This window comes from Biomphalaria glabrata, chromosome 18, assembly GCF_947242115.1.
Source record: "Biomphalaria glabrata chromosome 18, xgBioGlab47.1, whole genome shotgun sequence".
In the NCBI taxonomy this organism is placed as follows: Eukaryota; Metazoa; Mollusca; class Gastropoda; family Planorbidae; genus Biomphalaria; species Biomphalaria glabrata.
The window spans coordinates 12,255,988-12,400,166 of record NC_074728.1 but is presented as its reverse complement, the minus strand read 5'-3'; the positions used below and the strand labels follow the sequence as shown (position 1 = coordinate 12,400,166).

General features: G+C 37.7%; 4 protein-coding genes and 1 long non-coding RNA gene across 7 annotated transcripts; 2 read left to right on the top strand and 3 right to left on the bottom strand.

The window, feature by feature from the left end:
- The first annotated feature begins 8,428 nt into the window (after positions 1-8,428).
- Positions 8,429-16,903, top strand: LOC129924074 (uncharacterized). Its single transcript, XR_008775989.1, has 6 exons — positions 8,429-8,729; positions 10,249-10,355; positions 10,738-10,791; positions 12,394-12,466; positions 15,271-15,331; positions 15,634-16,903. It is a non-coding gene; the product is annotated as an uncharacterized LOC129924074 (long non-coding RNA).
- Positions 16,904-40,485: 23,582 nt separating this feature from the next.
- Positions 40,486-47,657, bottom strand: LOC106071670 (hornerin-like). Its single transcript, XM_056017428.1, has one exon. The coding sequence runs from the start codon at positions 47,574-47,576 to the stop codon at positions 41,526-41,528; it is 6,051 nt and encodes a 2,016-aa protein (XP_055873403.1). The 5' UTR covers positions 47,577-47,657; the 3' UTR covers positions 40,486-41,525.
- Positions 47,658-47,665: 8 nt separating this feature from the next.
- On the bottom strand, positions 47,666-60,209 carry LOC106063325 (repetitive organellar protein-like). Its single transcript, XM_056017620.1, has 9 exons — positions 59,748-60,209; positions 58,159-58,325; positions 57,137-57,277; positions 55,773-55,879; positions 52,301-54,829; positions 51,686-51,813; positions 49,921-50,170; positions 49,549-49,812; positions 47,666-47,715 (listed from the first exon to the last, which is right to left on the bottom strand). The coding sequence occupies exons 1-9, from the start codon at positions 59,940-59,942 to the stop codon at positions 47,666-47,668; spliced, it is 3,831 nt and encodes a 1,276-aa protein (XP_055873595.1). The 5' UTR covers positions 59,943-60,209.
- A 3,589-nt stretch (positions 60,210-63,798) lies between these two features.
- LOC106063941 (lysophosphatidic acid phosphatase type 6-like) lies at positions 63,799-90,902 on the top strand. The gene is made up of 16 exons (XM_013222463.2): positions 63,799-63,957; positions 64,893-65,143; positions 65,769-65,903; positions 67,866-67,990; positions 71,170-71,258; positions 72,648-72,818; positions 79,745-79,947; positions 81,288-81,413; positions 81,924-82,034; positions 82,695-82,814; positions 84,717-84,794; positions 85,598-85,785; positions 86,766-86,940; positions 87,885-88,020; positions 89,459-89,544; positions 90,694-90,902. Exons 1-15 carry the CDS (start codon positions 63,924-63,926, stop codon positions 89,533-89,535), a joined length of 2,019 nt encoding a protein of 672 aa, XP_013077917.2. The 5' UTR covers positions 63,799-63,923; the 3' UTR covers positions 89,536-89,544; positions 90,694-90,902.
- A 1,670-nt stretch (positions 90,903-92,572) lies between these two features.
- On the bottom strand, positions 92,573-140,994 carry LOC129923981 (uncharacterized). Of its 3 annotated transcripts, none has more exons than XM_056017459.1 (4): positions 140,733-140,994; positions 128,992-129,246; positions 98,878-98,967; positions 92,573-92,823 (listed from the first exon to the last, which is right to left on the bottom strand). In XM_056017459.1, exons 2-4 carry the CDS (start codon positions 129,092-129,094, stop codon positions 92,618-92,620), a joined length of 399 nt encoding a protein of 132 aa, XP_055873434.1. In that variant the 5' UTR covers positions 129,095-129,246; positions 140,733-140,994; the 3' UTR covers positions 92,573-92,617. The 3 variants fall into 3 exon arrangements, with proteins under 3 accessions (XP_055873434.1, XP_055873435.1, XP_055873436.1); XM_056017460.1 differs by having other exon boundaries at positions 128,992-129,225; XM_056017461.1 differs by lacking the exons at positions 128,992-129,246; positions 140,733-140,994 and adding an exon at positions 103,419-103,487.
- Between the last annotated feature and the right edge of the window lie 3,185 nt (positions 140,995-144,179).

Genomic DNA, 144,179 nt, shown 5'->3' with positions numbered 1-144,179 from the left:
TATCGGTGTATGCTACGCTGCGGGTCGGCTCTAACTCAATAAGTCTCGAAGTGTTCCCCTGAACGCGCCTTTCTGCAATCCAATCCAAAGAGAGTGCATTCATTGCATTGAATGTTTTAGGATGAATAAAGACAATACTTCAATATTTTCACGTGAGGTCATCATGTAAAGTCCCAGTTAGGTAAACTTACAACAAAACTGAAACAAAATATATATATACATAAAAAAAGTGAGATTATTTTTATATTTATGAGTCAGACAAGACTGTAACCGCTTCCTGGGTACACCCGCTGATAACTGTCAGCCAATGTTGTCTTATATTTTTATCTCAAACCTTAGACGTCACAGCCCCACCTTTATAAAGGTGAACTTTAGCTTGAAAGTGTTGTAGTCGACGATTCTCGGAACTATCCCATAACACCACATTTTTAGCTTGGTCATGTCAGTCTCTGGCATTGTATTCAGCGGTTCTCATCACGCTCCCAGAATAGCACATCTCTAGCATTAACATGTTTGAGTCTAGTCTAGTCTAGTGAAATTCTCTATTGAAAAAATTGGTACAAAGTTTTGATCTGATTTTCAAATAATAATAATAATAATAATAATAATAAAAATAATAATAAAAATAATAATAAAAATAATAATTATTATTATAATGATAGTTTTAATGAACATATTTATTAAATGTAAGTCTCTAGATTTACTTTCTTAAAAGTATTTTAAAAATAATTAACACGCTTTAATCGATAGACTACGTGACTGTATTTAAAATTATGTTACCACAGTCGGCACAAGATTGAATATCTTCGCATAGCTCCTGCCAGTATTTGTTAGCACATTGTCTCGCTACTCTTTGGGCATTGTTACGTGCAGCTCTGAGCCTTTTTAAGTTGCTTGGGGTGGGATCCTTCTTGTAGATTAGCATGGCTGCTCTCTTGTTCGTAGTGGCAGTTTCCATTTCTGGTAGACTAGCTTCAAACCAGTCTTTGCTTTTCTTGGTTTTGTTTCCAAAGACCAGTGATGATGTTTGGTAGATTGTATCACGCATAAACGTCCAGCTTTTTTCTACCTCAGTCACAGAGAAGTTTTTAAAAGCTTCCTCTAATTTGTTCTCAAATTCGGTGCAAAGATCAGGATTTTTTGTGCTAGTAGTATTCAGGCGTGATTTTCTTTTTCCCTGTGAGGTGTGGATCTTAGTTGGCAGCAGTCTTGTCCGGCAGGACACTAAAGTATGATCAGTATCACAATCCGCGCTTTGGTAGCTACGTGTCAGCAGTATATTTCCAATGTCCTTTTTTCGTGTCAGTATCATATCCAGCTGGTGCCAGTGCCCAGACCTAGGGTGCCTCCATGAGACACAGTGCTGTGGTTTTGTTCTGAAGTATGTGTTGGTAATGCAGAGCTTATGGTATGTGCAGAATTCAAGCAGTCTTTGTCCGTTCTCATTCATCTTTCCGATTCCAAAAAGCCCAAGACAGTCTGGCCAGGTAGTGTGATCTGATCCGATGGAAGGCTCTTTAACCTGGCACGTCTTAAAGCCAAAACGAAAAGGCGTCGTATCTTGATAAGGGAGCTGCTGTTTGCCGATGACGCGGCACTCGTATCTCACTCACAAGGAGGTCTACAGAAGCTAGTGAACGCCTTAGCAGCTGCTTGTCAAGAGTTTAGCCTTACTATAAGTCTCCCCAAGACCGAAATCCTGGCACAAGACGTCGCAGAAATACCTATAATACAAATTGGGAACCACACCCTTTCAGTGGTGCAGGAATTTACCTACTTGGGTTCAACAATTGTCAGTAACCTAGACTTAGACATCGAGCTTACAAAAAGGATAGGAAAAGCTACCACAGCATTGGCAAAACTCTCCAAGCGCGTCTGGGAAAATGATAAATTGACCACAGCGACCAAAATCCTAGTCTACAACGCCTGTGTTGTGAGCACTCTCCTTTATGGCAGTGAAAGCTGGTCAACATACATGTACCAAGAGCACAGATTGAATAGTTTCCACTTGCGCTGCCTGAGACGCATAATGGGCATCTCTTGGAGGGACCATGTCTCCAATCAGGAAGTTTTGAGATTGGCCAATATGAACAGCATGTATGCTCTCCTGACACAAAGAAGATTAGGCTGGCTCGGACATGTCACCCGCATGCCAGATGGTAGAATCCCGAAAGATATCTTATATGCTGAGCTTGTGGAAGGAGTCAGACCCAAGGGCCGCCCAAGACTAACATATAGAGATGTCTGCAAGCGAGACATGAGAGCCTCAGGCATCAGTGAAAGTATGTGGGAAAACATAGCCAAAGACCGGAGTGCATGGAGACAGACTGTGCGTGCTGGGACAACCCTTGCTGAGAACAAAAGAATTGAAGCAGCTTTAATCAAGAGGGAAAAAAAGAAAGCTGCCCTGTCTGCTAGCCCTAAATCAGAGGCATACACATGTACGAATTGTTCTAGAATTGGCTTGATTAGCCACACCAGATTCTGCCCCGTCTCAAGATTAAGCCAAAACCAGTGACTCACTTGGGCGCATCCATTGCCTTTCGAGACAAAAGGAGCCATATATATATATATATATATATATATATTTAAAATTAACAAGGACACAAGGACAGTTTGTGTTGGAAACACAAACTCAAAATCGGCCCCTGAAGCGGTCCACCCAGGGAGATAAAAATGCAGGTTTCAATATTTTCAGAAAGAATATCAGATTAAAATTTTATCAAATGACAGAGAAGAATGGAGAAAGAAGGTTGACTGATCTTGTGTGGTGCCCCATCCAGCAGACCAAGGGATAGGTGAAAGTGAAAGGGGAGGCTGGATATGAACCCGACCTAACTGATGTCATACAATGATTATCTTATTGATTTAATTGTTTTATAAAGGGTCAATCTCTTATTCAAAGCCTCAAGAAAAGAAGAAACATTTTCATTAACATTTTTTTTTTAATTCCTTCAGTTAAGTTTTTCGCTATATGGTATGAGCATAGCAGTTCACGCGATAATATGAAAAACTATTTATTAATTGTTGATTAAAATTAAGTTCCACTTATGTGCATACTAAATAGATTTTTTATCTATAAAAAAAAGTAAATATTTTTATGTAAATGTATAGTTAGTATGATAAAACGTATCAAAACAATAGTTGTAAAAATGGTGTATTTTTATGAAAAAAAAACTGCTGCATAGTTTTGTTTTGTTTTATTAATTTTTTCGTTTTCAGAACTTTGTATGGTCTAAAATATCATCATGTCGGATTTTGAATATCTTTTCCAGTTTATAATATGTAAACGGGACGAACGGACAGACAGACCACACAAAACTATTAGCGTCTTTTCCCCTTTCGGCGGCCGCTAAAAATCAAAACCGAAGGCTCTTCTATTTTGTTAAACAAAAATGAATATTGTTGTGTGCATTAATAAGCTTGTTATTGGATCTTACACTCATACCTCCCCTTTGAGTCTGCCGTTGGCGACCCTCTTTCTCTATGTCTCTCTCTTTTGTGTATTGAATAGAATCTCTTGAAATGATAGGCGCGTCCATTCTGTTATGTTGGACAACAGACTCTTTTAAACTAGCAACGTCCACTGCAGATCAGTCTCATAAACTCTTCTAAACAACTCACTCATATGAACAACTCTTACAAACAACTCACTTTTTAAAACAATTAACTTTTCTATACAACTCACTGTTTTAAACGCCTCACTTTTCTAAACAATTCACTCTTCTAACAACCTGACTGTTTTTAAACGCCTCACTCTTCAGTCCCATCACTCTAGAAACATCCTCCAAGCCTTGAAAAGATTCATCAGAAAGAGGAAGTTGTCTCCCAAACTTTGTTGTTTTTCCAACTAATCTCTTTCTTTTATCTGGCCTGAAATCTGATGATGAACTAAGTCAACAGAGCGTGAAGCTGTCTGCCTTAATTTCCTATCAATCTGGGATGACTAATTAGATGTTAATATCTCAGACAATTACATCGTACTCTCTCTCTCTCTCTCTCTCTCTTTCTCTCTCTCTCTCTCTCTTACACGCAAACAAAAAAAACACACACACAAAAGCAAGCTTACATGAATTACATGCACATATATATATATATTAAGAAGCCTATTGATTAGACTTACGTTTAAAATGAAGTGTGTAACGTTTATACAATCCTGTAGTGTAACATACGATAGTTCATTGGAATAAACTAAGCACTGAACTAAGCAACAACCTAAAGTGAGGTAAGCAATAAACTAATTAATGAACTAAGCAATAAACTAAGCAATAACCTAAGCAATAACCTAATCAATGAACTGAGCAATAAACTAAGCAATGAACTAAGCAATGAACTAAGCAATGAACTAAACAAACAACTAAGCAATGAACTAAGCAATGAACTAAGCAATAAACTAAGCAATGAACTAAGCAATGAACTAAGCAATGAACTAAGCAATGAACTAAGCAATGAACTAAGCAATACACTAAGCAATGAAGTAAGCAATGAACTAAGCAATACACTAAGCAATGAACTAAACAATGAACTAAGCAATGAACTAAGCAATGAACTAAGCAATGAACTAAGCAATACACTAAGCAATACACTAAGCAATGAACTAAGCAATGGATTAAGCAATGAACTAACTAATGAACTAAGCAATGAACTAAGCAATGAACTAAGCAATGAACTAAGCAATGAACTAAGCAATGAACTAAGAAATGAACTCAGCAATGAACTCAGCAATGAACTAAGCAATTAACTCAGCAATGAACTAAGCAATACACTAAGCAATACACTAAGCAATACACTAAGCAATGAACTAAGCAATGAACTAAGCAATGAACTAAGCAATACACTAAGCAATGAACTAAGCAATACACTAAGCAATACACTAAGCAATAAACTAAGCAATAAAGTAAGCAATAAACTAAGCAATGAACTAAGCAATACACTAAGCAATGAACTAAGCAATGAACTAAGCAATGAACTAAGCAATGAACTAAGCAATACACTAAGCAATGAACTAAGCAATACACTAAGCAATACACTAAGCAATGAACTAAGCAATAAACTAAGTAATGAACTAAGCAATGAACTAAGCAATGAACTAAGCAATACACTAAGCAATGAACTAAGCAATGAACTAAGCAATACACTAAGCAATGAACTAAGCAATAAACTAAGCAATGAACTAAGCAATAAACTAAGCAATACACTAAGCAATGAACTAAGCAATGAACTAAGCAATACACTAAGCAATGAACTAAGCAATGAACTAAGCAATGAACTAAGCAATGAACTAAGCAATGAACTAAGCAATGAACTAAGCAATGAACTAAGCAATGAATTAAGCAATGAACTAAGCAATGAACTAAACAATGAACTAAGCAATGAACTAAGCAATACACTAAGCAATGAACTAAGCAATGAACTAAGCAATAAACTAAGCAATAAACTAAAGTGAGCTAAGCAATAAACTAATTAATGAATTAAGCAATAAACTAAGCAATAAACTAAGCAATAAAGTAAGCAATAAACTAAGCAATAAACTTAAAATAAATTAAAATAAACCAAGCAATAAACTAAGCAATAAACTAAGCAATAAACTAAGCAATGAACTAAGCAATAAACTTAAAATAAATTAAAATGAACCAAGCAATAAACTAAGCAATAAACTAAGCAATAAACTAAGCAATGAACTAAGCAATAAACTTGAAATAAATTAAAATGAACCAAGCAATAAAGTAAGCAATAAACTAAGCAATAAACTAAGCAATAAACTAAGCAATAAACTTAAAATAAATTAAAATGAACCAAGCAATAAACTAAGCAATAAACTAAGCAATAAACTAAGCAATGAACTAAGCAATAAACTTAAAATAAATGAAAATGAACCAAGCAATGAATTAAGCAATAAACTAAGCAATAAACTAAGCAATAAACTAAGCAATAAACTAAGCAATAAACTAAGCAATAAACTAAGCAATGAACCAAACAATGTCAAATTGAACTTAAAAAGTGCCAACTCAATCAATGTTACGAATGGAAGAGATTTAAAACCACCAATGTAATCCACCAGTTTCTCAAACAGCTAAAAGACACCAGGTCTAACTTAACAACACTTCCTTTCATTCATTTCCTACACCGGATACACCAAACAAGCTTTGCTATTTAGCGCCTCTCCGCCATGTGTGACAATGGACGTCATTACTCTTTTATTAATTATAATTCAGTTGACAAATGTTGAGCAGACTAAGTTGAATCTATCGGCTCATAAATTGAGAAGTTACTCGTCAAAGTGTAAAGGTTATGTTTTGTGGTCAATGTGTGTAATGTTGAAGAATGCTGGGTTCGTGTGTATACTTAACACGTAACAAACATGAATAGTGTACTAAGTCCATCTAGAGCAGACAATATTTCGTTTATTCAATAATAATAATAATGTTCTAGTTGTTACACCAAAATATCCAGTTGAGATATAACTACATCCGCATCACAGCGGTATCAAATATACAATCCTTTAAATTATAACATTAGTACTAGAATACATCCGCATCACAGCGGTATCAAATATACAAGTCTTTAAATTATAACTTCACTGCTACTAGAATACATCCGCATCACAGCGGGTAACAATCAACTTCAATAATATGTCTCCAGCTCTAAATACAGAAAACAACTATTAGAAATACGTGAACTGTCTGAAGTGACCTCAAGTTACCACCGTCTTCGACTGCCCAAAAGATACTAGTGACTAAAAGTCAATTTAATGACTCTTACTTCCTCCTTTTAAATCAGAGGTTTCACGTGTCCTCATAACCGGAGGGGAACATATAACAGGCAATGTCAACCGAGACTGTGACAAAAAGTCATAAGCTTTAATTCTTCCGATAAGTAATTTACTCAACTTTAAAAAAAGGTTTAGGATGTCTCTTACTAAGTCCTCGTTAAGGGCATTAAGGGCATTATGGCGGGCAGTGTTCGGACTCGGGACCATCGTGATGGCAGTCCACTAGTCCAGGTGTAAATGTAAAGAAAACATAATTGTCTTTGCTGACCACAGGCCTCTCCACTTCCTTCCACTGGACGTAAGAAAAGTGCAAAAGGTAAAGGTGAAATATTGGGCAAGGAAAGGTCATAAAGAATAACGCTAAAAAGGTAAAAACAATTAGGATAAAAAAAGAAAGGTAAGGTAAAAAGAGATAAAGAAAGGTCAGATGAGAAGATATAAAGAAAGGTCAGGTAAAAAGAGATAAAGAAAGGTCAGATGAGAAGATATAAAGAAAGGTCAGGTAAAAAGAGATAAAGAAAGGTCAGATGAGAAGATATAAAGAAAGGTCAGGTAAAAGAGATAAAGAAAGGTCAGGTAAAAAGAGATAAAGAAAGGTCAGGTAAAAAAAAGATATAAAGAAAGGTCAGGTAAAAAGAGAAAAAGAAAGGTCAGGTAGAAAGATATAATGAAAGGTCAGGTAAAAAGAGATAAAGAAAGGTCAGATGAGAAGATATAAAGAAAGGTCAGGTAAAAAGAGATAAAGAAAGGTCAGATGAGAAGATATAAAGAAAGGTCAGGTAAAAAGAGATAAAGAAAGGTCAGATGAGAAGATATAAAGAAAGGTCAGGTAAAAAGAGATAAAGAAAGGTCAGATAAAAAGAGATAAAGAAAGGTCAGGTAAAAAAAAAGATATAAAGAAATGTCAGGTAGAAAGATATAAAGAAAGGTCAGGTAAAAAGAGAAAAAGAAAGGTCAGGTAGAAAGAGATAAAGAAAGGTCAGGTAAAAAGAGAAAAAGAAAGGTCAGATAGAAAGAGATAAAGAAAGGTCAGGTAAAAAGAGAAAAAGAAAGGTCAGGTAGAAAGATATAATGAAAGGTCAGGTAAAAAGAGAAAAAGAAAGGTCAGGTAAAAAGAGATAAAGAAAGGTCGGGTAAAAGATATAAAGAAAGGTAAGGTAAAAAGATATAAAGAAAGGTCAGGTTAAAAGAGATAAAGAAAGGTCAGGTAAAAAGAGATAAAGAAAGGTAAGGTGAAATAAGGTAATACAAAATAAAATATGGTAATGTAGGGTAAAATAAGGTAATAAAACAAAAAAGGAAAGGTAATATAAAGTAGAGCTCAAGTTAAAAGAAGGAGAGTTAAAGTAAAATAAGGTAAAAGTAAAGTCATATAAAGGTACAGTAAAATAAGGTAAGGTAAGGTAGAAGTAAAAACAGAGTTAATTCTATAATATTTTTTATAATCTAAATCTGTGAATTTGGATGCAGCTGAATCTAAAATAAAATTTCTTTGTTTAGAAACCCTTGCCCTACCCTATTTCACTAAATGTATCAGTTCTTTCTCATGAAGTCAGGCTATCTACTGTTCATAAACTAAGTACTGTAAAGATGTAGGTCCTAGTCTGTAATCTCCCACGAACTTTGTTTGAAGGGGGAGGGGGGGGGTGAATGGTTAGAGTTATCAAAGGCCTGGGAATAATACACGAGAGGGTATTTTGTACTCTGGAGCCAATGGGGCCGTATTGTTGTAGCAGACTTTGGGTCCGAGGATTAGCCGCACACAATTACGTAGGTGTGATCTTAGAATTTGTTGATGTGACATTTCCGGGGGGAGTGGAGATAAAAAGCGGACACTTCATTCTCAGGGTCAGTTGCAATGATCAAATCAACAGGCAATACAATAAATAGGACTTGTGCTGAGTTATTGGCTAGACACAAATTTAAACCACTTCAAACATCATTGCTTAAAGTTGATGTAAGTAGTTTGTTTTTTTCATTTATTTATTTCATTTTTAAAACTTGTTTCTATTTATAGACCAGGTATATCTTGGATTAAATTTCTTTTAAATATTAAATTTCAAATACCCACCGAATGTTTCATTTTATTTTTAAGTATTATATATCATGCTGTGTGATAGCTGTATTATTGAGAATGAAAATTACTATACAATTTTATCTTTTTTAGAATGCAAATGGGTAGACCGGTAGCAATGTCAAAAAGCTGAGACATGAATCAAGAAACATGTATAATTTGCTTTAAAATTAAAAAAACGCATGTATAGCATGTAATGGTATCAATTAGTTTAGATCAGTCATGTAATTAAATTTGTAATAGATCTAGATTCCAGACCAACAACAATTAATCTGTGCGATTAGAAATAGTCTTTACCAATTGTTTTTGTTTAGCGCTATTTCATGCTTTTAGCTTTCTCAATACGCTATGATCCTAGCACTTGTTTGGACCAGTTGGGAAAGGAGACCCCGGGGGGGGGGGGGGAGGGAAGAAGGGAGTATACTGTAAATGTTACCGTGATCGCTTTTTTAAATGCATAAAAATGTTGTACGACTAGAAGAAGTCAAACTCAGGACGCAAGCCTCCTCAAAAGAACTAATTCAAATTATACAACCAAATCTATCAATTTCGATTTCTTTCCCCTTTTCAATAACAAACAAAACAATTAATTACCAATATAAAGAGCTATTTGACTAATTGGTTAATTGTATTTATGATTCTTGTGTTGTTAGGTACTAGAAATGATTGTGTACAATTTCATCCTGGATAGAGATTGGGTGTGGGAGAAATAAAGTTTAAAAAATTTTGACAGTCAGACAGACAGAGTTGATATAAGCTTTGTATGCAAATTGTACTATGAACTCAATTTGTAAGGATTAATTCATTTATTTTCTTAGAATATTCATTTAGATGTTTGGATATTGACTTTTCAAGTGCCACCCCAATACAAAGTGTCGACCTTTCAATGACATTTCTTGGCTTCTACATGGAGTTTGCGTTCGTTGCTTGTTTCTATGTTAAACCGAAGGATCTTATCTTGTTTCTAAGTTGAACTGAAAGATCCTATCTTGTTTCTAAATCACACTCAAGGATCCTATCTTGGTTTTAAGTCCAACTGAAGGATTCTATCTTGTTTCTAAGTCATGCTGAAGGATCCAATCTTGTTTCTAATTCAACCTGAAGGATTCTATCTTGTTTCTAAGTCAAGCTGAAGGATTCCATCTTGTTTTAAGTCAAGCTGAAGGATTCCATCTTGTTTTAAGTCAAGCTGAAGGATTCTATCTTGTTTCTAAGTCAAGCTGAAGGATCCTATCGTGTTTCTAAGTCAAGCTAAAATATCCTATCTTGTTTCTAAATCACACTCAAGGATCCTATTACGGTTTTAAGTCAAGCTGAAGGATTCTATCTTGTTTCTATGTCAAGCTAAAAGATCCTATCTTGTTTCTAAGTCAAACTGAAGCATCAAATCTTGTTTCCACAGGTACACAGACTTCCAGAATAGAATGCGTTCATCATCTTTCTACCGAGCTTTGTGTCTGTGGACTTTTGTCGGCCTCGTTGTCATGGCTCCCATAGAATCAGACACAGGTAACTTATATAAGGAGGACGTTATTTTTCAATCAATCAAAAATTCAGTCAATATAACAGTTAATCAATATACCTATCTATCATTCTGTCTATATATCTGTTAATGTTTTTTTTTATTGTAAGGCTAATGGGATACAAAATCGTTGAGTCCATAAAATATGGTTGCAATAAGAAATATGCCTTTAAAATGTCAATAAATTGTACGTCTGTATCCGAAATGTTGAACTTATAAATGTTATTTAGAAGTAATGTTTTCATGTTATCTATAAAGTCACAAATTGTTTATATTGTGTTTAGAAATGTTATCTATAAAGTCACAAAGTGTTTAGATTGTGTTTAGAAATGTTATCTATAAAGTCACAAAGTGTTTGTATGTTCACAGAAAACAATCCCGACGGGACACAAGAAGCCATGATGTTTTTCTTTAACAGACCTCGTAAGAACATATTTGTAGTACAATTCCTCAAGTTAGCTTACAAACTCATAGGCTCAAATTAAGCGAAACCTGGACAACAGACGAGTACTTCGAAAACGGCTCTTATGTTTATATGTATTTGTTTGAGAACAAAAACTACTAGCTTTTATGGCCCCATGTTGAAAACTATGGTTTGAACCTTATTATATAAATATAATCATCTTAAAATTAAATTTAACTATGTTGAACACACTTTTTTTTTCGGGTATTCCCGCATTCGACTCAGATGTTTCTTTGTACTCAGTAAAGAGTTGAATAGATAAACAGATGTTCATGACTGTCATAGAAGAACTCGACTGTGAAGAACTCACTAGAAAGACATAAATACAATAAAGGGATAATATGTCATCATATTTCTAAAGGAGAAATTGATTTCTTAAAATGTACGTTACATGTTTACAGTTTTGTTTTCTCTTGATCTTCTACTAGCTTTACGTTCTTTCCAAGTGGTACTATGCTTAACAGAGGTTCTCAAACTGTGGTCCTCGGACCTCCAGGGGTCCAACAGACGACCGTAGAGGGTCTGTACAAAGATGAAAAGTGTATACAATTAAAATAATTTCCTCGCTAAAATCCAGTTTATCCGATCAGATAACTTTAGTAATAATGAGCTCGTCCCTCACTGCTGTTTAAAGTTTCTATTACGTACTTTTCTCTGACGACTTAGACCTAAGATCTGAAGACATTATGCCTCTAGATATAACCGATTTGATATATTTAATCTTTTGTGCGTAAACAAAGTCAGATTTCAAACACAGACGAATACAAACCAATATTTAAAAAAAATATATTTTAAAAAAAGAGGTAAAACAATGGAACTAAGATAGCACAAAGACTGGTAACACAATCAGCTTACAGTTTAAATCCGGAATAGTTATCGTACGCAAATTGTGGATTTCTTTCCTGTCTTCTTATTTGGAAGAATGTGGATTCAGTGCCGCTATGTCATAACAACTAAAAGAAACCAACAAGAAATAGTTGCTAGTGGAAGTTTGCGGTTGCTACTTACAAACATGATATGAGCCCATCTTAATTATAGGCTCAAAAAATCCATTCAAACTAAGCCATTAGTCATTAATTTATTTTAATGTATATTTTAAACCAAAGTTATGAGTTATCTTATAAAAGTTATCTTATAATTCCAATAAACATGAAAATGTTGTTGTTGTTTTTATTTAACGTTTGCAACTTAGATACTATGCGTTTATGTAGTTTTTTCACCTGACTGTATAAAGTGGTCCCCAGATCTAGAATCTCTGAGAACCACTGGTATATAAGAATGAGAAGGAGATAGACGGTGTGTAAAGAATTTTACTTTTAAGTTTTGGAGAGAAAAAAAATAAAATCAATAATCTCTTTCTTTCTCCTTTCTCCCTAAGCTCCACTCAGCATTTGTATTTCTTACTTTATTAATTAAACCCGACCTACCCTCATCATCACATTATCTGAAACTCTTAGTCCTTTTAATAAACTTGAAGTTTTAATTTTACTGGAGACAATGAAACAAATCAACATGGAAATGATTTTGGCTCCTGGTTAAAATGTGTTTTTGTCTCCCCTTAGCTCCTACGTTCAAGATTTTCTCTGTTGGGGGTGTGACATCTTGCTTGCAGGCGTGTATTCAACCAGGAAAGAGGTACACATCCATCACATTTTATTTAAACTAACATAAAGCTTGTTATTTGTATACTAGAGTTTTATTATTATTTTTTAGTTTTGAACGTTCACGAAATCATTATATTACTAAGAAACAAGAAAAACATTATAAAAAAAAATTTAACAGATTAAAACCAAAAAAAAAAAAAACAAGCTTATATTAAACGTACTTGTATCAATTAGTTTATATCAGTCATATGGTTAGAACTGTACTAGATCTAGATAGCAATAAAAAAGCATATATAAAAAAGGGAAAGACCTGGAAAAAACGGAAACATGAAAAGGGAACGACCTGAATTCGAACTTGTGGGCTAAAGCCTACCCAAGCCTCTCTAGCCAACGAGGTAACCACTCTGTTAGCGTAGAGTCTATGAGCAATGAACATTGTATAGTTATCTATTTTTTTCTATTTCATGTTTGTGTTTTGTGTTAGCCTGAGATGGCAGCCTCATATATAGGGGACTAATTCAGTTTATACCACCAGTCAAAAACTATTTCTTTCTCTTGTTTGAGATACCAAACAAAGTAATTTATTAACAAATGTTAATTAAGTAATTGGTTCATTTTTTTTTTTTGTATTCTTGTGCTGTCAGGTAAAAGAAATAGTTGTGCTAAAATTTCAGCTTGATCCGAGATTGGGTGTCGGAAAAATAACGTGTACAAACATTTTACCTGACAGACACACGGATAGATAGAGTGAGTTGATATAAGCTTTGTAAAAATAAACAAACAATTGTTGTTATTCTACCTCTCTTATAAAAGATAAGATTGTTCTGTCAAAGATGAATCCAAACAAATGCAAATTAGTTGCACTTCTGTTTGGGGTTAGGAAGGCCCTTGTCTTAAGACTCTCGGCCTAGATACCAGGCGCACAGGTTCTGTAAAACTGTCTCTTGAGGAATAGTGTGTAGATCGTGACAGGACTGTTGGTGGCCAGTGCAATAAACATGGTTCTTACGTTCCCCAATGGGGTTCCTGGTTTGGTTCCCTATTGACCTTAATATCTCATCAAACGGCCATTTCCATCCGGGCGCCATGTTGAAGCTGAATACCGTTGCCTGGGCTAACATTAGTTTGGTGAACGTATTGGTTTATCGTTGTTCTGGCCACATGACACAGAGTTAACTGTAGGCTTGATATCTTCTGCCTCCTGGACGATAAGGTCTGAAAAGAGAAGTGTCTATACTACATCAATTTCATCAACAAAGATTTCTTTTTTAGTTCGTGAAGAGTTTGTATTTTGTCCAACAATCTTTCAATATTTTTGTCAAAAAATCACCTGCATTGGCTGCCCCGTTGTGTGGTCTGCGCTTTGGTCTGTCTTCCCCATGCTCCCAAGTTCAAACCCTGTCCGTTTTCTTCCCCTGCCGTCATGAAGCAGGTGTGAGCTAGGACGCAGATCTTCATTTCTGAACATCCGAAACCTATTGACCAGACAAACTAATAACAACGATGTATAATTTTGTATTGAGTATTTCAATGGTGTATATTGGACTGAGTCCCTGAACTAGTTTATTGATCAAGCAAAATTTAAGTAGCATGTACTCTGTGGACAGAAAGTCTTGTCTTGAAATTGGATCTGCTCCTCTTTATATTGAAACTAAAGATCAAGTGGGAAACAAAAACCCAAGTCACGTTCTAAACACGTTGTGTTCACGTTGGGCTATTAATAGAAGTTTATAGAAGACTTAATAGTTAAAAACAAATGAACAATACAAGAAACTCGAGAAGACATTGTAACATTTGTATACGCCTAGAAGTATGAAATAACGGGACAGAGTGCTCGATAGTGATGAGATGTAGAATCTTGAAGACTTAACTCTTTCTCTCCGTAATTATTTTTCCATGTTTTGAAGGAATTCTTCATTTGCTTATTACTATTTCACTCCCCTGTGGGCTTCAATAACTTTGTCGTTTGTTATCAGAAAATGTTTTATTTGGTATAGAATTAAAGGGGAATGCTCTTTTTATATAACTCAAAGCCAAGTTTAAAAAATTAAGCATTAATTTAATTTAATGAGGTCAAAATCAACGATGGTATCGTCGATTAGGAGAGAAAGAGTTAAACTAGGAAGTTCACTTCGACACGTAGTTAGGATGGAGAGGGTGGGGATTGTCTTCTGATTTGTTTTCCGTCTTAGCTACGACATCTGTATGGGAAAGTTCTTTCAATTGTGGCAGGGTTGTGCGAGTGATTTTTGGCGCTCTTTTTATAAGACTGTCCAAACGGTGCAACAGTTTGAATGACACGTTTCCTTGACAACAAGTTAAAAAATTAGCTTCGATGTTTTTCTTTTGTTGTTGTTTTAAATTAAGAACCGTTCCGTTTGTAGGAAAGTGGTTGCCGTGTGACTTTCGTTGCTAGATCCTCAAGATGGTCTTCCAACAAAAATCTGTTTTATTTACAATGACACCGCGATACCTGAGCTGACTTTAAGTATTGGTATATTTATCTGGAGTTCATGTATTAATTGCTTTTTCTTTTTAAAGTTTTTAATGAGTTCTTTAGTTTTTTAGACAAAATTGAAAATAAGCAGTCGTTCCCAATCAAACAGCAAACCCTAACCCTTACCCTAACCCTAACCTACATTTCTGACCTCATCACATCACTCAGGAAAATCTTCTCCCCACGTAGCACGAGTGAATAGGTTTAGGGTTAGGGTTTGAGGTTAGGTAAGAAAAGTCTCCCCATTACCGCTTGATTTATTTTAATACACAAAAAGGAATTAAATGAATTACTAATTTCTTGAATAATTAATCAAAGTGGTGTCCCTTTCTCTACAGTGCCTCTGAAATCCACACATGCAGCAGAAATTGTATGGCGAGCTCAGGGACCAATTGATTGGTAAGATAGATAGATAGTTAGATAGATAGATAGATAGATAGATAGATAGATAGATAGATAGATAGATAGATAGATAGATAGATAGATAGATAGATAGATAGATAGATAGATAGATAGATAGATAGATTGATTGATAGACAGACAGACAGATAGACAGACAGACAGACAGACAGATAGACAGACAGACAGACAGACAGACAGACAGACAGATAGATAGATAGATAGATAGATAGATAGATAGATAGATAGATAGATAGATAGATAGATAGATAGATGATAACATTCCTTATGGTTTCTATTAGGTTCTGCCAATATCAGTGTTCATAAGAATCTAAACAGAATCTCATGTATAGACGTCTGAAGTGGAGGCCTCAGTATAATACCTCAACCTTAGTTCGATTTCTGTTATACTTAATACCATACTTCCTTGATCGCTTGAAAGTTTATTATTTTCTAAATTGATATCTTTAGTAATTACTCATATAAACTAGTGTACATGTACAATGTTCAAATTGAAATGTTTATATATGGCTGGTGAAACGTTTTTGTCTACGGTTAACGAGGGGGAGGTGTGGCCACCACAACGACTTTCCATCAAGTGAGATTATAAACCAGTTTGAAGTCGTGGTATAATGGCTAGACAGCTCAGCTCATACCAACTCGACCACCTACAATACGCATGTCATATTATTATTATGTTTAATATTGTAAGAAAGTTGACAATTTGGCCATTGTTATTACAATAAATGTTATTTAAAATTGTCATAAGCAATGGATTATTACATCCTTATTATGTATTTGAGATATTATAAAACTTTTTCGGCTTCTCTACTAATTGGATAAGTTGAGCCAGAAACCATGACAGGTTTTAACAACTATTGATGCCATATTTTAAAAAACCTTGTGCTTCAATATCTGTCTCTTATGTTACAACATTCGTTTTCGTACGTCCCTAATGAATCTACTGCAAGTATATTAAACAGACTTGTTGAAGTCATCAGATGTTTTGGGTTGGCAATGCTGCTCTCAAAATGTATTTCTTCTAAAGAATATTTTGACAATATTTTTTTTTATCAAAGTAGTGAATTGATTTGGAAATATGTAGTGTATACTTGAGAGGATATCGAAGTAGTGTATCCTTGTAATGATATCTAAGTAGTTTATCCTTGTAATGATATCTAAGTAGTTTATCCTTGTAATGATATCTAAGTAGTTTATCCTTGTAATGATATCGAAGTAGTGTATGCTTGTAATGATATCTAAGTAGTTTATCCTTGTAATGATATCTAAAATGTATCTGTAATTGTAATACCTCCAGCTATATATCTTGCTCTAATGACTGAAATGGAATCACAAATTCAATCCATGTCTATAGTTCACTGGAATGGAACGATAAAAGGGAAGTAGCTCTTTGAAATAATTATGACGACAGAATCTTCCTAGTTTTTTCCCTTTGTTCTCTATCTTTCCCCTACCTCATTTCTGGTTGGATTTTGCTAGAGAAACCAGTTCTAGTAGCTCAACAAGAACTACACACCATTTTTTGAGGATTATTTTAATGCACTAGAGGGAGTTTCATACATGGCGGAAAATTATAGCAAGCTTTTAGGTGTCTCCGGTGTCTGAACTAAAAGGTTGATAGAAGCGTTTCTAAAACAGATCTAGATATAAATATACATAAATATATAAATAGAAACATTGTGATATAGGCCCCCTATGCACATTTTTAGCTCTGCAGAATCCAATACTTTTAAAACACTTTCATTTGTAGTACAAAATATTGTGAATATAAAGTAAGCTTTAGACTTTCTCTCTATGACTGAACATGCTTCAAGGACAACTCACTAGCGGCGATAAAGGAGATTGGATGCACGGTTCAACTGCCATACATTGAGATAGGGTTCAAATTGGGGCTCTGTTCTTTTTGATTGAGCTGGAAATAATGAAGTTCAATTAGAATTCTTTTCATTGTTTAGTAAATTTGAGTTGACCGTGAAAATCTCCACTATCGAAATCTTCCAGTGTATTACTTAAACTAAGATACATGTTTATTTTCATATATATTCTTATTGCACAATTTCCTAGAAATTCAAACAATGTATTATTTATGATATTATGTACATAGGACTCCTTCACGTATATTTTCTTTTGCTAAATAAAAATGTATAATTTAACAAAATCGTGTAAGTTGTCTTTCTTTCCTTGAAGAAGAAATCCTTAACCATAATGGTATTAACACATTATTGAATGTTTCTTACAGTGAACGGTTGAGATATATATTCAAAAGAGTCGATGCCGTCCGTGTTAAGAGTCAATGATGTTAGCACTAGTTCAATGAATGAAATTAATATAAAATCGTGTCATAATTAATCACAGTAATCTGCTCTTTGTTGACACATGCTCTTTAAGCAATACAGGAAGAAAGATTAACAAAGCAACAAAACAATATTTAAAAAAAAGACAAATTGAAAGCGATATAGAAAAATGTGTGGCGATGTAATGGAACAGAGCAAAAAAAAAGTGTAACAAAGTTTGAGAGGAAATGTTCCAAAGGTCTGTTATCCACGACGTTTCTCGTGAACGATAAAAGGGAAAATGGGTCTTTAAAATAATTACAAAAAGGTTGTTACAAAGCTGCTGCCATTTAAAAAATGTTTTTTTCGATAGGAGATAAACTTGTTCTCTATCGTCACCGACCTTAGAAAGAAATTAAAGTCCAATCATGTCAAATAGCTTAACAATAAAGACACACCTTTTTTTTTTGGAGGGTTTTGTTCATGCAATAGTGCAGTTTTTCATTCTCCATTACGTGTTACATTTTTGATTAATAGAGCCCACACCAACCTAAATCCAACCCCACAACAACCCCACACCAACCTAAATCCAACCCCACAACAACCCCACACCAACCTAAATCCAACCCCACAACAACCCCACACCAACCTAAATCCAACCTCACACCAACCCCACACCAACCCTTCACCAATCCCACAAAATCCGAACATTCCCAAACCAAAGGTAAGAATAACGTTGTTTTTTTTAATACTATCCTCATACAAACATCGAATAACGCATACAACATTGACTTTTCTTTTCACAATTTTCTCTTCACCATCTGATTTGAAAGGGATTTTTGTTTTAACAAGCATCAGATCATTGGTTACAAATAGAGGATGTTAGAATTTTAAATATCAAACAAGTAATTTAAAAATGTTTTTGCAAATTAAAAAGAAAAGAAACGCTAAAATATAGCAAAGGATAAATAGATAGATAGATAGATAGATAGATAGATAGATAGATAGTTGGATAGATAGATAGATAGATAGATAGATAGATAGATAGATAGATAGATAGATAGATAGATAGATAGATAGATAGATAGATAGATAGATAGATAGATAGATGGATACTAGATAGATAGATAGATAGATAGATAGATAGATAGATAGATAGATAGATAGATAGATAGATAGATAGATAGATAGATAGATAGATAGTGTTAAAGCCTCCGCGCGGTGTTGCTTCTTGACAATCTGTCTAGTGTAGATCTGACTGTAGGTAACGCTGAACTCAACACTTCAGTAACACCGGCGAAAGGCCGAAACAATCAAATAGGTAGTCGACGCTGATATGTTGTTCTACAAATATGTTTAATACTCAAAAGGGAATCGTCCGATGTCAATAATGTCGTACTCAAGTCTACTACTCTACAATAAGCGTCCTCCTTCTAGCGTCGTTTAGAGCGTTCTTATTTTTAAAAGATCTGTCACGTCACTTGTCGCTAATTAAAACTTTACCCTATTCCCGAAACAAATAACTAATTCCTAACTACTTCCTAATCATGTCATAACAACTCCTCCCCCTCCCGCTAAAAAAAATTGCCTGTCAATTTTTTAATCTACTGTCTTAGTCTTACAATGTGCAAGGGCCAAAATGTAGGGAAACATAAAAGACCACACAACTTGAGTCTTGATTGGGGTTTCAACTTCTCTTTCTGTGTCCACAATCAAGTTCCTCTGAACACATATTTCCCTCAAGTGTCACTAACTGATACTGTCCAATGTGATGTGCCATAGGTGACCGCCGACATAGTTCGTTTGCGCTGACACTATAGGTGTGTCTATCTATACATCATCACATCACGTTCCGGAGGTTACACCGCTTTCCCTCACACGTCAGGACAGACAATTTACCTAATATGACAAATTGACATTTATCAATACTCGTTCTCCCACTATACACCTAACGTTCTTTCGGGCATTTACAAGTGTATTTTATTTCCTCTCTCCACTTACTTGTCCCCACACGGCCTAACTCTTTACTGATGTATGATCATGATCAAATACAAAGAATAAATTATAAAACTTACTTTTCCTTGATATCACTACATCGTCGCCTTATAAATGCCCTTTTTCTTCATACCAACATACATACAATTCATACATACTACCCGAAATCAATAACCAACACGTGTTAATCTAATAATAACGCAATAGCATTTATATTATAACATAAATATCCTATTCAAAAATACCTTAACACAACCTAATACCCATATAACTATGACTACTAGTTAAGTCAATCAATGAAGAATGAAATAATTAAAATAACATCTATTTACATATTTATATACATACTATGGTCGTATATCGTTATGTCATATCCGCTATCTGCCCGAGCAATGCATTTGTTCTCTCCAACTGGAGTTTACATCTCTTCTTACTCCACTATAGCCCGCGTGTGGCCATCTACCTCGGTATGACTTGCGATTACCGCTACCACAGTCATCTCTTCTATCCTCACTATCGGATACAGACCTGCGCCTGCTATCCGAACTCGCAATCTTCTGTTCAGACTGTTCTGCCCTACTCCAACAGTCTTTAGCGATGTGCCCATGTTTATGGCAGTTAAAACAAATTCTGTCATTTCTAGGTTTATTTCGCCTCATGTTGCCATACCTGCTTTTCCACCTTCTAACCTGTTTGTCAGAAGCGGCGCTGACACCTGCTACATTTCCAAGTAAAACATCTCTAGATAACCTCGGCATGGCTACACCTTCGCAATACCCTGTGTATAATGGAGATCGAAGGAACACTTTGCATGCTTCGAATCTCTTAACTGCGCCGTCTGCCAACCTGACTGATTTGGTATAGCCTAAATAATCCTTAGATTTCACTAACCCCCCTCGCACTGCGAGTGTACTGCTAGCTGTGTCCCGGATCACATTTACCTGTTTATTATTTATCATGCCTGGATATAATTTAAATCTATCTTCCCCACAATCAACGTAATTAATTTCTTCATCTGGTTCACTATCCCTACTATCACGATCCCTGTCTTGGATGCTCCTTACAAAATTAACCCTATCTGGTGGCCGATTATCCCTCTCTTGTCTACGGTTTCCTTGATTACCTCTCCTATCACTAGTGCCACTATTATCCTGTGTATTCAAATTGCCAGCTCCATTCCCTCTATGTTTCCTACACTGGTATGCCATGTGTCCCTTTTCCTGACAGTTAAAACATGTAACATCCCTAAAGGTTCTATCACCCGCTTTAGGTCCATCTATTCTCCTATCATAACTTTCCCTGCCATTGTTTTCATTTTCCCAGGATCTATCATTTATGCCATCATAACTATCCCGACCATTGTTCCCACGTTCCCTGGACCTATCATTTCTCCTACCATAATCCCTATCACTTACATCATTTCTCTTTACATAATTTACCAGGTCAATAACTTTTTTGTGGTCGCTAACTGAAAGTGGGTTGTTTGGGTAAGCATTCTTAAAGGTCCTAATAATTTCTACCAAGTCTTCAATTACCTTAGGGTTTCTTTCTTTTACAAAGGACTGTAGCTGAGGGTCGCACTTATTGATAAAGTTATCAATCAAGATAAAGTTCCTCAACCCCTCGTAGGTGTTCTCCACATTCTCGAATCCGAGCCATTTAGTGAAGAAGTCCTTCTCTGAGTTGATGGTTGTCTGCGGATCAACTTGGCTGGATGGAGTGTTTTCATAATACTTCTTTCGGAATGTTTCCGCGTTGTGCCCGTATGCGTTTAGCAGTTCCTTCTTTAGCACCTGATAGCTGTTTTGCATGGCGTGGTCATGGTTTTGGCAAATCGTGAGGGCTTTCCCATGTACGAAGTCCAACAAGATTTCGGACCACTCCTCTCCTGGACATTAAACTTTGCAAGTTTTATTTCAAAGCGTTTCAGATAGTCGCCGATGTCGTCCTTGTCTTCCGCAAAAGGTTGGATTTTCTTCTTCATCCATGCGGCGCTACTATGGCTTTCTATGTTGGCACTATTGTTGCTGTTTCCTTCGGTGGGCCCACTTACACCAGCCTCTATCCTCATCTGTTCTACTTGAATTCTCACTTTTCTGTCCGCCTCTTCTTTTTTTTCCCTCTCTACACGTTCCGCCTCTCTAACCTTTTCCCTCTCCAACTTTTCTGCCTCTCTAACCTTTTCACGCTCTATGCGATCTGCTTCTTCTTTTTCTTTTTCTCTGCCTCTAGCTTTCTCTCTCTCCAAGCGTTCTGCTTCTCTACTTCTTTCCTTCTCCAAGCGCTCTGCTTCTCTAATTCTTTCCTTCTCCAAGCGCTCTGCTTCTGCCGCCACCATCTGCTGTACATAAGCAGTTAGTTCTTTGCCGCGCAGTTCTAGTTCTGTCTTAGCTTCATGAATTAGCTTTTTCCTAAATTCTTCCAGGTCGTAACCTGAAGTAGCTGCCATATTACCTTTGTTACTTTACCTCGCTTTTTTATTTAAATTATCTTACACACAGGCCTAATAGCGTCTATTACCTATGTTCTATAAATCAAATTACCTTTTGAGCGTAACCTCGCTCCGCGGCTACCTAATACCTCTTGATTCAAATAAATTAAATTCGTCACTCTACCCTTGGCGTCTAAACTGCCAACTCCGACTTATAATAACTTCTGTACTTTCCAAGATACACTTAGTATCCTTGGTACCAGTGTGTAGGCTACCCTTTGACCCGACTGAATACGCTGTGCGACACACGCACACCCACCCGACTACGTGTTACTCACACGAGTCGCCGGTAAATAGACCAACCTGTCTATTTACAAATACTAAAATTTACAAATGGGCAATCAGGCTTCACCTCGATTGTTCCCCAGATCTAGTCTAGATTACGCTAGATCTTAGTTACTTCTTACCTGCTTTCACAGCCAGGAGTGTATATAACTTACTCATACCAATAAACTATGAAATTAAACCTAAATACGATAAACACCAAACTATAGCTCTATTTCTAATGAATGAGACTTTCGTCTGACAGTAAGGCTTAAGACGGGAGTATTGCAAACAATTAATACATGACGTTACTAAAAATGATTAACTAAATGATTCACATTCACATACAGGACGAATTAACAGCTAAACGTATATCTGGACCTCTTGCTAGATTACACCTAATTTTAAGGATATCCCCAATCCACCTTGATTTAACCTGGTAGTGATAATCTAGCGAGTGGTCACTTCCCTACAGACTCTAATTATTCTAAGGAAAAAGTAGTTAAATAACACTTGACTTATCTGTCTAAGAAGCGACGATGCGATAACTCCACAGTCAGTCTCGGGTCCACTCTTCCTACGCTAATGTCTGTCCCGGCGGCAAGGCTCACGGCGATGTCTTCCCTAGCGGTGAGATAAAGACAGCGAACGTTTCGGCTCTCCAAGGTCCTTCGGTACTGGTCTGCAACGGCTCCGGTTCTTCGGTGGTACGGCGTCTGGTTCTGGTTCACGGTGATCTGTCGTCTGGCTCCGGTTCGTCGGTGACGTAGAGTCTGGTTCCGGTTGCTGGTTCCAAGGCAGGTACGGTGGTTCCAGGTGGTCGTCTGTCCAAAGTGAAACTGGAACGGTCCAACAGTTGACCCAGCGACAAAGTCAAAGTCCAGTGCTAAAATACCGGCTATCTGGCTATCTAACGTGTAGCACAGATTCAGCCGAGACGTAGATCAAATTAGCACTACTGTACTTAAGTGCCGTAGGCAGTAAGATGGCTCCTACGTCAAAAGTTCTTTGGCGGGCGTGACCTCAACGGTCGATCTTGGCCTTGCAGAGGTGACCTTCACGTTCGTTCTCAAGATGCCGGGCAGGCGATATCTCTTCAGTACGGCTTCGACAGGACGGTTTTCTTCCCTTCCACAAACTGTAGCCTTCTCGATACCGAACTACAGGCTTCAATACGATGCCCCAACGTATGGGCGTTTACAACTTACAAATGTAGATCTAGATCTATATTTCGTTACCTCATAGGTCTACGAGTCCAGGGTCTCACTGGCTTTCCTTCGCCGACGTGGCTGTATGATCAGGGTCTAGCTGCAGACTAGGCCGATGACGTAACTTCTGCCTCCTCCTAACAGAGGGCTTCTATCCTTCTGAACGTTGATGCCAATGAGCTCCGAGTCTGGGGTCGCCACGTTGTTAAAGCCTCCGCGCGGTGTTGCTTCTTGACAATCTGTCTAGTGTAGATCTGACTGTAGGTAACGCTGAACTCAACACTTCAGTAACACCGGCGAAAGGCCGAAACAATCAAATAGGTAGTCGACGCTTATATGTTGTTCTACAAATATGTTTAATACTCAAAAAGGGAATCGTCCGATGTCAATAATGTCGTACTCAAGTCTACTACTCTACAATAAGCGTCCTCCTTCTAGCGTCGTTTAGAGCGTTCTTATTTTTAAAAGATCTGTCACGTCACTTGTCGCTAATTAAAACTTTACCCTATTCCCGAAACAAATAACTAATTCCTAACTACTTCCTAATCATGTCATAACAATAGATAGATAGATAGACAGTTACAGATAGATAGTTGGATAGATAGATAGAGAGATGGATAAATAGATAGACAGACAGACAGACAGACAGATAGATAGATAGATAGATAGATACAGATAGATAGATAGATAGATAGATAGATAGATAGATAGATAGATAGATAGGTGGATAGATAGATAGATAGATAGATAGATAGATAGATAGATAGATAGATAGATAGATAATAGATAGATAGATAGATAGATAGATAGATAGATAGATAGATAGATAGATAGATAGATAGATAGATAGATAGATGTACATAAGATAGACACACAGACAAACTAACATAGACCAGTTACAGAACAAAGACGATGGGGAAGGTAGTAAAATAACCAATTTGAAGACTCTTTGTTACCCAGTTAACTCATATGAACAACAAAAAATATTTTTAATTATTTTATTTTTTTTAAACGTTTGGTAACTAACAAATCCACTCTCCCAGACAGGGGTGTAGACAACTACTTTAGTAAGGTTGCATTATTAAAGTAATAAATTGAACAAACTGACAATAACTTTTATTTATAAATATACACAGCTTCAACAAGAACTTAGATACATGTAAAATAATCGAAATGATCATTTAAACACTAACTCACTACATAAGTACATCTGGTCCGACTCACTACATTTACACGTCTTGTCTGACTCACGTCTCTTGCTAGTCTCCTCTTCAACTTTCACACCTGTCCTTTTTATTCACCTCAATTACGAAAGACCACCTCGTAATTTCATCAGAAACTGTTCAGTCAACACAACCAAAGACACCCGCTCTACTTTCCACATGGTTACAGCATAAACATACTTAACGAGTAGTTATTGATTTTGAGAAGAGAGGGCGCACCTTTGGAACACCCCCCCCCTTTCAAAAGCTACGCCTTTGAGACCAGAGATAATGTGTCAGTCAAGAGAAGTAACAAACTGTTGCCCATAGGTTTTCATGTACTTCAATGTCTGTCTCTTATCAGAGGAACACTAAATCGTGTTGGAATTGTTACTAAAAAAAAATCTAAGTATGGCACACGGTTTTGTCATTTGTTATTTTTTGTGTGCGTGTGTGCCGCGAATAGACAGTACTAGCAATGGCATGCATGGTTGTCTATTATTTCGCTATAGTTAAATCGCAATTTACTCTCATAAAAAATTCGGAACCTACTAATGTAATTATGTGTGCATCACGTACGTGCCTTACGCTGATGTAGCAAGGACCGCCACCAGCACCCCAGACAACTGGGTACTCTGCTTACCTCCCTCCCCCGAACATGTCAAAAACCTTCCAACACGTATACAAGATGATCACAGCAACATAAAGACCCCCATCCCTGGCCTGCAAGCTCGGCTCAGCTTGTAACTTCACATTTGTATTTACAAAGTATACATAACTAGTTGATATTTTGTGAAAGTTCCTGACTTTGACGAAATTCTGGTAGTGACGGTTCTTTCAAATTCAATTAAGCCGAAATTGTTTTCACTTAACTGATTAAGTCTTTTAAATTTACAGATCATTAAAAAAATGTGCAAATTAATTCAAATGATCAAATCATCAAGATCTAAGATTAATTTGAAAACACAGACTTGTTACAGATTAACAAATTAATTTAAAAGCTACACATTTTCCCTCATAAACCACAAATAAATTCCTTTTATTTTAATTTTTTAGCTTTCAGATGCCTTGGAAAGTCAAAGAAAGTCATTTAGTTACTTATATGGCTTCTTGGGAATACGTGCCAGGGTTTCTCAAACTGCTGAGAGCGCGCCGGAGAAGTATCGGCTTTTCAAATTCCTGATTAACTAACCTTCGCTTTTCTTACTAGAATCCATAAGACCTTGTAGACGCGAGGGTGAGTGTCTGAAGCTCAACATGAAGAAAAACATTTGGTGCTAGGGCAGAGCCCCATAATTCCTTCTATGTTGAAGGGTGCGTTAGCTGGCTGATGGGGCGGTAATGCATTTTTGAAATCTCGTTTTTTTTCTTTTTTTTTTTTTTTTGGGGGGGGGGGAGGAAGGTTGAATGGCACTGGTTAATGTTTAAGAAACACTGACATCTGAGTTAAATTAACAAAAACATGATAATGATCCAAATTTAGATTTATATATATATATATATCCTCCTTCGTGATCGAAGATGAGCACATTTCTCATTTCCTATGGACTCGAAGAAGACTTTAAAGTCTAATCGTCGCTTTAAAAAGCGCCGTATACGTGACATGGGTGGGTTTGGTCAGTTGCAGATAGCCCTGCTTCTTTTCTCAGGTTTTTGTTGGTTCGGCGCTCTTTCGCCCTGGCCACTCTTCTTGTTTCAAATCTCGAGACTCCGAGACTCACAGCTTCACGCCATGAGGAGCGATCAAGAGCTAGTGCTTCCCAGCTGTGAAAGTCGATATCGCATTCCTTGAAGGCTGCACCAAAACGTCCTGATGACTTTGAACTGGGCCTGATCAGATTCCAACTGGCATTCAAACCCGAAACTCTCTGTTTGACAGCCAAGAGCGCAATGTGTAAGCCACGTCGCTCCTTCTATTATTAGTGTCACCAGGTGCGGACTCGCTATGTGGACATTGGGGCCGTTACCCAAATATGCCTGTAGGACCACAGTAGCCTAATCATCTCCTTTTTGAAGTCACGTCCGTATTTTATAAGATAAGAGCGGCATGGATTTCACTAAGGCACGTAATAAATTACTTAAGGTTTTATTGTATTCTCTTATAAAAGGGGCCCTCTGAGTGACGTATAAAAAAAAAACAACAGCTTATACAGTCTTCGCTGGAGCCAACTAATTTAATCTAACACATTTTCCGAAATAATGTAATAGCCTACATCCGTAGACAGTGCTGCTAGATCAAGTAGGCTTCATCCTTTTAGGGAATACATTCTTAGTGATTAAAAAGCAAAAGGCCTATATTCCTTTTAAGGATACAGTGTACAGCTATCGAAAAATTATCAAACTTACCATAATGATTTTGAAGACAGGTTGACCTAGAATTGAATGTACATTATTGAATATTTAATTTATGGGCCGGATAGTATAGAAATGCCCAGGGCGATTTTGAACCCAATTTGCCCCTGATTGTGACTGTCGTAAACACGTTGCGCAATCAATGACCTAAGAACAAGCTGTTGACAGAGAAAGTAGTAGCTGTCTATTTGAGTGATGTAAACACTATCTTTTGTCTGTGAGGTGACTAAACAGATCGTGAGAACTCTGGTCATGGCATTACAGTTTATCTTCTTACGTGAAAGCTTAGAGTTGTGTCCCTTGTTTTCTGTCAACGCACTGCGACGTTTTAATTAGGTTATAAAATACATGTTCAGGGTCACGGGAGTGGCAATGGTTACCTCTGTCCATTCAAGGGAGGCCGTATCATGGTTTAGTCAGGCCAAGAAGTGATATAGCCAATAACAAGGTATCTGATGATATAATATCATATTTTATCCGGGTTTTTTTTTTTATTTAAATACAAATTTAGTCTTGTTGACATAACAAAAAAAAAATATTATTTTTTTTAGAATTTGTGTGCATTGTCAATAAATGAGTTAGCAAATTATTTTTTTAGAATACAATATTAATTTAAGTTAGTGTTCCCAAATCAAGAGAATTAGAATTAAACCGCTTACATTGTCCATTTCTGGTATACGAGAATAGAGTCCAGAATAATTTCACTCAAACATGTCAGGTCATGTGGCGATCAGATTCTTTAGGAGACAATGTCAATATCGAGTAGAAACCCACGTCGTCGCCATGTTACTACCAGGGACACGTGCACGCCACAGGTTTCTGTCCCAATTCATAAAACAGCGTTACACATGACTACACGCATTCGTGCAGACAAAGCCGTAGTCCAATGTTTTCTTAATAAAATGTAAATAAAAATATAAATGCAAACAAGAATTGCTCGTATCGGAGTAGAGATAGAAGATATTTTTGTTTCATTGAATTTGCTTAACAAATATATTTCATATAATTCTTCATTGTGATTTCACTCTGTCTATCAGTCATGATGCCTGTCATACTTTATTTATATAAATAAACAAGTAAACATCAATATTAAACTTGATAGATTGATATCAATGATAAAGTTTTATAAAGTATTTTTAACTCTGAAACAACCAGGACCCTAAACTATGATACAGTTCATAATGTGGACCAGTTTGATGTTCATCTTAATGCTTGGCAATGGCTTTCAATGTCTGCCATCAATGTATTCGAAAGGTAATTTCAATGTCTGCCATCAATGTATTAGAAAGGTAATTTCAATTTCTGCCATCAGAAAGGTAATTTCAATGTCTGCCTTCAATGTATTAGAAAGATAATTTCAATGTCTGCCATCGATTTATTGGTAAGGTAATTTCAATGTCTGCCATCAATGTATCAAAAAGGTAATTTCAATGTAAAAATAGTTTATATTTCTTGCATAAAAAATAACTTTTATATGAAATTATATCCAAGTGGAGGATCTATGCACGGCTAAATACGCGCACACAGAAACACTAGGACTTTGATCACTGGAGATCGAGAAATATACACTTTTAACATTGGATGGCTGCCTGGTCATGTGTTATGAGCCATCTGGGTGGTCTTGATTGTTACGGGTTTGAATCCGGGTCACTGCCATCCCCCGTCGTCCTGATGGAGGTTTGCATGTAATTATCAATAATCTGAAGGAACATCCGAAACATGTAAAACTAACAAACATACAATTATACTAGTCAATAAGCGCTACAAAAACTTCAGTTCTCTACGAAGTGGAATATAAAAGAGAACATAGCGAAAGCAAAAGCACTCATCCTATCTCACTCTAAGTGTTATGAAGTGTGTGTGTGTGTGTGTGTGTTTCTAAGGTGATGGTGCAGGGGGACTGATGTAATATGAGCTGATTTGTCCTAATGCAGATATTGAGAGAGGGATCCGATCTAGAGATTTCAAACAGTAAAGACGTGTTTTTGTAGTGAGTTAGATTTTGTTCAAAATACCATTTTATATTTACTACTTTTAGATTTATTTCATTTCATCTCAAGTTACATTTGTCTTTATTGTAATAACGTTATATGTAGTAATCATGGGCGTAGCCAGGATTTTTTTCGGGGGGGGGGGGGGTTGGGGTGGATTTTTTTTCTCCCCCCCCCCTCCGCGCGAAAAAAAAATTATATGTATTTATGTGTGTGTGTGTGTACATAATCTTTATTACATTCTGACCCTTCATTCTTTCGGAAGACGTTTATTGTGCCCTAGAATAGGTTCTTCCTGGAGTTAGTAGAAAAATTGTAGATTTCCCGCCATTATCAGCAATGGGTTCTGGAGGAGCGCTAGGAGCTCCCCCAGCGCGGGGCGAAGCCCCGCCGCCAAGCACTATTTCTGATATTGAAAGCCAACAAAATGCATATTCTGAGGTATCTACAGTGCATTTTCTTGCTATTTCAAAAACCTAATGTGCTATTCTTAATGACTTAGATCCTCCCTCGCCGTTCGGCACATTTGCCGTCAAGCTGTTTCCACAAAGTTGTAGACGCCCCGACTAGCAAGGGGGTCTGGGGGAGGTCCAGCGGGACGAAGCCCTGCCGCCAAGCACTATTTCTGGTATTAAAGTCCAACAAAATGCATATTCTGAGGTATCTACACTGCATTTCCCTTCTATTAAAAAAGTTTTATTTCAAAAACCTAATGTGCTATTCTTACTGGATGGCTGCCTGGTCGTGCGGTTTGCACGCTGGACTGTCGTTCGGACTTATCGATGGTCCCGGGTTCAAACCCTGCCGGCTCCCATCCCCCGTCGTCCTGCAGGAGGTTTGGACTAGGAAGTAATTATCTTCAACTCTGAAGGAACATCCGAAATAAGTAAAACATTTTACAAACATTTTACATTTTTACTGACTTAGACCCTTCCGCGCCATTCGGCGCTTTTGCCGTCAAGCTGTTTCCATAAAAATCTGTCACTGAAAATGTCTGAAGCCTCTTTCCACCTGCCATGAGGACCTCCATAAATGAGTGGCGTCAAGTTATACTAGGATATCATTGCAACTCTTGTTATGAGTAATTCATTTTTTCGGAGAACATGTCTCGCAAACCTCATGCGTCGTTCTCTGACAATCTTACTAATGGTTCGACTCCCAGTTCGGCATAGGATTTCCTTGATTTACACCCGATCTCTATAACTGACTCCTAAAATCTGTCTTAGCCATCTTTGTTGAGCCACATTTAGTGGGTTTTTTTAAATTTCGGCAGATGACTATTCACTGCAGTTTATTAATGGAGTCCTGCCATTGGTAAAAATGTGTAACCTGTCTTGAATACGCTCTTGGAATTAAGTGACTGTAATTTGCTTTAGATTTTATATCGAAAAGAGAAGTTTTATCGTCAAAATCATCTGTTAAAGAGATATGTTCTAGATATGTATTAAAGTTGACAATGAAAGAGATATGCTCTAGATATGTATTAAAGTTGACAATGAAAGAGATATGCTATAGATATGTATTAAAGTTGACTATTAGAGAGATATGCTATAGATATGTATTAAAGTTGACAATGAAAGAGATATGCTCTAGATATATATTAAAGTTGACAATTAAAGAGATATGCTCTAGATATATATTAAAGTTAACATTGAAAGAGATATGCTATAGATATATATTAATAAAGTTGACACTTAAAGAGATATGCTATAGATATGTATTAAAGTTGACAATGAAAGAGATATGCTATAGATATGTATTAAAGTTGACATTGAAAGAGATATGCTCTAGATATATATTAAAGTTGACAATGAAAGAGATATGCTCTAGATATATATTAAAGTTGACAATGAAAGAGATATGCTCTAGATATGTATTAAAGTTGACAATGAAAGAGATATGCTCTAGAGTCTAGATATATATTAAAGTTGACAATGAAAGAGATGTGCTCTAGATATATATTAAAGTTGACAATGAAAGAGATATGCTATAGATATATATTAAAGTTGACAATGAAAGAGATATGCTATAGATATGTATTAAAGTTGACAATGAAAGAGATATGCTATAGATATGTATTAAAGTTGACAATGAAAGAGATATGCTCTAGAGTCTAGATATATATTAAAGTTGACAATGAAAGAGATATGCTATGGATATGTATTGAAGTTGACAATGAAAGAGATATGCTCTAGATATATATTAAAGTTGACAATGAAAGAGATATGCTATAGATATGTATTAAAGTTGACATTGAAAGAGATATGCTATAGATATATATCAAAGTTAACATTGAAAGAGATATGCTATAGATATATATTAATAAAGTTGACACTTAAAGAGATATGCTATAGATATGTATTAAAGTTGACAATGAAAGAGATATGCTATAGATATATATTAAAGTTGACAATGAAAGAGATATGCTATAGATATGTATTAAAGTTGACATTGAAAGAGATATGCTATAGATATATATTAAAGTTAACATTGAAAGAGATATGCTATAGATATATATTAATAAAGTTGACACTTAAAGAGATATGCTATAGATATGTATTAAAGTTGACAATGAAAGAGATATGCTATAGATATGTAATAAAGTTGACATTGAAAGAGATATGCTCTAGATATATATTAAAGTTGACAATGAAAGAGATATGCTCTAGATATATATTAAAGTTGACAATGAAAGAGATATGCTCTAGATATATATTAAAGTTGACAATGAAAGAGATATGCTATAGATATATATTAAAGCTGACAATGAAAGAGATATGCTATAGATATGTATTAAAGTTGACATTGAAAGAGATATGCTATAGATCACGGGCGTAGCCAGGATTTTTTTTCGGGTGGGTTTAGGGGGGGGGGATTCCCCCCTGCCCCTCCCCCCCCCGGGCGGAAAAAAAAGTATGTGTGTGTGTGTACATAATTAATCTTTATTACATTCTCACCCTTTCGGAAGACGTTTATTGTGCCCTAGAAAAGGTTCTTCCTGGAATTAGTGGAAAACTTCTAAACTCCCCGCCCTTGCTAGCAAGGGGTCTGGGGGAGCTCGCAGCGATCCCCTAGCGCGGGGCAAAGCCCCGCCGCCGAGCACTATTTCTGGTTTTTAAAGCCAACAAAAGGCATATTCTGAGGTATCTACAGTGCATTATCTTGCTATTAAAACCTAATGTGTTATTCTTATTTACTTAGACCCTCCAGCGCCGTTCGGCGCATTAGCCGGCAAGCTGTTTCCACAAAAATCTGTCACTGACAATGTCTGAAAGCTCTTCCCACCTCGGAGAACATGTCCCGCAAAACTGCATGCGACGCTCTGTCACAACCTTACTAAGGGGTCGACTCCCAGTTCGGCATATGATTTCTTTGATTTAGACCCGATCTCTATAACTGACTTCTTAAATCTGTCTTAGCCATCTTTGTTGAGCCACATTTAGTGTCTTTCGATTTCGGCAGATGACTATTCACTGCACTTTATTAATGGAGCCCAAGCCACTGGTAGAAATTTGTAAACTTTCTTGACTATGTTCTTGGAATTACATGCCTGTATTTCGCTTTAGATTTTATGTCGACAAGGAAAGTTTTATCGTCAAATCATCTGTTGGGGGTTTTAAGCTAAAAAATCTCATGAGTTTTTTTGTTTTTTTATAATTCAAAACCCCATTTAGCTACGGTTATAGAATGTGGCGACTGTAGTTTGCTTGAAAATAATATTGAAGAGAGAGGTTTTCAACTCAAAACGCTCTCTAGGGGAATTTTAAACTCAAAACCATCTGGAGGGGTTTTATTTTTTTTAAAAAGCCATCTGGAGGAGGGGGATTTAAATTCAAAACCCCTCATTAACTTAGCTACGCTCAAAGAATTTTAGTGTGAAATTTGCTTTTTTTTTATATTGTAGAGGAATTTTATTGTAGAGGAATTTTTTAGCATCAAAACCCTCTGAAGGGGGATTTAAACTCAAAACCCCTTTTGGCTACGCTCATAGCATTTAGAGTGCGTTATTTTTCTTTTTTTTTAATATTGAAGAGGTATTTTTCAGCTTCAAACCCCGCTGGCAGGGGGTTTTAAACTCAAAACCCCTTTGGCTACGCTCATAGAATTTTGAGTGTGTAATTTGCTTTTTTTTATATTGAGAGGGGGTTTATCGTAATTTTTGGAGGGGGTTTTAAAGTCAAAATCTTGCTTAGCTGTTTTCTTGGAATTTGGGAATTGTCGTTTGCATTTTTTTGTTTTGTTTACAGAAGAGGGGAATTGAACTGCAAAACCCCTGATAGGGGTTTTTAACTCTAAATCCCTATAGGGGGTTTTAAACTCAAAACCCCAAGTAGCGGTTTTAAACTCAAAACCCCCTGGCAGAGGGATTTTTATCTCAAAACCCTCTGATAGGGTTTTTTAACTCAAAACCCCCTGGTAGGGGGTTTTAAACTCAAAACCCCTAGGCTGTGCTGTGGTAAGTGATCATTTAGTATTAAAATCTCACCTAAAATAAACAAAATTAAAGCAAAAAATCCGTTACTGAATTCAGTTCCCCCGCCCCTGCGGGGGGGGGGGATTTCATTTTGGGGGGGGGTGAACCCCAAACCCCCCCCCCCTGGCTACGCCCATGCTATAGATATATATTAAAGTTGACATTGAAAGAGATATGCTATAGATATATATTAATAAAGTTGACACTTAAAGAGATATGCTATAGATATGTATTAAAGTTGACACTGAAAGAGATATGCTATAGATCGATGTTTCTTCTTCTAGAAGATATCGCCTCCAAAAAGATCTTCCTGCTAAATGACATGAGCTCAGATCACGTGACAGAGAAGAGCAAAGAGAAAATTGGCCAGCCCCATGTCGAGTATGACGACGATGTTCCTGCTAGCAGCCTGAGCAGTAAGAAGTCGACCTTGACATTAGCTAGTGTATCTGACTGACTGACTAGACCAGTGATGCCCAAAATACGGCTCGCGGGCCAGATCCGGCCCGCGACGTGGTTCCATCCGGCCCGCCGAAACGTCGGCACATAGAGAAAAAAAATATATCCCACCCCCCTTCAAAATAAAAATGTTGAAAAATGTATCTTACCTACATTAGGGCACCCTGATGGATTGGTACCATGACCTTTAACCTATGTACGTTTATGAAATGGGAGAGTTGAAGAAATTAAAAGTGTAATTTAGAATCTACCAGGAAAAATGAATAGATCTTTAATTTATATTTTATTTTAACATGATGATAAGCCAACTTATTGGATTTGTAAAGAAAGTGTGGCTGTTTTTTTTAAACAACATATAAACGGCATTATAAAACAAATATTACGGCATTCTTGCTTTGAGCAGCAAAAAAATATTTTTAAACTCCACCAAGAAATTGGAGGAGGGGAATATTTACCAAATAGAGACAAGAAAATGAGTTGTGGGTTAGATAACTTTAATTTTTCTCACATTTTAAGAAGTGAAATGAAGCCATTTTCTGACGCGTTAAAAAAAAAGATGTCAATACTAGATCCACAGGTTTCTATTAAAATTATTTTAGGTCAACATCTTTTCGTGTTTTTTTTTTACCTTTTCTGTCACGTGGCCCGCAACACGAGTGTCGGAAATTAAATTGGCCCGCAGGTTGAATTAGGTTGGGCATCACTGGACTAGACGACAATCTGTTGACAGCAAAGTTGTAGGCACGTGATTGGACAGACAACTCTTTCTTTTCTGACTGTTTATTTCCTTTCCTTCTTTCACTTATTTGTACCAAACTTCTATCAAGTCACTCTGTCGGTCTGTCTGTCTGTCTGGTAAAAGGGTTGTACACGTTATTTCTCCCACATCCAATCTCGGATCAAGCTGAAAATTGGCAAACTTATTTTGTTTACCTGACAACACAAGAATCAATTTTAAAAAATAGTTAATTAACTATTAGTAATTAATTATTTTGTTTGGTATCGAACAAGGGAAAGAGTATATACTTAACTGACGGTGTGGTATAAGTTGTATTAGTGCCCTTTATACTTTGTTTTAAAGTTTGAAACTAACAGTAGATAACTGTAATAACTTTTATTTTCATAAGCATTTCTTTGGTAGAGTGGTTAGTGTATTAACTTAAGGAGGCTAGAGCCCCCGAGTTCCAATCCAGGTCGTTCAACTATTTTTTTTTTTATAAACGCATTTAAAAAAGCGATCATGGTAGTATTGACCCTTTACCTTATTTCTCCCCCCACCCCTTTTTTTCCAACTGGTCCAGACAAAAGATTGGATCATAGTGTATTGAGAAAGATCAAGGCATGAAATTGCGCTCAACAAAAACAATTGGTAAAATTATTTCTAATCGCTTGTTGTTTTTTTTTTAAGTGTTTTTTTATTTTCATTCTTTAGATATTTGTTTCTTTTATTCTTCTTATTCATTCGTTCGTTTTTTTTTTCTATTTCTCTCTTTCATTCCTTCATTCTTTCTTACTTTCTATCTTTCTTTCAATATACATTCTTAAATTGTTACTTTCTTTATTCTTTTTTTTTTTCTTTTTTTAGATAACAGGACAGATGATGACGTCAAGCAACTGGTTCAAAATATGATCAATAGACGTAAGTGGCGCTCCTTAAATGAACTTGATTTTGTACGAACAACTCAGTGACTAATAGCTCGATGTCCTTACAAAACGTCAGACGCTCTCAAACTATTAAGCGACTGCACAAAGTGAAAAGATGTTGAAAAAAATGAGTAAGGTTAAATGGATCTGATTTACAAATGTTCATAATGTTTGGAACTACACGAGTCATCGGTGTCATTTACATTGTGGTCGAGTACATAAGCCTTACAGTACAAGCTAAACACTACAGCCTAAAAGAAAAGTGTCAGTGAAATGTTTCGTTTTTCTTTGTATCTTGAATGTCGTACACAAATAGATTCTACATTAAATTATAATACATTAGATTGTTATCATTCTTTTTTTTTTATTTTAATCAATACATTGTTGGTTAATTAAGCTCGCAATCATTTAAAATACTAATTAGGTGAGCCTTCGTGTCCAAAGATTAAGGGAGAGTCACGTGCCAAAAATCATGTGATCTACATATTTAGCATTGTGATGGTATATGTTTGAGTGCCAGACAACAACGATGCCTTGATGTTACGATGAGATTGTGTTGATCAGACAATACGTTTCTGATGTTATGATAATATGAACATGTCACCTTTAGCAATTTCTGATTCTCAAACAATACCGTGATGCCGGAGATACTACTTCAAAGTATAAACTCAAATTGCAACAAAACTGAAATAAATACAATGCTTTCATTCTGGAACTAGAAATCCTTTAATACACACTACATAAATGTACAAAACAATTCAATTTAAATACTTTTACTCTAGTAATCGCTCTCCCCAAACTGAATCTGCGAGTCTTTCAATACTCCCTCTTGCCTCCTTCAAGTAACGTCCAAACTATTTTTGGAGCTTATGGAAAAACCGTCATCGTTTTAAATAAACTCATGACAACATGACCTTGCGCTGCAAATAATCTAAAAATAAACGTAATGCAGTAGCTGCTTTATGTTACGTGACAAGCACCTTTATCGAGTGCAGACATAGGGCCAAAGAAACAGATGACCTTTACATCATCTGCCCTACAGATCGCAAGGTCTGAAAGGGGAACTTGTTAGTGAAAATTGTTAGACACCTTATTTATAGTTTAGTTATTTAGCGACGCACCATAGAAGACGCATATTGAACGGGACTAGTGACGTTTGGGATATGTTGGGTTAGAGACCGGAAAATTAGTTAGCGATAGAATCCTCTAGGGTAACGACGTGTTTAGTGACAGAGACTTTTACTGTGGCCTTTTCTAGGAATAAACATAGTTATCTTAATTGTTCATCAGCGTTGGCTATATCTCTTTACATTTTAAATAGATGTCTTGTTTATTCTGTATTGTTGATCAACTCCACTGAATACACCCGAACAATAAAACTCAAACGCTTGCAGAGTAATTGGTTGAAATCAACAGTCATCTATAGTTGACCTCAAGACAGTCTGAACAAGCAACATCACAAAATATAGGATCAGTTTAAGTATAAATATGGATTACACTCTATATCTATGGTTCGGGTTTTCACAATCTACGTCTGTCTCCAAAATGTCTTCCGAGACTTTAGTAAAAGATATCCACTGTCTCGTTTAGAAGACGCCTGTTGCCAGGTTTTCTCTTCAGTTAAATCAAGCTGTGGCCTAAGCCGGTCTTTAGAGCGTTTTCAACACACAAAAAAAGATAACCTTTGGCATACGGTCGTCCTCTATACAAGACATTTGTCATGCCCAGCATAGCATCTGTAGAACAATAAAATAATTCATCTAAAAGTCTAAGACTAATAGTTTATAGATCACACACGTAAAATAGTATAGTATTCGTTATTATGTTTCCATAAACCATTTGATCATTCGCCGCTATTGTCTTTCTTTAATAGACATCATGGTAATTGTACGTTAATTAATTAATTGTTTTTTTGTTGTGTTTTTTTTTTCAAAGCATCGAAAAATCTGACAGCGTCCATGTTTGGAGGTGCAGTGTTCAATGCTTGCGTTCAGTCCTGCTCGGCCCTTTTGGACAGGTTAGATTGGAATCATAGATTTAAAAAAAATATTATTTTTTTTTACCAACTTGTGAAGTTTTTGAGGTGATATGGTGTTTAAAAAAGATAAATTTATTGTGTTTTTTTTTATGTAATGACCAAGGTTAAACACAAACGAAACTTCAATGCCAAATGTGTTTACGAAACAAAAAAATGTTGTTAAGTGTGCTTTATTAAAGACTAGCTTTACACACCGGCTTCGCCCGTTCATTCGTTCTCAGGCTTATAGTTTTTATTGTTAAAGTTTTTATAGTTAGAGTTTAATTCGAATGTAAGGTTTGATTGATTCAAGCATGGTTGGATAAGTGAATGTTCAGGAAAAGTTTGCGCATGTCTTCTAAGTCTAGATGGAAATGCTTATCATTGAAATATTAAAGTCTGTTCTAGAACTAAACCTTCGCTTCACCAGGGTTCTGTCTCTGGAAGAAAGGAATAGGGGGAGGGGGTAAAAAAAAAGGGTTCCATTGTTTTTAATCTAACATTCATTCATTGTAAGAGAAAAACAATGGAGGCTCTCAAAGTTATCTACACAGGATGTATTGTCTCTTTTTTTAAAAAGTATTTTGTGTGTTTTGAATCAATGTGATTCTGCTTACTCTAGTCGTCATAAAGGTGGCATGCTTTAATGTATTTATTTGTAGCACTTCTCTGGAAGAGCAGCAAAACTAAAGACGTGTGAGGGGAAAGGGGTGGGGATGAATCTCAGTGATCTAGTGTCCCTTGTCTTTTAGTTCATCTCTCAGCTCCTGTATCTCTTCTCGTTTAACTCTCGTTTAAGTCATCTTTCATCTCGTTTAACTCATCCTTCATCTAGTTTAACTCCTCCCTCATCTCGTTTAACTCATCTCTCATCTCGTTTAACTCATCCTTCATCTAGTTTAACTCATCTCTCATCTCGTTTAACGCATCCCTCATCTCGTTTAACGCATCCCTCATCTCGTTTAACTCATCTCTCATCTCGTTTAACTCATCTCTCATCTCGTTTAACTCATCCTTCATCTAGTTTAACTCATCCCTCATCTCGTTTAACGCATCTCTCATCTCGTTTAACTCATCTCTCATCTCGTTTAACGCATCTCTCATCTCGTTTAACTCATCTCTCATCTCGTTTAACGCATCTCTCATCTCGTTTAACTCATCTCTCATCTCGTTTAACGCATCTCTCATCTCGTTTAACTCATCTCTCATCTCGTTTAACTCATCTCTCACCTCGTTTAACTCATCTCTCATCTCGTTTAACTCATCTCTCACCTCGTTTAACTCATCTCTCATCTCGTTTAACTCATCTCTCACCTCGTTTAACTCATCTCTCATCTCGTTTAACTCATCTCTCACCTCGTTTAACTCATCTCTCATCTCGTTTAACTCATCTCTCACCTCGTTTAACTCATTCTTCATCTAATTTAGCTCATCTTTAACCTCGTCATTGTGCTGATTTTTTTTAAAAAAGTTTTTTTCTCAATTTACATGTCCGCCATTCCCTGCCCTTCTGTATCCAGCAGCGTCACTGACATACATGGCTGCCACAGAGAATGTCTGAGCGATCCTTACAAGTACCAGGGGACTACTGAAAAACTGGCCCAAGTGACGGTCACAGTGTAACAGGGTCAGTTGACCACACAATGATAGTATTGCCGTTTCCTGGACATTGCTTACAAAACCTGTGTTTATTTAATTGGAAATGTTTATTTTGACGGTCAGCTCAATTAAACACTTTGTTTACAGTTGTATGTGTTTCTCCCTGACAGCCATTGTGTCATCTTTGTTTTATTAAAGATACTGTTAAGTGAAGTAATTGACTTTTATCGTCATTCGTATACCTATCAGTCTATCAATAAATTTTGTTTTATGCTTCGAGCTCAAAACTATACAAAAGACACGTTTTGTTTTAAAGTATTCTATGACCTAATATGTCATTTATTTACGACAGTACTACGAAACAACACTTTGAAAGTCAAAACTTAATGGAACTTGGAACGCTGATCTCAAAAAAGGCTCTAACGATGCTTATATAAATTTCACTGCTGATGTATATCGCTGAGAAAAGAATTACTAGCTTGTTGGCCACATATGGAAAAATCCAGTTTGACCGTTACATACAGTGTATTGAAATAAAGGAAATTAAATTTGGCCATAAATGAAGTAAAAGAAAAAACCAAGGCGTGGTCTGCCGTAGTGCATCGATAAATCAGTTTTTAAAAATATCGATTCGTGAAATATTTTTTGGTAATTAATTTTTTTTTCTTCAATACCGACATGGGAAATTAATGTTTCCATATTCAGAGCTATGGCTAAAAACTTTGGTTTGTTGAACCCTTAGACGATTGTACACGTTATTTCTCCCACACCCATTCTCGGATCAAGTTGAAACTTTAAATAATTATTTATTGATTGATTTCAAAATAAACCAATTAGTCTATTAATTAATTTTTGTTTGATGTCGATAAAGCAAAGTAGCTTCTAAATTATTGAGATATAATTGTAAATGTAGGGCTCTTCCCCTCAGAATTAAAAAAAAAAGTATTTTAATTTTAAAATGTTTTTTTCCTATAGAGTGATTAGTAAAGGAGTCCAGACAAAAAAAAAATGATTTTTGATTGTTTGGAGTGAAGATGGCTGTATACTCCCATGTGGCTGTATACCAAAACTTCTACAAATACTTAATGCTTTGATGAAACAAACGTAACGTAGGTCAACCAAACACAGACTTCAATATAAGGCAATAAAAAGACGAACTTTGGTTGAAGCAGATATTTATTTATTTATTTACAAAGCAAATAATTGTACAATTATTGCATTTCAATATGGCGTATTCACGAAAGCAGCTTTCCAAATATCTTCTCTCTTGAAACATTAAGCAAAGCGACTATTTACAGAATGCATAATACTGTGTGGTATTTACAGACAGAAGACATTTACACCAAGACAAAGAAACACACTCTCTAATCGTAACAATATAGAATTAAAAGAGTCAAACACTGTCCAATAGCATTATAGTCAACATTTGAAAGTGGTTAGACAATACAATTCACGTGTGCTGGAACCAGAGAATCAAACACATTACTTAATCATTAGCTTGGAATGAGATAATTGTCGTGAACAATGTCCAGAATGTTATTGCAATTTTCCCAGCCACTTTGTAGTTTGAGCAGGTTCAGATAAAAAAAAAGCATCAAGAAAGGAAGAAATGAAATCATTTGATAATCTGCCACGACGCAGAATACCGACTGTTATAGTGACCTTGGATATGAGATAAAAAGCAGAGGATACGGAGATTTCAGTTTTGAAACAAGGTCAAAGTTAGGCAAGGTCACCAACATTCAACATCTGATACTGCTGAGTGTAGAGCACTGGGACCATTTGAAACTGAAAAGGAAAAAGGGAGGGGGGGCTTGGAAGAAGTCATACCATTTATTATTCACACTACTGCCTTCATTCATGAGGCACCTCTGGTAATTCTCATTTCAATTAAAGAGAAGTCTTACTTTACAAGTACATCTGCCAAGAAAACACTAATATTCAAGAAAATGTTCACCTAAATACAGCACATTCAATAAGATGTAAACACGTACACACTCTTATATACATGCATGTACATCTGCACGCAATGTTTACATGTCTGTTACATCTAACATAAACATTTATAACAAACAAAACATGGAATGCAAGCGTCTGTGGGCATATACCATTTGTAGCCTTATAGTCTATATACATAATATACAGCTCTAAGTATTAAGCTCGTATCATTAGTTTAACAAAGATACTAGATCTTTGCATTAGTGTCACAAACATGTGCAATGGGTGGGTGGACAGTAGCCTTGGTTGCAGTTGTCCAAGCACCAAGCGTCCATTCCTTTGTGCTTCTTCCATTTGCCCACAGCTTCGCATTTCGTGAAAGTTTTCTCCTCTTGATTGTCCGTTGTCGGCTGAGATTCAGATTTGTCCGAGGGCATGGAGCCGCCACTGGTGTCAGAAGTTGGCCAGATGGGCGTTTGGTTGATCAAGTTGTTGTCTTCATAACTTGAGAAGCTGCCAGAGTTGGGGGACTCGTCATAAAGATTGAAAATGACTTTCTTGCCATTGTTCGGCAGGTTTGGGCTCTTTTCAGCGGAGGGTGATTTATTCTTTAACGCCGTGGATGAATCACTGTTCAATTTAACTCCTTCATTTGGTGAAAACACTTCGGGTTTCTTAGCAGCGTTTTGATCCAAAGATGATGAGTCCTGATTCGCGCTCCATGATTTGAAAGCGCTTGCGCTACGGGCACCGTCGTATTCTTTGGACTTGTAGAAGTTTTCGCTGGAAACAGGATCAGATCGTTTCTGTACATGATGATTAACAGACGCTCTAGGAAGCGATAGATCCCCTAAGAGTCCAGTGTTTCTAGCTTTAGCTACAATGCCATTGGTGATTTTTCCAACGAGTGCTTTAAAATCATTAGAAATGTGTTTGTTGTTGATGTCTAAGCCTTTCCTGTTGCGTAAATAGATATCTCCGTGTGTTCTGCCACCGTAATTGTCGTTATCATTGCCACCATCATAGTCGTCCCCAAAATGTCCTCCTTTTCCTAATCCACCCCCGTTGCCATCTTTTCCGAATCCACTATCATAATCATCTCCATTACCATACCCTGCGCCAAAATGTCCTCCTTTTCCTAGTCCACCATCGTAGTCGTCTCCGTTACCATACCCACCTCCAAAACGTCCTCCTTTTCCAACTCCACCACCGTAGCCTCCTTTCCCGGATCCACCATCATAGTCATCCCAGTTTCCATATCCGCCACCAAAATTTCTTCCTTTTCCGAATCCACCATCGTAATCATCTTTACCATAGCCTGCGCCAAATTGTCCTCCTGTTCCTACTCTACCGCTGTTCCCATTTTTTCCGAATCTACCATCATTGCCGCCTACTAGCTTTCCACCCTTTCCGAACCCTCCTTCGTAATCATCCCAGCCTCCATGTCCAGCTCCCCAACTTCGGCCCTTTCCGAATCCATTTCCGGCCCCATCTTTAACAAATCCTGTTCCAACTCCTTGTCCGAATTTCCCCAAACTGTCGTCATAACCATTGTTGTCGTCATCACCAGCGTCGTCATTCTTTCCATTTCCGTCGTAGTCACCTCCATCGGCGTATCCACCGCCTAGGTTTTTTCCATTGCCACCGTAGCCGTTCTTTCCGCCCAGGCCTAAAGCTTTGTGAAACACGTTGTCTATGTTCTTATGACAGCCGACATGTTTGTGATTAAATCCGTAGTCACTGTGATCGCCCCCGTCATCGTTGTAATCTCCTCCTCTGCCGTCTTCCACGCTATATTCCGTTTCATATTCGTACTCTGGATTGCCGCCATTGAATTTGTTTCCTCGGCCGCTGATTTTCCAGCCTTGACCATTAGAGTCCTTGCCTGCTCCGTTTCCGCCGCCGTAATAATCCTCCCATCCTTTGCCGAATCCACCTTTTCCGTTTCCTCCATCGTAATCAACGGCGTCTTGATTTTTTACACCTCCGTAGTTCTTTCCATCGCCATATTCACCATCGTAGTCACCACCATCGGCGTATCCACCGCCTAGATTTTTTCCACTACCATCACCACCGTAGTTCTTCCAGTTGCCATATCTACCATCGTAGTCACCGCCATCGGCGTATCCACCGCCAAATTTTTTTCCGTTGCCATCGCCGCCACTGTTTTTCCATTTATCAAATCCCCCACCATATCTTGCACCGTCACCATTTCCAGGTGCAAGATTTTTACCATAGCCTCCAAAGAAACCATTGTTTGTACCAGCTCCAGCTCCGAGCCATTTGCCATTGTCTTTATTCTCATTTTCAGCCTCCCCCTCCAACTCAGTAGAATAATAGTCCCCAGAGTCATCGGCATCTGCTCCTTTCAAGTCCCTGTTCTCGCCAAATAGTTTCCCGCCAATTCCAATATTCTTAGGGTGATATCGAAAATTTGGATCAAAGTAATCATTTTTGCCTTCTAAGCCGACAGTTCCGCTTTGATCAAATCCACTGAACCCCGCATTTTGCCCTGTAAGTTTGCCCTCAAAGCTGCCATCGTTGGCTGTAGCGAAGATCAAATCGCCTTCTTGCTTTCCAGCAGCCAAATTTTTCCCTTTTTGCTTTCCCTGGGATTCTTTGTCCACGAAGATATTCAGTCTGTTAGCACCAGCGTTTATTGTTATTACCCCAGCATCATTGGGCCCCCCTGCGGAGTTGAAGTTTTTGTTTCCTTTTAGGTTGCCAGATTTGAAGCCGTTCGCTCCGGCTACGGCAGCGTTTCCCTTTAAGTCTGCAGATCTAACCTTTCGGCTGATGGAGTACTTGCTAAGAAACGAGAACGTATGTGGATCCAACATGCTTTCTTCTTTGGGGCTGACCTTCTTCTCAAGCTTCTCTTCGCTGCTGCTTTCTCCTGTTTTGAATTCCTTTCCAAAAACATCAAAGCCTTTATTTTCAAACACTTTTGGCTTTTTGTCGTCTTTGAGACCAAATGTGTTTGTCTCATCCTTTCCTTCATTTTTGCTGAAAATTTTGCCTTCGCCTTTGGAAGCCTTGTCATCAAAAACGTCTTCTTTTTTCCCGTCCTTGCTTTTAGATCCGCCTTCTTCTGGACTTGAAGCCTCGAAGCCAAAGTTCTTTCCCTTTTCTGATTCGTTGTCGTCGTAGGGATCATCGCTGCCTTTCTCGGAAATGCCTTTGCCGGAAGAGAGCTCAGTCTTGTGTTCGTAAGAGTCATCGCTGAAGCCATCACCATGCTCGCCATATTCGCTAGCTTCGTCGTAGTCTTCTAGGGAACCCCCCTCGCTTTCTTCGCTACTGTCGTGGCCTTCTTCGCCATTGTGATGGCATCCTCCGTGATTCGTTTCACTGCCTTTGGACTCTCCGTGGCGCTCAGCGTCTTCGTCGTCTTTGCTCCATTCACCTACTTCATAGTCATGAGGTCCGTCACCTTCTAACCACTTGCTGTCATACTCGCTCCCTTGGCTCTCATAACCCTCTTTATGAAAATAGCCTCCGGTGACATCATCATCATCGTTTCCTTTAGTAGAATAGCCACTCTTACCATCATCATCATCATCACTGTAGGAGTCACCTTTAATGTCGTGATCATCTCCCTTGCTAAAGTAGCCTCCTTTACCAGCATAATCACTCCCTTCGCTAGAAAAGCTAAATTTGCTATCGTCTTCCTCTCCTTTGTTGAAATAGTCTCCCTTGCTAGAAGAGCCACTTTCGATTTCTTCCTTGTTCTCTTCGTCACTAACTTTTTTGTGGGAGCCTTTGATGTCGTAATAGTCTTCCTTGCTATAATAGCCCCCTTTGCTTTCTTGATCATCTCCCGTACTTTCGTAATCATCTCCCTTGCTATAGGATCCACCTTTACTATCATAATCACTTCCCTTGCCGTAGGAGCCACTTTTGCTATCGTAATCACCTCCCTTGCCGTAGGAGCCGCTTTTACTATCATAATCAACTCCCTTGCCATATGAGCCACTTTTGCCATCGTAATCACCTCCCTTGCCGTAGGAGTCACTTTTACTATCATAATCAACTCCCTTGCCATATGAGCCACTTTTGCCATCGTAGTCACCTCCCTTGCCGTAGGAGTCACTTTTACTATCATAATCAACTCCCTTGCCATATGAGCCACTTTTGCCATCGTAGTCACCTCCCTTGCCGTAGGAGTCACTTTTACTATCATAATCAACTCCCTTGCCATATGAGCCACTTTTGCCATCGTAATCACCTCCCTTGCCGTAGGAGCCACTTTCACTATCATAGTCATCTCCCTTGCTATTTGATATACCTTTGCTATCATAATCACCTCCCTTGCCGTAGGAGCCACTTTCGCTTTCGTAATCATCTCCCTTGCCGTAGGAGCCACTTTTGCTATCGTAATCATCTCCCTTTTCGTAGGAGTCACTTTTGCTATTGTAATCATCTCCCTTGCCGTAGGAGCCACTTTTGCTATCGTAATCACCTCCCTTGCTGTAGGAGCCACTTTTGTCATCGTAATCACCTCCCTTGCCGTAGGAGTCACTTTTGTCATCGTAATCACCTCCCTTGCCGTAGGAGTCACTTTTGCTATTGTAGTCATCTCCCTTGTCGTATGAGCCACTTTCACTATCATAGTCATCTCCCTTGCTATTTGATCTACCTTTGCTATCATAATCACCTCCCTTGCTGTAGGAGCCACTTTCGCTTTCGTAATCATCTCCCTTGCCATAGGAGCCACTTTTGCTATCGTAATCACTTCCCTTGCCGTAGGAGCCACTTTTGCTATCGTAGTCACCTCCCTTGCCGTAGGAGTCACTTTTGCTATCGTAATCACCTCCCTTGCTAAAGGAGCCACTTTTGTCATCGTAATCACCTCCCTTGTCGTATGAGCCACTTTCACTATCATAGTCATCTCCCTTGCTATTTGATCTACCTTTGCTATCATAATCACCTCCCTTGCTGTAGGAGCCACTTTCGCTTTCGTAATCACTTCCCTTGCCGTAGGAGCCACTTTTGCTATCGTAGTCACCTCCCTTGCCGTAGGAGCCACTTTTGCTATCGTAATCACCTCCCTTGCTGTAGTAGCCACTTTTGTCATCGTTATCATCTCCCTTGTCGTATGAGCCACTTTCACTATCATAGTCATCTCCCTTGCTATTGGAACTACCTTTGCTTTCATAATCACCTCCCTTGCCGTATGAGCCACTTTCGCTTTCGTAATCATCTCCCTTGCCATAGGAGCCACTTTTGCTATCGTAATCACCTCCCTTGCCGTAGGAGCCACTTTTACTATCGTAGTCATCTCCCTTGCCGTAGGAGTCACTTTTGCTATCGTAATCACCTCCCTTGCTGTAGGAGCCACTTTTGTCATCGTAACCACCTCCCTTGCCGTAGGAGCCACTTTCACTATCATAGTCATCTCCCTTGCCGTAGGAGCCACTTTTGCTATCGTAATCACCTCCCTTGCTGTAGTAGCCACTTTCGCTTTCATAGTCATGTCCCTTGCCGTAGGAGCCACTTTCACTATCATTGTCATCTCCCTTGCTATTGGAACTACCTTTGCTTTCATAATCACCTCCCTTGCCGTAGGAGCCACGTTCGCTTTCGTAATCATCTCCCTTGTGATAAGATCCAGTTTTGCTATCGTGATATTCTCCCTTGCTATAATAGCCTCCTTTGCTTTCATCATTATCTTCGCTATCATCGTCATTGCTATACTTGGAGCTGCTATAACAGTCGTTCCCTTTATACCATTCTCTGACATATTCATCATCTTTGTTGCTATCGTAGTCACCATCTTGACTGTAATGGCTCTCTTTTGTACCGTAGTCATCACCTTTGCTGTAATAACCACTCTTACTATAGGATTCTTCTGTTTCTCCGCGTTCGTAATCGCCACCTTTGTCTTTATGGTAAACTTCTTCACTATCAGAATAATCTCCCTCGCTGCTAATAAGTCGTCCCTCAGTTTCAGTAGCATCGTTTCCATTAGAGTATTTGCTGCCATAGCCTTCGTCGCTTTTCTCCCAACCATTGTATTCGGCGTCGCTGTCGCCATGCCCAACCTCTGACAGATGTTTGTGCTGACCATCGCAGCCAGACACCACGTGGTCACTGTATGTAGATGAGCTTCCCTTTTCTTGTTCATCGTCTTCTCCAGACTTAGAGCTGCTGTACTTGGCTAAGTGACCAACGTCACCAGAACTGAAAAGGCCAAGTTTGTCGGCTTCTTTGGACTGCTGGATATAATCTCTAATGGTCGGTTGAATATCTTCTGAAGAGGGCTCCAATTTATCCTTAGAAACGATAGAGTAAAGCTTGTTCAGAAAAGGCTTCATCTTTTTCAGTTTTTGTACCAGGTTGTATGATGAAGGGGTAAGTGTATATCTTGCTAAAAGTTTGGCGTTGGACTTTGAAGTGCTCTCCTCTATAACTGAACGTCTACGTCTGTCGTGTTGACTTCGATCTCCCGTCTGACTATCAAATGATTTCGAAGATTCAGTATGCAAATGGCTTTCTTCATGTCCATGTTCCTCATCTCCATGTTCTTCTTCGTGGCTTTCATGTCCATGTTCTTCTTCGTGGCTTTCTTCATGTCCATGCTCTTCATGTCCATGTTCTTCTTCGTGGCTTTCTTCATGTCCATGCTCTTCATGTCCATGTTCTTCTTCGTGGCTTTCTTCATGTCCATGTTCTTCTTCGTGGCTTTCCTCATGTCCATGTTCTTCTTCGTGGCTTTCTTCATGTCCATGTTCTTCTTCGTGGCTTTCTTCATGTCCATGCACTTCATGTCCATGTTCTTCTTCATGTCCATGTTCTTCTTCGTGGCTTTCTTCATGTCCATGTTCTGCTTCGTGACTTTCTTCATGTCCATGTTCTTCTTCATGTTCATGTTCTTCTTCGTGTCCATGTTCTTCTTCGTGGCTTTCTTCATGTCCATGCTCTTCATGTCCATGTTCTTCTTCATGTCTATGTTCTTCTTCGTGGTTTTCTTCATGTCCATGCTCTTCATGTCCATGTTCTTCTTCATGTCCATGTTCTTCTTCGTGGCTTTCTTCATGTCCATGTTCTTCTTCGTGGCTTTCTTCATGTCCATGTTCTTCTTCGTGGCTTTCTTCATGTCCATGCTCTTCATGTCCATGTTCTTCTTCATGTCCATGTTCTTCATTTCCATGTTCTTCTTCGTGGCTTTCTTCATGTCCATGATCTTCATGTCCATGTTCTTCTTCGTGGCTTTCTTCATGTCCATGCTCTTCATGTCCATGTTCTTCTTCATGTCCATGCTCTTCATGTCCATGTTCTTCTTCGTGGCTTTCTTCATGTCCATGTTCTTCTTCGTGGCTTTCTTCATGCCCATGTTCTTCATGTCCATGTTCTTCATGTCCATGTTCTGCTTCGTGACTTTCTTCATGTCCATGCTCTTCATGTCCATATTCTTCTTCATGTCCATGTTCTTCTTCGTGGCTTTCTTCATGTCCATGTTCTTCTTCGTGACTTTCTTCATGTCCATGCTCTTCATGTCCATGTTCTTCTTCATGTCCATGTTCTTCTTCGTGGCTTTCTTCATGTCCATGTTCTTCTTCATGTCCATGTTCTTCTTCATGTCCATGCTCTTCTTCGTGGCTTTCTTCATGTCCATGTTCTTCTTCGTGGCTTTCTTCATGTCCATGTTCTTCTTCGTGGCTTTCTTCATGTCCATGCTCTTCATGTCCATGTTCTTCTTCATGTCCATGCTCTTCTTCGTGGCTTTCTCCATGTCCATGTTCTTCTTCATGTCCATGTTCTTCATGTCCATGTTCTTCTTCGTGACTTTCTTCATGTCCATGCTCTTCATGTCCATGTTCTTCTTCATGTCCATGTTCTTCTTCGTGGCTTTCTTCATGTCCATGTTCTTCTTCATGTCCATGTTCTTCATCATGTCCATGCTCTTCTTCGTGGCTTTCTTCATGTCCATGTTCTTCTTCGTGGCTTTCTTCATGTCCATGTTCTTCTTCGTGGCTTTCTTCATGTCCATGCTCTTCATGTCCATGTTCTTCTTCATGTCCATGCTCTTCTTCGTGGCTTTCTCCATGTCCATGTTCTTCTTCATGTCCATGTTCTTCATGTCCATGTTCTTCTTCGTGGCTTTCTTCATGTCCATGCTCTTCATGTCCATGTTCTTCTTCGTGACTTTCTTCATGTCCATGTTCTTCTTCATGTCCATGTTCTTCTTCGTGTCCATGTTCTTCTTCGTGGCTTTCTTCATGTCCATGCTCTTCATGTCCATGTTCTTCTTCATGTCCATGTTCTTCTTCGTGGCTTTCTTCATGCCCATGCTCTTCATGTCCATGCTCTTCATGTCCATGCTCTTCATGTCCATGTTCTTCTTCATGTCCATGTTCTTCTTCGTGGCTTTCTTCATGTCCATGCTCTTCATTTCCATGTTCTTCTTCATGTCCATGTTCTTCTTCGTGGCTTTCATGTCGATGTTTTTCTTCGTGGCTTTCTTCATGTCCATGCTCTTCATGTCCATGTTCTTCTTCGTGGCTTTCCTCATGCCCATGTTCTTCTTCATGTCCATGTTCTTCTTCGTGGCTTTCCTCATGTCCATGTTCTTCTTCGTGGCTCTCTTCATGTCCATGTTCTTCATGTCCATGCTCTTCATGTCCATGTTCTTCTTCGTGGCTTTCTTCATGTCCATGCTCTTCATGTCCATGTTCTTCTTCCTGTCCATGCTCTTCATGTCCATGTTCTTCTTTGAGGCTTTCTTCATGTCCATGTTCTTCTTCGTGGCTTTCTTCATGCCCATGCTCTTCATGTCTATTCTCTTCATGTCCATGTTCTTCTTCGTGGCTTTCTTCATGTCCATGCTCTTCATGTCCAAGTTCTTCTTCATGTCCATGCTCTTCATGTCCATGTTCTTCTTCGTGTCCATGCTCTTCATGTCCATGTTCTTCATGTCCATGCTCTTCATGTCCATGTTCTTCTTCATGTCCATGCTCTTCATGTCCATGTTCTTCTTCGTGGCTTTCTTCATGTCCATGTTCTTCTTCATGTCCATGTTCTTCTTCGTTTCCATGTTCTTCTTCGTGGCTTTCTTCATGTCCATGCTCTTCATGTCCATGTTCTTCTTCATGTCCATGTTCTTCTTCGTGGCTTTCTTCATGTCCATGTTCTTCTTCGTGACTTTCTTCATGTCCATGCTCTTCATGTCCATGTTCTTCTTCATGTCCATGTTCTTCTTCGTGGCTTTCTTCATGTCCATGTTCTTCTTCATGTCCATGTTCTTCTTCGTGGCTTTCTTCATGTCCATGTTCTTCTTCATGTCCATGTTCTTCTTCATGTCCATGCTCTTCTTCGTGGCTTTCTTCATGTCCATGCTCTTCATGTCCATGTTCGTGACTTTCTTCATGTCCATGTTCTTCTTCATGTCCATGTTCTTCTTCGTGGCTTTTTTCATGTCCATGCTCTTCTTCATGTCCATGTTCTTCTTTGTGACTTTCTCCATGTCCATGTTCTTCTTCATGTCCATGTTCTTCATGTCCATGTTCTTCTTCGTTGCTTTCTTCATGTCCATGCTCTTCATGTCCATGTTCTTCTTCGTGGCTTTCTTCATGTCCATGTTCTTCTTCGTGGCTTTCTTCATGTCCATGTTCTTCTTCGTGGCTTTCTTCATGTCCATGCTCTTCATGTCCATGTTCTTCTTCATGTCCATGTTCTTCTTCGTGGCTTTCTTCATGTCCATGCTCTTCATGTCCATGTTCGTGACTTTCTTCATGTCCATGTTCTTCTTCATGTCCATGTTCTTCATGTCCATGTTCTTCTTCGTTGCTTTCTTCATGTCCATGCTCTTCATGTCCATGTTCTTCTTCGTGGCTTTCTTCATGTCCATGCTCTTCATGTCCATGTTCTTCTTCATGTCCATGTTCTTCTTCGTGGCTTTCTTCATGTCCATGTTCTTCTTCATGTCCATGTTCTTCTTTATGTCCATGTTCTTCTTCGTGGCTTTCTTCATGTCCATGTTCTTCATGTCCATGTTCTTCTTCGTTGCTTTCTTCATGTCCATGCTCTTCATGTCCTTGTTCTTCTTCGTGGCTTTCTTCATGTCCATGTTCTTCTTCGTGGCTTTCTTCATGTCCATGTTCTTCTTCGTGGCTTTCTTCATGTCCATGTTCTTTATGTCCATGTTCTTTTTCGTTGCTTTCTTCATGTCCATGCTCTTCATGTCCATGTTCTTCTTCGTGGCTTTCTTCATGTCCATGCTCTTCATGTCCATGTTCTTCTTCATGTCCATGTTCTTCTTCGTGGCTTTCTTCATGTCCATGTTCTTCTTCATGTCCATGTTCTTCTTCATGTCCATGTTCTTCTTTGTGGCTTTCTTCATGTCCATGCTCTTCATGTCCATGTTCTTCTTCATGTCCATGTTCTTCTTCGTGGCTTTCTTCATGTCCATGTTCTTCTTCGTGACTTTGTTCATGTCCATGCTCTTCATGTCCATGTTCTTCTTCATGTCCATGTTCTTCTTCGTGGCTTTCTTTATGTCCATGTTCTTCTTCATGTCCATGTTCTTCTTCATGTCCATGCTCTTCTTCGTGGCTTTCTTCATGTCCATGCTCTTCATGTCCATGTTCTTCTTCGTGTCCATGTTCTTCTTCGTGGCTTTCTTCATGTCCATGCTCCTTATGTCCATGTTCTTCTTCATGTCCAGTTTCTTCTTCGTGGCTTTCTTCATGTCCATGTTCTTCTTTGTGGCTTTCTTCATGTCCATGCTCTTCATGTCCATGTTCTTCTTCATGTCCATGTTCTTCTTCGTGGCTTTCTTCATGTCCATGTTCTTCTTCATGTCCATGTTCTTCTTTATGTCCATGTTCTTCTTCGTGGCTTTCTTCATGTCCATGTTCTTCATGTCCATGTTCTTCTTCGTTGCTTTCTTCATGTCCATGCTCTTCATGTCCATGTTCTTCTTCGTGGCTTTCTTCATGTCCATGTTCTTCTTCGTGGCTTTCTTCATGTCCATGTTCTTCTTCATGTCCATGTTCTTCTTCGTGGCTTTCTTCATGTCCATGTTCTTCTTCATGTCCATGTTCTTCTTCATGTCCATGTTCTTCTTCGTGGCTTTCTTCATGTCCATGTTCTTCTTCATGTCCATGTTCTTCTTCATGTCCATGTTCTTCTTCGTGGTTTTCATGTCCATGTTCTTCTTCGTGGCTTTCTTCATGTCCATGTTCTTCTTCGTGGCTTTCTTCATGTCCATGTTCTTCTTCGTGACTTTCTTCATGTCCATGTTCTTTTTCATGTCCATGTTCTTCTTCGTGTCCATGTTCTTCTTCGTGGCTTTCTTCATGTCCATGCTCTTCATGTCCATGTTCTTCTTCATGTCCATGTTCTTCTTCGTGGCTTTCTTCATGTACATGCTCTTCATGTCCATGTTCTTCTTCATGTCCATGTTCTTCTTCGTGGCTTTCTTCATGTCCATGTTCTTCTTCGTGGCTTTCTTCATGTCCATGCTCTTCATGTCCATGTTCTTCTTCATGTCCATGTTCTTCTTCGTGGCTTTCTTCATGTCCATGTTCTTCTTCGTGACTTTCTTCATGTCCATGTTCTTCTTCGTGACTTTCTTCATGTCCATGTTCTTCATGTCCATGTTCTTTTTCGTGGCTTTCTTCATGTCCATGCTCTTCATGTCCATGTTCTTCTTCATGTCCATGTTCTTCTTTGTGGCTTTCTTCATGTCCATGTTCTTCTTCATGCCCATGTTCTTCTTCGTGTCCATGTTCTTCTTCGTGTCCATGTTCTTCTTCGTGTCCATGTTCTTCTTCGTGTCCATGTTCTTCATGGCTTTCATGTCCATGTTCTTCTTCGTGGCTTTCTTCATGCCCATGTTCTTCTTTGTGGCTTTCTTCATGTCCATGCTCTTCATGTCCATGTTCTTCTTCATGTCCATGTTCTTCTTTGTGGCTCTCTTCATGTCCATGTTCTTCTTCGTGTCCATGTTCTTCTTCGTGTCCATGTTCTTCTTCGTTTCCATGTTCTTCTTCATGTCCATGTTCTTCTTCGTGTCCATGTTCTTCATGGCTTTCATGTCCATGCTCTTCTTCGTGGCTTTCTTCATTTCCATGACCTGTCTCTTTCATATTTTCAAATTTATTGTTCTTATTTTTATTTTTGAACACAATGAAATTCAAATCACTTTCATTTTTGTTAGGGTTATTACTTTGATTAGATTTTGTGTTCTTTAGTTTTAATAAATCTGATTGTTCTTCTTTTATTTTATAGTTTTTATTTTCAGCCTTTTTGTCCAGATTTTCTTGATCTGATACCTTCTTAACTTCTTTGTTTGGAATTATTTCTTGGCAAAGAAGTGTAGGTTTTTCTTGCTTCTTGTTTGTGTTTTTTTTGTCTTCATTTTTGTCTTTATTTTTGCTGGAATTACTTTCTGTTGAGATTATGTTCATACCTTCAGCTTTGGATGAAGTGATTTTGTTGTTAGATTTGCCTGTGATCTCTGTTGCCTTTAATGGAGAGCTTTTATCTGGCTGTTTTGCCACTGTGGAAGAAATTTTGGATTTGTCGTATGACTCGTCAGAACCTGGCTCTTCAGTCATGGATCGAAGTTTCTGTATTTCACTTAGAGTGACTTCAGGCTGTGACATTTCTTGTATATAGGTTACTGTCTTTTCGCTACGTTTTATTCTCAGAATGTTTTCTTGATTTGATGACTGTTGAGAGTTGCCTCTCCCTGACGTGTTCAATCCAATGATAGTGGAATTCTCAGAAAAAGAGGATTGTGTGTTTTCAAAGACACTTTTAGATTCACTGTTTTCTTGGAAACGCTTTTCAATCTGCGTACCATTGCTTGGATTGGGCACAATCACGTGGTCAGGTTTGTCTATGCTTCGTTTAGGTTTTATCTTGGAATACGTTCGGTCATCTTTACGGCCCATGATGATGTTCCACAATAGACCTTTCCCCAGTTTGTCGCCAAGCTTTCTCCACCATGGCTTCCGCTCTTGGTGATGCTGGGATTCGTTGGACTGCAAGACACCATTCAAGGATAGGTCTCCACTTTTGGCGCTGGGCTCTTGCCATCTCTCCGGATTCGGGAACTTGACGTGAAGGGGGTTTTCAATAGAGGCATGAGGCTTGAACTCAGACACAAACTCCCACAAGCTTGAAGCGAGCGAGGCTTTCTCTTTGGCGTCGTCGTTTGTCAGAGCACTTCCTGCCATCACGTAGGCTGGATCGCTTGGAATCTTGTCTGTTTCAGAGTTGTGGAAGAACAGAGGAACGTGCTTTATGAACCAGCCCATGGGACTGTCACTCGTGCTGCTCTTGACAGTCGTTGTAGTTGGTTGGCTTGGAGGAGTGGTGCTGGGGGGCACAGAGGTTGAGGTAAGAGGTAGAGGGGTTGATCTGGTCTTTGTCGGCCTGCCATTGGGTTTGCGGGTAGTGGGTCTGGTGCTGTTTCTACGTCCAGTGGTCAAAGGTCGTTTCGTGGATTTCCTGTCAGAAGAACGTGGCTCGATGACAATATCCGAGCAGGCGTAGAACTGTTCCTGTTTCCCGCAGCCAATGCACGATGCTCCGTCAGGATTAGTCCCCCAGCTGTTTCCTGTCAAAAAAACGAAAATACATTGTCTACGCTTATTGGTATTGGCGATTTTTATAAATGGCGGGAAAACTATAAGTGACTAGCATTGTGGTGTATCCGGTGTCCAAAATAAAGGACGTTTTGATTGGCTATTTTATTTTAAAAGGTAGCTCTTGTGTTGTTGGTTTGTTTTTTTTGTTTGTTTTTTGTTTGTTGTTGTTGTTTTTTTGTTTTTTTTGCAATTTTTAGCACTGCAGTTATGAACTTTTCTAATCAAATTTTTCATTTACAGCAGAAAATAATTTCAAATGAAAGTGTTCGACTTTCACTCTTATTTAAACTTATTTAAACTTATTTAAACTTATTTAAACTTATTTTAAAACAATTGGGCAACTAACTAGCGGCACTAAAGAAGATTTGAACCTCCGCGACGCATTGCAATGTTGTTAAAATTATTGCTCCATTTTTTTTTAATGGGGTTGTTCCGAATTTCTTCCGAGTCACGTGGTTGAACGGTGGTTGTGTTGTTTACATTAATGGCCTCATTTGTTTCATTGTGCTGTGAATATGAAAATAAGTCTAGATCTAGACATCTTTAAGTAATAAAAAGTATGTCACCATAATTCACTAAATGATATGATTATTTAATAAATCTAATAGGTCTAGGCTAGTACTAGATCTAGACCTACATCTTATCATAGGAAGACATTGCCATTATTGTCATGTATACGACCATAGCCACGTGACTTATTTTAATGTAGATCAGAGATTCGGAACAACCCCAATTGAGTCAGTTCAACTTAGCAACCTTGACATTGCTCAGAACGTTAGAGTTTATGCAAACGTTTTTTTAATATACTTTTTATTTGAATATTAGGCGCTGGCAGCATGCACAGTCGTAAAGCCGGACATTTTTACCCTACGTTTGGATATCATAGACTTCAAATAAAACCCATGGACTTACCAACATTCCATTTCCACTGGAACAGACATTTTGAACAGGAGACACCCTTGGGAAGGCGAACATCCACTTCGAACTCTCCAGAGGCGTAGGGCTCTTCAAGCTCGTATCTGGAAAGCAAGAAGAAAAAACTTTTTGTATGACAGACCAAGCAGAAATGTTCGTAATAGTTGTTACACAAGTCTGGCTGAATCTTATCTTATATATTTCAGACGTTACTTTAAATAAGACGATAATTAAGCCCTACGCATTTCATGTGTCAATCCAATCATGCATGTTAATCAGTGAACCAAACTCTGCCAAGTCATTGGTTTTCCAGTCTGATTCAGGCAACCCGTTCCATGCTCTAATGGTACTAGGAAAGAAGGGGCACTTGTACGAATTGTGTCTCTATCCTTGGGTCTTGTTGAGTATTTTATTATATTTTGATTTTCTATTTGTAAATTATGGCTTAGTGTTGTACGTATTATAGCCACTGTACTTTTTAACGTCAAAGAATGGACCGGTCTCTTGATATCCTGCTAAGAACAGCTGCTGACCTGGAAAAGTGGAGAGGGTGACGTGAACTGTCACAGCGCCCCCTGTGACGAAAGTCTAGGGACAGATGAGGAGATGAGAAGTCTATGGAAAGGTAAGAATATGTGTGCGTTAGAGAGAGAGAGAGAGAGAGAGAGAGAAGATTGAGAGAAGAGGGAGAGTTAAACAAGGCGGAATAAAAAGACCTAGAGTGTGTGTGAGAGAGAGAGAGAGATAGTTAAACAAGGCGTAGTAAAAAGACCTAGAAAAAGAGAGAGAATTAAACAAGGCAGAATAAAAAAAAGCATGGAGTGAGAGTGAGAGAGTTAAATGAAGGAATAAAAAGACCTAGAGAAAGAAATAGAAAGTTAAAACAAGGCATAGTAAAAAGACCTAGAGAGAGAGTTAAACAAGGCGGAATAAAAAGACCTAGAGAAAGAGAAAGACCTAGATAAAGAGAGAGAGCGAGAGAGAGAGACAAACTTAAGCAGATAGATGCGCTTTCAATTGTTTCGAACAGTGAGCTCTAAGCTTATTTCGGCCAAGGAAACCAAACAAACTTCAGGCACGCGTCTCACGCCCATAGGATACTTCCGTTATCTTCATCGACCTTCTCAGTTTTGTAGCTAAACGTTTCGAAGTTGATATGGCCCGCTGGTCATAGGTTAGGTATCACATAAGATTATACGTAGATTATACTATAGGCACTATACTATAGCCACTATGACAATAATTAATGTTTTATTTCATGGTAGGTTTCGACTGTCATTTCAGGAACACACTTCCGGCGGAAGTTTATAAAAAAAAAATTACACTAGCGGTAATTGGGGTGAGTGTCAAGGCCTACTGACCTAGTTTCTCCGTCCTCCAGTTGCAACAGATGCTTGTCTAGACATTCTTGTGTGACCTCCACGAAGTCCCCATCGGAATCATACTCAATGTCGCCTTCTTCTGGGTCATCATAATTGCACAGGCGGAACTCGATCCAACCCCTAATGAGTGAAAAGGCTCATTTTACATTCAAGTAAATTTACAATGGCTAAGTCATAACATCCATCTACGTTTAGAAGCCGAAATAGTTCAGCTGTTGGGATCATTGACAAAGTAGCACGCATGCGTGAAAAAGATATTTGCACATAATATTCTGAAAGTCTCCAGGCACTGTGTAAAAATCTAACAAGAAGTAAACTATCTATGGTGTTCATAAGTTTACTCAATATTTGAAACAAAGTGTATAACGCTAAAAATGACTGGCACGCTTGCAACAGTATATTACTGCATTTACACTAAACTGACGACAGTAGGCATAGGTAGGCCATCATACAATTTAAACTATAACCCTTAACCCTAACCCAATAAAATGACATACTACACCACGATTATGCTAGTCAGTAAAATGACACTACTAGCCTATTCTAGTCAATGAAATGACACTACTAGCCTATTCTAGTCAATGAAATGACACTACTATCTTAGTCTATTCAATTAAATGACACTACTATCTTAGTCTATTCAATTAACTGGTATACTACAATCAAGCTTATTCTAGTAAATTAAATGTCATACCACAACATTATTCTACTCCATTAAATGATACACTATAAGCTTATACTATTCAGTTAAATGACACAACTAGCTTATTCTAGTCAATTAAATGGATATACACGCTAATTCTATTCAATCAAATGACACACACGCTAATTCTAGTCAATTAAATGACATACACGCTAATTCTAGTCAGTTAAATGACATACACGCTAATTCTTGTCAACCAAATGACATACACGCTAATACTAGTCAATTAAATGACATAGGATAGGTTTATGCTAGTCCATAAAATGCTCATCTTGAGTTTGATACTCCATGTACAAACCTGTGATTAGCTGTGATCCCAAACTTGACAGTAATCAGATCGCCTGATTGGTAGGTTCTCGTCGGCTTTCCTAAGTAAAATGCCCCGCCCTTTTCGTGAGCACGTGGAGTTGGTGAATAAGGGTCGCCACACACGCCACATTTGCCGCCGAATCTGTTCCACAACGCCTGCATAAAAAGATTGTTGATTATAACTTAACAAAAATATTTATTATTAAATTATATTTTTTCAATACATTATGTAATCCAAAAACTATAGTAATAACCTTGGCCTTGCTGTGGTCTTATGATGCGCAGGAGCCACTATTCAGCGCGTGACATAGATGGACTGTTTAGAGGCAGACTTTACTTCCGCCTAGGTAAGGCAGCTGAGAAGGGAAGCTGCGTACAACGAAGGCTGATGTTCGTATTTGTGCATTTAATTTGGTATTAAGCATGTGAAGCATGTTTGCAGCACACAGTGCTACACTCTGGCAGAACCTGCTACACTCTGGCAGAACCTGCTACTCTCTGGCAGAACCTGCTACTCTCTGGCAGAACCTGCTACTCTCTGGCAGAACCCCAAACTGTATCGGCACTACCGTTCCTTTGGATACATCAGCTGCGTGGAGTGGGGTGGGGGAACTGATGTGTGGGCGACATCGTTCCGACCACAGCTATTGCCCAGGCATTCATCTCATTTCCATGAGATGATCCATAGTCGCTTCGCGACTGAAGGAGGCCATAGAGAAGCATGTGAATTTATTCCTTGATTCAGATGCTTGCCATACGTTTATTACAAAGCTTACTCACTCTGTCTGTCTGGTGGAGGGCGCTTACTACAAATAGTATCTCTCCCACACCCAAAGCCTCTTTGTATTTCAACTTATGTTTATATCTTTGTCGCCTTATGGCGTTGAGCCTGTTCATTCATAAATGCTGCCATCATAACGTTGGTGAATCTCTAGTGCTTGCGAGAAAACATTCATTTTACTAGGCCCTACATTTTTTTTTTTTTGCACAGGATTCCTGCAATAGCTGCTTTTTGTCTTATTTTCTGCTCCTTCTTTTTTTTTTTATTCCTTTGCATTTTATTCCAATCAACACATTTCAAGATGATAATAGTGATTTGTGAAGGACTTCGTAGCGGGGCCGACTCGAGATCATGCGATAACTCCATAAGACCAATAAGAATTCTTATGTGACTGGACATGTCACCTATAGGATTTGGAATGTTGTTGTTGGTCCCTTTATAGATTCATTTAAATATATTTACGCTAACGTCCTATGTCCTATGAATACCATGTGCTTATAAAAAGTACCTATGTCATGTGAATATCATGTGCTTATAAAAAGTACCTATAGGCTATCCTATGAATATCATGTGCTTATAAAAAGTACCTATGTCATGTGAATATCATGTGCTTATAAAAAGTACCTATGTCCTGTGAATATCATGTGCTTATAAAAAGTACCTATGTCCTATGAATACCATGTGCTTATAAAAGTACCTATGTCCTATGAATACCATGTGCTTATAAAAGTACCTATGTCCTATGAATATCATGTGCTTATAAAAAGTACTTCTGCATATAAAAAGTTTGTACTTACTTCTTTCCCGCCACAATATCCCTGATGGTCGTCGTAGTCTGGCGGTGAATTAAATCCCAGCCGCCACATCGTAGCTCGAGACGGTGGGTCCAGTAGTCTGCCATGGCCCTGGCAAAGGGGAACAATCACACAAGTGACAACCACAGCTATTCCTTGCAGAGTTATCCTCGCGTCGTCACGCCCTTTCCGTCCCATTTTATTAAAACCCAAGCTAACGTTCAGAATTCAAGAAACACTGATTCTAGTTGTTTTTTTAAATTGTGTATACGTTTGACCAGAGCCTCGTTAATATATTAGCTTCAACGATGGAACATCAAACACTATAATTAACTTAGCATGATCATTAATACTTGATTGTTACTTGATTAGATTTTGAGGTTTATAACTTAAGCTCAGTTAACTCATTACAATAACTGGCTAATTAAAGAACAAATCTTCCTTCCTAAATGCTCATGGCTACAAAGCTAGTGCAATGTAGATTTAATGTAATTTGTTTCGCTTATATACTCCGCTAATTTGTATAGAAGTGGCTATTTTAGGTTTTCTTTTCATATATAAGAAAAATAGGGCCTACAATGCAAAGAGACAAAAAAAAAACTATAGAAAAATATAGTTGCAGCTATGTTAAAATCTATGTCTTATTGTTAACATAAAAAATATTAATCACACGTAGGCTTTGTTTTACACATGCCTGCCGCCACATAAAAATGTCCACCCCCCTCAAACCCCCCCCCCCTTTATACCTCACAAATAAAAAAAAAAGTTTATTTCCTCTAGTAGTCGAACCTTTTGTTAATTGGCCCAAGGGAGACAATCAAATTGCATGAATAAGATTAGCCAGGTACTCAACGGGAGATCGAGCCAAACGAAAAGTGTTTTTTTTTTTTTTTTTACTGAATAGTTCATATAGTGTACGTTGGTCAGTTCTGGGTTCACCTATGTAGGTCAGTGTTGTTTTCTGTTGTTGTGAATTGCAAAGAGGATTAAAGCATAGGATGCAAATGGAAATTATTAAAATATAATAATTTGCATTGTACACTGAAGACAAAGCAGACTTTGACCTACTCAGAGTCTACTGTATAGGGTCATGACTGGCTAGACATATTGTTTACTTTTGGAGCCCTTTACTCATTTCTTTTTCTTTGCTCATTTTAATAAATTGGGAAAACTGATTTATTAACATACCAAACATTTTTAGTCGAATATAATTTGTCCATTATGTTTGGGGTTTTTTTAGAAAAAAAAAAGGAAAAGGGGTAGGGTGGTCTTCCTAAGTCAAATAAAGTGTGTGTGTGGGGGGGGGGGCTGTAGTTTCACTCTCCTTCATCAACAGGCCTCTGAAGTATAGCTATTTTTACATTATTTGGGGGGGGGGGGGGCGGGTCTCAAATAGAGTATACCCCAAATGAGTGTTCGAAATATTTTGTGTACATTAAATAATACATTTTACGCCACTGACATGTAATCTTGCTATTCATATCGTTATATAAGTTAATGACACTGTAGCATCTATTTCACACAGATTAACTCTTTCCGTGCGGGGTTAATCTCAGTGAGTAACTTGGTATATGGGGTTTGTTTCATTATCATTATAGTTGTTACTAGTTGTTTCTCCCCAAGTACCAGTATCCCTTATAGTTTATTACTTGGATGTCGAGAATCTCGAAACAAAAGAGTCATTCCTTGGATACTTTGAAATTGGGAAGCCAGATGCACAACATTATGAAGAACTTGTTTTGAAAACTCTCAAAGACATTGAACTGGACTTTGACCTGTGCAGAGTTCAAACCTATGATAACGCAGTCACAATGAGTGGCCGTCTGTCTGGCATGCAGAAACGTCTTTTAGACATAAATCCAAAGGCAACATTTCTGAACTATGATAAAACAGCATTGATCTAGATATAGGCCTACTATACCAATTTGAATTTAGACGTATATATTTATCAAGAGAATTATCTCATACCATGTTGTCGAAAGTTAAAATGCAGAAGCCCCTAAAGAGGTCAAGCCCCCCCCCCACACACACACACACACGGCTTCCAAATCCCTTGCTACGCCACTGCATTTTTTATCGATAATTTTGTTTCAACGGTTGCCTATTTGTTCAAGAGTAAACACTGTTCTTTTGAATGCTCGTGGTCAAATGTCCTGGTCTAGAGATGTTTTCAATCTGAATCAGTAGAGTGTTTTTATTCAAGTGCGAACATAGTATAGAATGAGAACTCTAATTCTCTGAGCCACTTGGCACTGGAGGTTTGATTCCTACTCTGTGGTCACCCACAGCAGGCAAGTAATCAGTCCACTGGGTCATTTCAAAGCGTTGTTCTAGATTCGTATTCACTTCTGCTAACTTGAATATTCCAAAATTATGAGAGGTAACAAGTGATTGATTAGCTAGTCTTGGGGCACTGCTGATTACCATTTTTTAAATATTTGTAATTGCACAGATTTATTATTGTTAGTCTAGATCTATTACATGACAGATACAAACTAATTAATACAATTACACTGAATATAAGCTTAGTTTTTTTTTAAAGTATTTGTTATATTTTCCTTCATGTCTGCGTTCTCATACTAATGTTGGTGAGTTCATAGTCCTATATCTGAGATGAACTGTACAGTGGTTTCCAGATCAGGCAGTATATTGTTCGCGCGTTTCGGTAAAGTCGGCATCTTTGGACAACATGGTCAGCATTCTTCAGAGACACTCTGCAAGGGCATGTTTCGCTAGTTTTCAGCGTCCGGAACATGTGTTGTCTCATTTTACCGTGAGCCTGTTTTGGAGTGAACAAAACTTTGCTAATTATGTTGGAATAGCTTGTAGGAGGCCAAATGTGGGCTAGGACTTAAAAATGTTCATTTCTGAAAGAACATCTGAATCTATTAAGATCTTAGCGGCAGTCTAATATGGTATCTACATTTATTATCACTATAAGGATAACAGCCTAACGACAAGGAAAAGATTATGAAGGAATCCAGTTCCTAGGTTCACCTGGCCTTCCTGGCAAGCCTCTTCCCAGTGTTGCTCCAAGTCCACAAGCCAGTTTTTTTTTCTGGTTCTCTGTTTACTATAGGCCTAAACGTAATTGATTCTCTCTCTCTCTCTCTCTCTCTCTCTCTCTCTAAACATAACAGACGGACGGATGGACAGATGAACAGACAAAACAAACACAATCCCTTGTGGGACCAAAAATTCAAATAGATATATGATGAAAAATAGACAAGCAATCCCAAGATGCTTAACGTGCAATATATGACCGGATGTAAGGTATCTCAGGAAGTCTTAATCTGCATCATCCAAAAAGCCATTCCCATAAAAATTAGGAAATGCCTTTTACCCCGAAGGCCCTTTTGCCACACACTACCCTATGTTACCGGCAAAGTGCGAAATTCCAAGGCCCGAAACGTCCAGGCCACGTGACAAATGATTTCTCCATTTCCTACTTTGCCTATATGCATTGTATAGAATGCCTACATATATAGCTCCTCCTTCGTGGTTGCTTTTTAAAAAGCCGGCCGCACACGTGGCAAGGGTGGGTTAAGTCAGTTGCAGATAGGCCTGCTTCTTCTCTCAGCTTTTTGTTGGTTCGGCGCTCTTTCGCCCTGGCCTCTCTTCTTGCTTCAAATCTCAAGACTCCGAGACTCACAGCTTCACGCCATAAGGAGCGATCGAGATCTAGTGCTTCCCACCTGTGAATGTCGATATCGCATTCCTTGAAGGAGCTATTCAGAGTGTCTTTGTAGCGCTTGTATTGGACTCCCTGGGAGCGCTTTCCTGCACATGTTGGACAGCTCTAAGATTTCACTTTTGTTTGAAATATTAAAACATGATTCGAAAAGTGCTTATATCCGTATATAATTTGTAAGCCTAATTTTTAACGTTCACTTTGTCTTGTTTTTATTTTCTGTCCCACTCCGTTTCATACTTAGCCTATAAAAGCGCATTTCGCATTTTGCCGTTATACGTAGGCCTATAGATTTACAGGATATGACTTTTTATGTGGGTCAGTGAATTTTTTTTTTTTATGTCTATGGCGTTCACACTCAAAGTTTTAAACTGCTTAGCTTGCACTATACGCTTACTTGACTAGTCTAGTGTAGTTATCGTTAGAAACAAAACGTCAAGTCCGTTATAAATGAACACATTTCATTTTCGTTTTTATATGAAGAAATAATGCATAAATTTGCTAGTCATACCAGTATATTAGGTATGGATTAGGCGATTGTCATTTTAGCCCTTAGATCTTCATCTAGATTGTTTTATTCTAGATTAGGACCAGATAGTCTAGAGTCTAGAGAGAGTCAGAGTAGACTGTTCACTGCTGACGCTGGGCTAGTGTAGTCGTACTAATACTCATTATACTGGTCTACAGTGACAGTGTAGAACTTAGTAGAAGCTACCATACCTAGAACTGTAGTGTAGTCTACTCTATTATCTAGACTAGGGAAACTAGGGAATAGTCTAAGTAATTCAACTATTTACTACATGTTCTAGTACTACTAATAGTAGTAATAGTACTAATAATTACTAGAGATCTATTACTTTAGTCTTTACTTGTGTCTTGTCTTGTTTGTAAAATGTTTTACGTTTACTAAACTAAACATGTATGTTTCCTATGTTCCTTAAGAGTTGAAGATAGTTTACTTCCTAGTCCAAGCCTCCCGCAGGGCGAGGGGGATGGGAGCGGGCAGGGTTTCAACCCGGGACCATCGATAAATCCAAACAACAGACCAGCAAGCAAACCACACGATCATGCAGACTTGACTTGTCATTGTCTTGGGCTTGGTAGATCTAGACTCTAGCTCTAGATAGTATTACTGTTACTGTTAGTTATTAAATAAATACTAAATCTGTAAGGTCCCAGAAGGCCTTCTCGATGTGATAGAAAAAAAATTAATTAATTAGCAGAAAGGTTTTCTTTAAAAGCATTTAAGAAGGATGTCAATATATATTATATTATTTTATTATTTGTTTACAAAGCCTTGTTGCATTCTATTAAAAAAAATATATTCATAATCCTCAGCACTTTCCTTGCTATTGATGTGCTTTATTTTTTAATCTTGCCTCATTGAAGCTTAAACTAGTTTAACATAATCAACAGACAGTTGTGTCAAATAATAATCAATATATATGTTTTCCTAGCCATTGGCAGCGGTACATTCTTGTACTGTTACCATCAGAAAAGAAAACTGTTTAAGACTGTTGTGGCAGATGTATCAAAGAGTAATGCCCCCTGTCCTTCTAAGGAGGAATCAGAGAGCTATGTCAATATACCAGTCTTGCCTGGAGAGGAAATACCTGAAGGTCCTCTGTTGTTATCCCTTTGTCAAGTGCAAGTTACCTTCCGTCATGGAGCCCGCACCCCACTTCATGTGATACCTAAAATTGAGGAGGTATTTTTATTGTGTATAAGATACTAAAACTTACTTTTTAGTTTATATTTTCTAATATTAAGTTGTTTTTTTAGTAATTTTCAGAGCTGTTCAGCACTATTGCATTTTTCCTTTACTATTACCTATCCCTTAGTCTATTGGACCATTGGGGCACCATGGCAGATTTGTCTCCTGTCTTTCTCCATTCCTCTCCATCCATTTTTTTTTATGTTGTCTTCCCATCAATGTCTCTGTCTGCCTCTTCTTTTTCCTTTTTGTTTTCCCTGAAAGAAGGTCTTTGCAAACCCCGAACACCTTGTAATAGGGCCATAGATTTAGCTTGCATTTTTTTATGATAATTTGCAGGTGATTGAGTAAAGAACTAAAAGGTTGAGTTCCAATAATAAATAAAGTTATTCTTTATGTTAAATTTAGCCCAAGATTCAGCACTTGTTCACAATTATTACCATACAGTTAGAACAGTTTTGCTTATTAGACAACAGACCCAGACACATCCCTTTCTTTATTTGTTCACATGCAGAGCACTAACAGCTTTGTTTATCTATGAGCCATCTTCTCATGCTAGTCTAATATTGATCAACTGACTTCTATTAGATGTTTAACAAATATACCATTCTCTTGACAGGCAGAATTCGATCCCCAGTTTATATCTAGAGAGCACCAGTCCACTGTATTTCCATATCAGAGAGTGTCTTCCGTTACAAATAAGCCTATAGGCTGGTCCAATTATGAAAAGAAACTCACCAGTAAGCTTCTGAGGGTAAGTACTAACACTAAAATACAGAGTTAAAGCTTGCATTCTCATTCCCATTATCTATTTTGTATCCATTTACAGAGCTGAGGATTGTTTTATTGTTATAGGTGTTTCAGATGTTCCATTATCTTTCTAGATAATTATATCCTATGCCAAACCTCCCACAGGACAGCAATGAAACCCAGGACCATCAAATGACATACCACATGACCAGGCAGCCAAGTTTATATACAATATTTATTTACACCGCTTAAGTTGATATTCTGTATCCAATTACGCCAAAAAAGTTTATATTACATATACATTATACCATTTTATTTTAAATTATGTATCTATTTACACCTAATAGGTTTATATTATGTATCCAATTACACTACTTAAGTTTATATTAGATATTTATTTACACCACTTAAGTTTATATTCTGTATCTATTACAATCTAAAGTTTGTAGTCTGCATCATGTACAGAACTAAAGTTGATATTTTGTGTCCAACAATGTTGCACCCACCACCTACTTTCAGCCAATGTTTAATTCATTAAAAAAAAATAGATGCAATGTATCTTATCTTTTATAATACAGATGTTACTTCAAAAAAGAAGATGATTACGTCCCAACCGTCATGCATGTTAACCAAAGACTTAAATATCTTGCTACTTTAGTTCTAGTTGTATAAATGTATGTCTGTATAGAAAATTAAGATGTAATCTAGACTGTGTTTGAACGTGTGCAAATCAACAAAAAATAACTACAACTAAGTTTTAAAACAATCCATATATATAATTCTCTTCATGGCTCAAGAGTTTGGATAAGAAGTAAAGGAAAGACCACGCTTTTATTTCTGCAAGTCGGATTAGAGTTACCCTACGAAAAAAAAAAGGGGGGAGAACAAGTAGTATTCACCTGTCACAAAGTAGCAGGATGGGACTTAACCGTTGTGACCAAGAAGTCATGAAAAGATCACTCTTTTTTATTTCTACCCCACGTAGTTTTAGCGGCAAAAAAAAAGAGGGGGGTAGGAGGGAGAACAAGTAATCTACTCTGTTTTCACCCGTCATAAATAGCAGGGCCGGATTTAACCATTGTGGGGCCCTATGCGATACGGATTTTGCGTGGCCAAGTTTGGATAGGGATACGGATTATTAGTGAAAATTAAGAGTTTATATTATAAAATACATTCGTCTTTGCATTTTATTCATTTTTTACTACGTACAGGATTACTTTACGAGCCTTGTGTGTAGCGAAGTCATACAGTAGATCATAAAAATTATATTTCCTACATAGATCATGCTCAATAGCAAGAATTACCAAATGTTTCAATCTATCTACGAGAATTGTTGACCTCAAGTAATTTTTCATTATTTTGAGGCATGAGAAGTTTCTTTCACTAGCTTCCACAATTACGGGTATTGCATAATGCCGTTTTTTTTTATCGCGCGTAGGATTGGCATTTTCCATATTGAATGACACCCCAAAATTTTACAATTGTGTATATATTTCAGGAGATTTGTATGAGTTTTCAAAAGATTTTAATAATTTCTGGATATTTCCAGGACGTTTTAGTATATTTTGCAATTTCAGGAGATTTCCAGGAGCCCCTGGTTAATCGACAGGAGGCAGCAGGAAATCTGTTATAAGTTATAAAATGGTTTAAGTTAATAATTTATACACCTAGAATTAGCGCGGGTCCTATGAAAGTGTGGGGCCCACTGCGGTCACATAGGTTGCAGTGGTCTAAGGCTGGCCCTGCAAAATAGCGGCGTATTCCTTAATGTTATTCTGATTGGCATACATCCACCAAAAAAAAAAAGTTTTAATTTTATAATGTCAAATTTAATTAAATGCATAATGCTACAAATGAACATTTTGAATTTCTCCTAAAAATATACTGAAATAAATTGAGGACTTTCTAGAGAAACTATTTTACTCTAAGCTTTTTAAAAATTTACATTGTACTTATTTTTTGTTAGGGAGGAGCTTGTTATGGAGCCTTGACCAGCTACGGCAAAGATCAAATGTACCAGTTGGGTAGAACACTGAGAGCTTGCTATAGGGACAAACTTGCTTTGTGCAATTACAATCCACAGGATGTCATGTATGTTTCCATTCTTCCCTTTTCCATCTGTTTCATTCAGACTGATAAAATCTCAAAATAATTCTCAAATCAGTACTTATTTTTTAATTAAAGGACTTAATTTGGTATCTAATACAACTAAAGAAACTTTGTGTATAACAATTTGTACTTATAATTTTTATGTTAATAAATAAAGTTTTGTTTTATTGGGATGTGCTCTCAGAGTGGCATTAACCACTTGGCTTTCTGAATCTAACTGAAGCTGAGTTGCAGGGGCGGACTGGCTATATGGGCAAATGCCCGGTGGGCCAGTACCAAATGGGCCGGTCTGGTCGCGATCAAAGAAAAAAAAAACTCAATGCAGACAACTTAAAAACAAAAGTGACAGCAGCAAGACCCAAAGGCCTGAACACATTTTCTTGTTTTTTTTTGTGTAAATTATTATTACAAATAATTTTGTTTGAAATTCAACAAGAATAAAATTTTAAGAATTACACTATACACTGTACGTATTATCATTTGTAAAACGTTAGACCGTACTTTCTGCTATGCATGAGCGGCATGGCCTTCAACACTACTTTGATGTCTTGGAGACTGTGTTTGGCCTGATCGTTTTGCTGGTCGGCATGGGCCGTTGATGGCACTCCTATTTTGTTTTGCTCCTTCCCTCCCCCGTCTTTTGGTGGTTCCAATGAAAGTTAACGAAAAAGAGGGATGGAAGAGGTTAAGTTAAAAACATTGATATAACGCTGCAAAAGGGGAGACAATTAGCTCTTTAACAAAATGTTAATAGAAGTTAACTTAAACACATACACACAGCCGCGAAATTGCAAACCACCCAACTTATTCATAGCTCAATATGGGTATAAAGTTCTACTTTCTGCGATTTGAAAAGAAAAAGTAAGTTTCTTGTTTTTATTTGTAATAACATTGATCTAAAAATACTACACTAACTTCTTAAGTCATGTAAGGCTTACAAAAAAAAATTATTTAATTAAAACATAAATCTAGATCTAAATATAGCTCTCACTATTATGATATGATTAATGGCAAACTTATGCTTAGTTTGAAGTCATTAATAATGAAAATTATTACAATAATTAAAATAATTTATATAGCGCTGTCATATCCAATATTTAATGAAAGGAGATTTTGAATCATTTATATTTTAAATAATATATTCATATACAAATGGCGTTTTTGAGAATGTACTAGAAGGAAGCAAGAGCTTTTCACATTTAGAAGTGCCTCTCTAACCGTTCTGCTTTCTCTTATCTTGTAAAGGAATATATATAGATCTATCTATCTATCTAATATATATATATATATATATATATATATATAGTTCATCCATCGTGGTTCGATGATGACCACTTTGTCATCCAGGGAGCTGAGAGCTTTACACTGGGATTTTATGTCTCCTCGTGTGGCTGGTGAGACCTATGTGAGCCCGGAATGTTTGGCCGCACACTAGGCAGGTTATTCCAGCTGGAGCTAGTGTCATTGGCATTGCTTTTCTTCTCTGGCGTTTTTCTTCTGCCAGCATTGTTCTCTTTTCCTCAGCAACATGTGCGCCGGTTTTCACAGCGCCACGTCATGATGCCCTGTCATGTGCCTCTGTCTCCCAGGGAGTCCCTGAAGTGCTTTCTTTGACCACCTTGTGAGCGCTTTCCTTCGTTTAGTTGGCCATACAAGAGTCGTTTAGGGATGCGGTGGTCTTTCATTCTGCATACGTGTCCTGCCCATCGCAGCTGGGACTGCATCAGGATTGTGTGGATGCTTTGCAGACCCACTCTTTGAAGGACTTTAGTATCTGGTATTTTGTCTTGCCATTTGACATTCAATATTTTTCACAGACATGTCATGTGGAAGTGATTCAGTTTCTTTGCATGTTAAATGTACACTATCCATGTTTCTGAGGCATAGACCAATGTAGGGAGGATGACGGCTTGATAGACCCCTTGTTTTGTATTTGTGGTGATACCACTTTAAAGGAATGGGTTGCCTGAGTCAGCCAGGAAAACCAATGATGTATGTATTTTAAATCACAGATCAATATGCATGACTAGATTGACACGTGAAATGCATAGGACCTAATTATTTTATTTTTTTGAAGAAACGTCTGTAATCTATAAGTAATACCAAAAAGTTTGAAACTCATTAAGGCTGCTATTGTAGTGTTTATAGTTTTCAGACTACATACATGTATAAATAGAATAGATTATATAAGCCTACGAAAGCATACATTCAGTTTTCGATGCGTTATCAAACTTTATATGTTTTGAATAGAATTAGGCTTACACCTATGATAAAACACATGGGCGTAGACGAGAGGGGAGGAGTTCAAACCATCACTGGCCTCAGATCTCATTGTCTAAAAGGGAAACTTTACTTACTTCCTCAGCGCAGCCAACTTAAGCAAACTACAGTCACCAAATTTCATGAACTTAGCCAAAAGGGGTTTTGTGGTTCCCCCCCCCCCCTTATACAAAACTAAAGCATTTTACCTTTTTCTACCAGTCGCTGGACTCCAGTGAATAGAAGATTTAGTTTTTGATTTATTAGCGGAAGAGTAGCAGGCTAATTGCACTGTAGCTACCTCAAAATATGCATTTTTTAAAGCTTAAAATAACGGAAATAATGCTTACAGCGCTCCCCCAGACTCCCTAGCTGTCCCTTGGCGGTGTGTACTGCTTTCACTAATTATAGGAAGAGAGTATTCTAGGGTAAAAAAAACGTTTAAAAGAATGAAAGATAAGAATGTAATGAAGATTAATTACATATACACACACTTATATATATATATATATATATATATAAATTGCGTAGGGGGTTTAAAATCCTCCCCCCACACCGAAAATATATGACATACCATTTGTGGGCCGGTTTATATGGTAATGCCCGGGCCGATTTTGATTCCCAGTCCACCCCTGCTGAGTTGTGTTTGCTAGTGCCTCTAGGTAGCACAGAAGCCTTCTCAAAGATATCCCTCCACCCACATGGTGACAAAAGAGATTGAACCATAGTAGTGCACAGAGCAGAACACAAGCTGGAAAGATGTGCAATACAGAAGCAATTCTAAAGTTCATTTCTTTTTGTTTGTTTTGTTGTTTTTATTGTATACTTATTTTAGTGAAAAATGAATTTCAAATTCAATTGAGACAAAATTTTGTACTAAAGCATTGGCTTTGTTTCCTCAGAGTGAAGTCAAGTAATATTAAAAGGACAGTTGAGTCAGCTGCTTGTGTTCTTGCTGGACTTTACACCAAAAATCAATTGCAGCAATTTGGTTAGTGAACTATCTACTTGAATGTACCAAAATATGATGCTTCAGTTTACCAAATCTTGGAGCCATAGAAGCCCTGAAATGGACAATGGTCATCCCATGACTAATTCAAAACGTATTGGGTCTTACAGGGGGATGCTGCTTTTGTAGGACACAAACAATGAAATAGTATAAATTTGAGTTAAACACTTCAATGCTAGTGAATAATTGCTTTCATCATGCAGGGCCGGTCCTACAGATTGTGGGGCCCTATGCCAAACAGATTTCACGGGGCCTAGTCTGGATAAGGATAATAAGTGAAAATTAAGATTTTTTTTGTTTGAAAATAAATACGTCTTTGCATTTTGTTTCATACTTTACTAAGTACAAAATCACGGTCAAATTAAATTACAAGCCATCTACAATAAACATAAGATCTGCATTTTAGATTTACTATCGACTTGCAAAATATTGCTTTTGATTTTTTTAAGAGATCGAGATTTAGATCTGTATTTACATGCCACTGATAATTACAGTAAATAAAGTATTGGAACTTCTTGTTTTGGTTGAAATTCACCTTATTATTTTTATTAATTGAAAGCTGACATTGCCGTTTTTTTTATCACTAGTAGGATTGGCGTTTTCCATATTTAATGGCACCCCCGAAATGACAATTTAATCTATTTTTTAGGACATTTTTATGAGTTTTCAGGATATTTTAATAATTTCAGGAGATTTCCAGGAGCTCCTGGAAAATCAGGAGGCAGCGGAAACCCTGTCAAGTTAAAATGGTTTAATTTAATAATTTACAACTAGTTTTAGCACGGGACCTATGAAAGTGTGGGGCCCAATGTGGCCACACAGGTTGCAGTGCCCTAAGGTCGGCCCTGTCATCATGCAAGTGTAGAGAGATGCCATCTTATTGACTTGGGTATATTATATATGTTGTCATATGTCTACAAAGTATAATCATGTCCTTGCATTAGGATCTGAATTGGGTACATTTGGTTATGCATTCTTCTACATTGAAACTTTTTTCTCAAGTGATCCTTTTATTGTTATATCGGAATGTTTATTTGAGTCAATTTGTTGGTTATTGCTCACACTACTGATGTCAAAAAAAAATATATTTATATAAATTAATATATTTATAATTTTGAAAGAGCAGTTTTATTGAGTTTATCACTTAATCACTTTTTAGAAATAAATACAATTTCAAAGTTTAAATGCGATTCATGAAAAGAAATAATTTTTATTTATTTATTAGTAAGATTAACAAGGAATTGTTATATGTACTAATCATATAATTTTACAGTAAGGTTTTTTGTTTACTGGCAGTGGGGAACTCTCACCTATGAAGCTTTGTGTTTGTTTTATTAAGAGGTCTAAATATTGTTTTGTTTTTCCCTCCAGCGGAACGAAATGAGCCAGTGAAAATCTTCATTCCCAATGAACACTACAATATACTGGTTCCAGACACGACCAATTGCGAAGTGTTAAGGAAGGTGAACCATTCAGCACTACTTCATCCTGACTTTATACCTGGCATGAAGGAAGACCGTCTGAAAGTGGAGAAGCATCTAGGTGAGTCAGACTTCTAATACTCAGCCTTTGTACCTGAACACTCAAGTAAAGAACTTAACCCTAAACATCCACCATTGTTTGTATCAGTGCTTTCATCTCATCCTAATGTTTGTTTTAATGTTTTCATCTAATTTGAATATCATCTAAAAAATGAACATTGGAAATGACTACCTAAAGGCTCAAGTCACTGTTGGGCTCAAGACAGAATTTTGTATTTTGTTCATCTCTTGTCAGGTTGTCTTTATATCTATCAATTTTCAAGCAGCCCATCAAGACATGAAATACATCACACACATATGCAAAGTTGGAATTGACTTTGAGGATACCCATTAAAATGCCATGTCAAACTGAATTTCTGTTTGATTGGATCAATAAAAATTATCTTATTTACGTTCATCTTATCTTCATCATCTGTAATTGTGCACCCTTATGAGGCATAGGCCACCAACCAGCTTCATCTCCTGTGCTAATCTCTCCATCTGTCCTCATGTCTTTCGCATCTTCTTGGTGTCTGCATCCAAATTTCTTGGCTGTCCCTCTTCCTCTTTGACGTTCTAGGTGAGGGCTTGTCTTTTAATGTTGGATGCATGTTTGAAGAGTGTGCACTATCCATCTGCAGCATCTCTGAAGGATATCTTCTTCTCTGAGCTTCTGCTTTGTTCTTTATGTTATTCAGGCAAAACAAAGTATCGTCCCGAGACATGACGTTAAACTGCGCTCCTCTTTCCTTAGCACTTTTGGAGCTCAAAAGTGCCCTACTTCTTTTCTATCATTGTGTCTGCCTCCTCTTTTCCTAAGTCTGCCTTCATTGATCATCACACTGTCTCCTTAACTTTAAATTCTCACTACGTCCTAGACCAGTCCGTTTGCCGTGGACTGCGACGGGTAAGGGGGGATAAAGAGATCCTGGTGTTTGAGTGGTGGCTATCTGAGGATAAGCCACAACAACACAATACTTTGGCTCCAAGTTCCCCTAGACCTGAGACCCAGATGGCCCGCTCTGGGTCAACCGGCTGGTCATGCCGAGCTACCAGCATAGGTCGTCGACCTATGCTGGAGGGCGGTGGCTGGAGGGTCAATCAGGGAGCTGCTGTATCGGACACATGTCCGATGTAGCAGCTGACTGAGTATAGCACCTGTGTAGCCCTGGCGGGCTCATTCTGGACATCCGAATGGCCCGTCCCCTTGTTGGACTCGATGGCGGGTGGGGAGCACAGGTGCCGAATTAACCAAAATATATATGGACAAAAAAACACACACAAAACTACTTGCCCCAGACCTGTGTCTGGGCAAGAAACGACGAATTGACGATAAAAAGGAGGAGGTCCCAAAAGGCTGTGCCACCTGGCCATCATTTCTGGTGGTTAGATGCACAGAGGAGGGAAAAAGCCTGACCAAGTTGAGCCCTTTTATTATCTATAAGGGACTCAAGTCAGTAGTGGGAGAGCCCAAGAGTGTGTCTAAGCTACACAAAACAATGGAACTCCTTGTAGAAGTAGACAGCAAGACACACTCTGATGGGCTTTTAAGATGCAGAAGACTCTGTGATCTCCAAGTGGAAGTCATGCCACACAAGAGTCTGAACACCAGCAGAGGTGTAATCAGCTCTAGGGACCTACTGGAATGTTCCGAGAGGGAAATAGTGGAGGGCATTGAAGGAGTCACCCATGCCCGGCGCATTACCAGGCGCAGGGAGGGTGAGGAGGTCAAAACCGCCACTATTATCCTCACATTCGGAACTAGGACACCGCCAGAGTATGTGAAGGCAGGATACCTACGAGTTCCAGTGAGGCCCTACATACCTAACCCCATGAGGTGCTTCAAGTGCCAGGGTTATGGACACGGCGCGGCAGTCTGCAAGAGGAACACTGTGTGTGCCAGATGTGCTGGAGAGGGTCATGAGGACAAGGGCTGCACAGCCCAGTTCAAATGCCCAAACTGTCAAGCTGGCCACTCAGCCTACTCCAAGGACTGCCCTGTGTGGAAACAGGAGGTTGCCGTGCAGGAGTACAAGGCAAGAAACGGATGTACCTTTAGCCAGGCGAAATCGGCTGTACTGGCCCTACCCAAGGGCCAATTCGGCTTGACAAAGACCTACGCCCAGGCTGTTGCTAAGAAAGGAAGATCCATAGCCACACAGACGGACACATTGACCCCACCACCCCCTCCTCCTCCCCCAACTCAGAAGAAAACACCGCCAAAGAACACACCTCTGAAGAAACAAGAAAGCCCTGTTGTCATGCTAAAGAACAGGTTCTCTGTGCTCGCTGATGAGAGCATGGAGACTGAGCAGCATGTCAAAACCAATACTCCGGGAGAACCCGGAGACATCATGTCTGACACAGGTTCTCCTCAGAGAACCCAGCCAGACACCCCAACCTCTACCGAGTTAGAGGTTGACCAACTCCCTAAGGGGAGAAATCAAAGCGGAGAGGATGCCCGAGGTGAGAGAGGAGGAAATAACCTTCGCTCTAACCAGAGGGATCTCCCCTCTCCAGAGAGAAAGACTTCCCCCAAAAGGGGCTTGTCCTCCTCTCCATCCAAACCCAAGAATAAAAATACCAAGGTCACTGGAATAAAGGGAAACCCCTCCGGGGGCCTCCCAAGGCCAAATAGCTCCTAGTAGGTCATCTAGAATAAGCCATGGATTCCAGAATTGTACAGTGGAATTGTAGAGGCCTCAAGGCCAATTACGAGGAAATGCAGCTACTGATGGACTCTGAGACTCCTGTAGCTGTCTGCTTACAGGAAACATTTCTGAAAGATTGCATCAGCTTCCGAAGCTACCGTGCTTACACCAAGAATGTTGAGGATGCAGAGAGAGCATCAGGTGGAGTCTGTATCCTTGTGAAGGATAGCATCCCCCATGAGAGGGTAGAACTACAGACCACACTACAGGCCGTAGCAGCTAGGATAACGCTTCACAAGGTTATCACTTGCTGCAGCCTGTATCTACCACCAGGCGCTCCATTAAACCGAACAGACATGGAGGACCTATTGAAACAACTCCCCCGGCCTTATTTAATCCTTGGGGATTTCAATGCCCATAACACCATGTGGGGATCCAACAATACCGACACAAGAGGTCGTATGCTGGAGGATATCTTCCTCCAACATGATTTATGCATACTTAATGATGCATCACCGACCTACTTGCACCCAGGAACTGGATCATTCACATGCATTGACCTCACCGTATGCGTCCCCGGACTTCTGGACGATTTTAAATGGTCAGTTAGCAATGATCTACGGGGAAGTGATCACTTCCCAATCATCATTACTAACAATCTCCCTTCATTGGGACGACCTCAGCGGTGGAAACTGAATAAGGCCGATTGGGAACAATTCCAAAAAAGATGCTCTGAGGATATCACAGAAAATATCCTCCATGAACAGAACCCAGCTGATACCTTTGCTAGCAAGCTACTAAGTATAGCCAGGAAAGTTGTACCCCTAACCTCTGCAAATCCAAAACGGCCTAGCAAACCATGGTTTGATACAGCTTGCAAAAGTGCTATTGGTGATAGGAAAAAACAACTGGCTGCATTTATAAAGAATCCTTCCCAGGAAAACCTAAAGCTATTCAGGATAGCTAGAGCAAAGGCTAGACAAACCATACGGTCAGCCAAAAGGAATTCCTGGAGAAGTTTTGTCGGCAGTCTGGATGCCAAAACTTCTGCTAGAGCGGTTTGGAAGGCAGTAAGGCGAATCAAAGGGAAAGAATCAAATGCAATAGGGCATTTGAAAAACCAAGGACGAACTGTCACGTCCCCCAGAGAAATAGCTGACTGCCTGGCATCCTCAATAGCAGAAAAATCATCCACTGCACACTACACGCCAGAGTTCCAAAAAGTCAAAACCAGGGAGGAAAGACACCCCATTGATTTCAGGTCAGAGAACAATGAAGACTACAACAAACCGTTCTCGCTTGAGGAACTGAGGGAATCGCTGGACAAGTCACATGACACAGCGCCTGGAGAAGACGAAATCCATTACCAGTTCCTCAAGCACCTTCCCGAACCATCATTGGCAGTCCTGCTAGGGGTCTATAACTGTGTGTGGCAAACAGGCGCTTTCCCAAACAGCTGGAGGAAAGCCACAGTTATACCGATACCTAAACCGGGAAGAGACGGCTCTGACCCAGCTAACTATCGACCAATAGCACTAACAAGCTGCATCTGCAAAACCATGGAAAGAATGATTAACAGTAGGCTGGTCTGGTACCTGGAAAGGAATAAAGTGATCTCAAACTACCAGTGCGGATTCCGGCAGGGGCGGACAACAACTGACCACCTGGTAAGGCTGGAAGCTTATATTAGAAATGCTTTACTCAGAAGAGAACATCTAGTAGCTGTATTCTTCGATATAGAAAAGGCCTTCGACACAACCTGGAAACATGGCATTCTACGTGACCTGGCGCTTATGGGGCTTAAGGGACACCTCCCCCGTTTTGTGGAGGAATTTCTGAAAGATCGAAAATTTCAGGTTCGAGTGGGCAACTCCGCTTCTGACACTCATGACCAGGAAATGGGTGTACCCCAGGGCAGCATTCTGTCAGTCACCCTGTTCAACATTAAAATAAATAGCATCATAAATGCGCTGTCCCCTGGCATAGAGTGCTCTTTGTATGTTGATGACTTTGTCATTCTTACTTATGGGAAAAACATGAACACCTTAGAAAGAAAATTACAGTTATGTTTAAACAAAATTCAGGGTTGGGCAAACTATAATGGCTTCAAATTCTCAGACTCCAAAACAGTTAGTATGCATTTTTGTAATCTAAGGGGACTCCACCCAGACCCTGAACTATTTATACACAAAAAGAAGATCCCTGTCGTGAAAACTACAAAATTTTTAGGCCTCACCTTAGATTCCAAATTTAAGTTTCTCCCCCACATTAAGGAACTTAAGAAGAAATGCCAAAAGTCATTAAACATACTAAGAGTACTCAGCCATACGGACTGGGGAGCTGACAGAGATACCTTGCTGCTGCTCTATCGGAGTCTAATTCGATCTAAGCTAGACTACGGATCCATAATATATGGAGCAGCAAGGAAGTCGTACCTAAAAATACTGGAACCAATACAAAATGCTGCCCTGCGTCTCTGTCTCGGCGCGTTTCGTACATCACCTATCCCAAGTCTCCATGTGGAGGCTGGAGAACTCCCCATGGATATAAGAATGAAAAAGCTTGCAATGCAGTATATAGTCAAGCTAAAATCCAACCCCACGAACCCTGCTTTTGACTCCATATTTAACCCCACAGAGGTAGAACTATACAATCGAAGGCCTAACGTCATACAGCCGTTGGGCCTTCGAATGAGAGAACCCATCCAAAATTTAACCCCACCCATTGACCAAATCTCTAAAATAGAAACCCCTCAGAATCCTCCTTGGCTAATGAATAAACCCAAATTAAATTTATCCCTCCTTAATTTCAAAAAAGAAAATACAGACCCAAGCATACTACAAGTCCACTTTAGGGAACTGCAGGAGAGCTACGGAGATTGTGGCACCATCTACACAGACGGATCCAAAATGGAGGGAAAGGTCGCGTGTGCCTGCTCCTTTCGGAACAAAACAATCTCCCGTAGACTCCCTGATGGCTGCTCCATCTTTACTGCCGAATTGCACGCAATATTGCTTGCACTTATGGCCGTAAAAGCATCAGAAAGGAGTAAATTTATAATCTGCTCCGACTCCAAATCTGCATTGCAAGCTTTGGGGCGGATGAAGACTGACATCCCATTGGTACATAAGAGCCTGAAGCTGTTGGACCAAATAACAGCCGACCGTAGGGATGTCACCTTCATCTGGGTCCCCTCCCATGTTGGCATTGAGGGAAACGAAGCCGCAGACAGAGAAGCAAAGAGAGCCCTAAATCATGCGGTGTCAGGAACCCAAATTCCCTACTCGGACCTGAGACAAAGTATTGCCTCTGCTACCTATCGAGAGTGGCAGAACCGATGGGAGGCTGAGACTCACAGTAAACTCAGGCAGATTGTGGCGGATGTCAGGTGGCGGCCCACATCTAAGGGTCTGACAAGGCGTGGTAGCACAACCATGTCCAGACTTAGGATTGGCCACACCTACATCACGCACTCCTTTGTACTGAAGAGAGAGGAGCCCCCACTTTGCGAGTACTGTGACTCTCGCCTCACCGTGGAACATATCCTCGTTGATTGCCCCAGATACCAGGATGTCAGGGCAAAATATTTTAGAGCCACTAATCTAAAAACACTATTTAATAATGTCGACCCTGGGAAGGTACTGGGCTTTATTCGGGAAGTGGGGCTATCTACGAAGATCTGATTTCTGAATTTGTGAACATGCACTATTTACATTAGATTTTTACCAAATATTTAAATATTTACTACCTTTACTATTTTAACTGTGAATAGACCTTGATTTTAATTATATGACTGTATAGAATCTGGCCCTTGTTGTTTAGAGAGAGAGTGGTCCTTGAGGGACTGCAGGCACGACATGGCCTAAATTGTGCCGATGTGCCTCAAATCAACAAATCAAATCAAATCAAAACAAAGTAAAAAGATGATTTGGCAGAGCAGAAAAATATTGACTGTGTTCTGTCTAAACTTTGACTACTAAAAATTACATCTTAAAACATTTTGTATAGGTTGTCAAGTTAATATCTTTACAAACATGGTTTCTGTATGCATTTTTGACATTAAAATTTGACAATGTAAACTTTTTTATTCAGGCATGTTATTCAAACGGATTTTAAAGTTTTATAAATGAATGAAAAAAAAAATGTACTTAACAGCTGACAAAAAGTAGAATCTAATAATGATAAGATACTGTTATGACAATAAAAAAATAGCTACCTGGTAGTTTTTACATTGACTTGTGTGTTCCCTTAAAGCTGAGCTTATTGCTAATTTGTGATGAATTCTTTCCATTTGAAGCTCAAATGCGACAAAATCTTTTAGAGTGTGTTGAACAAGTTCAGGCCAAAATCAATCGCTACTTTGAATTTGAAAATAGTCTAGAAAGAACCAGTGAAATGAATCAGTTCAACCAATCCTACGAACATGACCCTGTGTTGTATCCACTCTTTCAAGAGAGAAACTATGCCATTTTGAAAATCAACCAGTTCTGGTACAGTGTTGTATCCTTGGCCAATTGACCTTTAACTTGTAGCAAATTGCAGGTTGTGACAAACTTTAAATTGATAATGTCCAAGTATATCTCTAGCGTCATCTGAGCACTAGGCGTTGAGCTATTAAATACTGATTTTGATAGATTAAAGTGAAATCTAATTAGTATTCCTGAAACTCAACTGATCCATTGGTCCAGAACATCCTAGTTGAGGTGGGAAGAGATTTGGTTGAGGTGGGGGGGGGAGGGGAAGAGTTGAAGAGATATCTATTTATACTAAAGGCTGGATATATATAAATATATATATATATATATATATTGTGCTTTGTATATGTATGGACTTAAATTACAAATATTTTCAAACCACATTAAATAACTATAAGGAAGATTAATATTTAAATTTTTTAGTGAGTGTGTGGAGGGTCTCTCCCTCTGGAAAAAAAATAAAAAATTTGTATCACTGTTTAATATCAATTTCTATGTGTTTGAAGTTAGTTTCACAATTGTTTTGTTTTAGAACTATTTCAAGTTTGAGTCAAAAGAAAATAGAGAATGATAGTAAGAAGGTTGCAGTTCTAATGTTGATATTTTTGTAATAAACTTTATTTTCTTTGAAATATTTGAAATTGTGCTGATCTGAAAAAAAAAAGGATTTTCTCTCATTTGCTCAACTAATATTTCATCTTTCATTGGGTAATGTATTAAAAATAAATGACAAGGTTAAATTTTCATAACCTTTAAAGTATAAAAAAATGTCTCCTTATTAAGTCTAGCACAGTCTTATTTTAGAAGTGAATTACGGGAAGAGAAGTCATGTTTACACACACACACAGACACCTGTCTCTATCTTTATGCAACATTTTTTTCTTTAGTTATAATATTGGAGGAGTGGGAAGTGCAAACTGGTGCTGCCATCTACTTTCTAATTAGTATTTTTTTTTACCTTTTCTTAATCTGTAGATCTGCCGCACCAACTGAATTTTAAATTTGGAAAAAAAAGGTGGGGAATAATAGGTTCACATGGAAGTTGTTGTTATTTTTACTCATTTAATAATTTAAAAAAAATAGAGTCCATGTAATCACAACACATTTCCAACAAGGATCAAAAAAGCAGTCTTAATCTTAGTCTTAAAATTTCAGTTACATAAAATTTCAACTATAAACATAATATTTACACAAATTGTGTTATTTATCTACTAATTAAAAAAGTGTCTAGTATGTAGTCTAGAAGTCTAATAATTAAATGTTGGGCTACAGAATTCTCTAATTTCAATTGAAATAAATTTGGATGCTACTATTTGATTTAATGTTAAATTTTCCTGGTTGTTTTGTTTTCCTTCATTGCTAAAGATGTTGCGCCATCCAGTTCTCAATGAGTTCTTTAAGGAAGAGGACTACAATGTTCTGGCATATCTGCGTGGCATGGAAGCTGAGGAGTTCCAAGGAAAATTTGCTTCTGGATACAGAATTCATTTTGTTAGTTTTACTTAGTTTTACTTATGAATTACAGACATCCCTACAAAAGAGAAGATTGTTATGTCCTTTGCTTTTCCATATGTTAGTCATGCATGTTAATTAGAAACTAAACTCTGCTAATTCAGGCAACCCTCTCCATACTCTAATGCTACTAGGGAAGTATAGGAGCACCTGAATGAATTAGTCCTGTTATAATAGAAGAACTACTGGATCACCAAGCAAAAAGGAATCTAACTGAAAACTCTCATTATCATTACCTGTCTATAATGTCCCACTTTGGTTCTAGATTAAAACCCAATGCAACAATCTGTCTTTACTTGTACTAATGAATGAATGTACTCTGACTGTATTACACTGAACTACTAATTCCTTAAAATTAATGTCAGATCTTGTAATCCATTCTGTGTTGTTGTTTTGTTGTTTTTTTGAAGATATATGCTTCCATTGTATCTCTGTGGTGACCTCATTCTAAATGTTGGTTATGAAAGATTTGCTTCCATCTGTCCTCAGTATTTTGACTCAAACCCTTATTTCTACAACAAGCATTTATGTAAGGAGGTCAGCTACAGTGGTGAGACCATCAGTGCCAAGAACATCTCCATTGCTTGGAAACCACAGGCTGTAAGTAGCGACACAAGTCTTGATAGAGACAGTGAGAAATAAATCTCTTAATTACAATTTATGAGTAAAGGTCTGATTATACTGTGGCACAATTGATTGGCTAGAAGATTGAATTTCTGACTACACCTTGAATGTCACATGTTCAAATTCTAATGCTCATTTGTTCATACAGGAGTATATTAATGTGTTCTATCATCTGGGGAAGTTAATGTCATATGACTTTAAAATATTTGTGCATGCATTTTGTTTGCATATCAATGAACAAGATGAGATTTTTCATATCTATGCTACCCTATATTTGTACACGGAACCTGAAGAACTTTCCCTCTTGCAAGTACCTCTAGTTCAAAATAGTTAGGGAACCTGACCTGAAAACACACTTTACTATTAGTGGGATACTTTATACTACAGTTTGAAATTTAAGTGTTTTTTCTTTCTAATGTAAACATGTTCAATGGAAATCAATTTACAAGCGATTTCTTGTGTTTGAATTTATAAATACACAATTTTACTCAATGCAATAGCCAAAAAAAAAAAAACTTATTATATTAATGGAAGAAAAAAAAATATTTTTTTATAAGATTTTATCAACATTCATTGACTTTTATATATGTGTTGGTAGTTAATGTTTTATTTTTTCCACTTCCACTGTGTGCCTAGGAAAACAAAGAGCAGCCTTCATGTTTCTTTGACTGGTACACACAGAAAACAACAGACAAAAAAGATGACATTGGCTTTGCTCTCTGTGATATTTATATCAACCCTCTAGTTAACCTTGAGGTAAGCCAGCTTGTAGTGCAATGAAAATATTGGCTGAACTGTAATCAGAGTTTCTTACATAACTAGTTACTTTAAATTGATCTGAGAAGCTCAAAAACTCCCTATCAGTATTATCAAGGTTAGGTTAATGAAGTTTCATATTTTTGAGCAGATATTTCATCTACTCTCTAGTAATCTATTTCCCTGTTTGCTTTTTTTCTTAAACCATTTTTTTTTCTTTTTTCACCATTTTGTTATCTTTTTATGCATATTGCTAGGTCTTTTTGCTCTCTATAGTGTCCATGTTAAAGATTGTTAAAGATTGTAACTGATTTGTAAAGCAGAAATGTTGATGTTGTCTTGAGTTGTTTGTCCTTTTTTGTTTCTTGTCTCTTCTTTACTAACCGATATCTTCTTTTTAGTTGACTAATCTTGATCTTCTCTTTTGTTACTATCTCTGTTTGCATATTTTGGTCAACTACTCTTTTGTTAATGTCTCCATTTGCTCATGTATGGCTTCATTCAGTCGTGAAGTGACTATGGATCATCTGATGAAAATGAGATGAATGTGGTCGGAATAATGTCACCAACACATCAGTTCCCTCCTCTTCATGCAACTGATGTATCCAGAGGAAAGGCAAGTGCCTGTACAGTTTGGGGTCAGCGGCATCCGAGTTCTGCCAGGGTGTAGCACTGAATGCTGCAAACTGCCTAAGGGTCGCTGGCTCCTGATTTTTCCTCAGGGCTGACTCCCGAAGCCTTTCCCATGATTGGGTATAGCTGCAAGGTAGAGGTTTGAATTCAGAGTTTTCCTTCTCCTAGGTGGTTAGCCAGCCATGGCTAATGAGCCCCTCCTGGCTGAAGCTTATTGGCTTAGGTGCCAGTTACTCACCTTGCCCTTTCTCCTGTTAGTGAAAACAGTTCCACCTGATTCAATATCTGAGCCACACGTGAAGGCCAGGAGTTGGACTGGTTGTCAGAGGCTATTAGAAACACATGCCATTAGGAAGCATTTTCTAGACGATCAAGTGCTTATATCCATGACCTGAGATCCTCGCGAGAACGGGCCTTCCCAGCATCTTTACGTCCTCAGGCACTGCCGCCTTTGCTGGCACGGACATGTTCGCCAAATGGAGGACAATCGCATCCCAAAAATCATTCTGTACGGGAAACTTGCGTCTGGCTCAAGAAAGACTGGTCGCCCCCACCTCCGTTACGTTGATGTGATAAAAAGGGATTTAAAATCAGTGAACATTGATACTGAGCATTGGGAAGACATAGCCTTAGACCGCACTAGTTGGAGAGAGACGGTGACCAAAAAAGCTATAGAAAGTGAGAAAACATGGGCCTCGATTCTTGAAGAAAAGCGTGCCACACTGAAAATGGCCAGCTCCTCTACCACCAAAGGGAAAGCCACCTTGACATGCAATATATGTGGACGGGAGTGTCTCTCCAAAATAGGTCTCCACAGCCATATGAAATAGTGTTCGAGATGAACCATAGTTGTTTCATGACTGAAGGAGGCCAATGACATATCCATGACCACCTCCGCCAATGACAACCTTGTGAAACCATTGGCTCATATAGCTAGTGGCTAAATATTAAATGTTTAGAAAAGCATTTCATAAATAGTACATTTTGTGTTCTCTTTAAGTGATTTTTGTTGATGTTCATTGTTCTTAGTGTCAATTTGAAAATAAAGGAGGGAGGAAATTTAGATTTTGTTAAAAGTGTACTGGAATTTAGATAATGTTCATTGTTAGTACAACCTTGACTAGATTCATGCTAATTTTCCAGACAATGGTGACTTAAATAAGACTTCAAAAATCTAATAGTATGAGATTTAAAGTAATGGTACAATATTTGTGTACAGTAATTAAAACACAGCCTTACATAAAATGATCATTCTGTGCTTTCTTTTAGCTTCCAGCAAAGTACCGAGATAGAGGAGACTTACCACTCAACTTTGTATTTTGTAAAGATGACATCACTAGCAGACTAGTAAGTCTTTTTTTTTTTAGATCCTTCCATTGTTTCTATATAATGAACAGTTATTCCTTTTTTGTCTATTCTTACTGAAAATATTTGTTAGAAGCCTAGACTCTGGTTCTGATTTGTGATTCATTAAAATGTTCTCATTAATTTGTTTCCCATCACATAGTGATGCTGCTTCGAAACACTTTTTTTTAAAAGAAAGTTCAAATGAATTTTATTTCTGGCTGTGACTTGGAAGAAGAACCCAAATTTTTTTTAGGGCAAATTATCAGAATAAAATTTTTCTTTGTTTTTCTTTTCAACATTCATTGTTGGACTAGTTCCATGCTTCTTTTCAACTCTGTTTATGTCAGTGACACAATTTATATGTCTATGGAACTGATGACACCATTTTATGTCAATAGTATGCCATATATTTTTTAGTAGACCTAGTAAGCATTTGTCTGGTGTGTTATAAAACTTCATAACTCGAGTTGCATCATGGAAAAATAATGTTTGTTTATAATAATATTAGTTAGGGAAAGTAAATGCTTTTGGTCGTTGTGCTGGCCACATGAAACCTTCATTAACCATCTTCAAAAGAAACAGATAGCCCTTACATCATTTGCAAGGTCTAAAAGGGGACTTTACTTTTATAATTAAATAATAGAGTGATAATTCCTGGTCATCTGAATGATAAATATACAAATAATAAATCCAAATAGCACAGTGGGCTCCATAATATCCAGTGTAATAGAACAGTATGATACAATATGATCTGTGACAGTTTATAAATCATGTAGATTGCAATAGTTTATTATTCTTTTCAGGCTCAGGGATGGAAACACCCTGCTGAGTTAGAGATGTACCAGAAAATGATACAGAATAATGCCACCAAGCTTCTGTACTATGCAATGACTGGCCAGCATGACTTGGAAAGGTTGACAGTGACTCGACTCTCTGCTGGTCCCTTACTGACAGAGATGGTCAACAGTGCTGAACAATTTATTTCTGGAAAGTGAGTTATTTAAGTACAGCTAACTTTAATTTTCCGAGTTGTAGATGATATAAACTTTTTTTTCCTTTCTCTTCTTATGGGGGCTTGGTGGTTGAATGTTACAGGTTTTTTCTAACCCAGAGGTTATTAGTTCAAATTCAGGTGAAGACTAAGATTTTGAATTTTAGGATTCTTTAGATGCCCGGAGTCCACCCAACTCCATTGAATACCCAACATTAGTTGGGGAAAGTAAAGACAGTTGATCAATATGCTGGCCACATGACACCCTCATTTAAGAAACAAATGAGAATTTCATCATCTGCTCCATGGACCACAAGATCTGAAAGGGAACTTAACATATTTTTTATCACTTATATTGAGGGTTGTTGTTTTTTTTTTTGGGGGGGGGGGGGGCAACTGCTTCACATCCTTCAACAGTTTATATCAGCAACACTTAACTGACTTCCTTAACTCCTGCATACAATCATAGATTGTTTTTGTTAGGCTTGATTCATCAGGAGAAACTTTATTGAGAAAAGAATTGTGCCATGGAAAAAAAAACAGTGAGGTAGTCACAGAGCAATACTTGCTGTTAATCTTATTTTTTGTAAAACTCCCAAGTTCTTAAGTGAACTACATTTGCTTATAACTTCTAACAAGCATAAATTCAGTATTCCCTTTCTGTCCTCATGATCTGACCAATGACCAACCACCTTTACTTTCCGTCAACTAATGTCAGGTATCATTGGAGTTGAGTAAAATCTGGAGAGTCCTAAAAATTCCAGAGTTTAAAATCCCAGTCTTTACTGAGTTCAAACTTGAGACCAAGAGTTAAGAAGCCAAGTGCTTTAACACTCAGCCACCACACCCCACAACTTCTAATAATTGAAGTTCTTAACAAATTTGCCAGCTTTTTTTTTTTTGACTGGGTTTGCGTTGCTTTTGTTAATTATCCTTTCAAGTATCTTTTCCAGAGTATTCTTTGTGTTTTTGTCTGACAGATCTCAATACAAGATGTGCCTTTACTCAAGTCATGACTCCACATTGATAGCTCTTCTGGAAGCGCTAGGCATCTGGGATGGCAACTGGCCACCTTTTGCTTCTGATATTCGACTTGAATTACACAAGGAACTGGATAGGGATCAATTCTATGTTCGAATCCTTTATCAAGGAAAGGTCTGCTTTAAAAATATCAATAACTCCTGTATATATACAAAAATTCAGGTGGCTGGCTGATTATGTCATTAGTCATTTAGATTATTAGCACAAGAGCCTAACATTGTAATTACGTTTTATCATCTCCTATAAGCTGCTGCTATGTCAGGTATATCTTGGCAATCTAACAATTTTAATTACAATTTTAATTAAAAATGGTTTGGTTGTTAGGCTTGGCTCTCGAACCGGAGGGTTCCACGTTCAAATCCTGGTGAAGACTGGGATTTTAAATTTCTCTCTTTAGTCCACACAGTTCTAATCGGTACCTGACATTAGTTCGGGAAAAGTAAAGGCGATTGGTCATTACGCTGGCCACATAACACCCTTATTAACCATGGGCCACAGAAATAGATGAACTTTACATCATCAGCCCTATGGTCTAATCGGGTAACTTTACTTTGTTAGGTTGTCACTAAATGTGTACTAGGATACAACAGAAAGCAAAACTCTTAAGTTTGAATGCTGATGATTGTTTGGATTTCATTATGGACATATCAGGACATTGCTGTATGTTTTAGAACAGTTCTAATGATGGCAAATGTTTAGTGGCCAAAGTAAACGTGAAAGTGTTCATTTGATGATTAACTTATTTGATTTAAATGACATGCAGCTTATTTCATTAATTTTTGTTCCATTTCATCTTGAAAAGGGTTGTTTTTGCTAACCATTAATGAACAGGAAAATCCATTAAAATGTACTTACAATAGTAACAATTATGAAAGAAAATGGACATTGACATTTCTCGAGTATAATAAAAATCTGATTTTACAACTTAAAAAATTTTATTGCGAAAAAAAAAAAGATTGTTTCTAAATTTAACCTTGAGCTTTATATTTTGACACTGTGTTACAAAATCTAGTAATACTTAAGCTACCAGTTAATCACATCTGTTAATATCTTTACAGGTTCAAAGGATTCGAGGTCAAGAAGAAGATTTTATACACTGGACTGCCTTTAAACGAGCCATTTCTAAATACATGATCAAAGAAGAGGAGTATGCTAAAATATGTGCCTCCAATATACTGGAAAAGATTGCTAAAGGTGATTTTCATCAAATGTCCCAACTTTTCTTTATGGAGTATTTGGAAATATTTGGTTGTTTTAATGTGACTAGATAGTTACCACCATAAAAATTCTTGATCACAGAAACTTAACTCTCTCTCCATCATTATTTTAATTGCTCTCTGACAGAAATTAATCCATTTTGCTAATTTGTATTTTCCTACCTGTTATGATTAAATTTCAATAACTATTTTGTTTTATTTGCTATAGAATTTAAGGCACACGCTTTTTAGATAAAATACTTTGCTTTTTAGATAAAATATGTTGGTGTTTATAAAACAGAAAATGAAATTTTATTTTGGAATATGGAATTAAAAAATAAAAACTAACCCACTATGTGTGCAAGACTCTTTAGAACTAGATCTAAACCAGATAAAATTTAACTAGGAGCATTTGTTATGATAGTTATTTAATGTTCACAAAATTTAATGTCTAACATTTAGAAATCATATCAATTGTCTTGATGTTATTACCATGGAGAAAATTAAAATAGAAGAACAGAACAGAATGTCTTCTCTTGTCCCCACTCTTAAAAAACATTTGTTTTGGGTAACAACGTCTCTCTCTCACAGTGTTTAGTTAATTAGACGTATGTATTCTCTTATTATTAGACATTGTAGTCTCTTTATCACCCAATTCTTGTTATTATAAGCTGTTTTCTTATTAGAATTTTATTTTTTTTAAATTTTAAGTTGCATTAGTTGTTAAAATAGATTCTCTTTAAAAGTATTGTTATCAGCAAGAGGTTTTGTATTTTTTAAATCCTGTCTTTGTGCTAAATATAAGTTGAAATAAAGTATATGAAAGGAATTGAATATACATTTAAATTAAATATATTTTCAAAGTAAGTAAATGTGATACAGAAAATATGGAGGAAAGAGTGTCCGTGGGAAACAAAAACTTCAGTTAAGATATACATTGTGTTTGTCTCTCCATTGGGTTGGATTTTAATACCTAGTAATTGAAGCTATGCTTGTCCCTTTGTGAAGAGAATGTTCTTGACTCTAGAAACTTGTCACACTTTGAGATCAAAATGGAGGGTGTTTTACTTCCATCCAATAGGGTTGAGTTCTTTTGAAACATTAAATCCTGACTTCTGCTTGTCAGCTGTCCTTGACATTTGGAAAACTTGTTTTCTCATTGGAAGCCTCTATTGTGTCTGCTTCATTTCTAATTCAAAACAACTATTGTAACAGCAGGAATATTCGATCATTGACTAAACACAGTCAACTGGTTCAGACTGGGTGGTAATGTTTCTTTATTATTTGGGATATGGCCATATTAAAATGGTTTTACAAGGAAAAAAAACATTTTTTTTTGTTGTTGTTTTTGTGAATCATATGTGTGATCATTGTATTTCTGCTGTATGTGTGGCTGTATTAATTGTGTGTTTGCCTGTGTTGTGTTTGTGTTCTAGATATTCTGAAGCATGAGGAGAAGGAAGTGGTGACCAAAGAACTCCAAGAGCAAGAAGCAACTCCAGCAGGCATGTAGACAGCCAGAGTAAGTGAACTTTGTTGACAGCATGTAGACAGCCAGAGTAAGTGAACTTTGTTGACAGCATGTAGACAGCCAGAGTAAGTGAACTTTGTTGACAGCATGTAGACAGCCAGAGTAAGTGAACTTTGTTGACAGCATGTAGACAGCCAGAGTAAGTGAACTTAGTAGACAGCCAGAGTAAGTGAACTTTGTTGACAGCATATAAATTGCCTGAGTAAGTAAACTTTATTGACAGCATGTAGACTGCCATCATAAGTGAACTTTGTTGACAGCATGTAGACTGCCATCATAAGTGAAATTTGTTGACAGCATGTAGACTGCCATTATAAGTGAAATTTGTTGACTGAATGCAGAACCAAAAAAAAATGTAATGTGAGATTTTGTTTGCTTTGCTTCACTTGTTGAGGCAATGGGATGATTACATAATACAAGATTAATTGATAATCATTTAGGCCAGAAATATTTTTAAAAACACATACTTGAATTGATTTGGGTTTTTGTCAGACTTTTTGGGGGGTAATTTTTGTTTGTATTTTATGTTTTGCATGTTCTTTCAGAAGTAAAGATTATTAAATTCTGTTTGAAACCTCCCAACACATGATGGGAGATGGTGGTTAGCAGGATTTGAACCTGGGACCATTGCAATGACAATCTAGAGCGCATACTACACTACCAGGCAGCCATCCTTTGGTGAAATAGAGAATTCTGCAGACTTGGTGGGTGTACTTTTTATAAATAGTGTTCTTGGCGGAACTATTTGGGTACTTCCATAAAATAGTGTTCTTGGTGGAACTGTATGAGTACTTGAATATAATAGTGTACTTGGCGGACGATTTTGGCTACTTGAACCAATTTGAAGTTTTAAACAATTTTTTGGGCAATCATTGGATTTAAAGAAGACACATAAATTTTGTGCAATCTTAATTAAAAAAAAAAAGTGGAAAAATATTCTGTCCTAGTATGAACTGGATCTGTGGGTCAGACCAGTATTATGTCCAGCTAGGATGTGAAGATATATCATTAAAATATTCTGTTCACAATTAATCACAGATGACATGTTCACTTCATTTCATGAAATTGTTAAATGACCAATCATTTTCACCTGAACTCTTTCAATAAAGTCTACAAAGCTTTTAACTTTTTTATTTTCAGATGGACTAAAAGACTGTTGAACATTTGATAAAGCACCTATATTTATAAATTATTAATTTAGATATCATTTTTAAACTGTATTTATTGATCAAAAATCTATTTTAAATATGTGATAAATGTTGGGTCCAGTAATTGATATTGTTTTATTTTGAGGGAGAATAATGATCTGAGAGTTGAATTTGTTGGTCAATAAATAATATTGATACATACTTTTGTTTTTGTTTTTTTTTTGTTTCTTAGCATTCAAAGTTGAGGGGAAAAGCTAGTATTCTATTTGTGCTTTCTGTCTGCCTGTCCATCTGTCTGTTATGATTTTTTAAAATGAGAAATCCTCTTTTTTTTTTTTTTCTATTCCTCCTAGTAGTATACTTAATACTAGAGTATCAAAGGGTCAATTCTTTAGAAGTGTGAGATACTTTTGCAATTAGTTGTCCATAGGATTTACCCAGAAAAGTTGCCTGTGAAACATTGACACTTTTATGTTATGTACATTTAGTTTTAAACCCTGGGACTTGTTCACACTAAGTCTAGGATATCATAGACTTATGAACACTTAGTTATGAATACCTGAGCCTGTTGACACATAGTCATGGACTGGACACCTGGGACCTTGTGAACACTTAACCATGAACTCCTGGGTCCTGTTGAGTTCCTGACACTCACAACATGTCAACACCTTGGACTACTTGATACTTAGTCATGAACTCCTGGTACATGTTGACAATATAGTCATGGACATCATGGATTTCTGAACACTTAGGACTTGTTGACACATAGTCATGAAACCTGGGACTTAGTCATGAACATCACGTGAAGACTGTTTTTAGCACCTGGGACTTAGTCATGGACATCATGTGAAGACTGTTTTTAGCACCTGGGACTTAGTCATGGACATCACGTGAAGACTTTGCTTTTAGCACCTGGGACTTAGTCATGAACATCACGTGAAGACTTTGCATTTAGCACCTGGGACTTAGTCACGGACATCACGTGAAGACTGTTTTTAGCACCTGGGACTTAGTCATGGACATCACGTGAAGACTGTTTTTAGCACCTGGGACTTAGTCATGGACATCACGTGAAGACTTTGCTTTTAGCACCTGGGACTTAGTCATGAACATCACGTGAAGACTTTGCATTTAGCACCTGGGACTTAGTCACGGACATCACGTGAAGACTGTTTTTAGCACCTGGGACTTAGTCATGGACATCACGTGAAGACTTTGCTTTTAGCACCTGGGACTTGTTGACACATAGTCACAGATTTCTATAAATTATAATAATTATTTAATGGAAAAAAATAAATAACAAAATGGTTTTTTTTCACTACAATTAACCTCCCATGTCATTAACCTCCCATGTCATTTACCTCCCATGTCATTAACCTCCCATGTCATTTACCTCCATGCTTTTGATTCTGAGAGTAAACCAATTAATGGTATCAACTTGTGACTGCAGTATAAGCAATTATTTCGTGTTGATAAGATACATTGTATCATAAATACAATTTGTTTTTGTTTTTTTTTAAGTATATTTCACAGATGCTAATATTCTTGAATTATATTTTTGTGTGACATAGGTAAGTGCTGTTCAAAGTGATGAACCAGACAAGGTTGTCTATCCTGGTTGGGATTCTTTGTTATGTGAAAATTACTTTAGCATCTCTTTAAGTCACTAAAATTGTGATTTTATTCCCAGGCTATTATGATGGTTTGGACATTTGAAAAGCCACATATTTTGATTTCACTTCCAAACTATTAGGGTGGGTTTACCTTTGAAAGGCCACATATTTTGATTTCACTCCCAAGCTATTTGGGTGGGTTTTCCTTTTCATCGCAATGGATTTTTATAGATGTAAAAATGACAAAAGAATCAGGGGTACCACTGAATAGAATATAATCTTTATTGTGGTTTGACTAACTTATTAACCGCATTTCACTTGAAGTGAACGACATAACTCATTCAAGGGGGGCATGGCTCCGTAATCTTCATAGCCTCTCTTGAAGAGGTTCAGGGCCGAGGGAGTGACGGGCCGCTCCAGCTTGGAGAACTTGTGCAGCAGATTTCTTAGCGTCTCTTTGCTTGGACTCAGCTCCACACTGGCCGATGAAATGTCTTCAGACTGTGATTCTGAAAGACAACATGAAAATATATGACAACAGATGCAAGTATATGACAACAGATGCAAGTATATGACAACAGATGAAAATATATGACAACAGATGCAAGTATATGACAACAGATGAAAATATATGACAACAGATGCAAGTGAAAATATATGACAACAGATGCAAGTATATGACAACAGATGCAAGTATATGATGATATATCAGCCTATCAGCACATTTTATGTTCTTACAATCATAGAAACAGTGCTGGATTTACATGTTAGTTGAACAGTCTACAGCTTAGAATCCAAACATTCTTTGTCCCAGTGATTAATTTTTCATAAATACTTAAATTTAGTGCAGCATTCTTGGTCCAACACCCTCCCCCCCCCTCGCCCCCTACTTCTCACCCAATGCTTTAGCGAGAGTCTTTTCGAAGAACAAGTCGCTAGTTTGTCTAGACTTTGCATTACTGATAGCCGGTATTTATGACTACCAAAAGTACTGATAAATTTCCTCAGCAGATGTCGGTAATTTCTGTAATTTTTATAATTAGTTCACTTGTATTTATACTAGATATAGAACGTGTAAATAGTTTCTATTATTCTAAGCAACAAGGGCTAAGGATAAATTATTTTCCAACAGAGTCGAGTGACAAACAATGCTGTTTATCATTTGATCACGTCAAAGGCGAGAAAGAAAATATTTCAGTTTAATGAATTTCCATAACTTTTAAAACATGGTTCAACAGATTGGATAATCAACATTTGTTATTTGTGCCATTTAAAAGAATTTTTTTAAACCAGAGTCTGCATTTCTTTGTTTTGAATAATGATTTAAGGTGAAGATTTACTAATTCCATATCTAGTATATGGCCTACAACGCGAAGCGACTAATGTATCATTTCATAGAAATGAGATGAATGCGTGGGAACTAGATATAGTCGGAACCATGTCACCCACACAGCAGTTGTACCCTCTGCACACAACTAAAGGAGCGGCAAGTGCCGATACAGTTTAGGGTCAGTGGCGTCGCAAACTCTTCCAGGCCTGCCAGGGTGTAGCACTGGGTGCTGCCTACTCCTGATCCAGCTCCTGATTTTTTCTTCAGGGTTGACTCCCGAAGACTTATATATATATATATATATATATATATATATATATATATATATATATATGGATAAAACAGCAATGCAGTAGCGGTTTGAATTCGGAGTTTTCTTCAACTAGGTGGGTAGCCAACAGCGGCTAACGAGTCCCCTCCTGCCCGAAGCTTAATGGATTAGGGGCATGTTACTTTCTTCTTATCGGAAAATCATGTGTCCCAAACCTATATCTGGACTTGTATTATAATGGGCCCCATTACACAAATAGCTTTGGGCTTTGTCGAGTCTAAATTTGGTCTTGTATTTAGATAGAAAGAGAGAGTAATAGATAGATTCAAGTCTAAATCGGGTCCTGCATTTAGAAATAGATACATTCAAGTAAAAATTTGTTCCTGCATTTAGATAGAAATAGATTCGAGTACATTTTGATAGAAATAGATAGATTCGAATAATAGGCATCAGTTGTATTTGATGTATTTCAAGATTCTCCACTAACGATTACGTGTGAATCGCCCCTGACACTCTGATGTATCACTTTATTGTCATTACATTAATGCGCGTCCTGTGGCAAAGATTCAAACACCTTAGCTACTAAAGAAATACAAAGAACTCACTTAAGGAATTATAACACAGACATCCATAACTGGGAAATACAGTCAATGAACCGTAGCGGAGTCTTCAGTGTTTCAGACTACGAGGCCAAAATGATAGCCGAGAGCAAAAAAAAAAAAAGACTAACAAAAAAACTTGTAGCAGTAGGCCCAACCTACCCGTGCCATAAGTGGAAACCAGCTTTCAAAGGGAAGATCTTTGAGTTCAAAGGAAATGAGATTGCATTCATCTAGTTATATATAGACTATATATATATATATATATATATATATATTGTTATGACTTTGCCATGCGCACCGCCATCCAAGATAGTGCAGAAAGAAGGTGCGCACTATCTGTGACTAAACAAGTCGGATGTTGACATGAGAGAGAAAAAGGATTTCCGCCCTAGTAGAGAGCCAATATGGAGTTGCTGTGCTCAAGGCAGATGCCCCTTTGTGTTTGTCATGTCTCCGTGTAAATAAACGTCTATGTCTCGTTGAGTTGCCTCCCTTCAGTTATTACATTGGTGTCAGAAGTGGGATTATAGGCGACTCAACGAGAGGAGGTAGGATTCTAGCACAAAGGCATCTTTGAAACAACTAGACCAACTCTTAGTTAAAGAGCTAAGGCCGGAACTTCGTTACAGACGCCTGAAGCTTGGTGGTAGCAAGGAGGTGCTTACAGCTCGTCTCCGGCAAGCCCTAATTGATGAAGACGAAGATCCGGAGACCTACCTAATTGAAATTGAACCGGAGATTTATGAGCTTATTGGCAAGATAAATGAAGGTATTGATGCATTGTGTGAACAAATTAACAGTATGGGGAACACGGTAGATAAAATGGTGTCTCAAATGAAAGAAGGGTTAATGTACAGCAGAATTAGTATTGTCCGACTTTGGCTACTAGTACTATTTCTATGCATTCAGTGTATAATGAAGTACTTGATGTTAATAAGTAGTCATAATATAAAAAAGGAAAGTAGCTCTTTCAGACCTTGTGACCCTTGGGGCAAATGAATTAAAGCTCATTTGTTTCTAAAACCAACGGTTAACGAGGGTGCCATGTGGCAAGCATAGCTACCAACCACCATCACTTTCCAAAACACCCGTACCAATTAGATCTCTTAGAGACGCCCTAAAAATGTAGAAATACAAAATCCCAGCCATCATAGGGATGCAGACGTTACTTCAAAAAAGAAGATGGTTACGTCCTACACATCATGCATGTTAACCAATGACTTAAATTCTGCCAAGTCATTGGTTTTCCTGGCTGGCTCAGGCAACCCATTCCATGCTCTAATAGCACTAGGGAAGAAAGAGCATTTGTACAAATCTGTCCTAACATAAGGAACTAGGAATATACCTTTATCTTTATGTCTTTCAGAGTATTTTATTAAATTTTGTTTTTGTATTTAAAGATTATGGTTCAGTGTTTTATGTATAATTGCTACTTTATTTTTGAGTCTTCTGTCCTGAAGGCTTTCTAAATTTAGTGATTTAACTAAAGGTGTTACTCTAGTCAAATGTGAATATTCGTTTGTTATGAATCTCACTGCTCTATTTTGTGTCTGTTCCAGTTTCTTAATGTTTTCTTGAGTTGAGGGGTCCCAAACGGAGGATGCATATTCTATTATAGGCCTAACCAAGGTTAAATAACATTTTAGTTATATGTTCTTATTTGATTTATGGAAATTTCTTTTAATAAACCCTAATGCTTTGTTTGATTTTTTTTATAGTTTCATCAATATGTGGATTCCATGACAGTTTGTCATTTATTATAACACCTAGGTATTTTGCGTTTTTAGTCTGTGTTACTGGTTTGCCATGAATAAGATAAGTGGAATTAATTTGTTTTAGTTTTTTTGTTACCCTTAACAACTGACATTTTTCTGGGTGGAAAGACATGCTCCAATTTGATTCCCGTTTCTGTAATTCATCTAATTCTCTTTGTAAAATATCTGTGTCTTGTATTGTTTTTATTGTTCTATATATTATGCAATCGTCTGCAAATAATCTGACTTTTGTTCCTGAAGTAATACAATTTGGTAAATCATTTATGTAAATTAAAAATAGTAGTAAACCTAAGACTGTTCCTTGAGTTACACCTGAGTTTACTGTTATCGGTATTGATTTAGAGCCATTTATTATTACAGTTTGTTCTCTCCCTATCAGAAAATCTTTAATCCACTGATGCAATGGACCGTTAATGCCAAAATATTTCAATTTTTTAAAGTAAACTATGGTGGTGAACTTTGTTAAAAGCCTTGGAAAAATCTAGTAAGATAGCATCTATTTGTTCACTATTATTTAAACCTTTTGAAAAATCATCAATTAGTCCTATTAGTTGTGTTTCACATGATCTATATTTCCTAAAGTCATGTTAGTATGGGGTGAGGCCCGGTGAGGACATTATGTTTGTCTAAGTGGTTTATGATGTTGCTACATATTATGTGTTCTAGGATTTTACATGTGATGCTGGTAAGTGATACTGGTCTGTAGTTTCTTGGGTCAGATTTTTCTCCTTTTTTAAATAGGGGGGGGGGGGGTGACATTAGCTTCTTTCCAGTCCTTTGGTACTCTGCCCTGGTTAAGCGATGCCTGAAAGAGTATTTTTAACACTGGGGCTAGCTCATTAAAGCAGGCCAGAGCCCTCCATGGGCTGTAGCGCCACTGGGATGGATGGATGGGGCTAGCTCATTGCTTAGTTCTTTGAGTAATCTTGCTGGAATACCATCAGGTCCAGAAGCTTTATTTGGTTTGGTGTTGGCTAATAGTTTTTGGATTCCACTTTCTTGTACTACTCTATCTTCTATGTTGTCTATATATAGGCCTATATATATATATATATATATATATATATATATATATATATATATATATATATATATATATATATATATATAGAGAGAGAGAGAGAGAGAGAGAGAGAGAGAGATAGAGAGATAGATAGATAGATAGATAGATAGATAGATAGATAGATAGATAGATAGATAGATAGATAGATAGATAGATAGATAGATAGATAGATGTAGATATAGATAGATAGATTGATTGATTGATTGTAAAGTTAAATGTTTCGATAAATAGAACTACATTTCTAGTGTAAAGTTAAATACTACTACTTTAAGGCAATGTCTCCGAGTCTCTTTCGATACATAGATAAGAGTTCTCGATGTTTCACTTTTGGAAATCATTTTCTACCAAGTGTTCTCCATGCCAGTGAGGGCTGGCGTACGACTCAGCTGGTCTGAGCTGGTCTGACGGATCTGCCTGATCGTGTGGAATGCATTTTGGACTGTCTCTGATTCGAACCCTGCCGCCATCCGGCGGAGATCACGCGCCATCCCCCGTCGTGATGGTGGTTGAGGTTTAGGTTAGACAATAGTTATCTTCAAATCTGAAGGAACATCCGAAACTTGTCAAATAAAGACACTTTTTTTTTAATCGGACCATCGTCCCCGTGACTTTAGGGTCAGGATTCAACAGAGACCCACTGGTCCAGTTCAGTCTATTAGATCTACTAGTAGGCCAATCCGATACAACGACTGAGGGAAAAATGATTAGTTTGCAGGGTGGAGGTGTCATATACACAAACAAGACTAATCAAAACTAAATTTTTAAACAATGGAGAAAATGTCAATGTGAAATAATACTAGCCGGCCTAGCATCCCGTCATGTCCCCGGTTGTCCTCCTCGGAGGGTAAACGAAGTCAGAGGTGAACACAAAAAAAAACAACATTAAAATAAACAAAACTCAAATGTGTCCCTATAATCAGTTTGACCGCTTGGAGTTAAATTGGCAGTTAGGCCTATTGTTAAAGGTAGAATTAAAGCACATCTATTAGATATGATTTTTAATTATAAGCTTTGCTTTAGACCTGGTCACTTAAAAAAACAACACATCAAATTGAGTAATCAATATAACGCATTTACCAAAACATTGAATTTGGAGACAGTTGAGATGGCGATAGAAATAGTAACTAATAGACAGAAAGAGGAAACATGAAAGACAACAGGAAGGAACATTTTGTCAGAAGAGAGCAGGGAACATGAAAGAGGAAGGGTATGCCTACATTTTGGTAGTAGAGAGCAGGGAACATGAAAGAGGAAGGGTAGGCCTACATTTTGGCAGAAGACAGCACTGATCACGTTAGAGGTTTGGGTGTCTGTAAAAAAAAATGAAACCAATTTTCTGAGTTGGGGAAGGAAGGTGACTTTAGGGAACATAGAAGCAGGAGGGGATATAGTTTAAGGGAACATAAAAGCAGGAGGGAAGATAGTTTAAGGGAACGTAATCAAAAGGGAGTTGCCATTAGGGAAAATAATGGAACATGAAGGGTGAAAAAGATACTATTGAGGAACATACAAAGTAGTCTACCTTGTCTTTGTTGTATCATCCTTGCCAAAAGCTGAATCAATCCCGGAAGTGGAGTCCCCTCTTGCTCATCGTCCATATAGGTCAGGCCTTCTGAAATACAGGGAGACAATCAGAATATAAGACAGGCCTTCTGAAATACAAGGAGACAATCAGAATATAAGACAGGCCTTCTGAAATACAGGGAGACAATCAGAATATAAGACAGGCCTTCTGGAATACAGGGAGACAATCAGAATATAAGACAGGCCTTCTGAAATACAGGGAGACAATCAGAATATAAGACAGGCCTTCTGAAATACAGGGAGACAATCAGATTATAAGATAGGCCTTCTGAAATACAGGGAGACAATCAGAATATAAGACAGGCCTTCTGAAATACAGGGAGACAATCAGAATATAAGACAGGCCTTCTAAAATACAGGGAGACAATCAGAATATAAGACAGGCCTTCTGACATACAGGAAGACAATCAGATTATAAGACAGGCCTTCTGAAATACAGGGAGACAATCGGAATATAAGACAGGCCTTCTGAAATACAGGGAGACAATCAGAAAGTAAACATACGCACACAAAACACACAGTCAATGGTGGTGAATAAGAGGTATGCTTCCAAACTGAAGGTATTTATTCGAAAGCAAGTAGCCTTTATTTATAGGCCTCTATGTACTTTTCAGTATTTTTTAGTACTTCCCTATACCAACTCTTAAAGGATGCTTGGCAACTGGAAACCAGACTTTCAAACGATTTATCCATAAGGTGGCGTATTATATGCGACTATAAAAAGGTATACATCTAGAAGGAAATTGGTATACTATTGTTTGCAAATAAATGCAGATTAAAGTAAAAAGTACCCCTTTCGGACCTTGTGATCTATAGGGCAGATGATGTAAAGGGCATTTGTTACTATGAACGTCGGTTAACGATAATGTTATGTGGCAAGCTCAAACAGCTTATGCTTTTACTTTTCCCAATGAGGGTGATTTACCCGTTGGAGTTTGGGCGAGCCAAAAAAATCATGAACTTCAAGATCCCAGTCTTCACCCAGATTCGAACCCGAAACCCTCGGTTCGGAAGCCAAACGTTTTACCACCCAGCCACCATGCCAATCTAAATGTAGATTAACACAGTAAGAAACTGGAACAGATACATAATAGAGCAGTGAGATTCATAACAAACGAATATTCACATTGGGCTAGAGCAGGGGTCTCAAACTCATATCAGCATGTGGGCCACAGTGGAAAGTAACAACCCATCAGCGGGCCACACCACAAAAAGAGAAAATTTTTTTTTACGAACACTACTGTCACTGCAGTTCTTCAGAAAAAAAACAACAACTATAATTACTAGGCCTACTCCAGATGGCTCATCACTCATGTTTCTGTCCATTCAACTGGGAGCGTTTGGCAGAGACCAGACCATCGACGTTAGGCCTGAAGTCGCGTGTAGTGGCAAGCCGCAAGGTTGCTCTTAGATGCTTATCAGTCAGTCTTGATCGTAATGTTGTTTTGTTGATCTTCATTCTGGAGAAAAACTGTTTGCAAACGTACGTACTCCCAAACATTGCTAGAATTCTAGCATCTGTGCAGAATAAATTTGGAAACCTCTCTGGGAAGAAACTGGTAGAAATCTGGAACACCAACATCAGCGTATTTTTGCTTCAGAACAGTGTCACACTGCAGGTCCAGTAGTTCCATCTGGACTTCCTCTGGAACGTTTTTCACTTCAACTGCGAACGGAGTGGCAACAAGGAAAAACTGTGGTTCGAGAGCAGTGAATTGCTGAAAGCGGTGTTAAAAATCTTCCAGTAGTCTGGAGAGGATGTCTACGTAGTCTTTCAGCGCTGTGGTTCAACCGTAATGCTCTGTAGAAAAGACAAATGAGGCAGGTTTATATCTGCCAGCTTAGTGGCCCACAAAGTCAGCTTGTATCTGAATGATTTGATGCAGTCAAACATCACGGTAATCAGCTTCTTTGTGCCCTGTATGTGAATTGAGTGCATTGAGATGTTGCGTGATGTCAGTAAGAAAAGCAAGATCCGACAAAACATTGGGTCACTGAGCTGAGCTGCTATTTCCAGTCTCAGTTCAAAAAATCTCTGCAGCACTTTTCCACGACTCAACCATCTGACTTCCGTTTCTAAATCAGCTAGAAATGACACAAACTGTATGTGGTTGAGACCCCGTGCACGTATGAAGTTCACCGTCTTCACGACAACATCCTTCACGTTCTTCATCTGTAGACTTTTGCCACAGAGTGCTTTTTTGGTGCAGAATGCAGTGTATGGCTGCAAAAGGTCCCGCCAAGCTGAGCTGATACCGTTTCTCTACCATTTATCCAACAACACCAACCTTCTCTAAACACATTGATAGTGCACCGTCCGTAGCCACTGAAACAAGTTTTTCTCACGGTAGTCTACACCTGTCAATACAAGCTTCCAGTTCTTGAAAACACGTCGCGTCCAGTCGTCGTTCCTTTTATGGGGAGTAAGTCCAATAACTCTTCAACAATGTTCAAGTTTTCGTCGACCCCACGAATGAATACGGCACAGTATGCTGTGTCTGTTACACCAGTAGACTTGTCCAGTGCAATGGAATAAGCTACAAACTCTTTTGCAGCGGCAATCAGTTGCTGTTGAACATTTGTCACTGACTTGGTGATCCTGCTTGCAACTGTGCTCGCAGACAAACTTATGCCTTCGAAGAGTTTCTTTTTCTCGGGGCAGATAATTTCACACGCCTGTAGCATACACTCTTTTACAAACTGGCCTTTAGTGAATGGTCGTGTGCTTTTGCTATCATCTCGCTAACAACAAAGCTTGCTTTCACAGAATCTTTGCTTGCAGTAGACACACCTCATTTACTGATTTGTGTAGTTGTAAATCATTTCACGACTTATATGTAGTCATTGTAAATTTTATCTAATTTTTTCGAATTCGCAAACGTGGCCGCGGGCCACTCAAAATTGTTTAGCGGACCACAGGGCCACGTGTTTGAGACCCCTGGGCTAGAGTAACACCTTTAGTAAAATCACTCAATTTAGAAAGCCTTCAGGAGGGAAGACTCAAAAGTAAAGTAGCAATTATACATAAAACACTGAACCATAATCTTCAAATACAAAAACAAAAACTAATAAAATACTTCGAAAGACATAAAGATAAAGGTATATTCCTAGTTCCTTATGTTAGGACAGATTTGTACAAATGCTCTTTCTTCCCTAGTGCTATTAGAGCATGGAATGGGTTGCCTGAGCCAGCCAGGAAAACCAATGACTTGGCAGAATTTAAGTCATTGGTTAACATGCATGATGTGTAGGACGTAACCATCTTCTTTTTTGAAGTAACATCTGCATCCCTTTGATGGCTGGGATTTTGTATTTCTACATTTTTAGGGCGTCTCTAAGAAATCTAATTGGTACGGGTGTTTTGGAAAGTGGTGGTGGTTGGTAGCTATGCTTGCCACATGGCACCCTCGTTAACCTTTGGTTTTAGAAACAAATGAGCTTTAATTCATTAGCCCCAAGGGTCACAAGGTCTGAAAGAGCTACTTTCCTTTTTTATATTATGACTACTTATTAACATCAAGTACTTCATTATACACTGAATGCATAGAAATATTACTAGTAGCCAAAGTCGGACAACACTAATTCTGCTGTACATTAACCCTTAGATGACCTGCCATCTTTCAACAGATGTAAAAGTATCAAACAAAATCTCACATTTCCGAGTTTCCCTTTGGGTATACCTCAGCTCCTAGCGTCACTGCATCAAGCAGCACTCTGTTCTGTTTAAACACGGTACATCAATGGATCACTTTAATGTCACACAGATCCGATCGTTGTGATCAGCCTTTTAATTGATCTAGGGGGGCCCCTTTCATCAGTGGACCGGTGTGATCGCTCCACCTAAGTACCCCGCGTTGTTTGTGCATCCGTCACTGACTTAGATAACACACCCGATATCTACACGATCAATTAACAGGATTTCGTTCCACACCCACACCCACACCTGATTGGCTCAACACTTAGGGTCCTCATGATGCGCTTCCTGCGGTTTATTCTAAAATATGATGCTATTTGATTATCTGTCTTATGAAATTCTCCCCCTTATTCCAAACAGTATCTAGGCCATCAAAGAGTAGTTCAATTAGTAGCGTAACATTTGAAGTGAAGAGGGACTCAGATCCAATGGAAATATCATTACTGTCAGTACTATTCATCATAATAATGAAATGATACATATTAATGAGAATGACGTCAACCGTAAAAGAAAAGGGGGTTGAGACTAGACATTTGTGTTGGAAATCAAATGTCTGGGTTAAAATGTCACTAATATAAACAAATAAAAGGTATATGAGTATTTATTATTTTTATTCTTTGAGTTGCAACCAGAACCCTCTAATTCATAAATAAGCTGTCCTATTGGGGCAGCTCTCATGATAAAATTAGTCCCAGCACCATCTCCAGATAGTTAACAAAAATACAAATTTAAAAGAGGCTAGAGTTTGGTTGTACAAATGACTATGACATTTTAAAGATTATCACCTGATCTCCAGACTTTTTTTTTGTGATCCTTCATTTATCTTCCAGAAGGAAATCGAAAGTGAAAGTAAGTAAAACTAGTTTCTAGACTCTCTAAATTAGTATATGGAAATTCCCGATCTATTTGTATAGTGTGGACGAGCAGTGATGTCACATGCAAAAGCATTTGTCTTTCGAAACTTCGGCTGTATAATATGATGACGTTTCATGGTGTCCAGTTGAATAACGACAGAGGATTTAGGTATCTGATAGAGCCAGTAAACTTGACATTTGTTTAGCCCGATAAAGTATCTGATAGAGCCAGTAAACTTGACACTTGTTTAGCCCGATAAGGTATCTGATAGAGCCAGTAAACTTGACACTTGTTTAGCCCGATAAGGTATCTGATAGAGCCAGTAAACTTGACACTTGTTTAGCCCGATAAGGTATCTGATAGAGCCAGTAAACTTGACACTTGTTTAGCCCGATAAAGTATCTGATAGAGCCAGTAAACTTGACACTTGTTTAGCCCGATAAGGTATCTGATAGAGCCAGTAAACTTGACACTTGTTTAGCCCGATAAAGTATCTGATAGAGCCAGTAAACTTGACACTTGTTTAGCCCGATAAGGTATCTGATAGAGCCAGTAAACTTGACACTTGTTTAGCCCGATAAGGTATCTGATAGAGCCAGTAAACTTGACACTTGTTTAGCCCGATAAAGTATCTGATAGAGCCAGTAAACTTGACACTTGTTTAGCCCGATAAAGTATCTGATAGAGCCAGTAAACTTGACACTTGTTTAGCCCGATAAAGTATCTGATAGAGCCAGTAAACTTGACACTTGTTTAGCCCGATAAAGTATCTGATAGAGCCAGTAAACTTGACACTTGTTTAGCCCGATAAAGTATCTGATAGAGCCAGTAAACTTGACACTTGTTTAGCCCGATAAAGTATCTGATAGAGCCAGTAAACTTGACACTTGTTTAGCCTGATAAAGTATCTGATAGAGCCAGTAAACTTGACACTTGTTTAGCCCGATAAGGTATCTGATAGAGCCAGTAAACTTGACACTTGTTTAGCCCGATAAAGTATCTGATAGAGCCAGTAAACTTGACACTTGTTTAGCCCGATAAGGTATCTGATAGAGCCAGTAAACTTGACACTTGTTTAGCCCGATAAGGTATCTGATAGAGCCAGTAAACTTGACACTTGTTTAGCCCGATAAGGTATCTGATAGAGCCAGTAAACTTGACACTTGTTTAGCCCGATAGAAAATCCAGATGTCCACGTTTTTCACAATAAATGTTAGGAAATTATTCTCTTAAAGCTGCGGGTAGGTTCTACACCATTACACCTTATATCTAGCCTCCTTCGGGCAGTGGATAACAGCGGGTAGGTTCTATACCATTACACTTTATATCCAGCCTCCTTCGGGCAGTGGATAACAGCGGGTAGGTTCTATACCATTACACCTTATATCTAGCCTCCTTCGGGCAGTGGATAACAGCGGGTAGGTTCTATACCATTACACCTTATATCTAGCCTCCTTCGGGCAGTGGATAACAGCGGGTAGGTTCTATACCATTACACCTTATATCTAGCCTCCTTCGGGCAGTGGATAACAGCGGGTAGGTTCTACGCCATTACACCTTATATCTAGCCTCTCTCAAGAAGGCAGTGGATAACAGCGGGTAGGTTCTATACCATTACACCTTATACCTAGCCTCCTTCGGGCAGTGGATAACAGCGGGTAGGTTCTATGCCATTACATCTTATACCTAGCCTCCTTCGGGCAGTGGATAACAGCGGGTAGGTTCTATGCCATTACAACTTATACCTAGCCTCCTTCGGGCTGTGGATAACAGCGGGTAGGTTCTATGCCATTACACCTTATACCTAGTCTCAAGAAGGCAGTGGATGGCAGCTGGTAGGTTCTATACCATTACACCTTATACCTAGTCTCAAGAAGGCAGTGGATGGCAGCTGGTAGGTTCTATACCATTACACCTTATATCTAGCCTCCTTCGGGCAGTGGATAACAGCGGGTAGGTTCTATGCCATTACACCTTATACCTAGTCTCAAGAAGGCATTATGATGGCAGCTGGTAGGATTCAAACGTGGGACCGCGAGGATGACATAATCAGGCAGTCATTACACTTATGTCCAGTATTTCCAAACTGTGCTACTGTGTTCCCCGTGGTTTTCCACGAATTATAAGAATAATTAACTATTAGGCTTACAAGCACGTTAATTAATTCCTAAGTAAATGCAGATAAGAAAAGAAAAAATGATTTTTTATTAGCGACTTTCGGTAACGAAAACAAAAAAATAAATTATAACATCGCTATGAACTTTAAACCACTGACTTAGCAAGGTACCCGAGAGTCCTGGTTCAAGAATAGGTTGGTGGGCCCTGGTTTAAGAATATGTTGGTGGGCTCTGGTTTAAGAATATGTTGGTGGGCCATGGTTTAAGAATATGTTGGTGGGCCCTGATTTAAGAATATGTTGGTGGGCTCTGGTTTAAGAATATGTTGGTGGGCCCTGGTTTAAGAATATGTTGGTGGGCTCTGGTTTAAGAATATGTTGGTGGGCCCTGGTTTAAGAATATGTTGGTGGGCTCCCTCCAAGTAAGACAAATTTAGTGTGACAACAACAAAAATCGAGTAGTCTGTGTATCGTTACATTTACCAAAAGACATTCCAATGTAAACAGTGTCCTCACGTTGGCTTCCTTTATTGTGCCGTACAACTAATCCAGCTAGTCACAATCTAGTGTCTTCAAACTCAACAAACAAATAATTTAGTAGTTCTTTTCCCCACTATATAAATTAACATTCCAAAAATATATCTATGGTGAAAACTATAGTCTAAGGTACATGGTGGCTTCCAAGCTTTGGGTCCTGGGTTCGAATCTCGGTGAAGACTGGGATTTTGAATTTCGGGATTTTTTAGGACGCCCCTGAATCCACCCAACTCTAATGGGTATCTGACTTTAATTTGGGAAAGTAAAAGCTGTTGGTCGTTGTGCTGGCCATATGACAACCTGCTTGATAACCGTTGGCCAAGGAAACAGATGACCTTAACATCATCTGCCCCATAAAAATGGATAGTTCGTCTAACATTTATTTATAAAAGTTTCATTTTTCTGGCCTCCTAAGTAGCAAAGTCAGAAACCAAAGTCAGAAACCAAAGTCAGAAACCAAAGTCAGAAAGCAATGCTGTCTCTTGTTGAATGGAAAGAACTGCAAGCGAAGCCTGACATGCTGTGTCATAGAACTTCTAAAATATTTTTTTTTATCAATCGCAACTTTCAGAATGACCGCTTTGCTGAACAGCTGTTACGGGCAAAGTGACTGGGGATGATTGACTGAAACATGTTGAGAATTTTGTTTATAAAACCTGTCATGTAATTGAGAAATAATGACACCGATATTTCGGTAAAATACGTTGATTTTGTAAGTCCTCTCTACATTTTCCATTTCATCCTCCCCAGTAGTCAGGGAAAGTGAAAGTTGTTCATTTAACTTTCTGCAATAGCGTGTAGCTAAAAAACTGAATCAACAGCTTAACTCTTTCTCTCCGTAATTATTTACCACATTCTGGTGGAATCAACGCTGGTATCGTCAGTTAGGAGAGAAAGAGTTAAGGACGAGCTAATCCAGGAGCTTTATTTCTTATAGTCTTAAAGCCGTCTATTATAAACCTTCTCCAGTTCACTCACAGCTTTATTTCTTATAGTCTTAAAGCTGTCTATTATAAACCTTCTCCAGTTCACTCACAGCTTTATTTCTTATAGTCTTAAAGCCGTCTATTATAAACCTTCTCCAGTTCACTCACAGCTTTATTTCTTATAGTCTTAAAGCCGTCTATTATAAACCTTCTCCAGTTCACTCACAGCTTTATTTCTTATAGTCTTAAGCCGTCTATTATAAACCTTCTCCAGTTCACTCACAGCTTTATTTCTTATAGTCTTAAAGCTGTCTATTATAAACCTTCTCCAGTTCACTCACAGCTTTATTTCTTATAGTCTTAAAGCCGTCTATTATAAACCTTCTCCAGTTCACTCACAGCTTTATTTCTTATAGTCTTAAAGCCGTCTATTATAAACCTTCTCCAGTTCACTCACAGCTTTATTTCTTATTGTCTTAAAGCCGTCTATTATAAACCTTCTCCAGTTCACTCACAGCTTTATTTCTTATAGTCTTAAAGCCGTCTATTATAAACCTTCTCCAGTTCACTCATAGCTTTATTTCTTATAGTCTTAAAGCCGTCTATTATAAACCTTCTCCAGTTCACTCACATCTTGATGCTTGTACTCCAACACTTGGGACACAACTTTAGAATGTTTCACTTGGCAATAAGCAGAACAATAATATCCAATGTTTGTAATCTTCTCCTAAGCACTGCAGCTTTCAGGCGTTCTTTTGAGTTAACATCTTTAGCACATCAAGATGTCTGCATCTCATTGCAGTTAGAGTATCATTCCTTGATGACCACTTGTAGATCATAAGTTGGTTGTGTCCTATAAACTAGTTGCTTTCTCCACTGGGTTCAAGAACCGCACCTCTTGAGCGAAATTAGTCATAAACGTTTCGTCAAAAAGTCTGTAGCTTCTTGAACACAGCTGACGGAATCCAATTTAAGTTGAGGTTAGCGCAGTGAACAAAATGCACAAGAGAATACTTTTGCTGAAGCGATGCCTAAAGGTTATTGAACTGTTTACTCATATGGGAAGTACCATCATAGCATAACATGGTTTCGTCATTTATTTAAAGATAAATGGTGACTTTGAATTACTTGCAGTATTTGTGTAGTCAATTCTGCAGACTTCTGGTTCACACAAATATGAAAATCCCGAAATGACTCTGATGGCTATTTCTTTGGGTATTCCGTCATCCGAGATGTCTCTCATGCATACAGGGTCGAATTGAAAGAAGAGCAGGCGAGGCCTCCACAAAAGAGAAATAAAATGGATCCGACATTTCGACAGATCAGAAACTGAAAATGTTTTTTTATTGTTTTTTTTTTGGTAACTTTTTTTTTTCGCATTTTTACGGCTGAGAAAAATGTCGCGATTAAAAAGTGCGCAATTGTAGCAAGTGTGCGATTGTAGCAAGTGTGCGATTGTAGCAAGTGTGCGATTGTAGCAGGCTCGGAATTAGTAATTACAGCTCCGACAGTGCGTCTAGATATTAGAATTCAGCATAACAGCATCATGCAAGTAATCAAGAATGTATGCAGAACACAAAACCATTCAAGTTGAGTAGATTTTCAAGCTCTTAACCATCATGGCTAGAGTGATGTGTGCATCCCACGTGACCAGCCATCATGATAGTTTCTATCAGACACAATATTTCAGTTGTAAATCTGTCAATTAAAAATCTGTAAATTTGAAAATGTGTAAATTGTAAATGTGTAAAACCTGATAGAATGCTACTTTTAGAAAGCAAACATTAACGTTTGAATACGAGATGCAACTAAATCAGGTCTCAGAGGGTTGTCTTTTTACTCAGTGAGTAAAAGAAAAGTGTGCTGATTCTAAATGGATTGTTTGTCATGGCCATGGTCTTATTCAGAGTCAAGTAACACTGGCATTACATGATTGTCGTGGCTTCATTTGTGGTCCTCCTTTTTTTTTTTTTTTTACAATACCTGTATTCAACTCAGAACTTCTTGGAACCTCAGTTTAGAATAAGAATACTGGATCTAATTAAAGAAATGGTATAGAAATTTCTAAATAAGAATTGATGGTGTGCCAAATGTTCCTGAACATTTGTTTATAGTGGTTTATATAACTATTTAGTGAATAAAACCGATAATTCTGAATGATACGTTTTCATTATAAAGATCTCCAGACCAAATTTAATTTTATTATTTTTATATTTTTAAAAATTATAACGTCAAACCAGAGTTTTCCTTGTTTGGCTAATTAGCTAGTAATTTAATTTTTTTTTCAAAAAAATATACATAAATTTTGAAATTTCCAGGAAAATGGTTAGAGCCGTTTACGAGATCCATGTCCACCTAGACTCCAACTTTTTGTTGAATTCTGAACCCACGAATTGCAAAAAGAATAGAACGCGATATGAAGAAATGTGATGGTAACATAATAAAACCTAAATTTAAAACAAAAAGTAACGTTTTTTTTTTTAATATTTGAAATAAATCGACAAACTAAACAATGGTCAAGGATGTCATATTGAAAGATCCCTTTTGCCAACAGCGTATCAATACTAACGTATTCTGTACACCAAAAAAGACTTGCTATTTATGAATGACTTCTGTTTCTGTGGCGCACGGTTACTGAGGATCAGCACAACAAATACCGCCTTTACTTTCCCCCAAATAATGTCAGAGCTGGGTGGACCCCGGGATCTCTCAGTTCGGAAGTCAAGTGCTTTACCACTCTGCCACCTTGCATCATCTGCCCTAGATATTGAAAGGTCTGAAGGGGAACTTTAGTGGGTTATTGTTTTGTTCCTTCATTTAAGAACTTTTCCCATAACCCAGCCAGTAGCCTATATCAATAAACAGAACTGTGCTGCTTGATTCGACAATTGTCTTTTTAATCCCTGTACTAGACGGAAGTTTTTATGAGCTTCCTCTAATAAATCAAAAGGAGGTCACAACGCCAGCCTGGGGTCAAGTTGTTCAATGCGCATGCCAAGTTTATAGCACTTCTCTATGAACGAGGCAATAAAGGAAGGCATTTAGAGCCAACCAAATACGGACCCCAACACAATCAGTGGAACAAAGTCAACAGTTGTCTTCAAACATTGTTAGACTATTTGTGGACAGAGCCGTGTCCGACATAATTAAAACGATTATCTCCCTTTGTCGCTTTGGCTATTTGCAAATAAATACATGTAAAATAACAAGAGGAAAAAAATCATTAAAATATAAATGAAGATAAACAAAAACTTAAATTGCATTATTTTTTGAAGGCCTTACTTAAGTCTATGTAAAGGACTCCATAAAAAAAAGTTTCATGTTTGAAATATTCTACCTCAAGTGGATGTCATTTTGGATGATACTCGAAATTCCTTTAAAATAATAAACAAGGAATTTAGTAGGGGTGCACCCGATAGTCGCTCCGGCTCCGGCTTCTGCCGAATATCCGGCAATTTTTACTATCCGGCGATATTCGGCTCCGGCCGGATATCACTACTGGATAGTAAACCGGATAGTAAAAAGTAAACCTATTTAATATGCATAAAGTGGACCTCGTTCCATTAATGTCTGCTAGCAATGGCGAAGAAAGTATGTATAGTGAGAATGTCAGTAGCATGTGTGGTGAGACTGTCAGATGTGTGGTGAAACACTCAGTAGCATGTGTGGTGAAATAGTCTTTCGTAAGTATTGTGTGACTGTCAATAGCATTATGTTGTGACTGTCAGTAACACGTGTAGTGGAATTGTCAGTTAAATTCGTGATGTGACTTTCAGCGGCATGTGTGGTGTCACATTTAGTAGCATGTGTGGTGTCACTTTCAGTAGCATGTGTGGTGAAATTGTCAGTAGCATGGGTGGTGTCACTTTCAGTTGCATGTGTGGTGTCACTTTCAGTAGCATGTGTGGTGTCACTTTCAGCAGCATGTGTGGTGAAATTGTCAGTAGCATGTGTGGTGTCACTTTCAGTAGCATGTGTGGTGAAATTGTCAGTAGCATGTGTGGTGTCACTTTCAGTAGCATGTGTGGTGTCACTTTCAGTAGCATGTGTGGTGTCACTTTCAGTAGCATGTGTGGTGTCACTTTCAGCAGCATGTGTGGTGAAATTGTCAGTAGCATGTGTGGTGTCACTTTCAGTAGCATGTGTGGTGAAATTGTCAGTAGCATGTGTGGTGTCACTTTCAGTAGCATGTGTGGTGTCACTTTCAGTAGCATGTGTGGTGTCACTTTCAGTAGCATGTGTGGTGAAATTGTCAGTAGCATGTGTGGTGAAATTGTCAGTAGCATGTGTGGTGTCATTTTCAGTAGCATATGTGGTGTCACTTTCAGTAGCATGTGTGGTGTCATTTTCAGTAGCATGTGTTATGTCACTTTCAGCAGCATGTGTGGTGTCACTTTCAGTAGCATGTGTGGTGTCATTTTCAGTAGCATGTGTGGTGTCACTTTCAGCAGCATGTGTGGTGTCATTTTCAGTAGCATGTGTGGTGTCACTTTCAGTAGCATGCGGTGTCAGTTTCAGTAACATGTGCAGTGTGACTGTTAGTAACACATGTGGTGAAAAAGTCAGTAGCATGTGTGGTGAAATTGTCATTTGAATGTGTGGTGTGACTTTCAGTAGCATGTGTGGTGAAATTGTCATTTGAATGTGTGGTGTGACTTTCAGTAGCATGTGTGGTGAAATTGTCATTTGAATGTGTGGTGTGACTTTCAGTAGCATGTGTGGTGAAATTGTCATTTGAGTGTGTGGTGTGACTTTCAGTAGCATGTATGGTGAAATTGTCATTTGAGTGTGTGGTGTGACTTTCAGTAGCATGTGTGGTGAAATTGTCATTTGAGTGTGTGGTGTGACTTTCAGTAGCATGTGTGGTGAAATTGTCATTTGAGTGTGTGGTGTGACTTTCAGTAGCATGTGTGGTGAAATTGTCATTTGAATGTGTGGTGTGACTTTCAGTAGCATGTATGGTGAAATTGTCATTTGAGTGTGTGGTGTGACTTTCAGTAGCATGTGTGGTGAAATTGTCATTTGAGTGTGTGGTGTGACTTTCAGTAGCATGTATGGTGAAATTGTCATTTGAATGTGTGGTGTGACTTTCAGTAGCATGTGTGGTGAAATTGTCATTTGAGTGTGTGGTGTGACTTTCAGTAGCATGTGTGGTGAAATTGTCATTTGAATGTGTGGTGTGACTTTCAGTAGCATGTGTGGTGAAATTGTCATTTGAATGTGTGGTGTGACTTTCAGTAGCATGTGTGGTGAAATTGTCATTTGAATGTGTGGTGTGACTTTCAGTAGCATGTGTGGTGAAATTGTCATTTGAATGTGTGGTGTGACTTTCAGTAGCATGTGTGGTGAAATTGTCATTTGAGTGTGTGGTGTGACTTTCAGTAGCATGCTTGGTCAAAATAAATAAACAAGAAAAACATTTTTAATACTTTTACAAAGACATTAGGCTCCCTACCTCCTTTGTACAATTTATAGAGCGATTATTTTCTCTTTACTAATCAATTTTAGATTTTTAAAAATATGGAACTGTGTCCAGGTTTTTCCCACCCTACCAAGAGTTAGTGAGAAAAGAAGCGAAGAAATTATGAGGAAACAGTAAACATAGACATAACCCACGTAGAACCACGGACCCCTAAACTTGCCCCATTGTCTAGCAGCGACGAAATACCAGTGTACCATCTATTGTCACCATTCGTCTCTTTAAAAAAAATACCAATCAGTGACATAACTCTAGAAGTAAAGGATGACAGAGTGGGCTAGGATAATTGTAAGTTATTTCCCTTGTTTATATTTCAATAATCATCCCAAATACATTGAAATTGTTGGTTCAGGCGAGTTTTGGATTAAGACCTTGCTAATTGTGGAATTACATCTAGACAATTTTGGATTTAGATCTAGCATATTTTGGACCTAGCAAGTTTCGGATTTAATCCTAGCAAATTTTAGATTTAGATCTAGCAAAGTTAATTTGGACGTAGATTAGACCTAGCAAAGTTTGGACAGAAAATTTTAGATTTGGACCTAGTAAATTTTGGATTTGGACCTGGCAAATCTAAGCCTAATTTTTAATTTCGCAGATTTGTAGAAGAAACAAATATATTCCCCTTTTGTTTGTAAACACATTTGTATTGCTTTCTATTATTTTGTTTCTCTTTTTAAAATGATGTTTCTAAAGAAGAAAAAAAAAGCAGGAGCATGTAACTCTAGTTGGTTCTAAGGCAAACCTAGCCTGACCAGTATTGGACTGATTAACAGACATTTTAATGACCGATAACAGAAAGTACGAGTGGTGGACAAGAAGGGGGAAGGGGGTGCATGAGAAGATGACTTGCCTGTTAGTATTGTCTCGTCGCTACTATTTCATCTTATCCGCCGCCCTTTTTATTTTTTTAGTCGATACGGAGTCGAGGATCAATATCGCATTTTATAATTTACAATCCGAATCGCTGGCCAGCAATATGTCGAAATAATAATTGGGTGAATTCAAAGCTCAAGCACGAGTCAAACAACGTTGGTACGACTCAGTTTGCGAGCAATGTTTTAAGTATGGGCGTTAAGTCAAAGACGTTAAGTTGGATGACCTTTGGGCTTGCAACAATAATTACTAGATATAACAGCGGTTTCTAACTTTTGTTCAAAAGTTACCAAATATAAGTTTGTTATTACCAAGTCACAAGTCCATCTTTTCAACCAACCAAGACGCTACTCTAGTAATGTTCATTCTAATGTTAGGTTCTTTCTGATAGTCCAAACATATTGAACAATAGCCTAAATACAAAGCAGACATGTATAATAATACAAAGTTATATAATATGCAAACTGTTCCACGACAAATCGCTCACTGATATTTCGTTCACCGACAAATCGTTAACGACAATTCGTTCACCCGACTATTCGTTCACTTGACTATTTGTTCACCCGACTTATCGTTCACCGACAACTGGCTCACAGACAACTTGTTCACCAACTTGTTCACCGACAGTTGGTTCACGACAAATCGTTCACTGTCATTGCGTTCACTGACAATTCGTTCACTGACAAATTGTTCATTGACAAATCGTTCACTCACTGACAATTCGTTCACTGACAATTCGTTCACTGACAATTCGTTCACTGACAATTCGTTCACTGTCATTGCGTTCACTGACAATTCGTTCACTGACAATTCGTTCATTGACAAATCGTTCACTGGATATTAACATATTGTTAATATTATATTCTCGTCGCGTGTTTAATTTGTTTACATTAAAAGTAAACAGGGGATTTATTCATTATAACTTTTGTTGCTATTTTTACCAAAAAAAAAACAAAAGATATCAAGAGATCAGCCCTAATCCTAATTGTTAATTTTTTAAAGCACGAACAGGAAAACAAAATGCGATCTTACAAGCCAGAACAAAATACAATTGAAAGAAAACATTTTAATGCTTCTTCATCCTTTTTACCACAGAAATGACCAATTTCTCCCGGACAACGTACCAATGACGTTTTTTGCCTGAACAGAACAAGCTCGCTAAAAGAAGCTTTGTTAAACACGCAGACGATCTTAGAACAACAAACCCATTACAAACTTGCATGATCCACTGCAACTTTTCTCAGGCTGTGTGTGTGTGGGGGGGGGGGAGGGGCATCTTAATTGAAAGAGGGGATGCGACGTTCTCTCATGGAAAGCGTGACGTCCTGACCGCTGGCGAGGGGCGAAGCCGTTCAGATTTAAAATGTGCATTTCATTGTATTTATCCATCAACGTTTGAATATTAACCCAGCGTAATAACAGTGTAATAACAGTATTATCAATGTTTAAAAAGTTAAAATAGTGTACGTTAAAGTCTTCGTATCATCTTCATTGAAGTGTGACAAAAATTCAAAGGTTTGCGGCTAGGCTTCTTACTTAACACGAAGTGTATCTTATCTTAAGACATAGGTCTACGTACCTGGAACATTCCTTGCCAAAATAGTATTGACTGATGCTGGTTCTTTCTATATTAAACAATTTAGTGACTTTTTTGTTTACTAGGAAGAATATATTGCGCCCAGAGTCCAAGAAAATACTTCATTATCTGAACGTCTCACTGCGTTATACTTTAACATTGACATTGGGTCTTCTTACTACAGGGAAAATGGGTTTTAGACGAAAAAAAAAGAATTTATGAAGCTCAGAACGCAGGAAAACGCTTGACGGAGTTAACGGCGCTTCATCAGACCACCTTACTGGACTAATGCCTCTCTAATACTATCTCCAGAAATCACTTTTTTGTTTCTACAAAACACTTTAAAATGATCTACAAAGTACTACTTGACGTTGAATGAGATGAAGTTGGATGTCTTGACCAGTCCCATCCTTTCTTCATTTTGTGTGACCTACATTCTTCTGACTAGGAGAAATTGCACAAGCTAAATGAGAATGGGTTTCTTAAGCCTCGAAAATGCTGAAAAGCGCTTGGCACCCGGGATTCCGCCGTTTCAGGAAGCATGTTTAGGTGACGGGGTTAAGTCTGTTTCTAATTGTAATAAACTAGCATTGTAAAATATACAACAACTATTGAAAAGATTTAATAAATGGGATTTTATAATAGAATAGACACTCCTTTTACATTTGTGCAATAATCAATGAAAGTTAATAATCAACTCACTGAAATGGTTCAACAAATAGAACAAACACACGATTGAATGGAAAATGTTTGGAGAAAGTTGATGGGGGGGGGGGGCGGGACACCATGAGCTAACCGCACCGGGTGACACCGTCCCTAGTGACGCCACTGATTAGGCCTGATTTCTAGATATAATTTTTTTTTTTTTGGAATTGTAGCAACAAAAGTTAGCAATCCCCTGTATGTTGCCTACTTTTAATGTACACTAATGAAACACGCAACCAGAATATGATATTAACAATATTTATCTATCTAACTAACTAACTAACTAACTAACTAACTAACTAACTAACTAACTAACTAACTATATATATATATATATATATATATATATATATAGCATTCTTTAGTCGCGAAATGAAATGAATGCCTGGGCATTAGCTGTAGTCGGAACAATGTCGCCCATACATAAGTTCCCCCCTCTCCACGCAGCTGATGTATCCAAAGGAACGGCAGTGCCGATATAGTTTGGGGTCAGCGCCGTCGCAGGTTCTGCAAGGGTGTAGCACTGAGTGCTGCAAACTGCCTTAGGGTCGCCAGCTCCTTATTTTTCCTTAGGGTTGACTCCTGAAGTCTTTCCCATTATTGGTTGGAATAGAAAGCCCTAAGTGTACTGGTTAAGGCGCCAGTTACTCGCCTTATATTATAAATATAAAGGAATCGTTTATTAGAAAATTATTAAATTATTACATTCATACATTATGACTTGGCCAACCGAGTAATCGAAAGCAAGAGTACACACTTATTCAGAAGATCTTACCTACTGGAAGTTTTCACATAAAACATTTGTTAGTCACAGTTATCTGCTTTTAGATCATTGTGTACGTTTATTAACCAATAAAAATTCAGTAAGAAAGAAAAGGAAGAGAAAGCTTTATGAAGACATGTGGTGGCGATGTCATGGAAGAAATTGAAACGAGGCAGATTGACAGAAATCAATAGAGAAAATAAACAATGTCAAGGCCGCCAAATTGTTGCCAACTCAACAATACAACTTTGCGCTAAAAGAGCTAAGAGGTTGGACTCCACAGAAAGAAAGAACCGTTTGGCCCTGCGTCGTACACTCTGGACTGTTAACACCTTGTTCCGGAGGTCGAATCTTGCAGCTGTTCTTTAGATTGTTAATATTAGGTCAGTGCTGGGTAACTAGTTTGAACGTGAAGCAACCAAAAATGAGATCCTAATTCACTTGTAAGGAGCCTAAAAGTGTTAAATTTTAAATACCAACAATAAATTTCGATAGAAAAAAAATGTAGATTTTAAAGTAATTTTCAGATTACTAAATCTAAACAAATCTTGTTTCAAATATATGTAGGCCTATATTGAAACCAGCTTTTTAAAGAAATTTTTGATAAGAATGTACTTTAAATGAGGAACTAAACCATTTTTTTTCGAAACAATTGTGGATTAGCTTCTATATGCCGCCATATTCTCTCAGTATGGAAATAAAAAGGAAAATGATGAGTTCAACGACCCTGACCCTACTCATTGAGGTCATGACCCTTAATTTGGTAGTGGTGAGTTTTAAAATTTCGCTCTAAATAGTTGTTCTTGCTAAGAATGTATTTTACTTGGAAGAATCTACTTAAAATGCGGTTAACGCTTGAAGCTGATTTAATATCTCGCCATTCTAAACCTCCAACAGTTCTGAGCTCACAAACTCTCTAGTGGTGAAGATCGCATCTCTGTGCCTCGAGTTGGTCACGATCGCCGTCCATCTTGTTGACAGAGGCACCCTTGCGCCACCCTTCGCCCTGTTTGTATACTACTCGTCCGGCCCCTACCTGGCGGCCATCAGCTGCCCCGCTCATCGGTGTCCGGTAAATGAATCTTGTCCCTCACGCACCGAGTGTGTGCTTTTTAAGTTTGACCGGACGAGCAGTGGGGTGGTAGCGCGTGCTGGAGAACTGAGCTGGACATATGAAGGAAAGATGAAGACAAACGATGCAGGTTCTTCTATTTGTGTTGGTGAGTGTGTGTGTTTATGTATGTGTGTGTGTGTGGGGGGAGGACATTTTAGAAATTACAGCTTTCAGGGAAATCTCAACAAGGGGACTGAATATTTCGCAGTGGTTAAGTTTTGTTTACCTTTGGCGCCTTTGTTTACTGTTGCCTCACAAAGATCCAACACAAATGAAACGAAATGGTAAAATAAAATATTATATAACTGACACTTATTGGAGCCATAAAATAAAATGCTTATAGTATGGGCCAAATCTATATATCTCTAGGTAGGCTAATTCAAAGTCCTTAAGACTGAATGATAATGACAAAGTCTCAAACTTGTTGTAAAAAACAAAATACGAAAACTTATTATAAATCACACATTAGGGGATATGAAACAACTAAGCCATTTTTTCACGATGAAAGCAGCAAATATGCAGCTATTTATACGTAATTTTAACCCTATTTGTTTTTGAAGGCCGTTATCTATAGATCTATGTCTTGAGTACACAATTATATTTACTTCCGCTACACACTTATTAACATTATTTTGGTGCGTAACTTTCACAGCCAGTTTTCTTTGTTTATGTTTATTTCTACACAGATCTAGATTCTAAATGTAATTCTCCTCTAGACCTAGATCATTGTTGGAGTGAATGTGAGAAATGAAACACAATTTGACAAAGAAAACGAAACATCTCTATGAAAGAGCACGTGTGTGTTTATGTGTGGGTGTTTTGGTGTGAAGAATTAAATCCCTTCCGTTTGTTAATGATAATGTGCAGCACATGTTACATCTTGATCTAGAGCTACCAGTTGCCATTTATTCGAATAAAAAATAATGTAAAATCCTAAAAATTTGTCATAGTGAAAATAGTGGTATTAAAAGTGTGAGTGTGTGTGTATGTGTGTGTGTGTCTGTGTTGTTGGTTTCTTTTTTTTTTTTTTGGGGGGGGGGGGGAGGGGTATATAACGATTTGTCGAGAAGGTTTTTTTCTCTATTAGTATTTAGGTATGTCTTTAGATCTACATCTACTACACACAAAGTATAACTCCGTTGTGAATAGTGATGTTGTTGTTTTTTTACTTTCAAACCATTCAGCGTGAAGAGATAAAGTTCAATAAGTTATCTCTCTCTTATACTTTTATAATATACAGGTTAATAAGGTGGGGACATCATTCCATGCTAGGATTCAACGGGTGATTCAGAGACGTTTTGTTGAGGCATGTGCTTTACTGGCCTTTCAAGTCATACACAGATATTGTATTTAGGATGGGGATAAGTGATACGGTTGTCGAATTGACGGACAAATCGTAGATGTTTGGGAGGGGTAGAGTTATAACACTGGCAGCACTGGCGGATACGGGGGGGGGGGCGGTAGGGGCGATTGCCCCACCCTCGGCCGACCCCCCCCCCAAAGGGGGGAGGGACGAATTTAAGTAAAGAAATCACACAATTTGTATACTAATTTATTAGTTATGTTAATAATATATATTAATTATTTATCTTTCAACCTATTTTTTAGATTATTTAGCTCCCCCCCCCCCTCTAGTATGTTGGCCGAGATGGTAGGATGGGGAGGTGGCGATGGCTTCAATCCGCCCCCCACCATAAATTTTCGAGTGGGGGGGGGGGGTCCAGTTTATTTGTAGAAATCACAGCTTGTTAACAGAATCAATTAAATATCTATACAATAAAAACTTGTTATTGATCTTTATATTATATCGTTCTCCTGTTAGCCGATTGGTGTGTGTGTGTGTGGGGGGGGGGCGAATACCTCTACTGCCCTTCCCACCTAAACTTTGATTTGGGGGGTCCTACTTATATTTAGAAATCATAGTTTGTAAACAAAATTAGTTGAATATCTATATAATATAGGCTACATATTGATGTTTTAACCCATTTGTATATTATGTCGCATACATACTCTAATCTCAAATTTTATCATTAGTAAATATAAAATTGAAAAAGGGTTGTACCAGGTGGGAGGGGCGATACATGCAATCGCCTTCCGCCCATCGGACAAACCAATACTTTTTACTTTTGTAAGAAATTACAAAATTTAAAAAAAAAATTCACTAATACAATTTATATATGCTATAAATTAAATTCTTTTATCGAATCGCATCACTCCTATTCCTTAATGCCAAAATGCAATAATTAGCAGAAATTATAAAAAAAGAGCGAGGATTAATCGTTTTCACTCTACCGCCCCCTCCCCTTTCCAAACGTAAAGTTGACGTTTTAAAACAGAAAAGTCAAATATGGCGACAGAGTTTATGCCATTGTATACGAATTTATCTGAGTTATTTTAAGTTAGACAAATATTATTTTCCTAGTCAACCTTTACTCATAGGGCCTACTGATAGTTTTCTGTTGTATAAAAAAATTCGGACAATAACTCACAATTTATGCTTGAATCCTAAAAATGCAAAAAAAAATAGATTAAAATCTAAAAGGTTCACTTAATTTCTCCTCCCACTTCCGAAATGTATTTTTTTTTAAAGCTTTGAATTATAGTCTAACAAAACAAAGTTACAAACAAAATGTATCATTTACAAATGAGCTTTTTTTTAAATATTATTTTTCGAATAAATGTTTTTTTTCGGCGGCGTTCCTCAAAGTCTTAATATAAATCTGTGAAGTATCTTATCTTTTCAAGAACAAATCGGTTGTATTTGCGATGTTGTAAGAGCCTGTAAAATCCTATTAGAATATTTTTCGAGTAGAGCCTTATTCAAAAGGTCCTATCTTAATAGGATGAATAATGAGCTGTAGATGTCAGAAGAATGCGTTTCTGCAGTGAAGAATGCAAGAAACGTCGATGGGTAATACTAGTCCTTATATATATTATGCTAAGAGAGAGAGAGAGAGAGAGAGACAGATAAACAGAGAGAGAGAGAGAGAGACAGAGAGAGAGATGGGGGTGGAAGGATAGATAGGGGATGAACAAATGGACAGGGGAATGGTTACATTTTTACGGAAAGAGACTGATAGAGAAGCTACAGACACAGAGAAAACAAGAAAAAAAAGATTAGATAGATAGATAGATAGATAGATAGATAGATAGATAGATAGATAGATAGGTAGATAGATAGATAGATAGATAGATAGATAGATAGATAGATAGATAGATAGATAGATAGGTAGATAGATAGAGTGATAGATAGATAGATAGATAGATAGATAGATAGATAGATAGATAGATAGATAGAGAGAGAGAGTGATTGATTGATAGATAGATAGATAGATAGATAGAGTGATTGATAGATAGATAGATAGATAGATAGAGTGATTGTGTGACATAATGGGGAAATAACTATTTTTGATTACTTGTATAGTTAGGAGTGATTCCCCTTATGTAGTTTATAAAAGGCCTTGCAAACTGTGTTTAGTTGCCACTTGCTCCTGAGTTACCAGCTTGACCACTTGACCTGTGTTGTGTATAGTATTTTTTCTGTTAGTGGTCGTGTGTCATGGGGTACTCGGAGAAGTGTGCCCTGCTCTGGAGATCTTTGGGCTAAGTATGTCTTTAGTATTATTGTATTTTATATATAATGTATTTATTAATAGATATAGCCCCAAATGATTTCCAGGCAGTATATTTTTTTTACCCTGATGTTCTGCATCCTGGGGTACTCCCAAACGTGACATATTTTTGTAACCTTTTTCTGAGGGATTCAACCTGTATTGAATCATCAGATGGACTTTACATATTTTTATAGCCTTGTCTCTGAGGGATTCAACCTGTATTGAATCATCAGATGGGCTTTACCAAACGGATGGCTATAGGTGGGATTCTATGAAGCTTGAAGGCTCATAGGTTTCCCTGAAGCCTATAGTTCATCATGACCATTTTGTTGTTTTTTTTTTGGCTAAAAGTGGCTAGTGTAAGCCTGAAGCCTGTAACCATAGTGTAGCCAAAAGTGGTCGTATTTCGACCTGAGGCATGTGACCTTTAGTTGGCTGTGTAAGCCGGAAGTTTGTAACCCAATGGTCAAAAGTGGTCATGTGTTAACCTGAGGCCTGTGACCTGTATTTTTGATAACCAGAATGTGACGATAATGTAACATATGACTAGGGCTGTGTGCCATATTATTTTTGAGTATCTTTTGTTTACTTTTTGTTGTGTCGGCCTGTGAGTTAATGGCCATGTATTTACACATTTATTTTTCTCATGTAAATAAACTTTGTAAATATGTTTACCTGCGACTTTGTAAAGTCTTTTGTTGCATACATTAGTTGAATTGTATACCTGGAGGTTATACCTAATAACCTAGGCAGTACAAGAAGGGACCAGCACACCTCTGGACGAACGTGCCAGCACACTTAACACTGACCTTTTGATCTAAATACCTAAATCTAGCTATAATTCTAATTGAATATTTTTAGCTATACCCGCTACTAGGTAATGTGAACTCATATTGGTTCATGAATCCTCTTTAGGTCACATGGGGGCTCGTAAAAAGAATTTTATCAGTGTTAAACCCTAGAACCCTACTGATGTTATGTATTGCAGTAAACATAATTGCACTATTGATATTGTTTATTTACTGTAAGTTTTCAAGTTTTGCCAGTTGAGACGAGATTTATATTTAAGATGTAATATATAGTTGTGTCTACATTTTGTTAGCTTTGTTGTAGACAACTAAACTTTTCAGGTAACCAGAAGGTACTAGAGACTACCCGAGGCGCAAGAGACTATCCCAGGCCGCAAGAGACTATCCCAGGCCGCAAGAGACTACCAGAGGCCGCGAGAGACTACCAGAGGCCTCGAGAGACTACCAGAGGCCGCGAGAGACTACCAGAAGTTCCTACATCTGGCTCGTTTGCTCGTACCTGTCGTATTAGTCTGAATGACAGTACATAGCAGAATCGTGTTGACCGTGTCAGGCTGTGATGTCAAGAGAGACCAGATGACCACAAAGAGCACTAAACCAACCAGTTCTGGTCCTGTTGACAAGCCTGTTGACTTCTGATGAAGTTTAGGATATTTAGTCTATTTAGAGTTGAGATGTATTTTCTTTTTTGTATAGTGAAGCAAGTCTCCTCATATTTGTATTGTACATGAGTACTTGATGACTAGATTTTGATTAGTTTAAGCTGATGTAAATTTAGCGATTTTTTCTACAGTACTAGTTCATTATTAGTGTTGTGGAGAATTTTGATGATTTTGTAAACAGAGGATTTAATGTGGAAATGTTGAAATGTTAACTAAGTAGAGATGTTAACTTGTAATTATTTGTTTGATACTGTCATTTTCCCCATTGGTTTAAGTTTAATGCCTTGTGCGTCATGTTTTCCTCACAAGGGCATTTTTAAGGTGGGGGGTGTGACATAATGGGGAAATAACTATTTTTGATTACTTGTATAGTTAGGAGTGATTCCCCTTATGTAGTTTATAAAAGGCCTTGCAAACTGTGTTTAGTTGCCACTTGCTCCTGAGTTACCAGCTTGACCGCTTGACCTGTGTTGTGTATAGTATTTTTTCTGTTAGTGGTCGTGTGTCATGGGGTACTCGGAGAAGTGTGCCCTGCTCTGGAGATCTTTGGGCTAAGTATGTCTTTAGTATTATTGTATTTTATATATAATGTATTTATTAATAGATATAGCCCCAAATGATTTCCAGGCAGTATATTTTTTTTACCCTGATGTTCTGCATCCTGGGGTACTCCCAAACGTGACATATTTTTGTAACCTTTTTCTGAGGGATTCAACCTGTATTGAATCATCAGATGGACTTTACATATTTTTATAGCCTTGTCTCTGAGGGATTCAACCTGTATTGAATCATCAGATGGGCTTTACCAAACGGATGGCTATAGGTGGGATTCTATGAAGCTTGAAGGCTCATAGGTTTCCCTGAAGCCTATAGTTCATCATGACCATTTTGTTGTTTTTTTTTTGGCTAAAAGTGGCTAGTGTAAGCCTGAAGCCTGTAACCATAGTGTAGCCAAAAGTGGTCGTATTTCGACCTGAGGCATGTGACCTTTAGTTGGCTGTGTAAGCCGGAAGTTTGTAACCCAATGGTCAAAAGTGGTCATGTGTTAACCTGAGGCCTGTGACCTGTATTTTTGATAACCAGAATGTGACGATAATGTAACATATGACTAGGGCTGTGTGCCATATTATTTTTGAGTATCTTTTGTTTACTTTTTGTTGTGTCGGCCTGTGAGTTAATGGCCATGTATTTACACATTTATTTTTCTCATGTAAATAAACTTTGTAAATATGTTTACCTGCGACTTTGTAAAGTCTTTTGTTGCATACATTAGTTGAATTGTATACCTGGAGGTTATACCTAATAACCTAGGCAGTACAAGAAGGGACCAGCACACCTCTGGACGAACGTGCCAGCACACTTAACACTGACCTTTTGATCTAAATACCTAAATCTAGCTATAATTCTAATTGAATATTTTTAGCTATACCCGCTACTAGGTAATGTGAACTCATATTGGTTCATGAATCCTCTTTAGGTCACAGATTGATTGATAGATAGATAGATAGATAGATAGATAGATAGATAGATAGATAGATAGATAGATAGATAGATAGATAGATAGATAGATAGATAGATAGATAGATAGATAGATAGATAGATAGAGTGATTGATTGATTGATTGATTGATTGATATATATATATAGATAGATAGATAGATAGATAGATAGATAGATAGATAGATAGACACGCTCTTGTTACCACAAAGAATCGCCGTTAGATCTGCCATACTGGATTCTTTTATCGCATTATATTTCTACTTCTGGTTTCACTCATTCATTCTATCATATCTAATATCTACATTTCAAATATCATCGTTTGGTTTCTAGGTATCCAGCAAAAAGGCGAAAAAAGACCAATGCCAAAAAAAAATTACTTTTCCTAAAGTCCTAGCAAATGTTTTCAAAATCCATTTCACGCAGTCTTTGTTAAATATTCTTCCAATACCTTCCAAATCAAAATTCCATTGTATATTACCAGAGAAGATGTTGAAATAGAGCAAACACTATTATTGAAAGCTTGTTTTAATTTGTAACTTGTTTCGTGTCGGGGGTAGTGCCACCACAACAAGATCAAATCTCAGCAAGTTAGACGGATGGAGAGACTTGTTAGCTTGGGACCTCTCCAAGCCTTGACTGCTTGCTAATTGGACTGACACTTGTTGTAGACGGGGAGTGGTTGGGGGGGGGGGGTCGGGTTCATTTCTAGCATCCTACACAGAGAGTTGGTCTTTTATTCGGATACAAATGCGGATTTGAACACAGTTAGTTAACACAATGACGAGCAGACACTGCTAGTGTGTTGATGATAAAAAATTTATTGATGTACACATTTACATTGATCTAAAGTTTAAAGGTCTATCTATCTATCTATCTATCCAGGGGCGGACTGACAATATGGGCATTTGGGCAAATGCTTGGTAGGCCGGTACTCAGTTGGGCCGGTAGGGCCACCTAAAGGGCCTCATGAATGCCACCAGGGCACGCATTAAATTGTTAAAGGTTTTATAATATTGTCATATATAAGAGGCTATATGAGTGTCATGATAAAAAAACTCTTTTACAGACTACAGTGTTGTACTAAATTGGTCTAACACATTTAAAAAAAAAATGTAATAGCCTACATCCGTAGACAGTGCTATTAGTAGGCTTTATCTTTTTATGGCCTACAAACATAGCCATTAAAAAAGCAACATAAGGTCTATATTTCTTATAAAGATATAGAGCATGCATACAGTTATCGATACATTTAAAAACAAGGTTACAAAAGACAGTTTGTGTGGAAACACAAACTCAAAATCGGCCCCCGAAGAAAAATGTTTTACATAATTCGGATAATCCTTCAGAGTTGAAGATAGTTTACTTCCTAGTCCAAACCTCCCGCAGGACGACGGGGGATGGGAGCAGGCAGGGTTTGAACCTTCGATCGTCGATAAATCCAAACGACAGTCCAGCGCGCAAACCGCACGACCAGTGGTCCACCCAGGTAGGCTTCAATATTTTCAGAAAGAAAATCCGAATGAAATTATATCAAAGACAAATGAGAGATAAGAATGGAGAAAGAAGATTAACAGATCTTGTGTAGTGCCCCAACCGTCCCGCAGATCAAAGGATACGTGAAAGTGAATGTAAAGTTAGATGTTAACCTGGCCTAACTAGTTTGTGGTCTATAGGGCAGATGATGTAAAGTTCATCTGTTTTTGTGGCCTACGGTTAACGAGGTTGTCATGTAGCCAGCACAACGACCAACCGCCTTTGTTTTTCCCCAACTAATGTCAGGTACCCATTAGAGCTGGGTAGACTCAGAAGTTGAAAATCCCAGTCTTCACCAGGATTCGAACTCGGGACCCTCGGTTCGAACTAAATAAGTTAATTGTTTTGATAAGGCACAAAACTAATAGCGTCTTTTTCCCCTTTCGGGAGCCGCAAAAAAAACATAACATAATGATTTTGAGATCAGATAGGCCTGTAATTGGAGGCCCATCATATGATATACAATTTATGGGCCGTACTGTATAGAAATGCCTGGGCCGATTAGGACATCCAGTCCGCCCCTGTATCTATCTATCTATCTATCTATCTATCTATCTATCTATCTATCTATCTATCTATCTATCTATCTATCTATCTATCTATCTATCTGTCTGTCTGTCTGTCTGTCTGTCTGTCTTTCTGTCTATCTATATATCTATCTGTCTGTCTATCTATCTATTTATCCACAGCACATTTAAGGGAGGGAAGGAAGAGCTACTGCCTAGGGGACTCCACAAGAAAGGGATTCCACAATAGAGAAAAACAAATCCTTTTTTCCACGGGTCAGCAGCTGTAAGGTTTTTCTTGTAGGTATTTTTTTTCCTCATTTTTATTAAAAATACTTTCAATCTTACAGTTGGCAACACTGTCGGTGGTTAAACAGTGTTAAACAGTGTTCGCTTTAGTTTGCTCGTAATATAAAACAGTAGCTCCGGATTTACATTGCGTAAACCCTCATAATTTACATTTTATGTTACTAAAATATGCATATTGAATAATTTACAGGAAAGATCACTCTTTTATTTCTAAAAGTCGGACTAGAGTTACCCTACGAAAAAAAAAAGAGGGGGGAGAGAACAAGTAGTATTCACCCGTCGCAAAATAGCAGGGCCGGACTTAACTATTGTGGTCAAGAAGTCATGGAAAGATTACTATGTTTTATTTCTACCCCACGTAGTTTTAGCGGCGAAAAAAAGTGGGGGGGGTGAAGAACAAGTAATCTACTATGTTTTTCACCCGTCATAAATAGCAGGGCCGGACTTAACCATTGTGGGGCCCTATGCGAAACGGAATTCGCGGGCCAAGTTTGGGTAGGGATACGGATTATGGATTATAAGTGAAAATTAATAGCAGGGCCGGACTTAACAATTGTGGGGCCCTATGCGAAACGAGTTTGTATTAGAAAATAAATTCGTCTTTGCATTTTATTCATTCTTTACTACGTGCAGAATTACTTTACAAGCCTTGCGTGTAGCAAAGTCATACAGTATATCATGATAATTCTGTTTCCTGCATAGGTCACGACAATAGCAAGAATTACCAAATGTTTCAAACTATCTACGAGAGTTGCTGACCTCAAGTAATTTTTCATTAGTTTGAGGCGTGAGAAGCTTCTTTCACCAGATTACACAATTACGGGATAATGCCGTTTTTGTTTTTATCGCGCGGATTGTCGTTTTCCATATTGAATGACACCCCAAAATGACATTTTTGTTTATATATTTCAGGAGATTTGTAAGAGTTTTCTTAATATTTTAATAATTTCCGGATATTTCCAGGACTTTTCGTAGCCTATATTTTGCAAATTTCAGGAGATTTCCAGGAGCTCCTGGAAAATCAACTGGAAGACGCTGGAAATCTGTTATAAGTTATAAAATGGTTTAATTTAATAATTTATACACCTAGAATTAGCGCGGGTCCTCTGAAAGTGCGGGGAATACAGCTGACGCATAGCATGCAGTGGCCTAAGGCCGGCCCTGCAAAATAGCGGGGTATGCTACGCCGACGGTCGACTAGTTCTTTATAATTGTATTCTTTAGAATACGGCGCTTGCTTTTAGATATTAGTGATTTATTAATAAGTGTATTTATCTATATATGATATATGATATATATCATGGGCGTCGCCTGGGTGGTTGGGGGTTCGTGGTATCGGAATTCAGTAATTGATTTTTGCTTTGATTTTGTCTATTTTGGGTGACATTTTAATACTATACCATCACTTGCCCCAGCGCAGCCAAGGGGTTTTCAGTTTAAAACTCCCTAGCAGGGGTTTTGAGTTTAAAACCCCCCTACCAGGGGGGTTAGAGTTTAAAACCCCTATCAGGAAGTTTTGAGTTTAAAACCCCCTACCAGGGGATTTTGAGGTTAAAATCCCCTACCAGGGGGGTTTGAGTTCAAAAACCCCTATCAGAGGCGTTTGAGTTTAAAACCCCCTACCAGCAGGGTTTGAGTTAAAAACCCCTACCAAGTTTTTTTGCAGTTAAGTCTCTCTCTTCTAAAAACAAAACAAAAAAAAAAAGCAAACGACAATCCCCAAATTTCAAGAGCACAGTTAAGGAAGATTATGATTTTATAACCCCCCTATTCAATATAAAAAAAGGCAAATTACGCACTCAAAATGTCATGAGCATAGAAAAATGGGTTTCGACTCAGTTTTGAGTTTAAACCCTCATTCAGCGGGGTTTGAAGCTAAAAATTTTAAAAAAAGTAAATTATGCACTTAAAATGTCATGAGAGTAGCAAAATGGGTTATGAATCCCCCCACCCCCCCACCCCCGAAAAAAATCCTGGTTACGCCCATGATATATATATACTTGAAATACAATTTAAGGATTACAATTGTCATATAACATTAAGCAGCTATTGCATTAGGTTTATTTTTATATTTAATATTTGTAGGACAAGGTCATGTTTGTATGTTGTTGGCAAGTTTATTTAAAACGATGAGGGTTTTTCCGTAAGCCTAAAAAATAGAGAGGTTGTATTTAAAGACTTGCAAATTCATTTTTTAGAGAGCTCTGCTACTAGAGTAAAAGAAGATCTCAGTTTTGAGTTTATACTTTGAAGTAGTAGATATATTCTAATAGGAGATCTCTCATAAAAATAGAGCATCAGAAGCACATTGTCTGATCAACACAATTTCATCGTAACATCAACCAAGGCATCGTTGTCAGCTGTCTCTCTAAACGTATCATCACAACAATATATAAACAAGTAATGTGCTGTGTTGAAAAAAAAATCAACTCTTTATGACTGTAATAAAACCAAATAATTTTCTAGATCTAGCACTTACCTCTAAAACTGCTTTCTCTGGGTCTAAGTGCAAGTGAGGTCACTGACCTACACAACACACAGGTTAATATTATGACTAAAGAGCACGTGCATGTCGCAGACATCTTGCTATCTGATTGGTTCTTTAGATTTTCCAATGTTCTTCACAAAGGTTGATTTAGGGTTGATCACTTTTTGTGGATTCCTATTTTGCTTATTTCCTAGTATATATAGTTATGTAGATTTCTTTATAGATCTGCGTAAATAGAACAAATATCTGTTGAGAGAGAAAGAGAAAATGTAGAGTGTAATTATGAATAGCGAGATTAAAATAAATATATTCTAACTACATTACACAAATCTTTATCGAAAAATATAACTCCTCGAAATACAGAGTTGTAAGTAGTTTACTTTCCCTAACTTAAGTCAGGTACCCATTAGAGTTGGGTGGACCCAGGGGCGTCCTAAAAATCCTAAAAATCAAAATCCCAGTCCTCATTGAGATTCGAGCCCAACCATATGGCCACCGCGCCCCTGTAAATGGTAACGATCAGATCTAATTGTCTCAAGAATTGGGATCAATGCAGCAAAGATCGAGAAGTCCTGAAAGCGCACAGGTCAGACGAGTGGTGGCGGCTGTCCTGAAGGGATCAAGCAGTTTCAGCACAAAAACGTAAGTGGGACACTGTCCGGTAAAAAACGTAATGGACACTGTCCGGTAAAAAACGTAAGTGGGACACTGTCCGGTAAAAAACGTAATGGACACTGTCCGGTAAAAAACGTAATGGACACTGTCCGGTAAAAAACGTAAGTGGGACACTGTCCGGTAAAAAACGTAATGGACACTGTCCGGTAAAAAACGTAAGTGGGACACTGTCCGGTAAAAAACGTAAGTGGGACACTGTCCGGTAAAAAACGTAATGGACACTGTCCGGTAAAAAACGTAAGTGGGACACTGTCCGGTAAAAAACGTAATGGACACTGTCCGGTAAAAAACGTAAGTGGGACACTGTCCGGTAAAAAACGTAATGGACACTGTCCGGTAAAAAACGTTTTCGCTAGGCTCCGTGAAATGTTCGATTCCAGATTGTAGGATAACGTCACATTAGAACGTCCATTTGATACGGTAAGCTGCCTATTTGATACGGTAAGCTGCCTATTTGATACGGTAAGCTGTCTATTTGATACGGTAAGCTGCCTATTTGATACGGTAAGCTGCCTATTTGATACGGTAAGCTGACAGTGACAAAAGAATCTCTATTTCACCAGTTCCCTTCTGGAGTGGGGTGGTCACTCCTGTCCGTCATTACCAAAGACTAAAACTGTCTTGAGAATGGAGATACTCGGCCAGATAACTGACAAGATACATTTGCGATTTAGCTTTGTATGGCGATCTCTGTTATAGAATGCAACAAAAGAACTATTTCCTCATTCAGATGTTTTGTGTTCCGCCACTTGCTACAAGCAAATTCTCTTCCTCGTCCCCTCCCTCACTTTCTGTTCTGTATTTTTTAAAAGTGGCAACATGAGAGTGAGGTCTTGAAAATATGCGCTTTTGGCGTGATCACATTTCAACTACTGGCCAAACGTTTCGTTTCTTTTTCCCTTCTCGACGCTTTCATTTCAGATCGTTTCATTTAAAAACAAATAAATGTTTTCTTGCGTTTCATTTTGGTCTTTGTTTGTTTACCTCCACCGTGCTATTGATCTCCCGTGCAGTGAACTCATCCATGCAACCACTTCAATGTTTGAACTGAAAGGGTTTAGTCTTAACTCCACAATCGTATCTATTGTCGTGACATCGCCTGCCTATTGTTAGAGGTTACGGCTCTGGCGCCAGGGCTGCATTATTAAAACCCCTGGCCTTTCTTATCTTATCCAGTGTTACTTTGCTCGGGATACAAATAAGTAAAATACAGAGTGAGTTGGGTGGGGGGGGGTGACATAATGGGTGTCAGCCACTTCAATCCCCTGTTTCCTGCTCAACTTCCTTCAGTTTTGGAGTAGATGCTGCCCACGACATCCGATCAGCCTGTTGTAGTATCAAAATTAATGTTTCAACTGTCTACTTTTGTATCTTTGAAAACCTTGTCGGTTAATTACGTGCTTTCTCCTTGATTCAATACTGTCACAAGTGAAAAAGTTGAGGTCTTAATGAACATTAGAGAAATAAATGAAAATCTTAAACACCTATGTGTGTTTTGATGAATATTGGAAAGTTAAAGACTCATGTGTTTGTGATGAATATTGAAAAACCTAAACACTCAAAAATTCAAATGATTTTTGTGTTTTGGATGAATGTTGAAAAATGTAAACACTTATGTGTTTAGCGTTTTAGACATTTAATAATCAACTAATGAATAACGTGAAACTTTTATGAAATAAAAATATGAGCGTTAACCATTTTTTAAAGGGGTATATGTAAAACGTTGTAACTGCCCTTGCTCTGGGTATTGAATGGGACGAAAAAAAAAAAGATTTTTGTCAAAGGTAAATAACTCTAACTAGTTAGCAATTTGGTGTATCCGGTACAGAATACAGGAAGTGTTGCTAAGCTCTGTAATTGAATAGGCATACGATCATTGACTAATATCAGCTACTAGTATGGCAATCAAGTCGTGTTTCCAGATAGTGCAGATTGCAGAAGATAATATGGATTCATTGAAATAGACAAGAAAAGTGCTGACCAGATTTGTTCTATCTTGGGGGTCAGAGACATTTTTGGTGACCTAGTCACTGCCAAAAAAATCGCCCATTGCAATGGAACCGATCCTGTATTTACAAAACTTATAACAATTCAGTCTGTCTGTCTGTCTGTCTGGTACAAATTTGAAACACGTTATTTCTCCCATTTTCCATTTCTGCATCAAGTTGAAACTTTGCACAATTAGTCATTGCTCCTAACAAAACATGAATCAATCAAATTTTACCGATTAGTTAATTAAATAGTGGTAATCAATTAATTTTGTTTTATATCGAAAAAGGGAAATAAATTTTACAGTATTGAGAAAAATGGCTGTAAATATGGAGTTCTCTCCCAAACTGTTTTGGCTTTGTTGTTTTTTTTTATGTATGTTTATATTTTCCTTGTTTCAGTATGCACTGTGAGCAGAAGTTGCTTGACGGATTAGGCATGACTGAACAAGGCGGTCATTTGGTCAATCAAAACCTGTGTATCTCTAGTGTGATCAGATGGACACAGGTCAACACAGGTCAACAAATCTTATCTTGATAGACGTGTATTGAAGCACTGAGTAGGACAAATTGATGACTGACTTTTTTTGTTCTAATTACGAGCCAAATCTAAAAGGGAAAGGCTACGGAATTGCCTGTACTAATTATCATATACTTGTGGATGAATTTAACATAGCTAATCCATATTAGTTTTTCGGGGGTGTTGGCATCATGGTCGTGTGAGGGGCGATAACTTTAGCGCCGCTCCTGTCGTCGAGCCGAACGCCAGCTTGGCCGAAGAGTAAATAAGATCGATTCGATTCCAATGTAATTTGTTAACGTTAGTGTAAACATAATCGATTATAATCAATCAACATAATCGATTACAATCCACATTATCGAGCATCGTATAGTCCTCAACGAGCAAAGTTGTAGGTCAATGAAAAAAAAACAAGAACTTGACTCTGAGTACCATCAAGAACTACCAAAGGCCACATTTGTTTTTTAAACCACGTCACTCCCTCTTTACATTGCATCTGTTGGTTCTATTTGTTTAGCGGACATTTTGTTTTTCAAGGGAGCTAGGAATCTCTAGGGGCATCCCCTAGTTGGTAGTGTTATTTTGTAATCGTGCTAGAATAAGTAGATCCTCTCATTAAGAACTTTAAAAGTTAAAATGAAAAGAAAGAAGAACATAATTTTAACAATCTAATAATAATATACTATATTAAGCTACATGGGTATATAAAAACTTCAGAATTTTTCTAAATTAAATAAGTTGACAAAATCCGATTTTATGCATATACATACAAACCTTTTTTTTTTTAAAGTTATTGGCGTAATGAGTGCTTCAAAATATTACGATACGCATATCTCTGACGATTCTGGTATACAGGCTGTCGAAATTGACGACCGTCCAAAAAAAAAGTCAAAGAGTCTATGAATGTATTAGTCATTAGTGTACTGACCTGGGACGCCTGACCGGACTGCCTCTAGGTTGGGGGGGGGGACATCTAGGCCTCAACTAGCTATTATAACCCTACTCTGGTTAGGTCAGTTTTACATTGTTTTCTATATTGAAAGGCTCAAGCCAAACTTTGATTTACTTAGCCAACTCTGCGTGGTGGACAAAAGAAGCAGTGTCTCTTGTTCTGTATGCTTGTATCAGACACGATGAATTCAGATTACACAGGCCGTGGAAGTTACCTGCTCTTGATTTGGACGGAAGGAAACATTCCTTATGTCCAACAGCATGATTGCTTTTTTCCGGGACTCTTTACGAAAGAGGATATGAGCCTCCCAAGCCCTCGCCTCTCAAGCCCTCGCCTCTCAAGCCCTCGCTACAAATATTATTTTTGAAAATGTTGAGATGTTTTATACATTAGCTCAGTTTTTCCCAAACTGTGTTCCGTGGAACCATAATGTTCCACTAGGCCTCAAAACGTGTTCCACAAACTACTGGAATGATGAACTAGTAGGCCACCATGTGAATTAATCTCTCTAAAACAAAATAAGCTAAGTGTTCCGCTAAGTACTCAGAATGTGCGAAGTGTTTCGATCAGGAAAACGTTTGGCACACATTCGCTGCAACAGGTTGACGACAGAGATTCTATGGAACTCTACTGAAATGTTTGAAAAGCAAAATAAAACTATAATAACCATTTTTTAAATCGTCTCTAGTCTAGTCAACAGAACTCTCAAAGACACATCAAAATAGACATGCAACAAAAAAGATAATCATTATTATTATTATTGTAAAGCGCATCTTTCGAACTGGACAAATACAATTCATCTTGAGTCTAATCTTGAAAAAAAAAAAAGGAAATTCTTTGTCTGCATCAATGTTCGGACTCGAATCTCTTAAGTCAGATAGACAAGTGGTTTATACCAGCCAGCCACAGTTATTTTGTAAAATGTTGGACTGGAAATTAAATCGGACTGCAATGTGTCACATATCTGCAAGGTTGATTTCTTCCTTTTTTAAAAAATATTCTTAGTTGTAACTAGATCATTACAATCACTAAAAAAAAGATTATAGATTATCCCTGTTCAGTATCTGTTCTAGAATCAACTACTAGAAAACAGCAGGTTTTCCAAATGGTCAGAATTGTTGAATGGACAATATTTCATTTAATTTAGCTCAGAAAACGAAATGAACTATTTTGTATGCGCTGCAAAGAATCAAAGAATCCATCAAATTGTTGACGATTAAAAACAAAATTAAACAGTTTTTGACGTGACCCTTAAAAGTAAATTGTTAATATAAAGTTATCAGCTGCTGCAGTGCACACCGTAGGATGACAAACAGGAGTACAACGTTTTACATAGGAGGACAAAAAATAGGACTAAAATAGGAGGACAAAAAAATAGGACAAAAATAGGAGGACTAAAATAGGAGAACTAGAACTAGAAAGAGTAGTAAACTTAAAAAAAAAACAACTTACAAAGTATTTTATAAAATGTAAGCAAATGAAAGGCTGTCAGATTAAAACATCTTCTCAGTCGAAGTGACTTTTTCAAGCAAACATTCTCATGGAACTCATTGCGCGACATCTAGATCTGTTTCTAACCGAGTCAATGGGGTGACTATTTTTCTTTTGTGTCTGCTGTGTGCGGAGACCAACCAAAACGTTCTTTCAGTGTTAGAATTAAAACCCAGGAATTCAATAAGAAAATAATACCAAAAATAAATATAATACTAAATTAATTTATGAAGCGCTGTTAACAAACATGTTGTTGGGTGAAATGACAAACGTAAAGAGACTTCAAATAGGACATGAGGTATCAAGACTTCAAATAGGACATGAGGTATCAAGACTTCAAATAGGACATGAGGTATCAAGACTTCAAATAGGACATGAGATATCAAGACTTCAAATAGGATATGAGGTATCAAGACTTCAAATAGGACATGAGGTATCAAGACTTCAAATAGGACATGAGGTATCAAGACTTCAAATAGGACAAGAGGTATCAAGACTTCAAATAGGACATGAGGTATCAAGACTTCAAATAGGACATGAGGTATCAAGACTTCAAATAGGACATGAGGTATCAAGACTTCAAATAGGACATGAGGTATCAAGACTTCAAATAGGACATGAGGTATCAAGACTTCAAATAGGACATGAGGTATCAAGACTTCAAATAGGACATGAGGTATCAAGACTTCAAATAGGACATGAGGTATCAAGACTTCAAATAGGACAAGAGGTATCAAGACTTCAAATAGGACATGAGGTATCAAGACTTCAAATAGGACATGAGGTATCAAGACTTCAAATAGGACATGAGGTATCAAGACTTCAAATAGGACATGAGGTATCAAGACTTCAAATAGGACATGAGGTATCAAGACTTCAAATAGGACATGAGGTATCAAGACTTCAAATAGGACATGAGGTATCAAGACTTCAAATAGGACATGAGGTATCAAGACTTCAAATAGGACATGAGGTATCAAGACTTCAAATAGGACAAGAGGTATCAAGACTTCAAATAGGACATGAGGTATCAAGACTTCAAATAGGACATGAGGTATCAAGACTTCAAATAGGACATGAGGTATCAAGACTTCAAATAGGACATGAGGTATCAAGACTTCAAATAGGACATGAGGTATCAAGACTTCAAATAGGACATGAGGTATCAAGACTTCAAATAGGACATGAGGTATCAAGACTTCAAATAGGACATGAGGTATCAAGACTTCAAATAGGACATGAGGTATCAAGACTTCAAATAGGACATGAGGTATCAAGACTTCAAATAGGACATGAGGTATCAAGACTTCAAATAGGACATGAGGTATCAAGACTTCAAATAGGACATGAGGTATCAAGACTTCAAATAGGACATGAGGTATCAAGACTTCAAATAGGACATGAGGTATCAAGACTTCAAATAGGACATGAGGTATCAAGACTTCAAATAGGACATGAGGTATCAAGACTTCAAATAGGACATGAGGTATCAAGACTTCAAATAGGACATGAGGTATCAAGACTTTAAATAGGACATGAGGTATCAAGACTTCAAATAGGACATGAAGTATCAAGACTTCAAATAGGACATGAGGTATCAAGACTTCAAATAGGACATGAGGTATCAAGACTTCAAATAGGACATGAGGTATCAAGACTTCAAATAGGACATGAGGTATCAAGACTTCAAAAAGGACATGAGGTATCAAGACTTCAAATAGGACATGAGGTATCAAGACTTCAAATAGGACATGAGGTATCAAGACTTTAAATAGGACATGAGGTATCAAGACTTTAAATAGGACATGAGGTATCAAGACTTCAAATAGAACATGAGGTATCAAGACTTCAAATAGGACATGAGGTATCAAGACTTCAAATAGGACATGAGGTATCAAGACTTCAAATAGGACATGAGGTATCAAGACTTCAAATAGGACATGAGGTATCAAGACTTCAAATAGGACATGAGGTATCAAGACTTCAAATAGGACATGAGGTATCAAGACTTTAAATAGGACATGAGGTATCAAGACTTCAAATAGGACATGAGGTATCAAGACTTCAAATAGGACATGAGGTATCAAGACTTCAAATAGGACATGAGGTATCAAGACTTCAAATAGGACATCAGGTATCAAGACTTCAAATAGGACATGAGGTATCAAGACTTCAAATAGGACATGAGGTATCAAGACTTCAAATAGGACATGAGGTATCAAGACTTCAAATAGGACATGGGGTATCAAGACTTCAAATAGGACATGAGGTATCAAGACTTTAAATAGGACATGAGGTATCAAGACTTCAAATAGGACATGAGGTATCAAGACTTCAAATAGGACATGAGGTATCAAGACTTCAAATAGGACATGAGGTATCAAGACTTCAAATAGGACATGAGGTATCAAGACTTCAAATAGGACATGAGGTATCAAGACTTTAAATAGGATATGAGGGATCAAGACTTCAAATAGGACATGAGGTATCAAGACTTTAAATAGGACATGAGGTATCAAGACTTCAAATAGGACATGAGGTATCAAGACTTCAAATAGGACATGAGGTATCAAGACTTCAAATAGGACATGAGGTATCAAGACTTCAAATAGGACATGAGGTATCAAGACTTCAAATAGGACATGAGGTATCAAGACTTTAAATAGGATATGAGGGATCAAGACTTCAAATAGGACATGAGGTATCAAGACTTCAAATAGGACATGAGGTATCAAGACTTCAAATAGGACATCGGGTATCAAGACTTCAAATAGGACATGAGGTATCAAGACTTCAAATAGGACATCAGGTATCAAGACTTCAAATAGGACATGAGGTATCAAGACTTCAAATAGGACATGAGGTATCAAGACTTCAAATAGGACATGAGGTATCAAGACTTCAAATAGGACATGGGGTATCAAGACTTCAAATAGGACATGAGGTATCAAGACTTTAAATAGGACATGAGGTATCAAGACTTCAAATAGGACATGAGGTATCAAGACTTCAAATAGGACATGAGGTATCAAGACTTCAAATAGGACATGAGGTATCAAGACTTCAAATAGGACATGAGGTATCAAGACTTCAAATAGGACATGAGGTATCAAGACTTTAAATAGGATATGAGGGATCAAGACTTCAAATAGGACATGAGGTATCAAGACTTTAAATAGGACATGAGGTATCAAGACTTCAAATAGGACATGAGGTATCAAGACTTCAAATAGGACATGAGGTATCAAGACTTCAAATAGGACATGAGGTATCAAGACTTCAAATAGGACATGAGGTATCAAGACTTCAAATAGGACATGAGGTATCAAGACTTTAAATAGGATATGAGGGATCAAGACTTCAAATAGGACATGAGGTATCAAGACTTCAAATAGGACATGAGGTATCAAGACTTCAAATAGGACATTGTTTGTAAAATGTTATATATGTTTCGGATGTTCCTTCAGAGTTCAGAATTACTTCCTACTCCAAACCTCCCGCAGGACGACGGGGGATGGGAGCTGGCAGGGTCTGAACCCTGGACCATCGATACATCTGAACGACAGTCCAGCACGCAAACCGCACGACCAGGCAGCCATCCTTAGATATCAAGACTTCAAATAGGACATGAGATATTAAGGCTTCAAATAGGAAAGCAGATGCCAAGACTTCAAATAAGACATTAGATTGGATTGTAAGACTTCATTGCTATTGAAAAAGATTTAAATATTTTTAGTTTGCCTTTTAATGTGAAAGTAGTGAAACCGACTTGCTGCTTAAAATAATTGAAACTGCTATCGAATAATCTTCTTCAACGAATCTTCGGGAACTTGTGAAACGTTTTTCAAATGTATTATCTCATGCTCAAAGATTGTGTGCAATGTTTAAATCATAATATATTTGTAAGCAGAACAAGCGATGTCAGAAATAGATTGACGGATGAACTACTCAGTAAACTTTCAATAATAGTTACGTCTGAAGATGAACCAAATTTAAAAAGAACTTTTATGAAAACTGTCGTAGCTTTATACACTGCATTAATTAAATTGTGATATAATTAGATGTTATACTAAATTTCTATTTGATAAAATAATTATGGCCCGCCAAAATTTTTCCATTAATTTTTTGGCCCACTCCTCAAAAAGTTTGCCCATCATTTGCCTAGGAGGTAAGAGGAACCTGCGTACAAAATTTCATGCTAATCAGTACGACCGTTTAAGAGAGTTCGTGATCAATTAGTGCTGTGGTAACTTAGAACTATATAGTAGATTGGGGCCTTTATCAATTAATTTTAAACACAGAACTCTCCTTCTTGTTTCGTTTTCTGTTTAAATAATACAGAAACATGCAAAAAGAAGACTAGTTGTTTTTTTACCTACAATTTTCTAATAGAAAAGTAGAAAGATAATACACTCTAAATACCTAAGCATATGCATTTTTAAAGTTTTAAATACCGGAAACTATGCTTTTTGTCGGACACCGCTAGGGAAGCTCAGGTGTACGAAATGATTTTATAAGGTATTAAATTTTAGTAATGTTTATCAATTAGCAGAATCAAATTTCTAAGTTGAAGTTCAATGCAAATGTCACAAGTATTCATTTCAAAATCTTTTTTTTCTGTTGTGCTGTTACGTTTCTCTCAAGGTTCCATAATCTCGAGACCACATTTCTCCATAAACCTTCCTCTTTTGTTTCTATATTACAGGAATGTAGAATGGATCTAAAAAAATCAAAATGTAAACAACAACAAAACAACATTACAATGTTCAACATAAATATAACAGTCGCCAATACTTTGAGGCTTTTTAATTTTATTTTCTAAAAAAAGAATATACTTTTCCAAATTCAGGACTATAATTACCAAAGTTTTTATTGGCCAGGTCGATTGGTCTTCACTTCACCCTGGACTGTCATTCGGTCGTACCGATGGTCTCAGGCTTGAGCCCTGTCCGCCCCCGTCGCCCCGAGAATGGTTTGGGCTATAATATAATTATCTTCAAATCGGAAGGAACATCCGAAACATGTATATATATATATATATATATATATATATATATATATATATATATATATATATATATATATATATATATATATATATATATATATATATATATATATATATATATATCTTCATGGCTCAATAGTCTGGACACCAAAAAGTAAAGAAAAGATCACACTTTTATTTCTACAAGTCGGATTTGAGTTACCCCACGTAAGTTAAATGGCGAAAAAAAAGAAGGGAAGGGGGAGAACAAGTAGTATTCACCCGTCACATAGAAGGGCAGGACTTAACTGTTGTGATCAAGAAGTCATTGAAAAATCGCTCTTTTATTTCTGCAAATCGGACTAGAGTTACCCCAGTAACTTTAATGCTAAAAAAAGAGGGGGGGAAGAACAAGTAATCTATTCTGTATTCACCCTTCACTAAATAGCAGGACCGGACTTAACAATTGTGGGGCCCAATGCGAAACGAGTTTGTATTAGAAAATAAATTCGTATTTGCATTTTATTCATTCTTTACAACGTACAGAGTTACTTTACGAGCCTTGCGTGTAGCGAAGTCATACAGTATATCAAAAAAAATTATTTCCTACATTGATCACGCTCAATAGCAAGAATTACCAAATGTTTCAATCTATCTACGAGAATTGTTGACCTCATGTAATTCTTCATTTGTTTGAGGCGCGAGAAGCTTCTTTCACCAGATTCCACAATAACGGGTATTGCCGTTTTTTTTATCGCGCGTAGGATTGGCGTTATCCATATTGAATGACACTTTTTGTCTATATATTTCAGGAGATTTGTATGAGTTTTTAAAAGATTTTTCATAATTTTGGAGATTTCCAGGACTTTTTAGTATATTTTCCCATTTCAGGAGATTTCCAGGAGCTCCTGGTAAATCAGGAAATCTGTTGTGTTATAAAATGGTTTAATTTAATAATTTACACCTAGAATTAGCGCGGGTCCAATGAAAGTGCGGGGCCCACTCGGGTCGCATAGGCTGCAGTGGCCTAAGGCCGGCCCTGCAAAATAGCGGCGTATGCTACGCCGTGGGTTGACTAGTTATATATAATACCTTTAAAGTCTACCATTAATCACTTACCTTATAGAATTTAGCCTTTCACTTTAATGATAAAGATGTCTCCGAATGAAAATTTTAGTATTATACTGTGATTTTAAAATACATAAAAAAATATTTGAAGACAAACCCTTTGTCAAGGATCTAGATATATTCTAGATTTGTTATTTTCAAAAAAAATATATATATATAAGTGGGAGAAAAAAGGGGGGGGCGAATGTTTGTCGGTTTTAAGTTTCTCCTAAACCAATCAGGCCACGCAACTTTCGCGATCTCCTGTGACTAGTCGCCTCGGACTCGGCTTTATAGCGCCGGGGAACTCTATGGCAAGGTGGGCGATCTGAGGGAGGTGGGGTGGGTTTCCACGCACTCACACACACACACACACATGTTCAAATACAGACTAAAACAGCACGGGCAAGCACGCGCACACTCCAATAAATTCACTTGTCAAGTTGGCTACGTCTGCCAATGTGATACTCAGTCATACATCATTGAATTAAAAACAAAAACAGGCGAAGATTTCCTTTAGATTTCGTAATGAGTCTAGTGATAGTATATAGTGAGGGCATGTCGACTCAGTGATAAGCTCCTTTTATTTACGTAGGCGGTACCGCTCCTTTCAGGCAGGGGCGTAGTTTGAATTTGAACTAACTGCTGATAAATTCGAAGGAGTGTATAGTCTTCAAATAACAAAGACTAGAACCCGATCATTGTCATCATGACGCCAGAACTGAGTTTTCCTTAGTTTTTTTTTTTACTTTCTTTTTTGGTGTGTTTGCTTTCCTTTTACTACTTCCGGAGTGAATTACTTCCCTCAGACTACTTCAGAACTACAGACCTATATATTCTACGTCTATGCGCGGGATAATGATATTTAGTTACCTCTAAATGTCAAAATGGATATGTTCTTGTTTTAAATTGAAAACGAATCCACGCATTAGTAACATAGGTATATTAAATCAGGATTAAAAAAAAAAAAACAGTCTTAATCTTTTAAATTTAGAATAGTGAACTAGTCTTGGTCGTTTATATGTAAGCGAGGTGTTTTGTTTTTAAAGTAATAGTTTCATTTCACTCAAGAATAGTTGGCTTTAACGCTTTTAGTTGGGTCGCCATTTTCCCCCTCAAAACATATTTTGAAGGTCATTTCAGTACACGGATCGAAGGAATGGAGCTAAGACAAACTAGATTACAATCAATAAGAACTTTAAGAGATTTAAGACCTACCTGTTTAAAATTTAAAAATTGTTTTCATATCTGATACAGACAAAGCCATTGGTCGGCGAGGATCAGGTAATGTTTTCTCAACGTTCTCTGCGCGTGACTTCTGCAAGGGCTTTATTTGAGCATCAAATGTGTGCCCCGCAGCCTTTTTGACAGCTCTCCAAGAGACCATCTGCTGCCAGCCACTGGCGGATTCTTCAGGCATTTGAAGCACTCACAGACAGGCAGAGAGCTCTATCTGAAACTCCCTTCAGCGAGTCTATCCTGAGGGACCAGTTTGTAGAAAACCTCAGTTTTAGTGTGTATTTTCTTTGATGGTAGAATATGTCAGCAGTATGTATGTAATGCATTTTAAGTAATTTGTTATCTTGTTTTGCGGGGGCGCAAAAATTTAAGGCGGGATGAATGTGAGCTTGCGCTCCCAGAGCTAGTTTTATATGCAATTTTAGCTATTTTTTAAATGTATTTTTGTTGTATAGGTTAGAGCTATTTTTATATATTTTATTTTTATAGGTTAGTGTCAGATTTTATAATTGTACTTCCGCATATTTATATAGGTTAGTGCGGGATAGTATAAAAGTGATGTACTACATGCTGTCTTAAAACAGTTGAGTGTACATTTGACCAGTGGTCAGTACCATGTCTGTCTGTGTGACAGCTGAAGATCTTTGTGGTCTGTCGTCTAATTATATTTTTATTCTGTACCTGAGACGGCCTGTAAGTTTGTAACTATTTATTTTTTTACTAGATCTATGTCACACTATGTGTAAGGTAGTTATTTTATTTTCTACTTGGACTATTTGTCATAATAGTTGGCAACATGCTGTATTAAAGATGGCGGCGTCCATCAGTCCTAATAGAATAGAATATAGTTTTACATTTATGTATTGCAGGCTATTGTTACTGCTTTTAGCTGCTGCAATTACACTGCTGCTTTTAACTGCTGTTTGAACTGCTGTGTTATTTCAGTTTTAAACTGCTTATAGCTGCTGCTTTTAGCTGCTGCAATTACTCTGCTGAAATAGCTGCTGCTTATAACTGCTGTTGTAGATTTATTCTAATTCTAGGGAATCTAGTGTTATTTTGTTTCTCCTATTGATAGTTTTGTTATTGTTTCTGTAGATCTATTCTAGATCTATTTCTAGGGAAGCTAGTGTTATTTTGTTTCTGTGGTGTTGCCTTATTAGTGGTTTAGTTATAAGTTATAGTCTGTTTCTGTTCTTAGTGAATACTAATAGTAAGGTACTAAGTCTAAGATGTTCTTGTTTTAGTTGTAGTTATGGGTTGGTTGTAGTAGTAGGATATTGTAGATCTAGACTAGTTTATTGTAGTTTGTTTGTCGATATAGGTCTATGGTAGTAGTTGTAGTGATTTAGTTAGATAGTTAGTTTGGTTAGTTTGTTAGTGTTTGTAGTGGTGTTGATTTAGAGGGTTTTAGTTAGTTGATGGGTTCAGTAGTAGTGATTAGTCAAGTTAGTGTATATATTATATTTTATTATTGATTTATTTTTGTATGTAAATAAAGTTTCTTTTGTTTTATTTATCGTAAACTAAAGTTTTTTATCTTGTTTTCATTTAGTTAAGTTAGTATAGTTAGTTGTCTGGTTACTCAGGTGACTCTAGCCCCTTGGTCACCATACCGAGGTGCACAGATTGAGCCCACCCAGTAGCGCAAACATCTGCATACTGTTGGTAAATTTTAATGTTGAGCAGAAATCAGGTCCTCCCACTCGCGCCTGCCTGACCTGCTCACACATGCAATCACCTTCCCCCCCCCCCCCCCATCGGACAAACCAATACTTTTTCTTTTTGTATTATAGTAAGAAATTACAAAATTAAAAAAATCTATCACTAATATAATTTATATATGCTATAAAGTAAATTCTTATATCGAGTCGCCCAACCCATATTCTTTAATGCAAAATGCAATCATTAGCAGAAATTATAAAAAAAAAGCGATGATTAATCGTTTTCATTCTACCGCCCTTCCCCTTTCCAGACAGAGTTTGTGTAATTTCACATGAATTTATCATAACTATTTTAAGAAAGACTTTGCTTTGGAAAAGTTATAATTCAAACGAAATTTGTCAATATAACAGTCACGGTTGAGATGAGCTCAAAAACCAGATAATCTTTTCCTAGGCGACTTTTTCCAACCTTTACTCTATCTCATATTTTTCTAGTTAAATAAATTTAGGACTAAAACTCACAATTTATGCTTGAATTTTATTGAATATTATTTAT

Bases quoted from the DNA above. Each gene is read 5' to 3' on its own strand.
- LOC106071670 (XM_056017428.1), bottom strand. From the start codon at position 47,576: ATGAAGCCTTTTCTGAACAAGCTTTACTCTATCGTTTCTAAGGATAAA.
- LOC106063325 (XM_056017620.1), bottom strand. From the start codon at position 59,942: ATGGGACGGAAAGGGCGTGACGACGCGAGGATAACTCTGCAAGGAATA. The intron at 57,278-58,158 runs GTTTGTACATGG...TTCACTCATTAG, and splicing joins GGGATCACAGCTAATCACAG to GGGTTGGATCGAGTTCCGCC. The intron at 49,813-49,920 runs GCATGGACATGA...ACATGAGGAAAG, and splicing joins GAAGAACATGGACATGAAGA to CCACGAAGAAGAACATGGAC.
- LOC106063941 (XM_013222463.2), top strand. From the start codon at position 63,924: ATGCATAAATTTGCTAGTCATACCAGTATATTAG. The intron at 86,941-87,884 runs GTCTGCTTTAAA...ATATCTTTACAG, and splicing joins GAATCCTTTATCAAGGAAAG to GTTCAAAGGATTCGAGGTCA. The intron at 88,021-89,458 runs GTGATTTTCATC...TTTGTGTTCTAG, and splicing joins ACTGGAAAAGATTGCTAAAG to ATATTCTGAAGCATGAGGAG.
- LOC129923981 (XM_056017459.1), bottom strand. From the start codon at position 129,094: ATGTCTGCGACATGCACGTGCTCTTTAGTCATAATATTAACCTGTGTG. The intron at 98,968-128,991 runs GTAAGTGCTAGA...CCTGTATTTCAG, and splicing joins CAGAGAAAGCAGTTTTAGAG to AAGGCCTGACCTATATGGAC. The intron at 92,824-98,877 runs GTAGACTACTTT...GTTGTCTTTCAG, and splicing joins GATGATACAACAAAGACAAG to AATCACAGTCTGAAGACATT.